The 135,863-nt window shown below is 39.4% G+C and overlaps 3 protein-coding genes across 4 annotated transcripts; 1 reads left to right on the top strand and 2 right to left on the bottom strand.

Annotated features, from left to right (window-relative positions):
• Positions 1-17,257: 17,257 nt before the first annotated feature.
• On the bottom strand, positions 17,258-75,540 carry BZW2 (basic leucine zipper and W2 domains 2). 2 transcript variants are annotated; one of them, XM_082291812.1, is made up of 12 exons: positions 75,254-75,540; positions 54,737-54,801; positions 48,088-48,264; positions 47,033-47,136; positions 43,844-43,909; positions 37,176-37,311; positions 33,162-33,271; positions 31,182-31,352; positions 30,608-30,754; positions 25,873-26,011; positions 19,363-19,485; positions 17,258-17,714 (listed from the first exon to the last, which is right to left on the bottom strand). In XM_082291812.1, the coding sequence occupies exons 2-12, from the start codon at positions 54,792-54,794 to the stop codon at positions 17,686-17,688; spliced, it is 1,260 nt and encodes a 419-aa protein (XP_082147938.1). In that variant the 5' UTR covers positions 54,795-54,801; positions 75,254-75,540; the 3' UTR covers positions 17,258-17,685. The 2 variants fall into 2 exon arrangements, with proteins under 2 accessions (XP_082147938.1, XP_082147937.1); XM_082291811.1 differs by lacking the exon at positions 75,254-75,540 and adding an exon at positions 74,797-74,891.
• Positions 75,127-100,828, top strand: ANKMY2 (ankyrin repeat and MYND domain containing 2; the record flags this gene model as incomplete). Its single annotated transcript, XM_082291799.1, is given in 11 exon segments — positions 75,127-75,262; positions 75,265-75,336; positions 79,915-79,979; positions 87,796-87,934; positions 89,736-89,834; positions 91,911-92,071; positions 93,183-93,397; positions 94,532-94,667; positions 96,400-96,528; positions 96,930-97,071; positions 99,321-100,828. Coding segments are annotated over 11 exon segments (1,518 nt in total). The 3' UTR covers positions 99,545-100,828.
• An 880-nt stretch (positions 100,829-101,708) lies between these two features.
• On the bottom strand, positions 101,709-119,998 carry LRRC72 (leucine rich repeat containing 72; the record flags this gene model as incomplete). The annotated part of the gene is made up of 9 exons (XM_082291831.1): positions 101,709-101,901; positions 103,381-103,408; positions 104,622-104,786; positions 106,704-106,793; positions 111,003-111,116; positions 112,353-112,434; positions 114,914-114,983; positions 118,319-118,392; positions 119,969-119,998. 9 exons carry the CDS (start codon positions 119,996-119,998, stop codon positions 101,736-101,738), a joined length of 819 nt encoding a protein of 272 aa, XP_082147957.1. The 3' UTR covers positions 101,709-101,735.
• Positions 119,999-135,863: the final 15,865 nt, after the last annotated feature.

Below are 135,863 nucleotides of genomic sequence, written 5' to 3'. Positions count from 1 at the left end.
CCCGCCGGGACCCGCCGTGAGACCGTTCTGTTCCCCTCACGAGCGGCGCCGCGCCGGTGACGGCGCATCCCTGTAATCCGTAGCCTCTGTAATCCCAAGGAAACGTCCAGGGATTTACTTGTACAGAGCGTGAAAGTATTCGGAGTGCTGGTAGTTTTACCGGCGCTTCATAGAATCGTCAAGGTTGGAAGAGACCATCAAGTCCTGCCGTCAACCCAGCACTGCCGCTCTTACTTCTATTTTTAACATTTTTTTTTTCTTTACTAAATCGCATTTCTACTGTGCCTCCTTACGTATCTGTATATTTCCTTAGTTTGAGGGTTAAATATTTTTAATCGCAATTATTTTACTTTACAAAACCGTTCACCTGTATCGATAATTTCCTGCTATTCAGTACCTAGTTTTTATTAAATGTTCATACTTAGCTTGCATGGTGTCCTGGTTCACTAGAACCATCCAAAATCCTGTCTTCACAGTCCCCATGGGCTGCAGTCTGCTGAATGATGCTTTATAATAAATACGACAGATCTAGTAACTGCCAGCTATTCCAGTGTGAACATGTGTTGTGGGATTAGTGTCCAAGGTAGTTTCTTATCTTTTTTGCTGGGCTTCACAAAGAGACAAGGACACACTTGTTCCTCCCTCGGGATGTCTGTAAGGGTACATGGCACAGTAGTTTTATTTTATCAGGGTTTGATGCTGGAGAAGTTGTGATGATCAGTTTCTAGTAAGCAAAGGAAGCTGCATCTACTTTCTGATGAATTCACGACAATTCTTAATAGGAACTTGTCATCAAAACAGTTCAGGGAGGATATTCCGAAAGCTTTTTGTTTTCTGTAATTTGGCTGGCCTTCATCTGCTAAGGGAAGCCCCAGCAGGCGAATTCCTTGCCAGCAGTGAGACGTTGAACAGCAGTACGCTTTGTCTTTCCTAGTCTGTCACTCAGATCTTTTCTTTTTAAACATCTTTTTTCCATGCTCTTTGGTATTTTGGTAGACTTCTCCAATTAAATATAATACACATTTTTTTTCTCATGCAATAACAAAAGCTCATTGCTTTTCTGCTGATGTATATCTCCATCTTTCAGCTGCTAGACAGGCAACAAATTAAAATTCTCCAATATTTGTGACCACAAATTAAATCTGAATGCTCAACATGTGCTGAAGCTTTATGTTTGTTTGTTTCTAAACTTGACATCCCTGCTGCTGCAGTTTTGAGAAGTGACAGGAAGAGTTAAAAATCTATTGAGATTTTTTTCCATGGTAATTAAACTGACGTAATGTTGTGGCTAATATGGCCTATTGGGAATGCAGATTTACTGACGGGAGCTACTGCCTTTTCTGAGCCATGGTTCTGATCTTTTGGGCCCAGCTCTGGCAGAGCATAAGCCCAGTATAAAGTCACTTGGTTCAGTGCAATTTTACTAGCAGTTTATAATTTTATTGTAAAGACTGGTTTCAGAAATTGTCCACTTGATATGAAAGTGTATTTTGGATGTATGCCCTTTCCTGAACACAAGCAGCCGTCAGCATATCAAATGTTTTTGTTGGATTTTGTTGCAAATGCTAACATCTAAAGTTACTGTGCCGTTGTTGCTTTGGCTATAGTGCTGAATTATTCAATATGATCATCCACTGCCCTTCTTTTTAGAAGATCTCTTTCACTATTAATTATTAAAAGCAGTACCTCCACTTTCTTAATTAATGCTGGTGTTTCTTACTAAAAGACCCAGCTCCTATAGCCTGTTGTGGGTGGGAAGTACCTTTTACATGTTCCCTGCTTCATGTTCAGGTAGGCATCTAGCCATGTCTGACGCAACTTGGTTCATACCCAGCCCTGACCATAAACTCTGGGGCAGAGTTCAGCTGATGTAAGCACTCAAAGGCTCCAATTAACTAAATAGATCTATGAGAAATGTAGCAGGGGTCCTTCCCCCATCCCCTTTCCAATTTTGTTCACAAGCTATAGTAGAAACTTGGAATAATATGGTTTGGATTTAGAATGACACTTTTGCTGATACAGCAGTCAGCTGTGCTGACGTTTGTAATTTCTGGTGGTGGTCAGGAGTGTGTCTGTGCTCCCAGTTCTCATCAGGCTTCAGCACTAAATTGGCTCAATTCTTTTAACTGGTTAATTATAACTTGCTAGTTATGAAAAGACTCTCCTGCAGTTGGAGGGAAATCTGTCCCTCTTTGTAAAGAAAACATAGATAGTGATACCTTAATTTTTTGAAAGATTTCTTAAGTAGCTGGTCTGAGTGAGGATCCTGGGTATTTATCTTCTGAGCCTTTGTCTCCATAGGGGATAAATTCTGCACTTCCATCTGTTACACAGATCCAGAGCTGCCAGACATAACCGAGAGCAGAGTACGCCTTTTGCTTTTCTTTCCTCACTTTTTTGTCTTTCTGGTGCTTATTCTCCGCTTCCTTGCACAGTCTTTGTTCTCCTGCCCTTCTATGGAGTGTTTCAATGGCATTGCTGGCGACAGGAGGAGCTACAGTGTGAATTAGTTTTGCTTTCATGGGAAACTGCAGTGGGGGGAGAGTACACTGGGCACTTGTAATGCTGCTGACGTGCACTTACGAGACAATACAAAAAAAAGCTTCTGCAAAGGGAGAGGGGAATGGAAGCACAGAGTTACTGGGGCTTAATTCTGGCACACTTCTTACTAGTCTGAAAAACTTAAAATGAAGCTGTTTGAGTAGTTTACTCTTCATTTCCCAGTAAACTCCATCAGCTGGATTGTTTTCCAGAGGATAACTGCATGAAGCCTTTTAGTGTAACAGACTAAATGAAAACTCAGCTTACAGGCAAATCTCTTCTGTTTCTGTAGGCTGTGACCCCACATGGGTACTGCTGGTTTCTGCTATCTGTGTCTGAAATCTAAAGGTCTGTGTCACTTCTGAGGCACAAATTTGAAAACTGAAGGCTCAAGTATGCACAAAGTTCTCCTAAAGTATATACTATTGTCTTAAAATTAAGACAGTTGACCTTTTTTGTTATTCTATACTATTATGGTGTCTAAAATGTTGTGAGTAAAACATTGTTTGCAGAAATTGATTTTTATCACTTTATTTTTCCCAGGTTTACAATACATTGTTGACAGCACTTAAGGTATTTCATTTCACTCTTTGTCTTGTAAAGTAATTTTTCTTCCCTTCATTTATATAAAGTCTCTCATGCACATCAAAACCAGGGAGGGGGAAAATAGGGTTAAAGAAAGCCAGGTGTTTCCAGGAGTAGTATTTATTGTGTACAGTTGACCTATTTAGGTGTTAGTCTTGAGGTGAATAGTGTATACGCACAACAGGACAGGGTTTCAGCTGGCTTTACTTGGAGTAAATAAAGTGCTTATCCTTCCATGGCAGTTGACCATTGAAGCCAAACTGGTACAAGCATGTTCCTGTCCCACTTAAGTATGTCTGAAGTTTGGTGACAACCATAGAATTTGTCAACAAAGTCTGTGAAGATGCTATTTATCATCAATCACGTTTCTCCATGGATGTAGAGTTTCCAATGTCCAGTCATTTCTTGTGTCACTGGGTAGGAAAATCTGAGTCATCTCAGTCACCTGAACTGCCTCAGTTATTGAGTCCTGTCAGTTCGTCACCTTAGTTGTCAGTAACCTATGCCTGAACACACAGAGTCAATTAAACATACACTTAAAATGTTATCTGCTGTAACAATCAAGATTTTTTTTCCTCAAATTCAGCACAAATGTCCTGTGGACATACCCCAGTTATTCCCTGACGTGTTAGTAATGAATTGGCTGTGCCGTGATGTTTGCTTGCAGTCATGAAATTCTCCCTGCTTCCTGGAACAAAACCAGTTCCTAGTAGTGCTATTGCACTTGTGCCACTCCATCCCCAACCTTAAAGATGCCCTTTCTGGCACCAGGCAGTGAGGAATAGCATGAGTAGGTGTAGCTGTTGCGTGGATCTTTGCTGTCTTACAGGTTGACACACAAGGTGTTGTTGGTGGTGTTTCTTGTCACTGATCATTACGAGCCAGACACGGTGGAGATGCAAGTCTGGCATACAAAATGAACTTGTCTGTGTTCTTTGGATCGGAGAGTCTTCTCTGCAGAGAAGAAAAAATGTACAAAACTGTTTGGCATTTTTATTTATTTCTTTAGTGAAGTGGAGCATTGTAGATAGAGAAAGGGAAATTAGGACAGGAAAATAGGCCGTTTAAGTACTGTGTCTAGAGCAACCCACAACTAGGTCAGAAATTAGCTCCTCCAAAAGCACAAAGACATAGCTCATGTTCAGTTTAATAAATCTAACAAGTGGTTACAAAGCAAATAACGGTTTGTTCATCTTTGCTTGTGGAGAGACAGATAATGAATGTATTCTTTGACAAACCTTCTGACCAAAAATCCAAATGGCATAAAGCTCTTGGATTGAGCCTGGGAAGTTAAATTTCTATTAGGAAACTACCTAGAAGGGAGACTTACTCAAGCAAAAGCAGCTACAGGCAAGTGCAAAGCTGTTGTCCTGGGTGGAGCGGCTCTATGTCCAGCCTTGCTTTTTGAGCCATTCTTTATGATTCCCACCAGATATACCATGCAGTAGTGGAAAATAACATTGGAGTGTTACAATAGCATGTCCCCTTGTTAACTCAGTTGATGTCCATGTCTTTTGAATTGTCTCATGAATAGTGCTTGCCAGAGAAGATAGGCTTGGTGAAGTTTGTCCCTCTAAAGTTTGTAGACAGGTGAGGGGAAAAAACCCAAAACAACAAAACAAAGAACTAAAATAGCCCCAGGACACAAAATTTAAAAGGAAAGTGAATTTCAGAGGACAGCCTGTTAAAAATAGTAAAAGAGGCAAATACTTCTAAGTTCAAAAGCTATGTCTTGGGATTTCTAAAGATCTTAACTGTAAGAATTGCCTTTCGTCACATTTAAAATCCATTCTGAATTAAGCCTGATAGAGGATAAGGATAAGGAGAGTTTGTTACATCTAATGTATTAAAGAAACAACTGGAAGCTGAAAATAGCAGTGTAATGATGTTTTGAATAGTAGTACATGAAAGGCTTGATCAAAAGCCTAGTCTTTCTATTCAGGACCAGGATTCAGAAATGTTCTGAAATTGGGCTGCTTTTAGTTAAGCCTGGAAGAGAAAAAGGGAGAATTCTAGATCCTGGAAATGAAGTGGTCTAAGGCTTCCTTCAGACAAATCCAAGCTTACTTGTCCCGTTATGTATAAGGCACCTGCGTGTCTCTCTGGAGAGGTGGATAACTAGCAGGAAAGCAGCCTCTTGGAGACTGTGTGTATCATACTTTTTTTCCATGGGAAGGGGATCATGGCAATGTGCTGGTACCTGACCCACTGCCACGTCTGTTCTTCAGTCTGAAATAAACCCAGCAAACTTCAACAGCAAATATAAGTTAATAACTCTGTGATTAATGGGACATGTTAACGCTTGTGGACTAACACTGGGGTGTAAGCAGTGGGAGAGTAAATAGCTTTCAGATTAATTGCAGGTTTTATTGGGTTTATGTTATGTCTGCTGTGGGTTCTCATTACCATCCCATCCCGAAGAGTTCCTATTTATCACATCCAGGTGGAAACCATCACCTCTTGAGGGGAAAATGGATACCATCTGCTGAATGCCCTCCCAGGTGATTCCCTGGGAGAGTTCCAAGAAATTCTAAGAAGCAGAAATCCTAAGTCTTTATAAACACATAGCAGAACAGTAAAGGATGGTTTGACCAAGACCTTGTATGGTGGAAGTGTAAGGGTGGGGAGAAAAGCTGGGCATCACAAAGGAAATTTGCACACAAAGGCTCTGATGTAAGTCGATTTGCTAAGTGATCATCACCAGGTCTATGTGTTGGCTGTGTCACTGTTCCTCCTGTGCTTGTGAGCTGTGTGACGAGCTGTGTTCTGCCTGTCACAGAAACATGGAGGACACAGGCTAGAGGGGACTCCTGGGGGTCATCTGATCCAACCTTCAGCTCGAAAGCCAAAGCAGTTTTCCTAGATAGACGTTCCGTCAAATTTTGAATGTCTCTAAGGATGAAGGGCCACACCAACTTGATTCCAGTGCTTGAGTACTCTCACTGGGAAAACCTTTCCATTACCAGAATTAACCTTGTAGCAACTTGTGGTCATTGTCTTGTTCTTTTGCTGTGTCAAATGAGAAGTTTGGCTCTGTCTTCATTCTAACTTCTTTCTGAGAGTGCAAGACTGCAGTCAGATCTACCCCCAGCCTTTTATGTAGACTAAATAAACACAGTTCCATTGTCATTCCTACATCATTTGTCCAGGAGCCAGAACAGTCATTTTTTTCCTTGAGATATCATGAGTTGGTACTTTCCTTTGATATCCTGCTAAAGAACAGGGGAGAGAGAGAGAGAGAAAGAGATGGAGACATTTCATCCAAATCAGCAATCTCCTGGTGAAACAAATTCACAGAACAAAGAGAAAGACAGAATGCCAAGTTTTGATGTATCTGTTATTTCTTTCTGTGGTTTCTGTAAAGCACAGTCAGTGTTCTCACCCTGCTCTATTAGCATGGCTCAGCTGTGGTAAAGTTAGCTGCTGTGGTGAAGTAAGAATCTTTCAGAAAGAGATGATTTGATTATGAGCAAAACCTTGAAAGCATGAACAGTAAGTGGCTAAAAATTCAGAAGTTAAATTTAAAGAACCTAACTTCTTTCCTAATATAAAATCTTAAACCAGTGTCATAACTTCTTTAGACACCTGACATACATATTGAAGCAGTTGGTTCGGTGATAATGCTATGTGCCTCTAGCAAGTCATCTTTCTTCAAAATATCTCCTTATTAGAATAGCCTAGCTTCTTTTCTTGCAAAGAGAAGACCTACAGCCCTGAGTTGCCAGTAATGTGAATTCAGCACTTCTGCACGTGCATGAGGAGTGCATAGAAAAAGCTATGACTCTTTAGTTGGGAAAACAACCTGCTGCTGCCAGCCAGTTCTGCTGCATCACCAGCATCATCTGTGCACAGGGTGGGGACAAGCTGGGAAGCAATTTCATCGTCTGATCTTCTCCCTTGATGGCACTAAATGCATACCAGGCCCTCGCATAAAAATTTAAAGCAACAAGGGTGCTCAGGAGTATGTTCATCTATAGGAACAGCTCTTTATTTTCCAGTAGTCTTCTTGCAAGCAGATGACACTAACAGCAGAATGGGTGTCTAATAAACTGGAAATAGAAGAAACAAACCTTGTTTGTTACTTGAAGTGTCAGATGATAACCCAGAGTTTGAGGGTGAAGCCCTGAAGTCTCATGCTTATTCTGAATTTTCTGCTTTGCTCTTGAGCTATATAAATTCAGCTCCAGTACAGTGGCAGATATATCACTGTGAAAATCAGCCCATTTTTATTGGTGTGGAGTGCATTTCTGACTTTATGTAAGCTAAGCAGTATGTAGGCTTACACATTTAAAGTTAGCTTCCTATTTTATCCTACAAAGTAGCTGCTTATGGAGTCTACTGTCAGTGCTTTTTGCTATCAGTGCCCAAACATCTGCATTAGGGACATTGCACAAGCTGACAGTCAGATACTGGTATTTGCAATAAGTAATTAATCCCTTAAGCACACAGGAATTTTCTGTCAGTCGAATTGGCTTGGTACAGTTTCTCTAAAAGAAAGATAAAGCTGATAGATCACAGCTTATCTTTCACCAAAGTTTCTTCTTGGAGTCACAAGATTTGTCTCTTTTTGTCATCTGGCTTCCCAGCCTGCAATCTGAATTCAGGGTTTGCCCTTTTGAAATTGTGGGTTTCTGTTGGTGCTGATCAAGACAGCCATCAGTTGAAAATGGTGTTATATTATTGGCCAGGTATTAGCTTTGGTTTGTTCTTTTTTTTTTATTTGCACCTGTTTTTTACTATACAGTTTACACAAAGAGAAATGTTCTGCCAGTGTGCTAATAGTTTCCTTTTAACTGTGTACTTCACATAGGTCAAGAACCCTTCTGCAAGAGGGTAAGAGAAGCAAACAGTTAGGAATGAGGATAGAGCAGGTTTTATACTGTTCTGTTTTATTTTTTTATTTTAAGAAAGAGAGTAAGTGAAGAATCCTAAAATAGACTATTTGCAGTTACTCTGCTTTACAGAATGTACACTGAATTCTAAGCAAACATAAAAGTAAATCTAAACTTAATTCTGCAGAGAATTCTAAATGATGGTAGATTTTCAAGTTTAAAATAATTTGTTTACTTCCTGATATCAGCTGGAAAGTGTTTTTGGCACCATCTTGTGTTTTATTTCCACCTTCTATGTATGAGTGAGAGATGGCAGCTCGGGAAGCTGCCAGCCTGTTGCCACAGGAGTGGCTTTTCTCCTAGAGGTGTATCGAAACTTGATGGCACAGTTTCTCTAGAGCAGCCCAGGTCATAGCAGCTGGCAGTGTGCTTGGTGCTGCTTCCTTGTTGATGCCACAGTGAGAGACACAGCAGCTGACAGAGCAATAACTGCAGTGCTGATGGAAAAGAAGGCTGTTTCAGCAGTAGGAAACCATTTTAAATATGAACCAATCTTTTAGAGGATCCAGTCTTAAATATGCATGCTGAATAAAGTGTTCTTGAAGGCTGTTTTTCCCCAGGAAATATTTCTTCACATGATTTAGAGAGAGCAGGCCATAAGTCATGTTAGGAGTGGACAGATCTGGAGCACTGGCAACTGTGGGTGCACTGTGGTGCTGCCTTGCACTGTTCAGTGGGATTGCTGGCATGAGGGATAAAAGATTGCTATCAACTATTACAAGTGATGATAGAAGCAGGCTGACAAAGTCAGACAGACTCTCCTGTCCTCTTCTTATCAGCAGCAGGCCAGGGTTTGTTTCTAGTCTCAGTTCTGGTTATTGGTGCAAAGAAGTTTTTTGTTAAGAAAGAAATGAATGGACGTCAGATCTCTTTTACCTACTTCTCATTGCTATACCTATGTCAGGGCTGAGACAGCACCACTTCACCCTACTAAGTCCCTGCTGTCATAACTCATCCAGCATATTCAGGCATCTTAATGTCTTCCTTAAGTGTCATCTCTGTTTCTGAGTCAAAGGACAGTAAGGTCACAGGTCTGCCAGAACAAAGAAGAAGATCCCTCAAAAGGTTTACTCCAAATGTTGGGTAAATCCTTAAGTACTAAGACAGTTCTTAATTTCATTGTTTTATTTGACACTCTTGTGTCAAAGGTATGTGCCCTTCACTAAGCAAATGCTGCAGTAACGAAGCCACCTCTGCATTTGGGGAGTAGAGCACACTTGATATTTTTATTCAGCAGTCAGGTGTTTTTCACAGTGCTCTGTCACTTTATCTGTTTAATATTATTTTCCTGAGCTGGATGATTTCTCGTTTTTGTTTGCCTCTGAAGAAGAATGTATTTCTGTCCATTACAGACTAGCACAGCAGCAAAAAATGGTTGGTGAGAGGTGGTTCAGTAACATAATGATACTGTCTCCAAACACCTTCTCCAAACAGGAAGGTGTCTCCAGCTGTGATGAGAGAATCTTGTTCATCTTGGGGGTTTATCTGGATTCTTCCATTTTATGGGATGGACTAAAACCCCTTGGGAATTCAAAATATCTCTGGGTTCCTGATATTTTAAGTGAGTTCTGGTGAGAAAAGTTAACATGAATTGCAGTATGGAAACAAAATTCCAGCTTAAATGTCGTCTACAGCATGGTTCAGACCTCCCACTGATGCAGGACTGGCAGGTTGTTGCTTTGTTGTCTGTAGAAGGCCATGCTTTTGTGCTTTTCATCTAGCTTACATTTAGGTTCCCATCTATACTATTAAAATTGTCCCTAGTGGATTCTTCCTTTGATATGGGAAGAAGCTGTCCTTTTGCTTCCTCTCTGAGGATTAATATGCCCCAGAAAACCACACTTTTCCTCTGTGCTTTTTTCATGTTAAAACTCCAGGGCTGCTTTGCAGCATCAGCACCACCATGTGTTTCTCTTCAGTCAGTTGCCCATGCAGCTCTCAGACCTCTCCCACACCCTGTTGGAGCCATTTGGAGTTTAGGGTCATGAGAACCAGTTGCTTTAGGACTTCTTCAGCAAATATATCCATGTCTTTGATTTATCCGTGCTGATTCTTCTTACCTACATCTGATTCTTGCATTTCATCCATCCTACTCAAGTTTAGTAATGCATAAAGGTGAAGTTGCACACAAGCAGAGCATAAACATGTGTCTGTTTGCTTTTTTAGTGCTTGAAGGGAGGACAGTTTTATTCAGTTTAAACAAATCATCCAGATGTGTGCCTGTATCATCTGAGCTGCATTTTGCCTCAAGAATCCTTCGGTTTAGAAGATCACCATGAGCTGCTGTTTCAAGAAGGTTTCTTTAAAAGAAAAAAAATAGTTGCTGTAACAACCACTAAATTATAACATAAATATGACACAGATGCTACAAAAATCATTAAATTATATCCAGTTATTATAAAAATACTAAAACTCACCCCCACAAAACTGAAAAACATGTAGAGAACTGTGGATGTGATTATGCACAAAATGCACTTAAAAGCTGAAATAGAAGAAAAAAATTGAATTAAAGCAGTCTCTGCTCATCAGTAACAGGGATCTGGTGAGACTGTAAGAGGGGCAACACATGAGAGTTACATAAGTGCTGTTTGGTGCAAGAAGGGACAACACATGACCTTGAATGATCGGGTATTCTGAATTATCTTTCTGTCCTCTTTTTCATGTCCTATATTTCTCTTGGGGTTGCTGCTTCTCTCTCTCTCCCTCTGTCTTTGGAGTGTTTGCTGGCATTTCCCCTGACAAGCTACTGGCCTATTTGGGATCTCTAGAGACTGTATCCCTACAAATCTGGCTGCTGTGGTTATTTTAGTACTCATCGCACATTTCTCTGAGGAGCAGCGGAATTGTGCCAGATGTGGTTCACGAGCTTTGCTCCCCCGGGCCTGGCAGGGAGGCTGTGTGCCAGCTGGAGGGACACCAAGAGGGGGCTGAAGCAATGGCATTGGTGCCTGCCCCAGCCCTTGGGAAAGCAGGATCCCCTTTCCTTCCTCCAAGCGAGGGGCTGCGGGACATGTGTCTGCACAGGCCCTTCAGCAGTGTGGGAGAGCAGATGGCTCTGATTGAAGGTCCAGAAGTTTAGCCGAGTGTGACAAAATGTTTTCCCAGTCTTTCTGGAAATCTGGGCCAACCTGTGAGGTTGAGGAAGGTGAGAAACCACAGTAAGTAAGAAGTGATCTGTCTGGGAGCAGAAGACATTTCCATGTTGGATTTATTGAATTATGTGTGGTTTGTGATGGGAGAGCGAATTCAGGACTTTCTCAGCTGGGTACAGGACAAGATACCCTTTGATTAGAAATCAGCATTAATGAGTTCTTCTGGAACAGCTTTACAGGTTCAGTTTTCTGGATTCACTGATGCCTTAAAGCAAAATGCAGAAGATCTTGACACCAGAAAAATTTCTGGTTGTGGAAGTAGAGTGTAATCTCCAGGCTCTTTCAGAAGATGTCTTTGCATTGCTGTCATCCCAAGGGCCTGGATCGTAGGGACTGAAAGGAATAGAGTTGATGTAGGGATGGGCAGCAAGCCTCGTGATAAATTCACCTTCTCTAGGTCATCAATAAAAGAGAGAGATTCTGTGACAATTTTTAACCTTTTCTTTCACTGACTGTCCTACTTACTCCACAAACTATAAATTATCTGCCTTCTCATTTCCCTTTAGAATCTCCTTCAGTATCACAGATACCATCTGTTTTCTCTTGGGTGGTCTTACTGATACAAATCTAACAAAATTTTAGATCAGTTGTTCTCAGTAGCTTTTTATTTTTTCAAGGCTGCTGCTTCTGTTTTGGACCTGGGGAAGGACTGATGTAGTTGAAAGCTTACTGATTTTTCCCAGCTAGACCTAGTGGGTTTAATAATGTAGGTCTGGCTAAAAACCTTATTTTGTTCATATCCTGGGATACATCAACAATACTGTTTTCTTATTTCTTCTAGCATAATTTATGGCTGTCAGTGCTATGCAAATATCCCAGCAATAAGTAGTAATGATATGGAGAGTGTTATGTTAGCCCATTTCATCAGGGAAAAATAAACAGAAAAACCTCAGGCAACTGATGCAACTTTGAGAGACTGCAACACAAATGTATCTTCTTGTTATGAAGTTGTCATGATACAGTATTTTTTTCACTGTGGATTGAATAATTTTTTTTTTATTGTTTGTTCCTAAATCAAAGAAATTCAGTGTTCAGGGTGTGTTTCTCCCTGCTGGTGACGTTCCAGAGTGGTTTGCAGTTTTCCTGCAGTCCTGTGGGGTGAAGGGTGCTGAATACCATGGAAGCCAACACTGGAATCTTGTAACACCATCAGTAGAAGAGCTGTGGTGAGTGTAGGACGCAGTGAGCAGTTGTTAACATTGAACTCTTAAATGAGACACTTGGACTGAGGCAATTGAGTTTCTGGCAGCCATGGGAGCAAGAGATCCAAGTACCAAAATGTCACCTGTCAGTCTGCAGCCGTGTCATGTTAGCAGCTCCAGCACTGGCCTCTTCCCTCATGATGACTGGGAGAAGATGATGGATCTTGGCACATACAGTCCAGCAATGCCTCTCCCATGGGTGGGGGACATGTCCTGTATGTCTGCAAAACAGAGGCATCCATGGGGTGCTGCTTGCTGACAACTGAGACCAACATCCTGCATCCGTGTGGGAGAGGCAGCAGGAAAACAAGCACGTACCCTTCACTCCCCTAATCCGGATCTCCTCCCATGAGTACTAAGGACACTGCTCTCCCAGCATGGCCTCTGGGGCCCCAGGGCAGCAGGGAGCAGTGGTGAGGTGAGACTCTGACCTGCACAGCTCCTACTGAAGTTCCTGAGGTCTTGTAAGCTCAGGACTTCTTTCTCATCAGGGAATAACACTGGTAAACTGGAGAGACCCTAATGGGGTCAAGCACCTGAATCCCTTGCTAGTGTGTGGGGTGATGTGAGCTCCCAGGCCTCCGTGGGAGGAAACTGAGGCTGTCACCATGGTGTTAATCAGATTCCTGCCCAGAAAAAATAGCAAGTGAGCTATTTTGGTCATCCAGGACACCAGTGCAGTGGCCCTGTGACATGGACCAAACAAAGGTGACATGGACAGCCCGGGAGTGCTCGCCTGCCTGAATCGTGTCTTCTGCAGGTGTTGGCGTAACTTCCCCTCCTGGAATATGTTTTCGTTTACATGAAGCTATAAAGGCCCATGTGGCTGGTAAGGAGCAAGAATTAACTTTTGCTTAAAATATCATAGCAAAAACAAACCAAAAGCCTGGTGGAAAAGAGGAAGAAGTCAACCCTTGCTTTTTTTCCCCTTCAAAATCAAAAGATGTGGCTTTTTTTGGAAAATACATACTTATGTAATTTGTCCTAATTTTGGTTCTTAATAACCAGCACAGCTCAGTGAGAGCTGAATGGTTGCTGCAATTAACCCATGTAATGTTATTTGTGGCTCTTTTTGAGAAAGGACTGGTTTGTCTCAGCCCACAAGACTTATTTTAGATAATCACCGTTTTTAAGTGCAAATGTGATTTTAAAGGTAGTTATTCTTGTCCATGAACATGACAGGAGCTTAAAGCAAAGCCTTTGAGATGCCAGAAGGGACCTGTTAGAACTACCAGGCAGTTTACCAGTGCCTCAGTAAGGGCATGCTTGGGAACAACGGGATTTATACTCAAAATGCTGTTTAGACAGACTTGGCAAGACTGATTCACCATGTGCCCTCCACCTGCAACTAGGCTGAACCCACTGGTTCTGGTGGGCCACATTCTGAGGAAGAGGTTCAAAGTAGAAACCAGAGTTCAGCAACCCTACACCCTTACGTTAGTGAACATAAGGGATCAGGCCCCCTTTGCTTGCCCTTTACTTCCCTTGAAGTGCTGGCCTGTCATTGCTGAAATGCACAAGCTGCCCTGAAACAAAGCTGTGCTGCCCAAATACAGACACAAAGAAGCGTGTTTCTTTTGCTAATGCAATACCAAAGCTGCTTGTCAGTGCCCTGACCCAGGCACCACCCCTGGGGAGCTGTGCTGGGAGTGGGAGCCCCATGAAGAGCTGCACCAGACACCCTCAGCCCAAGTGTTACCTGGACTGGGGAGGAAGGGCCTGCAACACTCCCCCATCCATCAGTCCCTCAGTGCTGCTCGCTCAGTTCATGGGTGTTTGTTCTATCAGAGCTCTGCCTCTTAAACTGTGGATTATGGCAGCACCGAAGGAAAACACGACTTCCGCACCCACCTGTTTATGAGGCATTAACACTACCTCGTCAGTAAATAGACTGGGGAGGGGGAGGGCTTTTAAAGACTTGAGAAAATGGCTCTACGTTGCTTCAACAGCCATTTTTGTGGAAAAATCCTAATTGTGCACACACACAAAACCACCTACGTATCCCTCCCTCTCTCAGGTGTGGTCATGGAGTGGACCCTGGGATCTTGCAGCAGTCTCACCTGGCAGATGCTGGTTTCTCTGGGTGTTAAATGCATTCCTTGCTCAGCCAGCCTGCAGCTGCCCTAAGGATGAGGTCCGGGAGTTTTCCATCACTCGTTTTGGCACGGGTCTGGCTGCTGGGTTTGGGATGTGCTGGCCAGGCAGAAAAGGGTGATGCTGGCACAGCAGGTCATCACCTTCCTGGAATCTCTATCGGCCAAAGCATAGTAAGGGTGAAGCAGGATTGCTGCTGAAAACAGTGCAGGGAGTGTCAGATCAATGGTGATTTGCGATCTGTGGGATTACTGACTGCAAAGGGGTGGAAGCCCCCTTTGCATAGGGCTTGACATAGTTAGACAAGCCTCCAATGCAATTAAGTAGTTGGAGCCGGAAGAAATAGGAACTGTGTCAGCCCCTTTCAGATTCACAACCAGCACTTTAACCAACCTCACTGCAAAACCCCACTGCTGCATCCCAAGGATGATGCAGTCTCTCTCCTGGAGAGCACTTGCACACCAGAGGATTGTTTTAAAGCAATATAATTGGCTTTCTTAGTTAAAACCTCAGCATGATTTCAGAAGGGAGAGGCCAGAATAGAAGAATCACCTTCAAATTTAGGAATCCCCATTTTAAGGTGCACCCTATTTCAATTTATTGTCAAGTAAAAGATGTACAGTTCTGACATTAAGATTGCAGTTTCAAAATTGAATGCAATATATTATGTGAAGCACATTTTCTATGAAGTATACTTTTATTTTTATTTTTACAAGACAACTGATTCCGTATTTAAAAATATATATTTGGTGCTGACTGTAGCTTTGATTCTCTAGCAGAGAAACACTAATTCAAGAGTTGTGTTGAAGAAATGCCTTGGGTTAGGAACATTTTTGACTGAAAAGCAGACTCTGTGAAGGCTTCCAGGGAAAGGCACTTTGCCTGAAGGGAGTCACATCAAAAGCTCTGCCCAGCTTCTAATCTACAGGTTTCTTGAAAAACCTTATCATTACATGCTTTTGTACTGATGTTCAGTCTGATGCAAACCAGGTCTATTTGTATTTGTGCCCCTATCTAGTTCAGTTACCAGCACATATGTGAAATGCTGGATGAAAAAACACATGTACGTTCCCATCTGAACTGTTATCAGAGATTAAGTGGGAAAAATTCCTGAAAACTAGATTCAGAAACTGCTAGTACCTAATAATTTTGCTGGGGAAGGGCAAGCTGAGAGGGGCTCCCAGGAGCTACACATTAGGCATGATATGAACACAAAAGATGTAGGGCTTTGGGCACTGTGTGACTGAAAAGTGAACAACTCCTGTCAGCCCAGAGTGCAACTCCTCACCCTGCTCCAAATCACAAGTCTCAACTTGGCCAGCAGCCCTGTGCTAAAAACACCCATTTCTCTCCAACACCACGTCTATAAATGGAGCTGGGACAACTATGTCAGCAATCACAGAACATCTCAACTTGGCAGGGACCTGAAACAATTATTGGGTGCAACTGGGATGCCTGGCTTGGAGGCACCTGAACTTCAGTGCAGTGGTTCCACTGAGCTGTGTTTGTACCTGCAGTATGCTGGGGCACAGTTGCAGCAGGCACCCCAGGTTTGCCGCCTGTGGCCTCACAGTGCCTCTTGCAGCCGATGATTTCTGTCTCCAGCAGATGGCCCAGCCAGCCCGCAGCCAGCCGTGCCTGGCTCTCTCTCCCTGGCAGTCTCACTACAGGGAAGTGGTATTGTGATCTCTGCAAATTACTCGAGATTAGCACCTTTGAAATCAGACTAAGTTTAAGATTATACAGAAAAGTGGGTTTATGTACACCAAACTAAATATTCATTAATACCTCAGAAAATGGCAATTTTGAATGTAAGATGTTTTTAGCAATAGTGGCTGCATATCAATGACTCAATACTACCACGTCACAGCTGCAGAGTTTTGTGCATGTGTTCTCATGCCCAGCAAATTTATTTTCTGTAGTAACAAGGACCAAAAAGGAAAGTATGCAGCTAATGCATCAGTTCCGCTTTTTAATATTACTATCTCTGGTCTTCTCAAAGTTACTGGAAACATCACCATGACGTATTTCCCCTTCCAAAGATCGATACCTGTTAGAAAAATAAATGCTGTACTAGATGGAAAGCTGGCATTCAACAGCACTTGATTTCCACTTGCTAACTGCTGTTTACAGTAAAGCTAGATACATATTGAGACACGACACTTACACTCACATGATCAATGCTTTGTATGAAGTGTTGACTTTCCCTCAGAAAAATCGGTACTATCTGTTAGCTTATTGGTTTCTAATGGCAAAATACACCACTTCATTAGTTGACTATGCCCTGTCATGCTTTTCCCTGCAAGAATACAAGTCTGTCTTATCTAAACCTGATGTAAATAAATTTCAGATTTCACATGTAATGACTTCTAGTCATGCATGTTTCGAAGCTAATACTTCTAAAATGAGATGGTTTCTCTTTCAAAATCCAGCAATCACTAATAACTGAGTGTAGTTTGAACTGAGCAGAGCACATTAATCTATATATAATTTGCATAAATTGTACCTGAACAATTGGGACTCCACAGATTTGTTCCTGTACATTTTCTTTAAATTAAGCAACAGAATGAATCAACATTTGCTATGGAATATGGGTAATCTGTCCAAAGCTGTACGTAAGGATGGGAATAAAGATTTTACGGTGATCCCTACACCACTTAACTACAAACACTGATTTTTTGGGGAAGAAGCATGAAAATGGTCTGTTGACATTCTTGTGTTATTTTTTACTTGAAAAATCATAAAAACTTTGGCAAGCCAGAAGTTTACATACACACTAATATCACAAAACTAAGATATAAAAGCCATTTATTCAAAAAAATGTGGTGGTGTCAAATCACATACACAAGCCAATATTGAGCTACAAACACAGACCAAACAGTTCTATAAACAGAAATTGGAGTGTTCATATACCATAGTACCTGAAAAAGACCGTTAATAAAAAGGAGTCCATAAGTATTTCATTTCACTTTTTCTATATGGCTCCTTGCTGAATGTCTTTGCCTAAGTTAGTGTACAATGAGCCAGAGGTAGAGTCCCAAGTAAAGCATCTAATGCCTCAGGGCTCCATTAAAAACCTTTATTCTTCTAAACAAAAGGAAAGTCTAGTCTATAGTTTTCTGTATGACACTGAAGTAAAGCCTCTTTGCTTGAACAGTACGGCATTCCCAAGCGCATTTGGCATTAACCTAGATTGAGACTGTGCTTTGTGGAACCACCTCAGTTCTCCTCCCCTTCAGACTCCGACTCTAGAAGAGAAGAAAGTAAAACACTTGATGTAGGTTGCACAAGGACACTGACATGAGTAATTCTTTAAAAATAACAGGATATCCTTCCAAAATGAAAATGAACTTTTCCCCACACCTAGTAGTTCCTAGGAAGGGTTGGCAGATAAAACAGAGCAAACAAGAAGGAAACACACAGCTTCAGGAGATGAAGGTTTGCTCTGCTGTCCTCCATGGTGGAGCTCTTCACTTACACATGTGTCACTAAAATCTTCACCACGTTGCTATGAGTGATTCTGGTCCTCATCTACAGAGCCACACAATGTGTACCTGAGCTGAGTTTAATAAAGGCTCAGCATTAGTTGCTCACTCTTCTAATCTCTAAGAGTAGCCTGTACTGCTCTCATCCAGGAAGCACCCTTAAAACTATTTGCTCTGCAAATATCAATCGACATCACCATCCAGCCTATCTAGAAAGTAGTGTTACCCTACAGGAGGTATGAAACCTGTACAAACCAAATTTTTAAAAGATTTTTATAGTGTAAGATAAAGTTCATTTAGTAACAGAAGCAGAAGAAGCAGAAGTAACTTAAAAGCAGGAATACACATGCTGGTTTTGTAACCTAAAGCTACTTTGCATCGTATTGTATTTCTGTGTTCACCTGACAGGAAAGGGCTCACTGCCAACAAATATTACACTGTAGGTCAGATTTCTGAGAGCAAACACGGTCTGCGTGTTCTTACAGAAACATTTTGTCTCTGTTTGTACTGGACATTGTAATTAAGGACACCTGGCAGAGGGGACATGCAGGAAAGGATAAAAATAAAGAGCAGAGGAGGCATACAAGCAGAAAATTAAAAGGGGAAAAAAAAAAGCTTAATTAGACCAAGCTTGCCCACCCAAAATCTCAAGTGTGAAAGCAGCTGCCATTTTTATGCTACGACTTGAACATGTGAATTGCTGCTAAGTTTTATCTGTTCCTTGTCATTACTACATGTTCCCTCCAAGTTTATAAAACTTATTTTATTAAACAGATGCAAAAGAACACTAATAATTTTATCCCTATCTATTACACATAGATTTATCTTCCCAACTGATGAGGAATTCTTTTTCCATGCAAAAAGAAGATAATTTGCTTATTCAGTGCAAGTATTTTCCTATGAAGAACAAGAGGAAAACCAAGTTAGGGACTAAAGAAACTAGTTCCCCTTCTAAATAACCATTTTAAAGCAGCAAATAGAGACCACATAATCTTAGCCTGACCATTCACCTAAACCCAGTTTCAAGAGCAAGGGCACAGGCAAGCTCATGCTATGTGCCATTAAACATGATAATAGCAGAAAAGGCACTGAGACAGAAAACTTTGGCTGCATGTGCTTGCACCAAGGTACTTTACGCTGTCATCAGTGCAGAGCTCCTCCCTGCAGAAGCTAAAAGAGCTTATCTATAGACAAGTGGTACCCAATGAAAAAAAGACTTCACAGGGACACCATAATCACTACAAAAGCAGCAAGTGTTGTTAGGCTTAGGCATGCCTGGAAACAACTGGGACAGTTATGCCTGCTGTTTTGTATTTCAAGTCCTGAATACTTCATATCCTGGTACAGCAGTGGAAAAAAAAAATTTTTGTTTTGCAAAGAGACTACCACAGCTCTTCAAATGAACCCATACCTTCTTCAGCGTTTTGCAGCCACTCCACAAATTTCTTCATCTGGTCAAGGAAAACACTTTTGCCTTTAGCAACATGTGCTTCTTTATACCACTTGAGGATAGCTTCTTCACTCAGAACATCAGCTGAAATACAGATCAGTGTTTGTAAAAAATAAAATTTACTTTTTTAGAGATTAGCAGATTTCGAACATGAGAGGAGAAAGATTTTTAAAAGGCAGCATAAAGTTAATATGATTGTAGTGGAACAAGCTTTGCATGATCTATATTAGGCTACAAATACAGAATATTTGATACATATAATGGGTTCCAGATGCAATAAAACATGTAATGTATTAGGATTAAAATAAAGTATCAAATATTGTGCTTCCATCAAGGAGAGTTCTCTATTCATCTGTTTTAAATACACCACATAAGATGGCTGGATAAAAAGAAATATAATTATCAGCTTGCACAGCTTGGAAGTTACCACAATAAGAATTGCCATGTTTTTTCTTGCTGTTGTATCACAGAATGCATGGTTCTAGAAATCTAAAGTGACAGATACCTCCTGACTGAACACTTAAGAGACAGCCAGTAGGGATTTTTTGCAATCATTTTCCCCTAAAGGTTTTATATTATTTTTAACTAGTAAGTTTTAAGGTCACTATTCAGACCACCCGTTTTAAGGGATTGGCTTGCATGGACAGCACAGCTTAACATTTTTATGTCAAGCATCAGGAACAAAATAGCTGTCAATGAGGACGTGAGGCTGAGTACAATTCAAAATAAAGAAATACTGATAAATAGCAAGGACACTTATTGTTACCAACATATGCAAATTTAGGTCTAGCAACAGACCTCTAGCCCCCGGACAAAGCTCCTGTGATCCAGCCAAGCCAAGTATCTCAGTAATTGATGGCTGTGGAGGCAAAATCTGGAACCCACAATGGCATTTTGGCAGTTACGTAATGCAAGAGGCAAGAACAAACAACAACATCAACAACAAAAAAATCAAACTGTATTTGTTCTATAAAAAGACTAAAGACAGCTTTCTACACCTCATTAAAATTTCTATTCTTTTTGTCTTTAAACAAACTACCCTCCCTGCTCTACAAAATCAACACATTTATGTACTTCACTGCTTCCCTGAGCTTCTTGGTGCTGTCCCACCCACTGGGTATTTGCTTGCCAAAGCACCGACCCCAACCATCACCTTCTGCTTCAGCCTAAAGTTAGAGCAGATGTGGCAGGGAAGGGAAGAAGACAAACTGAAATAAATGACACTAAAACCCCAAAGCATCTGATCAAATGAGACAGAGGGGGCACATTTCACATATGCTGTTGAATAATAAACAGATGGAAGCAACCAGGGATACGTTTGAACTTAAAACTATTCCAAGACATTAAACAGTAACTGAATATGAAATCTCCCTGAAAATTAGGAATTTAGTAAGTGTGTGTGACTGGAAATTACCTTGTCTCTCAGGCACTTTTCCAAAATAAAACGTCTTCTGCAGTTTTCTGCAGCTGACAGTAATGCTGAGAAAATGCAGGGAAAACAGGACTGAGCTGGCTCTAGGCTTTTTTCTGTAATTACAAATTGTCCTCAGTGAACCTACGAGTGGCACACAAAGCCACAGTCTTCCTGAAATCACAACCTGCCACAATGAACTTTTTCTCCAATGTTACAGAAACGCTGGAGACAAGAAAGAGGTTTCAAACATGTTGCACTGAATTCTTGCTGGTAGTCCCTAAGAGCAGCTCAAAGGCATTACAGTACTTAATGAATCTGGATTTTAATTTAGCAAACCTGGAAATATTTCACATGGACTCATGAGCCTGCAGTTTAATGTAGAAGTGCATGTGAAAAGATTACATTCACTTCAGAGTCTCACACTACATCTGCAAAATTACTCAGGGTATGACACATAGAGATCAGCAAAGAAAATCAGGAGAGATTTCAGAAAATAAAACAACAACCAAAAAAACCCAAGTAGAGCAACCCCATCCCCAGCTCAAGCTCTGGGGCACTGTGGGCATTCACAAGTATGAAGCTGCTGTATAGAAGAAAGTGCTGAAGCCCACTGCTGTATTACAGGTCACATTATGATACTGTACAAGAAAGCACCTCCAGGTAGGCCCATAGCTCAGTTCAAAAGAAATAGGACTTAAGTCTGCTTTTTTGATTTGCAGCCTGTAAGCTCAATGGTTTTGTTGCCAAAGAGGAAAGTGCAATTTCTCCCTCCCTTCCCAAAACCCCAATCTGATAAAAGCAGCATGTAATCTCTCTGTGTCCCTCAAAGATTAAAACATTCACAAGAGTGGAAGATGAAAAATTTGCCTGTATTTAACTCCATGGCAATAAACCTCCTAACCCAACAGAGAAGAACAAAATGCCCTGAACTACAAAAAGGACAACTGCAGCGCTCCTTTCATTTCTAAGAAATATTATGTGTAACACATTCATGCCTCCAGTGCTCATAAGGGATGACATTCTCCCATCAGCACAAAGATGCTCAATTCAACAATCATGCAGGATGGGTTGTAGTTAGTCATACCTCTAAAGTTGCTTTGAAGCAGTGGGAAGGGAAAATGGAAGGAGGATGAAGAGAATGACTCATTTTGTATATATATAGTTATTCCTCATTAAAGTTGATTACAGATATATTTTAACGGCTGAAGCTGAACACTGTGGTTTGTGGGCGTGTGCACATCATTTCCACTGCACTCCCAGGTGATGTCAGCCCCAGAGAGCTGCTTTTCCTGCAGGTGCAGCCAACTGCCACTCAAACCACCCACGGCCAGAGCCTCCAGGGACGTCCCTCATGAAAGGGAGAAGCTGCAGAACAGAGAGACTGAACAGCCCAGTCTCTCTTCTTCAGGGTTAACTGGAAAGTTACTTGAAGTTCAGGTCTCAGCTTTGCACTCAATCACCCAGTTCAAATGAATTTCTGCTTTTAACTTAAACCACATAGCCATGGGCAGTAGAGGGAAAAGCACACCCTGGCAGCTGCCAACACAGTCAATCAATCTGCAAAATTCAACTCTATTGCAGCTAACTCAGCTGGGAGAACAGAGCCTTCAGGCAAGGGTTCTTTCAATGCAAGGAATGTCACCCACAGTACAGTTAAGGCCTTTCTGGTTTGTTCTGGGCTTTTCCCAGGAAAATTTTTATCAAGTACCGAAAAAAAGTACTTGAATAATGAAGAATTGTGATCCATCAAAAAATGAAACCCCTGTATGAAGTGGAACTTGAAGATTCCATTCTTCTAAGTGCAGTATTCCTGCTGAGTTTGAGAACCTCGGTCAGTCTGCATGATTTGGTTACTGTATCTCTGTACTGCAAAAGAGTATCTCTGAAGCCTAATTATGCCTCAAACCAGAGCCCTACTTCACGTGTACTTGTGATCAGTTATTTCTTTTTGTATTTCGTAAATGCTGTCTTGAATTCTAATGAAAAAGTACACAGAGGCTTTGTGTTTGCTGTTCAAAGGGTGAAATTCTGATCCTCATGAAAGGAATGACTTTTAATTTCAACAGCGTCAAGATTTCACATTTGAAATTTCAAGGATGGACACAAAAGAAAGGGGATCAACAGGTGAATATGATATATAGCATGTAATCCAGTACCAATAGTGCTTATTTTACCAACAGTTAAGGGACAGACTGCAATACAGAAGGAACGAACAAACATACACCTTACAATGTAAGCAAGGAGACTGGCAAACTAACTGAGTGCCACTCAGAATTCAGCAATTCTTATTCTGCAACTGACTTTTAGATCTTGGTCAAAATGCAGCTGGCAGATTAACAATTGTACTGGCTTTAAGTGAAAACCAGAGAAGCAACATCATACCCAGGGGTCAGTACAGAACTAGACAGCTTCCTTTTCTCTATACTGTCTCAGAAACACAAGAGTAGAGTAATAATAATAATAATAACAATAACAACAACAACAACAATAATAATAATGATGTCAACAAGCTTTAACCAACTACAGAACTGCTTTTGAAAATTACACATGCAAGCTGGTAAGAAGCTGCTGCTACTTAAGGGAAAATAGGGCTTGGATTTACATTGGGGAAAAAGTGGATGCTCCTTCTTGTTTAGAGACAGAATAATAAATTAAAAAATCAACACCACAGGCTTTCGAGATCTTCTAGGTGCTAATGAGCCCCAGCTGTCAACATGTTTCAGTATTTCCAGGTAATTCACAGGAAAGTAATCCAAGGGCTATTTTATGATGGAAATATGGAAAGCATTTAGATGCAAGATGTTGGACATGCTGATGAGAGTAGTCATAGAACTAAATTAGTCAAAGTGTGACTGGCATTAGGTGCCTATCATCACTGCTGACTATTTTTATGCCCAGGAAGAACTCCCTCACAATGAGTAACAAGCAACAAACTGTCCACATTCATGCTGGTACAAAGCTGCATTTCTGTCTGCCCATTCACAGATACTCAAGATACCTTTATTTGTCACTAGATGAAGTTCATTAGGGACCCTGAAACCTCTCTGGATCTTGTGCATGTTACACTTAAGAACAACAGAAAGGGGAACAAGGGTGTCTGCTGTTCCCTCACCACTGGCACAGCCAGTAACAGCTTTAGGGGGCTTTTTTCCTTGGCTGTGAGGAAACAGAAGATATGCGGTCTTTGACAAGTTATTTAAATAAAGTATACATCTCTAAAAAGACTTGATGGCTCATTTTTAGTGGATAGATATGAACTGGGGGAAGGAGAGGATGAAATCTACCAGCACTGAAGCAAAGAAGAGGCAGGCAGCATGGCACTGCACAAGCCACACCATGAGACACTAAAGCTCAATAGAGTCATGTGGAAGAAACAGGAATTGAAGGCCTAGTACTCCCACAATCTCCCCTGGTTGACAAAATACCATGTCCTCACCTAATGGACACTGTTTAACTCCAAAGCTGCCAAAACCAGACGGAGCTGATGCTCTCTGTGTCCAGCACCCAGAAGGGCCCTGTGGCAGTGGCTGTAAGGTCAGGCGAGCAGTGCCAGCAGGCAGCAGGTCTGTCAAACAGGGCAGATCCAGCTTCAGCCTAAACAGGGCCAGGAAGGGCTGGCAGCTGTGCTGCCGCCTGACTGCATCAGACAGCAGAGAGGCAGGTGCTGCAGCACGCCTGTCCCACATATTCCAAGCAGGAATACAGGCACAGCACATATTGGACAGGCCATATGGTAGTTCCAAACACTCCTCTAGACATCATGTCAATCCTGAACAGAATTGTGGCACCTGTAGTGCTGAGGCTGAAGTCTTCTCAGCCCTCTGAACAAGCCTGCCCAAGTAATCTCCAGAGTCAGAACAAGAGCATATGGGGTGAGCAGAGTAGATGGGAACTGGGTTCTTCTTCATGCATGTTAATATACAATTCAGTGATTTATTTTCTTTTTAATTTTTAAATGCTTCGGAATGTCAGGGTTGCTCTTGCAGGCTAACACAGGAATGACTCTACAAAAATTCTGAAGTCAATCCTACACAAGACTATTTCTGGTTTAACCATCACTTACACTCTGAGTGCACAGCAATTACGCCTCTCATTCATCATGTCCGAAGCAAATGTTCTTTTCCAAAGAAAATTGAATCAAGTGATTGCTGCAGCTTGCAGCTTCAAGCTTTTCTACAGTCATTAATAGTATTTACAAATTGTAGAATTTGAGGGCAGAAGGACAAGGTGTATTGCTTTTCATTTATCATTGAGGCCACACTATACTGACAGAAGGATAGAAATAAATCCACAATTCACTTCCTTCTGCCTTCTGAAACCATGAAATTATTTTAACAGCTGGAACTCATTTGCCTTGAACATGTACCTGGACTCAGCTGGGTGAACAAAGATCAACATTAGGTTTCTACTCCTGCTGATTTTTCTCCTCTAACTATTTATAGCAAGAACGTCACAACAAACTGTTTCACACCCACCCATCACATGCAGCGCAAGACCATTAGTCTCTATGACAACCTGATCAGAATAAACTTGTGAAGAAGTCAATTTCACAATAATAAAAATGAAATCCATCAAAACTATAGCACCTGCAAAAAACTGGCAGGGAAAGAAGAATAAGGAAAGCTCCTTCTGGCAGGGAGTGAGTCAAAAAAACCCCAACTCCAAACCCCTCAAAAATCTTCCTGCTAAGAGGGTTTGCACTTTCAAGGCTTCTTAAAACCAAGCTCTGATATACTTTTGAAATCTGCCAGAAATTTATACAAATGTCTCCCTAGAACTGGTTTTCTACAAGGACTAAACTGCACTTGAACTGAATGGACAGTACTTGATCCTGCTCATGCTTCTTGAACATGGGATGAAAGCAACAGAGGGAGAGAAGGGATTGTTTTAGCTTTCTCTGCAGTCACATGCTCCTTTGAACTATCAAAGCACAAAGTTTTCCAGATTTCAATGGCAATACAGCCTTCTCAAATGCACTACCTGGTGAAACATCATAGGTGAGTGGCTGGCACTGAGAATCCAAGAACAGAATACAACAGTGGATTATACACATTTACCTTTATAAAAGAGTACCACTATCTTCTGAAAGGCTTTCATGAAGTGGATGTTGTCATAACAGTACTCCTGTACCTTCTGCAGAAGGATCAACTCTGACTGGCCTTGAGTGCTGAACACAGCAAGGAGGGGGGCATATTGCTGAAAGGAAGAGAGGGTAAAAAACAAAATGCATGTCAGTACACTTAAAATAAAAATAAACTTTTTAGAATAAACATCATGAATTTCATCTCTGAAAATGTTTCACTGAAACCTTAGATTTACTTTCATCCTGCATTTTCTTAAACACATACAATGCATATACACAAATATCCATGAATTTTTGTAGCATGTCCTGCATGCTGTAAACTAAAATTCAGTACCACTTAGTTACTGAATTCTGTAAAATAAATTTATAAAGCCCACAATCCAGCAGTACTGCTGTCATACATTTCACATGGCAGCATTCTGTTCATTCAGGAGTGATACTTTACAGATGTTCATAATGTAAGAGATCCCAGGATGAAATACATGAAAAAAATATCTCTAGCTTCACAGGGGTTTTAGAAGTCCCAGGAAACTGAAATAAAGTAAATTATTCCAAGTTAACTGTGATCAGCTGTCCTTATTTTTTCTCATTACCACGATCAAGAGTACCATGACACCCTTTTCTCTGGTAAACAGCAACATTTTCCAAGCACAGTATTAACTGCTAATGTTACTCTGACAGACAGTAGTGGTACATTTCATTATCTTTTCCTGGAGTTCATTAATATAATAAAAAACAAAGCAAAAACTTATTGTTATGCAATTTTCCCCTACTATTTCAGATCTTGAAACTAAAAATTACACTGAAGGACCGTATCTTTCCTTAAAAGCTAGTGTTTATGTCCATATCTCTCAAATTTCCTGTCATTTTAGCCTGTGATGAGTCCAGCTAAGACTGCCATCTTAAATTTAAGCTAATATTAAGAGCATTTTTCAGAGATGAAGTCAAATTACCTTTGATCTTCAGAAACCCTAGCCAAATATACATTGTATGTTACTATTTCATCTGCTCTTACACTAAACAGCGCAGCCTTTCTTCCTAGTTTTCAGTAACCCCCAGTTTGGCATTCTCCAGCTGCATTTGCAATGGCCTGATATCACAGAGTTCTGGTCTGAGTGACCAGGGCTGCTGCTGGTCTTGGTCAGGTGACAAATCACCCATCACCCACAGCACTGATGGGCATGTTTAAAAGTACATGCACCTCAGCACCTCTCTGCAAGGGGCTAAACCCTGACGGTTTTACCCAATATGATCCATGGAAATAACTACCAAAATACATGAAAATCAACTGAAATTTGAAAGGTTGTCCCAAAATGTGTTTTATAATAATTATCAGCTATTTCAGAAAAAGAGAGCACAAAACCACAATAGCAACGAGCAGCTCAGCAGGCTGATGCTACTTAGCACTTTCGGAAGAAACTCCCTTAAAATGGCTAGGTATAGCTAACACCAGAGGCCAAGTTTTTCCATTTCTGGCAAGTGTAGCCACATCTTTAGAAACAATGTCAGTGCTTTGGTAAGAGCACTGAAAAACCTGTGCAGGCTGTGAGTAGCTCTTTTTCCCTTTTTAGCCCTTGTAGCATGGAGCTGGTATCTAGGCAAGTTGCAGGGAGGCAGGGCAATATACAGTGCAGTCGGTTTATTTAACAGCCTCAGCAGAACTCACCCTCATATGTTTGTGAAGTGCTGCTGTGCAACTGTCTACAAACATTAAGTAACTTCTAACAAAAATCCTATGTTTTCAGTTTGGAAGTAAATTATCTTCATTTTGCCACATCTGACTCTATTCCCTTCACATTCCTCCCTCACTTCTCAACTGGTACAGGCGCACAGTTATGAGTTTCACAAATGTCTAACTGACTAAGGAACCTTCTTCTGAAAGGTGGCTGAGCAAGTGGCATTATTTTCCATTTGCATCATGTTAGGGAACAGGGGGTCAGCACCCACACTGCTGTGAAGCTCTCCAGAGCCTTGCCTCCAGTGAGAATTGTCCGGAAGATTCTCCCCACCCATGGAGAACATCTCTTCTCTGCATTGGAGGTGGCCTAGGCCCTAAGCCCCAGTGTCACAGTGAGGTTACTGGGACGATGAGGAGCTTATTCTGTGAGATTCAGGGTTGAACAGCTTGCCCTGTCTCCTCCTGAGGTCAGCTCCTGCTGGTCCTGCCATATGGATGGCACACATGACTTTTACTGCACTGCCCGAGTATTCTGGTTCATGGCTGTCTGCCTCATCCTTGTCATTAGGTAGCCACCCATCCTTTTTGAGATCTGTAAACTAGGTCAATACTCTGTATTTTGACACATCTTTCCAGGGGTGCCTTGTGTACAACTTACTGAAAGAATCTGGTAAGTTAGAGACCAGTACTCAGATGTCAAAGCTCTGGCAATGTGCTTTGTGAAAGTTACCTGCCAGCTAGAGCCATACAAGAATAAATCCCACCATGTGACACATCACACATCAATTATGTATTTATACACATCCCAATCACACCACCAGGTCAAAGCAACTCCCTGAATGTTTCCTGGCACATTGAGACATAGGAGGGCACAGAACTAAGCTCTCTATCACCCTAACACTGCTAATCCAGTTGCTGGAGTTGGCTCATACACTGAGGTAGCTGAGAGCCCAAAGAGAAGGATCCAAGATCTGTCTCCACCTGTCCAAAGAGGAAGGATGGGAAAAATGCTGTTTCATTTTTGAGCACTGAGCTGTAAAGAAGCAGCTATCAAAGTCTAAATTTCTATTTCTATTGCTTCTATTAAAATCTTACCTCTAAGTGCAAATAGTAAATACACCATACAAATTTGTCCTCTTTTAGAAAGTGTATGTAGCTAGAAAGATGCCTATCTTATATAGGCAAAATGCCTTACCTAATAAGTATCATACAGTACATAGCTGATGGCTTGGATCAGTGAGATACATACTAAACATCCAGTCAACAGTATTTGTACAAAGCCAGCTATGTTTCTCTTTTCCCAGTGTTCAAATATTCAATAAAGTGTTTGTCAATTTGCCCTGCAGTACTAGACAATAAATCTAAGTGGATACTTTGTTACAACTCAAAGAGAGATAATCAAATTTTACATCAAAAGAACAAGAAAAACGATGTCTCGCCCCCCTCTGGAAACTATCTTGTCTTTCTACTGCTATTTGAGCCACTTGAGAAAACTTGAAGGCATTCAGTCTTACCATCAAAGACTACACAATATCCCAAGCAACTGCATTTCTAGGATTACCGACTGGGAAACGGAATTCAGACAAAAGGACAGCAGCAGTAGGAGCTAAACCAACATGGGAACACCCAACCATGGAGAGACATCCAATATGAAGAAAGATCTATTTTACCATAAAAAATAAAGCCCAGATTGCTTCTGTTCCAAGGCAAACCTCTGAAGCCCTGGCTATGAGTTAGTATTCTTCTAGTCATAAGTTACCTGTTTCAAAGGACTAAGTCTGCTGAAAAGCCTCTGCCTCTGGTCTCAGATCCAGTGTCTTGCACTGCACAATTACTTCAGGAATACCAATGATGGCAGTGATTTGATGCCTCTGCACTGGTTTGGGGTTTCTTTTCCATCCCAAGGTCTTGAGAGTTTTGTACCAACATGCAATGGTGGTACTGCAGTATTGCAGCCTGTCTTTCTATGTATTCAGTTCCCTCATCCTCAAGGACAGTAGCTGGATCAGAGAGTAGCCACACTGTATGTACACACAGTCCCAAGCCAGCTCCTGGTGTATCACCTGACAAGTTGCTGAGTGTGGATGCTAGCAAGGGCTAGCAGAGGAACTTTCCTGTGAAACTTTGCTTTCTCGTAAGAAAGCAGTTAGAGAAATCCAGCTTCTCACAGCTTCTCTGTGAAAGCTTTCATTCTCCTGAGAACTGTATGGACAACAGTTTGTAAGAATGTAAACCATTTCTGCACCTGCAGGTTGTTGTGAGACAGTGGAATTGTTTTCAGTCTTGTGAGAATAATATTTGGAAATGGGTGTCTTACTGCTCAACCTATCACCTTGGCAGGTGGTGGGTCAATAGGCCAATCATGCAGTTTCTCTGTTGTGAACCATGCTATAAAGGTTATGGGTGATTAAATGAGGTCCCTTCGGCCATACCTTGCAACCTGGACTTGCGTGGTGACTCGCCGCTCTCTGGGGAATAACAGTGACAGCTGAATATCCAGCTCCCACAGCCGACATCGGCAATAACCGATCCACAGATTCTGGCCTCACATCCTGCCTGGATCTAACCAGCTCTCTGCAAAGCCAGCACACGTGCCGACCCCCACCATGCTCCCAAAATGCCTTTGCTTCTGGCAAAGACATTGCAAAGGCAGCTCCTGCAGGCTTACTAGTCAGATTCACTAGTCAGGTCTGAACAGGCTGAGTCCCAGCAGTTGCTTAGCCCTGTCCCCAGTGCAAGGAGCCTCTCAGGACCTGGCACCCTGGGAAAGCACAAGGGGGAGGTGCTCAGGCTGGGACCACTTTGGCTTGCCCTGGCTCTCTGCACTGTGGGGCTCAGGGCACTCAATGATCTGAACTATCTCAGTTTTGCATCCATTTGTCTGATGTCAGACTATACAAAACACTTAGTATGCTCAGCATCAGCCTTCAAAAATTTAAATCTCCTGGATTTAAACAGGTAAAAACTTGACAGCCAAAGAATTTATTCTGTGAATTCACAGCTTCCTATTCCTTTTCACCCATGCACACACCTTTAGATGTTTGAGGGCCTGCTCTGCAACCAGCTCTTCTTTCTTGTTCCATTCCACAGCATTCATGACACAGGTCCACAGGAGACCAATCACTGCTGGCTCTGGCAGCTCATTTCTTTTCATTTCCTCTTTCACATAAAGCACTACCTGGAGAAGGAAAAAAGGGAGATTTCCAATGAACCAGAAACTATGCTGACTTTCCAAATACTTGTAGTCATTTACAACTAACACCACAGTGTAGAAGTATTAAGAAAGAGAATTAGAACAAGAATAATAAAAAGGAAGTATTTGGCATGTTTTTATTTAGAGACATTACTATAACTTGACTACAGGTTTTGTCCCTCCCCTCCAACCTAACATTATATGCAATTAAAGGAAATACATTCTCAAGCATAAATGAAGGAAACCCCCCCACACCCCAGGCATCTGCACTTGTAAATCCAGATGATATTTAGTTGCTTTAGTCTTAAACATAGAGCAAAAAACAGAAGAAATCTGTTGCTCTCTACCAAATGTTGATTTAAGCCTTTGATTGTGATTATAAAAACAAAAAGTTGTAAAAAACCATTTTTACCTCCTTAATTGGGCATTCCTGAGACAGACGTTCTTGTAGTTCTTTTTGAAGTTCTTTACGAGTCCCCAGTGACTGCTGAACTCTGAGGAAATCTGAGAGTTCTTTTAGACCTGCTTCAGTAAAATACTTGGCAAAATGGTCCACATTCTGCCGGTTGGCTGGAAATAGTTCCTAAAAAGACAGGAATGCTCTCTGTTAAATAACCAACTTTGACTCTTGACAGAATGGAAAGAACATTTTTTAAGAATAAACAGTGGGAATAACCTGTTACTTCACTTAAAACACTGCTTGTATCCACACTGGAAAAGTCAACAGTTCATTGATATAGCAGTGTTTCACTGTAGTGGAGGGAAAAAATGATGTCCAGTTATGGAAATAAGCTAGCACCCACTCCGTGTGAAGTGCATGTACTTATGAATAGCCATGAGCTGAACACATTGCTCAAAACAGTCCTCACACATTGCTCAAAACACTTTTTCTAGATTTCAAGAGTCTTGTAGGGAAAGTAGAAAGGAATAGATGGCAAAGCCACTACAGGCAAAGCACATTTATCATGCCCTCCCAGCACATGTACACATTTATCTTTTAATAAAAATACATTAAAGAATACATAAGTGGCCCAGGCACCCTGGCCTACCATTAATGCATCATTTAACAAAAATTACAAAATCCACTATGTACAGTTAACATTAACTCCTGTGGGCATTTCTAATTTAAAGACACTGTCAATTTATGAAAGTCCAGCTACTTAGAAAAGTTAAAATTATTCTTAAAAATTACTATAGCAAATGCCCCATCTTGGAAAGCATTCAATGGCATTTGCTTACCATCCATTCTTGGTGTCTTAACAATGATCTGTGGGATGGACAGCACTTTTTTTTAACAAAGAAGCTAGAGACTCTCCATCTGTTTACTTACTGACTAATGAGATTAAGAAGAAATTTTCATGAAGGCATCTTTGCTAGGCCACATCATCTGATACTTTACAGTTGTTTAATAGAGCAGAGTAATGAGAGCCAACAGCTGAAAGTTTAAGTCAGTCAAGCTTGAAATACAAATAAGATGCAGTTTTCTCCCCCCCCCCGCCCCGCCCCCCATAAACAGCCCATTTCCCATCCTAATGGCAAATTATTTACGGCTTGGACACTTAAAATCAAGTACAAATTGAAGAGATGGAGGGGCGTGGGAGGCTGCTTCACTTTTGAAAGATACTTGCTTAATTATATATTATTGAGGTAGAAACAGAAAACACTGCTGAGTCTCCAGGCAGTGTGACACAGGATGCATATTTGACTGGATTATCACAGCAGCAATCTTTCTGATGATTAGAAAACCCCAAATGATCTTCAGAAAGACACTGGGAAAAAAAGGCACATGAAATTGCTACATATTCATATATTCTCTGAATACCTTGCTACAAATTCAGAACACAGGTTTTGAGTCCTAAGGCTGAAAGCCTTCCTGCACTGCACCTACTATGTCTGCTGTCACCACTGCAGGACCATTTATGCTACCTAGACGGCTACTGCTGCAGAAAGTTGCTTACTACTCATTCACTACACTAAACACTTCAGAAACTTACATTCTAATCATAACTACTTATAGTTTATATATTATTTACAAAAGGAAAACATTTTAAGAAATAGAACTTCTCATGCCCATTTGCTGGTATGTTTTGTTAGCAGTGGTTAGGAAAAAAACCCATTTACTTAATTCCCAAGCCCCATATATATAGTCTCTCAGAAGGCATCTGACTACAGGAAAAATAAGAGACAGAATGCAAAAACATGTGATTCTTAATATTCCTGAACCTGTATCAATGCTACAGCCATAACAATATTGCTGTGTTTCAAAACATTTTAGAAATGCTAACAGAGTCTGAGGGGGAGTTAACATGCTTACAGCAAACTACCATCTGTATTTCATTTCCTTCTTTTTCCCTGGGAGAGATAAGGATTATTGAAAATATACTGTACTTACTAGTAATCTCTTATCAAGGTTGGCTTTTCTTAAAGCAGAGGTAACGGAATTGGCATCTTTCTCTGCCATCCATGCTTTAAAAAGCTTTACAGCGAAGGAGGCTGCAATCCCTGTTAGAGAAAAGCACAAAACATGCTTCAGCAATTTTCAACATGAAATAGAGTTGACTGTAAGAAGTACAGGGTTACAAAAAAGTTACAAGACTATGGAATGAAAATACATTTATGACAACAGAACCAAACACGTAGAGCCGAAACATGTATTTTTTTCTTTAATGCAAAAGCAGTTTTCTGAATTATGCTAGGTTGTTTGAAAATCTTTTCATTTGGTATTGCCCATCTCCATTCAGTTGTTCAAAGATTTTCTTTGCAATTATTTTTCCTACATTCACAATTCACAGACTGAGAACAATGCAAAAGGAAAAATAATGCATTAAATCAATAGGAAAAAAAGGCACGAAACAATAAAGGAATCAGGAATAAGAACTAAAAAATGTATCTTCAAATGTTTTTTAGCAAATCCTGGAATAAGGTTAAATAAATTTGCAACTTCAAGGTGACTGACTGTACTATATCCTCCTAAGAGGCATTTAGTAGCCAGTAGTACCAGGCACAAATACTATTTTAAAGTGAAAAAATTCTTTCCTCGAGGCACAACTTAGTATTGTGTGTATTAAATCAAACGAACTCTACCTCCACTAGTTGTGGATTTCCCAGGGGAGTTAATAAACCATTAAACCCACACCTCCTATTTCCTAGAGCTGCACCACCACCACAACTGCTCCAGATTCTCCACTGCAAGCAGCAAGTGCAGGGAGCTGAAGGAAGCTGAAAGGTCTCAGAGCTGCAGCTCACCCTTGAGGAAAGTCACCTGTTGGTCAGTTATGTTTCTCCATACTACACTCATACCAACATCAGGGCTACTAAAGGCACTGAAAATGGTAATGCATATTGAAAAGCACGGTCCTATGCTACAGCTGGCCACTGGAGTTCTCTGTCTCACCCCCTGATAGCCCAGAAGCTCTTAGAGCTAGAGGGAACCTACTGGTGAGAAGGAGCTTCATCACTCTTAGCCACTTTATAGATAGATACTCCTTATTTTTATTTCTAGAATACTTTGACTAAATGAGTCACCAAACAAGAACACTAGAGACTATTCCCAGACCCCTGTAAAGCTCATTGACAATCTTTACAGATCTTGACTGTTATGGCAGTTTTGGCAAACTTATTTCAGGAGCTTAGTCATAAGACACAATCCTTGGAGAAGTACTGTATGGAACCAGGGACGTACAATGCTATGCCAAGAGAGGCCTGCAAATACTTCTTTGGGCTTGTTTTACATGTTGGACATGATGCTGCAATCCTAACTGCTGCAAGCTGACTAATCAAGACTCAGAAAGCCAGGTCAACCAGTAGGTGACTTGGGCATAACTTCCCCCTGCAAACACACTTCAGCATATCCATGTGCTTATGTGCTCAAAATTGAATGGAATGGTCACCAAGCATTGTCCCAATACACAGATTCTAAACACTTTTTCTAGTTTTAGCTTAAAACAAGTAAGTTTTATGCCAGTATCAGTATTAGAGGGTGTGCTGGTTTTAGCTGGGGTAGAGTCATTTTTTTTTCCACAGTGGCTGTATGGGGCTGTATTTTGGATTTATGCTGAACACAGGGTTGATAATACAGATATGTTTTTGTTATTGCTGAGCAGGGCTTACAAAGAGCCAAGACCTTTTCTGCTTTTCCAACTGCCATGCTGGCAAGCAAGGTGGGAGGAGACACAGCCAGGACAGGTGACCCCAACTGACCACAAGGATATTCCAGACCGTATGACATCACACTTAGTATATGAAGTGGGGGGAAAAAGCATGAAGGGGGGAACACTTTAAGTGATGGCTGTTGTCTTCCTAAGTACCCATTATGTGTGATGGGGCCCTGCTCTCCTGGTGATGGCTGAACACCTGTCCATGAACTAATTCCTTGTTTTGTTTTCCTTGTGTGTGCAACTTTTGCTTTCCCCATTAAACTGTCATTATCTCAACCCATGAGTTCTCCAGCTTTTACCCTTCTCATTCTCTCCTTGATCCTGCTGGTGTGGGAGTGAGTGAGTGGCTGTGTGGGGCTTGACTGCTGGCTGGGATTACACCATGACAGAGGGAGGCTGTTCTAGAGCTTCACTACCCACATATTTTCAAACTTCTCATTTAAAGTCCAAATTTATCACTGGCTTGTTCCTATACTCTATGCACATGCTGCCACTCTTTTCCTTTAAATAACTCTTCTCTTTTTGTTTGCTTTGTTTTTTTCCCTCTTATTTGCAGTAGGTAATTTCAGCCATTTATTTTACTGACTAACCCCATTAGGTGCTCTTTGCATTTGCACTACTTTGCCAGCACAGGGGACAAGAAGGGTGCACTTAACCCTGACAAGATTCCACCACCACCTAGACCTTTCCCTGCCTCTACTAAAAGTATGTCAGCAATCCACGAAAGACAGTTTTGTTTTCCATCTATATATAAAATTCAGAGTAATCTCCTGTCCACACAATCTACCCTCATCTCATTTTCAGCCATTTCCTACCCAATGTTACAAGTTCCATGCTGATTGACAACTCCCTCAGCTCACCTAATTGTTTCCCTGTGTATTTTAAACTCACCTGCCTGCAGCATTGTTTTTTTATAAATCAAAGAAAGCTTTGAGTTTATTCATGTATGATCTACTTGTTTTGCCTTGCTCCATTCCCCATTTCTCAACTATCTTTGCATCTTTAATTATTCTTGCATAAAATATCTACTCCGGGACACTGACTGAACAATCTTTCCTCAAATGCTGTCACGGATGCATTTTTAGTATATATAAACCAAGAACCAAAAGTATATGTAAGCTCTGACAAAAGTTTAGGGCTCCTAGAAACATAAGTTCATAATGCAAATAAGAATCGTATTCTTAAAAAGCTAAATGTAAGATATAACAATTTACACGATTTTTAAAAATCTGGGTTTTCTGATGCTTCTTGTCTTCCCGTAACTAGGAAGACTTTAATTTAAGCACATTGCAGACAATCACTCTAAAAACATGGATTAGTGCTTTTGTTTGAGATTTATCCTTGTTTAATTCTGATTCCAAAAGCTGTGAGTGATGACAGAGCAAAGCTGCAGCTGTGGCTTTTATTTCTGCAGCACTTAAAAAACAAATGTAATGGTTAGCAATGGCTGCAAACGAGAACATGAAGTTAGAATAGCTTTATTAAAATGAAAATTAGAATACATTTTAGCTAATATATAACTCTTTAACAAAACCAAAAAAAGTCATGAAACTGCTCAACACTACCAGTACATTTGCAATCATGCCAGGATAGTCATGCCAGAACTACCAGAGAAAGAAATAGTTAAGCAAGCAGTTGGAAAATCAGGACTCCAAGGTAAATGGCTATAAATATATAACAAAAATCCTTAAGAAAGTAATCTCAAAAAGGCTTAAGGCTGAAAGAACTAATTTATTCATCATATAATAAACACAGATTCATGAGAAATTGTATCAGTCACTGATCACTACTGGTGTGAAGGCAAAATGAGGGATTCATTTAGTTTTCTTCTGCAGTATCCCATTGGCCTGCATGGGATCTCTGTCCCACTTCTCACCCACGAGGTATTAGCAACACTTGAAGGAATGCCAGCACATATATCTCAGGAATACATATGCATCACACTTTTATAGTGCCACAATAATACATACATTCTACAATTCTGCATACACAAGTATGACTTCCAAAAACCCTAAATCTTTTGGGGTTTGTTTTTGTTTTGTGGCTTTTTTCTGTCTGACTGGCCTCTTACTAGATTTCACAAAGTATGTTGGGCACTGCTGTCCGTAAATGCTTCTGCTTTAAAATGCTGATTTCTGTTGTACAGTCACAAGTTTCCAACTTTCATTTTACTGCAACATATATAATATGTTGCAATAAAATACATCTCCTATGAAAGAGCTAAGATAAGAAAAAAGATGGAAAATTACCTTCTTTGACTATATTGTCAGTGAAGAGGCTTGTTAAAATTGTAGCAGGAAGAGTCCCATTGGCTAGCAGGATGCCAGAAAGCATTGCCAGTTTTGTCTGCTCCGTCTCAGTAAAGGCTTTAAGAAACAACAGGAGCTGTGGGCCAGACAAGGAAAAAAAATGTATTTGAGGCATACGTAGACAACAGGTAGAAATCAATATTAACAGTTTAATTTCTTATTTCTTGAGAAGTCTCACTACAACTTAGAGCAATCACATCAAAATCTATCCAGAAGCATGACAGTGTCATTTCACTGACCCCTTGTAATTTCACTTTCTCTAAGAACACAAGCCAGTACCTGAAGGGAGCCTACAAAAAAGACAGAGACTATTTACAAGAGTAGGTACTGACCGGAAAAGGGCGAATGGCTTCAAACTGAAAGAAAGTAGGTTTAGATTAGGTATTAGAAAGAAATCCTTTATTGTGAGGATGGCAAGGCTTTGGGATAGGCTGCCCAGAAAAGTTGTGGATATCCTACCCCTGGCAGTGTTCAAGGCCAGATTGGATGGAGCTCTGAGCCACCTGGCGTCCCTTCCCATGGCAGGGGGTTTGGAGCTAGATGGTCTTTAAAGTCCCTTCCAACACAAATCATTCTATGATTCTGTGGGGAATATGGCCTTAGATATAAAAGACCTGTCCTCTCCAAATACATGTATGTATATGTAAAGATAAAAGTACTTGCCACAGGCTTGAGACACACAGAAATTACAGGATCGCAGACAGGATCCTGCCTATTCAAATCTTCAGACTTCCAGCTAAGCCACACAGAGTTGCAATTTGATTTCTAGCTTTCAAAAACTACTGCTCATGCAAACAATAAAAGGATGGGAAAGTCTCCTGTTTTTCTTTTAGGGAAGGGAACACATCACAATTACAACAGATTTTTTACTGGCTAAAATAAGAAATACATTTCAAGTTCAGAAGTTCTTGATAAAGATGACAAAGGATAGACAGGCACACAGGCTGGTTTAAGACCTTGCCATTCCCAGTACTAATTACAAGAGAAAACAAATAGCTTGAGAAAAAATTACAAATCTCATCTTGGAAGATCAGAACTACATATACACCTTTTAATTCTAAAAATGGCAATTAAGTCTATTTTTAAAATCTTAATTTCATATATTAAAATTATTGACTTGAGAGCATAGTGATGAAGTAAATGATATCCTTTTTCCTTTACATCAGAAAAAAAAGTCACGCAAAATCAGATTTTGTCAATGGCATTACTGTTAACAATAATGTTTTCTTAATGTGTTGTTAGTGATCACAATATAGGTGATGGGAAAAAAGAGGTGAGACAATAAAGGACAGCTTCATTCAATGCAAAAAGCTGCTGATTCCATCAGATGTTTGCTTACAAATCTACCATCACCACAGAAGAGGGGGAAAAAAAAAAGTACTGCAGATACAAATTTCTGGAGTTAAAAAGAATTCTCATATTCTTCTTCACAACAAAGAAGAAATGGCACCCCTCCAAAAGGGTGTCATGACCTTCTGCTGTAAGGACACCCTTTTTTCTTTTCTAAATGAGCAATAGATGCAATTAAAGCAACACAACTTGTTTTGATAGAAAATTCTCACCAGGTTTTCACATTAAGGGTATTTCTTAATTATCAGATTCTACCCATACCAAGGGACAGAATGTTACACACGTCCCTGTCCTTGCTTGTTACCATGGTCAGTGAGAGATCTCCGAGATATCTAAGCAGCTTATCAACAACTGTAAAGCTTTCTGAATGCAGTGATGTTTTAAAAATCCAGGTAACTAATGAAATTATTAAATCTCATGCAGTGCTTTATGAATAGTTCTGCTCTGCATCAGTGAACAGAACTGAAAAAAACCTCATTCATATGGTAGTACTTACGCAATAACATTGGCTTTAAATTACAGCTTACACAGGCCTGAATGACTCAGCCAGACAAATCACTCGGAATATTTTTCAGTGGGCTTCAGCCAAATACTGCAAGATGCACTTTTAGCTTAAAAGAACAATTATGAAACTACAAAATCTCAAGGTGTAATTTTATTTCAGCAAATTGTGACCCAACCACAAAATGTATGAAAATTTGGGATGCAGAAGAACGGAATTATTATTTCTAAATATATGAATGAGAAACAAATAGCGTGCTTTATTTCCAAATGCAGCAACTAACTGGTGTGTATAATCGTGCAGGCAGAGGAACTCCAGGGTCACACTATATGGAAGACTCAGAACATTTTTACAGAATTTTAATATAACCCTAGGGTAAACTGGAAGCCTGTGGATTTATAGCTTTCTTTATAAAAGCTTTATCAATAATACTGTACACTAAAATGAGATCTGCACAAGAAAAAAAAATCAGAATTAGACCTCTTTACTGGAAGTACTGAGACTGATAATAAAGAGGAAACAGCTTCAGATTCCTGTGTACCCCACTTAAGTCTTTTTTCTTTTGCTTCTATGTAAGTGATAGATGAGGATTTTGATTAGCAAGTGGTCACACTGACCACTTTAACGTGACAGACCAGGTTCTGACATACTTCTGAGCTGTAACCTCCATTAGGTTTTATCAGTAATGTGTAGATCATGAACAGTTATACATATTCATGTCAAATTTGAGCCAGGAAAGCAAGATAGCTGCAAAGCCGAACTTAAAGCTGCAGTCCAAGATGGAGATGGATTCTATGAGGACACCCAAAAAATTTATCAACTCTAATTCTGAGAAATCTGTATTTGTTCAAATGTTTTAGGAGGTCTGAAATCACACATCTATGGAGTTTGAAGCCTCGTCTTCTTGCCCTTCCTCTGAAACGCTCTCCTTGCGAGTCTCTTAGCATGAATATGGTTTCTGGTGTTCTTGAACTGCACTTCCCTGCAGCATGTTTTGAACAGAACCCTCATCTTATACACACCCCTCGCTACTTAAAGCACTGTTGATGCTACTAGCCTAATTTTTGTTTTACTAATATTTTCAAAAGAAGCTCAAACTTGTCCTTTTCTGCTGTTTAAGGATACTATTCTATACTTTCCAGATATTGTGAAACAATATTTAGGGGGAGACTGGGTGATAGGAAAACCCAAAAATCTTTTATAAACCCATTTTAAAAACATGAAAAAGAACAAAAGATTCAGTTCAAAGATGCTGTTTCAGATTTTTACTGCTGATTAATTTAAGCACTCTCCTTTTATCATCACAATTAAAAACCTCAGCAAGGAAGTCACAAAATGTCCAAGACACTTCAGAGTAGTTCCTAACCACCCACGGAACGTTCTCCAAACTGATACTTCCCTGCTGTTAGCCAAGCACAGACATTACTGCTTTTGTTAGACACAAACTGATTCCAGGAATGAAAAGGGTAGCTCTGGCTCACAATTTTGTATTTCTATGATATCTATAAGAACTCCCAACTATTTAAACAGAAATTCAGAATACCTAATAAGCACAAGACCAGACCTAATGGGATGTTCCACGCTATTTTTGTCGTTAAAGTCTTTTAAGCACAAATTCTGGGCATAGAAGATATACACAAGTAAACGCATGCAACATTAAAAAGCCCACAAGAAAAACAAGGGCTTCTCATCACCTCCTGTGATCTGGAAATCTTAAATGGTGAAAATCAAAGAACTCTACCCACACAGGGAGTGTGGCGTCTTTTTATGTCCTCATTATCTGAACTGGTCTGTTGCTGACAGTCTGTCACATCTGCAGACAGCACTGAATTGTCAGCAATGGGGAAGGCATCTAATAGAGCAACAGATATCTGCCGAGTCTTGACTTTAAGCTGACTTAAAACATTTCTTCTTACTCCACATTTGATCTCAGAATGTTATTGTCCTCTTATTTCCTAGTTCCTAGCTTAATTTATAGTTCTTTGATCAGGAAAACAGGAACGCAAATAACAGACGTCACAACATCTCCCAGTACTTGAGACGTCCTCTCATGACTCAGTAATATTTACCACTGTTAAGACAAAAAATAAATTTATCTGTATCCCAATTTCAATATTAAAAAGTTGATATAGAAAATCACTTAAACATGCAAACACACTAAACAGACAGATAGTAACTGCATTCTTCATCCTCAGAAATACGTATGTAGAGAAAGATGGAACACAAGTTTGGAACTTAAAATTTTACTGAAATTATTGCAACATGTCATGCGCCTATGCCAGTACACTGGGCCATGCTCATATGAACTAAAGCTGCCTACACCAAACACAGCAAGTAAGCAGTGCATCTAAACATCTTTGTCTTCTGTTTAAACTGCTTGCACAAGATAATTTAGATGTAAAACTTTAGATATATGGTTTTGCTTACGCCATTAGAAAAATTAGTAACTGGAAATTTTGAGGAGAGAGAGTTAAGAAATAAAACAACTGAAAGCTAGAAGCAGAGAAAAAGGGGAAAGATGGTAGAAAATAATGTCCCAATGACAAAGGTGTGATCTAGATGACAAAAAGCAAATACTTGTGGAAATACTGCTATCTAAGATAATCTCTCTCAAAAGGAAAGTCCCACTGATACCATCTGCTTCTTTAGCATGAAACTGCTGGTATTGCTTTGGTTTTTTTTGGAATGCCTTTTTCTGTGAGAAGAGCTGATTTTCCCCCAAGTGCTCTATCTGCCTAATGAGTCTGCCAGAAACATCACTTTCACTGCTGGGACAGTGACCCATGAAAACATCCACGAGTCATTCTCATACATACCTAACCACTGACTATGGCAGTAACACCTTCTGGAAATACAAATGTATCTATCTTCTGGCCCTCCACGGGCAGCTACTCCTGTATCAGTTACAGCACGCAGGGATTAAAGGATTAAGTAGTTAAAAACCCTGCAGCCTCCTAAGTGAGAAACAGCCACTTTGTGGGTTCACACAAGCAGGGGGAGGGAGAAGGTAAGCAAAAGGCACCTTCAAGTAGTCCTCAGGGGTTTTAAGGGCAGTGGCAGTGGAGGTGCAATACACAGTCACAAACACCCTCACAACCACCTTCCTAGTTTCTAAGTCTCTAATAAACTCGATTAACTGAGGAAGAGGATATACTTGGCATCCCCAGAAGCCACACCAAGATTCATACCAGCACCATGGGTGACAATGGAAGGGCAGATGGAAAGATTTCCCCACGGCCTAGGACCACTGTGCAAACTTCATCTCATGATTTGTCATACAAGATGTAGTCTGACACTGAAAACTATCCAAAAGCATGTACATAAAATTGAGGTTTGCAGTCTGCAAGATGAACAAGCCTGCTCTGATCCCATGTTGGCATGGCTAAGATGTTTCCAATGGCTTTCAATGATTAGCTTGGCTCTAGTCACACCGCACCTCAAATGACAGCGTTCTCTCAAGTTGGCATGTGGTTAAACTTTGTATCAGAGGCACTTGTTCCTTAACTAAGAGTTAAATTATTATGTGTTAACCAGTCTCATCCTGTCACTAAGAGTGCAAAGTGAATTTTTGGAAACTTAAGAGGATGCAAAGCCAAGCACGTTACCGAAATGAGCGGAGGCAGCTTGAATTGACATGGCATTTGCTTAATATGCTGAGCACGCTCTGAAACTTGAATGCTGTGAGTCAGCGCTTCTCATGTCAGTGATTATAGTAATTAACAGCAGGAACATTAGATTTGTGTGGGGATAGAGGTAAATTTAGGTCTTTAGAATGATGTACTGAGTAATCAGCATCAGTTGATAGGCATGCTGGCCACAAGTGTAAAAATAATTTCCTGTATGAGCAAGAATGTATAAATCAGAGCCAAATTAATTCAGCTACAAGAAGCGGTGGTGAGGTATCAAGCTCCAAATGTGCCCTCATTTGACCCTTGCAGCAACCTTTCTAATGTTTAAATAAGAAGGAAACACACTTTCATGTTTAACAAACATGATACTTTAGTCACAGACAGGTTTTACCAGTATCAGCATGCCTGTTAAGTTACAGGACAGTACAGTGTTTATTACTTATTCAGGTCGTTAGAAAAAGATGTTTATATCTGTTACTAGGAACTCAAAATAGACAAAATAAATGTGTATTTTGTTTTTCAAACATTTTTACCCTGGCTTCTCCTGTCTCCTTAGAATTCAGTATCACAAAACAAAACAGTATCCACAAATAGCCACTACAGTCTAACAGGCAAATCCTGAGCACTCTGCCACCGGTGAAGACTTTCTCTTACACATTATCTGTGGCCTCAAATACAAAACCACTTGTGGTTAGGATTCATTCCACAGTGCAGGAGTGATTTAATACTCATACATCAAGAGACATTCTGTATAGCAGATTTGCATTTATTTTTTGAAAAAAACCACAGAGAGATGTTCTATTTGCAGGACCGTAATACCACTTCTCATTAAGAGGTATATCCCAAAGCATATCATAGTTCTGCACAAAAAAGTCTGGAATAAGAAGGTGAGTGTGATCAGAGCAACCAAAGGAATCATTAATTCAGAAATACTCTACATCAAGCGCTTCCTACAGTATTCCCACAGAGCTGAACTTGCAGGATAAAGCTGCCTCCTGTAGATTCTATCCTCTTTTCCAGAAGAGCTAAATAAAATACCTAACAGCACCACATTCATACATGTACAATTATACTAGATACAGAGTAAAAAACCTTAGCATTCCAGTAAAGACTGCCATCAACATTACCTTTTTGATTTCATCTTCAAATGCTTTCTCCAGATATTTGTATCTCCTGATAAGTTTATTGAAGACCTAAAGATAAACACAGATTAACTTAAGAAGTATAACAATTGCAGCCATCTTTCTTTACAAAAAAAAAGCAAAGGGAAATAAGCAGCTTCAAGAATGGTATTTCTGTAGTGTTGTCTGCCTCACAGAGAGCACAAAACACCCTTCTCTCAATTTTGTGATTCTTGCTTCATAGAGCAATGCTTGAATTGGAGAATTTATAGCAGTTTGAATCTTTTCATATTTCTCAAATTTTTTTCCCCTACTCTACTTTTCACCCTATCCATAGATAAAAGCAAGGGAGAGGAGAAGGAGGAGGAGGAGGAGGAGGAGGAGTGTAACTCGGCACCCTTCCCCTAATAATGCACCCCTGGAGAAGCTCTCAGCTGTAGGCTGATGCAGTGGGGCAGTCAGCATGCTTCAGTAGATGCAATATCTTGGCAAATCAACTAACAGAAATGTTTACAACAAAACACACTACTGTCAGAGAAAGAGGAAGAACATTTGCTAAAGCTTCTACAACAATTATGATTTTGGAACCACTTGTTCTCCAGTTTTGACCATTTGTTCCCCATCATGCGACCAGAGATTATGAAAGCAGAAGCAGCCCAGGTGCAGAGTTCACTCAAGGTGAAGAAGGAAGAGGTAAGAAATAAAATAAACAAATCACCGCTTGCACTGCTGTACAAAGGCACACAGCATATGACTCACTGTCACAGGTAAAAAGGTTTATGTGGGGAACAACTGACATTTTTGCCACACTGGATGGGGGAGGAAGGAAAATTAGGTTTAGAAAGCTTCAATTCACTTTCCAGAATATAAAATACATCCAAACATCCTAACTGCTAGTATTTTGGCTCAGAAAAACTGGAAAAACCGAGTTGTGGCTGTGATGAGAGGTAGAGACACACAGAATCCTAAGAAAAGAAGATGAAAATGTAAGCTTCTTGTTAATTCCAAAAAGAATTCCGTGTATTTTTTTTAAGTCTCTGTAAATGACAGAAGTATGACTTCATATGCAAATAATCTGTTAAAATATCAATACTAACTTCAGTCTTTTTATTTGAAGACTTTTCACTTTTAATTGTTTCTGTGACTAAATCCACAAAAAAACCAGCCACGCTACTGGTTCATTTGGGAGACAGAGTAAGAAATTACCTTCTAGGTATCTTCTAGATAGGAAAAGGTCTAAATACTATTTTAGACTAACTCCACGTTTTCATAATACAGTAAGAACTCTATTTTTCATTATGCATGAAAAAAAAAGGCAAGGTCAATAAAAGGACACATCTCTTCAGGCATTAATTACAAAATGTTGATTTATTTTGGTTCGAAGTGCAGAGAATACATTGAAAATTCCACTCCTTCAAATCCTGAAGCGAAGCCTTCCTTTCCATCTTTCAATATGCAATCTTTTACTTTAAATTGCTCCTTGGAGGACTGGCTCTGTCAATTTTTGTTCAAAAGATTATTAAAATATTAAAATTCAAGAAGACAGAATCAATGCCTTTACTAATAACAGAGATTTTCCTGAAGCAGAATACCCTGTTTTTAAGAGATGATAAAGCTGACACACAAGAAGTATTGACTCCCTTTCCAGAAATAAGTATATTTCACTAATTTAGATTATTAAAGATATTTTTAAAGGAGCTTTCTGCTATTAAGCAAACATTTTTTACCAATGCATATTTTGATGCCAGCACTCTTTAAATCAACTATGCACCTTTCCAGCAACTTATCACCCTAGACACCTTAGCAGGGACAGCAGCTTCTATGCTTTTAGCTGCTGTCTTCAGCACTCTAATAATAAGTAGCGATTTAAAAAGATAAATACATGCTTAATTAACAATACAGTTTTGACATATGGGAGTTGCAAGGGTATTGCATTTTTATGCAATCCTACTGGTATCCAGAATTGCATGGTGGCTTTGAACTTTCCTTAGAATTCTTACTGTACTTTCTCATATAATTATTATCTTCCATTAATGAGTTATGCAAAGTTAGCTTCTTTTCAAGAATGTGTTAGGGTTCATGGGTTTTTTGTAATAATTTCACATAGGCCTATTTATGCAAGCCATATTCCTGCAGGAAGAAATTATACATCACATACATAGAAGAAATGAAAGCTCTTGAAATATATGCCCAACTCCTAACTAGTTATGCAACTAAAGGTTGGAGGCGTGAGCTTTATATTTTTTGTCATTCATATACTTCATAGAATTGTTTAGGTTGGAAAATACCTTTAAGACCATAGAGTCCAACTGTTAACCCAGCAGTGCCCAGTGCCAGTAAACCATGTCCCTAGGCTACCATATCTACAGATCTCTTAAATATCTCCAAGAATGGTGACTCCACCATTTCCCTAGGCAGTCTACTACAATGTTTGACAACTCTTCCAGTGAATAAATTTTTCCTAATATCCACCTAAACCTCAACGGGCACAACTTGAGGCCATCTCCTCTTATCCTGTCACTTGTTACGTGGGAGAAGAGACCGACTCCTACGTGGCTGCAGCCTCCTGTCAGGCAGTTGTAGAGAGCAATAAGGTATCCCCTGAGCCTCCTTTCCTCCGGGCTAAACACCCCCAGCTCCCATAGCTGCTGCTCACAGGACTTGTGCTCCAGACCTTCTCCAGCTCCACTGCCCTCCTCTGGACACCCTCCAGCACACCTCAGTGTCTTGTAGTGAGGGCCCCAAAACTGAAAACAGGATTCAAGGTGTGGCCTCACTACTGCTGAGTACAGGGAAATGAACACTGTCCTGATCCTGCTGGCCATATCATTGCTCATAAAAGCTGGACTTCTGATACAGTTCATGTGTTTCTCAAAATGTGGTCATATTCCAGTCTGCACACAGAAAAGGTCAACAAAAATAAAAAGGGTGGTGTCTAGAAGTACACTCAACCAACGGCAGACTGTGATAAGCAAGACTGCTTTTTGTAAACAAAGCATTGCCAACTCTGATCAGATTATTTTAGCCATCCTATTTTCTTACCTAAAATGTATAGGTTAGGGCAGATTAATGATTAACTGCATTTTCAATTGGCCTGTAGCTAGCCTACTGCAGCCTAGACAGTCTGCAGATGTTCTTCTGTAATCTCTTTTGACACATAAATGGAAAACAGTCATCAGCTATGCTTTTACTGACCTGAGCATAATTTCGGATGGCATCATGATCTTCATCTGCAAAAAATACACAGTGGTTGGTCATCTTGGTCTTGTCATTGTCATCTATGCGTGTGCCTCCAGGAGCTATAAGAAAGGAGAAAAAAAAAAGGCAAGGAATGATTTCTTACTTTAAAGAATGTAATATTTAATAAGTCTAATAAGTCTTACGTTAATATCACTGAGGCAAAAGGCCAAGGAAAGAGTTAGCAGGGGAGAGGGAGAAACAAGGGAGAGGAGAGAGGGAGAGACAGACCAAGCTTTGCTAATCTGTGGTGGTATCTGACAGAAGGGACACTTGGCTGATATGCTGCACCATAGATCACACAGTCCTCACAGGACTGAGTGATTCAGTTCACCCTAAGGAATCTCAGCTGGTCTTGAGAGCACTGAGAGTGATCAAATAAGTACGGGTTGGAGCACAACCCTTACATATTATTTTAACTCTTACTTTAGCTGTTGTTTCCTGCATTACCTCAAGTCTTACAAAAACATCATTTCTTCTCACCAAAGAGCAGGAAGCAGGAATCAAAGCAACATGACCAGTAAAAGGAGCTAACTTACTCAAAAATGAAGAGGAAAGTGAAAAGTGTGTTTTTGCCAAAAGCTGCCACTGATGCCTTGTAGAAATGTCCCCATGAACATCCACAAAGCACACTTCATTATCCTTCACTTCTCTCAGCTAGCTTTTGTTGCAACATCTACAAAGCAAGATTTGCAGCAGCGCTTAACCTGGAGTCTGTATTATACCTTTTTATGCTAATAAATCCCTCTGTTTCCCCTAGTTAGCATCTCTCTCATTCCCTTTGCTATTGCCATTATATGCTGGTTTAGCTCAGACTGAAGGCTTCTCAGAGCAGTGTCCAGCAAGTACCGAGGTGTTATTGCACGACAAACAACAAACAGTGCTATGATATGAGATGCAAGCAGTGAAATTGTAATACAGGTTATAATTTCCACTGTAGAGGATGACAGCATCTTAAAAGAAGCAAGCAAGACTGATTGCCAAAATTCTCTGTCAGATACTCTGCAGGTTACCTAACATGCTGCCAGCTACCAAAATATCAAAGAGTGTGTCAGCATAGCGGCGATAATCAAGTCGTGAGCCTGCTGCATCCAGAAACTTGGCTATAGCCTCCAGGTCATTCCCAGCTTCATTGAGGCCTTGGACAATTGTATCCCTGAAGACTGTGGGTTCAAATTTCTCCTTTTCATCTGAAACAGAGAGAAAGAAGAAGGAGAGAGACAGTGTCAATTTTTAAACTCATTAAAATCCTGTATCAGTCAGCAATTGAAAGGACCGTGGCACCTAATATATTCTTCTCATTCTGGTCAACACATCAAAAGTTTGTTTGGCCTGTATCATTTCTGGAAACTCTGCAGTTCTGCAGAAATTCTGCAAACCAAACCACACACAAACGTATGGGAATAAATAAATAGAGGAAAAGCAACTATTGAAATTGTTTTCAAAATTCATACCCTTCTCTTGCTGAAGATACTATCCCATGTGTGTAGCACTGTGCACTGCTAAATCTGAGAGCAGAACAAAGGCAATGCCAAGCTATGTGTACATAATGTCATTGTATGAACATTTTGTTTTTCATCTCTTGCTATTCTCCTTCTAGCAAGTATGGTCACATAGCTAAAATGTTTCAAAAAAACAAGTCTTCAGGAAAAAAGGAGATTGAGGTATTAATAAAACTAGTTTTTGAATAAACATTTAAGACAAGGCAATGCAATGTAACAAGAATTTTTCTTTTATATTCACAGACCTAAGCAGCATTAGGAACACAGAAACACAGCACTGACACTGCATTTTCTACAGCTGTCCCTTGCTGAATTCAATTAAGGCACAGCCCGACCCCCAGACAATGTCCCTGTGTCAAGGTCATTAGACACAACAGACATAGTTGCAACCTCCAGATAACTCTTAGGTAGGTTTACCCACACCTCCTGCTGCCTTTTTGCACACGAAGTTAACAGCTTACCACGGCCACTTGAAGTTTCTTAAAAAAACAGGCCCTGGCTTTATATAAGGGCACAAACGAAATGGCTGTTACTGTTAAAATAACTGAACTTCAGAAACAAAATTGCAAGCTGTTCTGCGCACTCAAAACCCAGGTTTGTTATCACCTGCTGACACATTGATACAAGTTCTTGAAAAACGAAAAATATCATATCCAGAGGAACAACCCAGAGATTTTTATTTATTAAGATGAATGAGGACTGGTTAAATTTCTGTCTAAACATGTGCTAATCCAGTCTGAAACATGCCAGCTGCAACTCTTGCAGGCTTTTTGTGACAAGAGGTTCTGGCCTTTATGCATCCTCTGGCTGCAGGCTTCTGTTCCCTGCTACTCATAGTGCAGCTTTTCATCCCAGGCCTTTAACAAGAGGCCTTGCTTCTTAACAGCCTCTCTTCCCTAATGTCTTCCCTCCTGCCACGGTACTTTAATGGCAATTAAATAACTATTTCACAGAAAATTCCTACTTTTGATAGCTTTTCTAGTTCTCATACAGAAGAGTTTTCTCTCTCCTCTGCTGCATGTACCCAGGGTGCACTCATTCTACTATCTTCAGTACCTCACTTGCACATTCTCCTCCACTTCCAATGCACGCCCTTCCTCCATAGCAACTGCACCTGGAAGGCATAAAGCAGTCCCTTCCACTCAGTGTCCCAGGCCACTGGGAAGCTCAGGTGACTAGTCAACTTGTCCTTCCAAGGAGCCTGGCAGCTGCAGTTCAAGGGCTGTCTCTCAAGCACTAAGCACTGGAAAACGGCAGAATCCCCTTATTTTCCACAAATCCCCTGCTATGCCTAGCTTTTAGTGACTTATTGTGTCTACTACCCATCTCCACAGGATTGCTTCCCCATCCCCCAAACCTGACCCCCTCAGACCAAAACTGAGACAACTCCACGGACACCCATACATATGCTCAGGAAACCATCTGCTCCCAGCTCTGGATCATCCTGAAGTGATGCACACAACTATAATGACAAACAAGATTCTCCACTACCACGCTTCCACAACCCAATACACTACTCAATATGCCCCTTGTCTGGACTGCAAATGATTTCTTCCCAGGCTTGTACTTCGCACCAGACCTTGGAGACGTTCGGGCTCCCAGCCGTGTTACGCCGACTTCGGCTGTGATGAAAACCCAGAGTCTGTGTTCTGAGGAACCACCCCTCCTATCTGCAGGGCACGGCCATCAGGGACAAACCAGAGGGTTGAAAGGGGGATTGAAGAATGTGCCTTTGCTCTGGGCAAATGCCTATAGAGAAGCACACTACTGGAATCCTATCCAAGCTACCAGACCTGTTACCAAATACTCAGGTGCAGCTCTCCTCAAACTTGACGTACAAAAACCAACCCAAAACAAGGAACAAAACAACCAACCAATCCACAAACAAGCCAGTCTTTTACTGAAAAAAGTACTTCAGTATATGTACTTCAGGCAGTTTTATCTGTGCACGAGAAACACAGTTCCACCCATAGACAAGCATCTGAGTATAATTCTCTTTGGGATTGCCAAATAAGTATGCATTATTTGAAGGCTAAAAAAAAATGCTTGAAGACATCAACCAGCAAGAAGACAGATTTTTGTCTTAAGAGTTAAAAAAAAATCTGTTTTACTTTTTCAAAGGTATTTTGCCTAAAAATTTAAGATGTTCACATCTAAACTGAAAGGTATTATATGCTTGGTATCATGGGTACACGGTCCTCAGTGCAAACACAAATACCATGATTAATATTTCTTAGCTCTTTTAAATAGATTCTTCCCTTGCCCCAGAAGTCCGCTTCTCATCTGTAGTACCCTACTATTTTCTTGTCCATCACAATCTAAAAATTTACACAGGAACAGGAGGTGAATTCATAGCATGAAAAAGATTTTTAATTTTATTGAAACATTTTCCTACCAAGCTAATTTACTGAAGAGGAATATGCTGATGTAGTACAAGAGGGTGAGTAAGAAGCCATCACCAACAAGGGGTGACAGTCTGTTGAGCTGTCAAGTGCACAATTACTAAACAAGCACAGCTCCAATCCTGGGCTAGCAGAGGCAGGTGTAGCTTGCAGATGTGATGCACACAATATCCACTGCAGCAGTGCTATACACAGCTTTTCATTTTCATCATGTTCCCAAATCCATATTTCCTATCTTTTGCTTCTAAGAAAATCACAAAGTACATTCTAGCCCTGTCCTTAAGAATTAATTTTATCTCTTCATCAGAAGGCCCACAACTGTAATTCTGTGGAAGAAAAAAGATAACACGAAGTAAGAAGAGGGGCCAAACAAGGTAACGTAAAGGTGTTAATATTGACTTTTTATTAGATAATTTTCTTCCTGCAAGTACTATGCAGCATTTTGCTTAGCTTATTTTGCACCGTTTTTTTAACTTTTATTATGTATACCATGGGAATGAACCTAGGTATCAGGTATTGCCTGTCAACTTACTTCAATGTGCATTATTTGATCCTGTTAATGCTTTGGGAAGCTTTTTGTCCTGTAGGTATTTGTCAACTGTCTGGATACATAAATTTGCCTTACTACCTACTGGCATTTTTACTACTCCAATTTTCCCTCTTCCATTTCAGAAGACACAAAGACATTCCTTTGCATGCATGCATTCAGTCAATGCAGTCCACATCCCATGTATCTGCTCCATAAACACAAGTACTGGCCAGACACCAACTACTGCTGACCCTCACTGAAAAAGGAATATTCAAAAGGTACAGAGATCATACCAAAAACTAACCAAACTATTTTATTTGCCTAGAGTGATAGGAACTATGAGATGCTTCCTTCCCTTGGAATGTTCTTCCCTTAACAGCATCATTTTTCTTCCTTCAAATCTTTCTAAAGTGATTTGAATGTCTGCCACTATATATGCTGCAGGCAAGGCTTATTCCTTTCACTTGGTTAATCAATATAACTAGAAAGAGTGAGATTTACCAGCTCCTCCTTCATGGTCCTCTCTCTCAAAGATATTTTAGACATTAAGCACACTTTCAAACTTTAAATTAAAAAGCACTGTATTATTCTTTTTTGCTCTCTGAAACCTCAGAAGTTGTTCACAACCCATGATTAGTTGCAGCTAGCTGACCAGTAATAAGAGTTCATACAGGCAATTAATTTTATTAGACGCCTGACAGCAGTGCCACACCTCACAGAGACGGCAGAGCTCCAGGGATCTGCAGAAGGGAAAAAGGAGTATCATGGGACACAAATGGGTAAAAACAAGCGGCTCACTGTCCCCAGCAAATGCATGTTTCAGACCCCCTACATGCCTGCCTGTTACCATAGAACAGTCTCTGAAAACTGAAATGTCACGGTCAAACCACAGCTACTGCACTCTGTCCTACCTGGGTGACATTTCAGGACTCCCTCATATACTGAAACTCAGAATAAAAAACCCCTAATAGTATCTTTTAGTCTTAAGGCAAAGACATAACAAACAACCTGTGACACTGCTGTGATACAAAAGCATATGGAAACATAAGGGAATAAACATACGTGGAAGCCATTTCTCTTCCTCAGGCACTCCGCCTCTAGAAAGAAACAAGTATCTACAAATTTCTAAGCAGGATATTAAAATATTAAGGCAATCAGGATGATCACGTTTGAAGAAGAGATTTTATGCTTTGAGTACAAAAATGTTTGCATGCTAAAATTTCTATATTAAAGCCACTTAATATCCACAATCCCATTTAAGTAACCTCTCTCAAAAGAAAAATCCCAACCAATCTTTCAGACCACCCTCCATGTCATTTCCTTCTTCCATGTAGTCAATGAGTTATTTAGGGCTACTTCCAATCACTGCAAACAGAAATCCAAGGGATGGACAAGAATTACAAATCAAATATCTTTACTTATTCTAATTATTGCTTGTATTAAATAGGAGTCAAAGACCAAATCTGTATTAGGACAGACTATGCCAAACCCAGTGGAAAACATAATGTTAAAGTCTCTATGAGAGAGACAGAACATTTTCTAAGACAAGTTTATCAAATAACATATATAACCATAACTGACTGACCTAGACTGAAAAATACATGGGGTCAATCCAGCAGTGTGCATGTCTGAGTGCTTTTACTGGCTGATCTGACAGACAGATTTCTTTAGGGATTGTTAATTCCACTCCTCTGGCTGTGTCTATATGGTTGTGAGTTAATGCAGTGTATAGCTCCCACTGCACAACGCTCTCAACCGTGCTGATAGAAAGTTAATCTCACTAATTACTGGAGCACCATGACATTTAACTACAAACAATACTGGTTTCTTTTTTAATTAGTTATCCTTACAAAAGCTGTATGTGCACCATAGGAAAGACATTTTGCATTGAAGAGACTGTACCAGTGAAACAAATTGAAGGAGTGCTGGGTGCAAGGGAGGAAAGACAAGAGAAAGATGGCACTGCTTTTTAACATGACTGAAAACAAACTATTTTGCAATTCCTATCTAAGCTTCGTGATCATTCTAGATCTCTAGACACTGATCATTCAGCTCTTCAGACTTGTGATAGAATTTGAAATTTTCTGAGAAAGTTTACCAACTTTTTGTTTCTCTCATCCACACTAAGAAGATGCTCTTATTTACACTTTCTGTCACAAGACATTTAGACAAGGTGTTAACTTTTGATCAGAAACAGGAAAGTCAAGATAGGAAAAGTCTGTGTCATGACAGGAACCCCACCTGTGCCTGCTGTAATAATCTACTATTATACCAGCAAAAAATCAGATCCTTCTTTTTACAAACGAGACTTCTGTTTTTGTTTTTTTGGTGGGGGAGCAGGAAGGGAATAAAATAATTAATTACATATATTTTGTCTCTCTGCCTCAAACTGTTGGGCATTCATCCCAGCCACCTAAACCACAACAAATGGATTCTTAGTATGAGTGAGCACCTGCTGTGCTAGAATACCTGGCTGGTCAGTACAATCAGCACCACTCAGCTTTCCTTAAAAATTGATGCTGTACTGTACTTAATGAAACAAACTGCTGGTCATGTTTACAGAAAATCAGTATCACAATGAGTAAAATATGACTCACATAATTGTTTTACTTTAACAATTAAAAAAAAGACTACACCAACACAGGAGAAATAAATTTTTGTGGAAAAGGGAGTTTCTGACCTCCTTCTGACCCGGAAGCAGGGCCAGTGAGATGATCTGACCATCTCATGGAGAAGGAAGGTGAGAAAATTCCTTTTTTGATATGAAAGGTTTACTTACAGGCACGGCATTGATTTGAGTCAAAGAAATAAAAATGAAAACCAAAACAAAAAAGCCCAGACAATTTTCTTTACACAACTTTTAAATAAAAGCTCATATTTTTCTTTCTTAGTTGAAAATGACATTTTAAGAAACACCCAAACCAAAAATCTAGCAAGTTTTCTTCATCAGATGTAAATATACTATAAATTCATTTAGCATCTAATCTTTAACTGAAGCCTCCACAAGACTTCATAGCTAATTAAACCTGAATTTTAAATAACGTCCTAGGATATATAGTGAAAATAAAATAATTCATAAATCTTAGTTAACAGTAACATCTTCAATCTTAACATGGCTGAAAAGAAGGGGAGAAAAACCCTTTAGTTCAACTTTCAACTATTCCACCTGCTCTATTTCTAGTCATTTTAACAAAGAGGAAAATAAAGCAAAAAATGTAATGCAACATACCCCTCTTCCTAGTTTTGAACCGCTGGCCTGTTAGCACCGGCTTCTGATTCTTATTCATAAAATTTCTGGAGAAAGAAAAAAAGGGAAAAATATTTAAACTCTAGCATTTACGGACAACAGTTTAATCTAAAGGCAAAATAAAGATTCGGTGTAGCAAAATCCCAACATGTGAAAGGTAAAGAAAGTTCTTAACACATATTCAAAGAGTAATTCATATTATCTTTAAGATGAAGAGCAATGCAATCCAAGGATAACTTCAATGAGATGTGTTTCTCTTAAAACCTGGCTGTTGGCGTCTCTGTAAGAAACAGTGAAGGTTCAAAACCAAATGGCAATGAAGTCGCTGCCCTTACTCCTGGGGCAGAGCCCACACAGCTCATGGGGATGCTGGGGACACAAAAGCCACTAAAGCAGAGGACTGGGAACCATCCTGGTGAGGCTCAGCATGGCACAGGTCTCACCCTCTGGCATGTTCACCAGGCAGACAGATGCCCAGGGTTACATGCTGTCCAGCTCCAGACAAAGCTTTGTGGTCTAACCACAAATACACTGCTTTAACCATCAAATTCTAATCAAATGTTTCTTACAAGCATCACTGTATCATAGTAACTTTTTGTTCTGAAAAGCATGTGGGTGTCGTCAAAATAACAGAAGATAAACAAATCCCTTGCCCCATCAACTTTGTGCATAAATACAGAGTGAAGGACCTACACGGCACATCGTACAACGGCAAAAAATACTGGGCTTGTATTACTTTACAGCAAATCTCAACACATGATGGCAAAAAAATTGGGAAGTGATATTAATGCCATTTTATCAAAAAAAAACCCCAACTATTTTTAAGCTTTGGACATACTCAGTTGCACCACACAAAATGCAGCTTACCCAAAGAGTAGCTAAACCAAGAGGTGAATGCAAACAGCAGCAAGTAAGAGGAAGCTTTGAAGCATGTAGGAATCACCACAGGTTATCCCCCTGTCCTGCCCACAGCATGCGCCAGCCCTGAGACTTGGAGGCCACCTACTTCACACCCTGCAGGCCATTAGGTCATTGTTACATATTATTTGCTTGTCCAAAATAAGGCCTTCTCATGCAAGACTTTGAGCATGTTCTGCTAATAACTTTAGTTTCACAAAAATCTGTATTATTTGTATTTCCTCATTGTGGACTCTGCAGGTCTAGTTTAGAAGTACACAGATTTGCCAACATGCTTCCTACCACAAATGAAAATAAATTCAAGCCCCATGGCTGAGAAAGAAGCCATCAACCACACGTTACTATCCAAGCAGTGCCTTCTCTACTACTGGAAGTTCACTTAACTCTCCTAACAATGCTCCAGCTATACAATACATTCACATTCACCAGACTTCTAATGGCAGCATCCCTAGCTGGCCACTTTTGCAACATTTCTAATGTTTTACTTGGCAAACCACTGCTTTCTAGTCTAGGTTTACCACTTATCCACAGTCAAAAACTGCGCATGCGGGCACATGAACTGGAAATAGCCAGTAAAGTTCAGAGTCAAGACAGGGTTTGCTTCCTGTAAGTCATAAAAACACAAATATGCAACAAGCAATTCAACTGAGATTCACACTCATCATCACTGAGATTTAAAGCTGCAGTTGTAACAGACCAAGGAGCTTTTTGAAACAACTGCAACACTAAACAGCCTTCTGGAAAAACTATTTGCTCATCTGCAAAGAGAGTTAAACACGGCAAACCATGGTATCATGGGCTTTTTCAAAGTGCTGAAGGATCCAAAAGTGCCTTCACAGCAAAGCTCCTAAGGCTCTTTCCCCTGATGAGACAGCTTGGTGTTAAAGGAACAGAAGGTGCTTTACAAGTTAATTAGGCAGATAATCTAGCAGTCTACAGGGATAAGCAACAACCTAGCCTCTAGCCAGTGACTGGCTAGATTTGACATAGTCATCTGCTTTGTCTTTCTGACCTTCAGTTATTTGTAAAGAGAATGATCTATAACATTCACTCAGGTATTTTTGATTTGTTCTTGTTTTGCCTGGAGACCTTACACCTTGTTTTGAGTCTAAAAATGTTCATTTCAAGAGATTGCAAGAGAAGCCCATGAGGTTTGCAAAGAAAGGGTCAAGCGAGCCACACATCAGGTAAGAACTGTAAGAATTAATCTGCTTTCCACAGCTCTTCCAGAGCACAAACAAGCCATCAGGCTGGGGTTGACAGTGCCACTTCCTTAAGAAACACACAAAAGCCTTCAATCCAGCACACTGGTACAGTTTCCCAGTTTCTATAAAAGACAGAAACACATACGCTAATTTTCTCACACCAGACTTCTTTCCTTTGATGCAGTGTACTTTTAAGCTGCAAAAAAGCTTGCATGCACCTGAAGCTCAACTGTAGATTTTAACTGTTCCCTGTGAACATAAAAGATGTCCTTTAAGACAGCTGGGAAAAAAACTTTTAAAAAAAACAGTTAAAGCAGGACTCACAACTTGTAGCAGATTTAATGACTAGAAGTTCAGTTCAACAGAAGAGACTCTTGAATAGTTAATTACTAGGAACACAGGATATGCCTTCTTCTATATTTAGCTTTAAATGTACTGTGCTTTAATCTGCTCGAGTGAGGGTCTGGCTTTATAAGGTACTGCCTCAAGCCGTGCTCAGGATCTTTCATTAAGAAATTATCTTGAGACTGAGTAAAACCAACCCAGTGATCTATACAACAATCCAGAATGGAATCAGCTCCTGAAAATGAGATTTTAAAGTGCTGTTGCTACCACAAGAGGTGCCTGGATAACAGTTTAAAATGTACAAAAGTGAATGCAATGCAAAAACTGGGGTTTTTTATCAAGAAGAAACTAACAACAGCACAAAAGCGGTGGCTGAAGGTTGTAAATTCAGGGTGGCAGCATATAAACTTGCACAGCACATTTGACTGCCTCTCAGGTGTCAGGTAGCTGTAAAACTCTGAAATCACATACGACCTTTAACTGTTATATACATTCTCCATTTGGAAAGGTACAGCACCTGGGCAGCTGAAAGCCAATGGCAAATTCTGGAACAGCTGCTAGAGAAGTCGTAATGGTTTTGGCGGAGTAAGGATCTTAAGACAGGTATGGGTAAGAAGGAAATAGCCTCCAAAAGAAAACCCAAACCACCAATCAAACTTGTACCTTGCAGCCCAGCATCCTCCAGGATTCATGAATTTTCACAGGAAAGCAAGCGAGATGTATGGAAATGACAGCTCACTCCTTTCACAGACTCCACTCTTCACCAGAAGATGGGAGAGACTCAGCAATGGCATTATTCTCGATTTACTGCTCAATACTCAAGCAGATGTCAGAGCAGTACAGAACCTAGCACCACACTCCACAATGGGTTCATTTTCCATATAAACCACAAAATGTCTAAGCCTGCTAATTACTAACTTGCAACTACAAAATTCATCAGAAAAATTTTAAAAATGCATGACTTTGAAGTTTACCAAATTCCACTCCCAGTCTTGTTAACAGGCTTGTATAAAACAGATCCATACTTTAAAAATTCATAAACCGGTGAGTTGGCATATTCTCCTGAGACTGCTTGAAGTCCTAGAGCTAAGCTTTCTTTATAGCTGCTCCTCATTTTCTTGCTAAAGACCCTAAACAGTTAAAACTAAGGGACATCTACAGTTGTAGATATCCAGACATATATTATACAGCAGTTCCTCTAATCAACCAATCCTTCTCACACAATTAATAAAAACTGTAAGAGTTTTAATTAATAAATCCAGCATTAATTAAGAAAATCAATTTATAAAACCTGCAACAGATGAAGTAAAAGTTACTTCACCGCTTCAGCAAGTATGAACTTGCTTAATAAGTTAGAAAAACGCAGTCTTTTATCCATACCACAGGGAAATTCTTACGATGATTAACTCCTGAATTATTTAAAGCCTTGGTAAGGCTGAAACTTCTACCATTTGTTCTTGGAACCATATTACTTAAATTGAAAAAAAAATACTGAAAACCTTTATTCAAAGCAACACTATTTTTCTAAGCATCATTTTACACTTTTAACCAAAATAACAGAATCATCTGAGATTCTTCAAACATTAACATGCTCAGATGAATCTGTGAACAGTTGCTTCACAGAAGCGAAACTTCACTGCCCTAGTTACAGAGAGAAGGGAATCAATGCCAGACAACACAAGAAAAAGAAGGTTTTAATAAAAACTATCAAGATTTTATGGCTCTGTGTGTGCAGGGCACTAAATACAGCCCACAGGGCAGGCAGTGACCCTTTGGGCAGCCCACTGGAGGAGGTGGGGTCGGCAGCACTGCTCCACAGGAAGCTGCTGCTGCTGCTGCGGGGACTGGCGCCGACAGCGTTTGACTGACAGGGCGATGCAGAGAGCAGCCAGAATACCACCAACACAGCACCACCAGCTTTCACAGGAACAGATGCTTGGCAGGAATTATTTCCATCTCCTTCTCTTGCTGAGATACCATGTAAGACAGGGGCATTCATCTCAAAGGCAAATAAAATAGAAGCATAGATGGATAGAGTTGCTATGAAGGAAACATCCCAACCCACATATCAAGGGCAATCTTTTTTTTCACCCCAAAGAATATCCAGGACATTAAAAGGCTTTACTGGGTCTTTTTTATCCAGCAATGTTATTGGGTGTTTTTGTTCTCTCACAGTTACAGTTCCAGACTTAGGGTAAAGAGGGTTTTCCACTTCTTTCAGCAGCAAGCCAAGAAGTTATATTAAATGCAAATTACAGAACTTGAGCAGCATAGAGGAAGAGCTGCCCTTGCACTTTTGACAGAGAGGAAACATGTCAGCATGCAACCAGCAGCTGTCTCAGCTCTCTGGAAAGGCAGCAGACAGCTAAATTATGAACTAACAAAATCTGCAGGTGGAAAACTTACAAATCATTACCAGTAGAGAGGAACAGAGGAATGTAAGGGGAAAAGAAAACAAGGGCAGATGCAATGCAGCCACTGGTTCTCACCAAATCCTCATCAGGCTTCCCACTTTCCACCGAGACACTGTGCCCTTTCTTCCTAAAACATAGGTATTCTTTTAAGAAGTGACTAATAAGCTGGAGGTCTGTAAATTCAACTATGGCACAAATCACCAGGAAGCCCAGTACTGGCAACCAGGTTTATCTTGCAGACTTGCCCACAGAGGCACCAGCACAGTTACAATGTTTATGAAACCTTTAACCCAAAGGTGCCATTCCTTAGGAACAGTAAAGCCAGAGCCAGGCTCTTGACACATTAAAATCCCTTTCCTGATTTTACAGCCTCAAGGGCAACATGCAGGGACAAAACAGTAACGTAAGGATGTGCAGGGTAAATACAGTCAACATGAGGTTTTAATGTTTACATGAAATACGAATACTGCTGATCCACATGACCTGTCTTTCCCAAAAGAACCTTCTAGAAGCTCTCAAGGCACTTAAAATTTTTTTAATGTTTATTTTTTAATCACAGAACAGTGCTGGTCCACAGTAAAAAATGTATCTACTTCAATAAAAGTACTTGTCCTTTATTAGCATGCCTAGTGGGAGAGAGAAAATAGATGAAACAAGTGGAATTGATTTAATTCTTCAGCAAGTAGAAATGAATACCTGAAGAAAATGAAACTTACCATACATTAAATAAATAATAAAAACCTGTGCTCATGCAAGATTCTCCAGGTACGAATTGGGCATGCAGCCTGTGAAGTTATCCTGGAGAAGAAGGAGGGGGAAGGGAAGCCACCCTTTGAAGCCACCTGAAAGGAGGCCGTAACCAGGTGGGGCTGGTCTCTTCCAAGTAATCAGCAGCAAGACAAGAGGAAATGGCCTCATGTTACATCAGGAGAGGTTTAGACGGGGTAGTAGGAAAATTTTCTTCACTTACAGCATTGTGAAACATTGGAATAGACTGCCCAGGGAAGTGTTAAAGTCACTATCCCTGGAAGTATTTAAATCACTTGTAGATGGACTTGGTAGACATGCAGACGGCACTTAAGGACGTGGTTTAGTGGTGGCCGTGCTGGGTTAATGGTTGGACTCAATAATGTTACAGATCTTCTCCAACACAAACAATTCTATGATGCTAAACCCAAAAAAAAAAAGAGAGGAAAGACTCACTGAAATCTGCACCATAAATCACATCACCTAACAGCTAAACTGGGATGCACAAGAAGATGTTTCTTGAAAAACAGTCAGAAAAACCCCAGCTCCCACTGCCACCAATGAATGCACAACCACACACTGCATTAGAGGTCCACCTCACTGCACTTATTTCAGGAGAGTGGGTATTTCTTAGGTCACTAACCAAGAATTTCTACAGAAGTGGCTCAGATGAGTAACACTACTGAAGCACTTTCAATGCACTTCACAATGTCAAGAGAACTGTAAACTGAAGCACCGAGATAATGGACTTCTCTGTTGTGTCATCAGGAGCCATATAAAAAATGCATGAGTCATGGCACAGTCAGTGAAAAAAAGAAAAAAAAGAGTAAAAAATTCTTAATAATTGACAGGTAGAAATACAAGTCAAGAAAATTAAATCACAGACTCAGGTTGACACACACAAAATGTTGTCTTTCAATAACAACATTTGTTCCAGCAACTAAAGAGTAGGAATTAGATGTAATTCTTTAAGAACAAGGTATGAGCAGGAGTTTTTCTCGCTGTTGAGAGCTCTCTTAGGTGCTGTACTCTTAACTGGAGTAGGCTGAAATAATGGAGATGGTGTGTTGCTACAGATCAATTCATATCCAATTAACATTCATTTTAAGGTAATAGCTAGTCATCCAACTCCAAGCTTGCATACCTTGCCAACAGGAAAACCTCTTAGAAAAAGAAGGGGATAAAAAGGATCAGGCAGAGATCGGGGTCAGGTGAACTGAAAAAACAAGTGGAAGACAGAATTCTTCCAAAGCTAACAAAGTTTTTTCCTTACAAAAGACACCACTTTCAATGGACTGTGTAAATGCTAAAACAGGGTTCTTGAATTTGGAGACACTGGATGTCCTGATCATCCTGAAAAACACAACTGTCTTAGCAATTGCCATAGAGATGATTTTGTTACAGGAAAAATGGTGTAGCTGAAATTCTGCAAAAACACGACTGTAAAGGTACTGCAGCAATTTAGCTCAATCCTTCATTATTGTTTGGGGGAGAATTGCTGTAGCCACTCTTTACAGCACATTTGCAAGAAATCATTAATGGAGTTACTTTATAGGGTTCCCTTGAACCAGGTCTCTAATAAACCAATACATACAGGTATTTGGAAAAAAAAATGTGTTAAAAAAAATACCAGAGAGGCTTGTAAGACACAAGACAACCCAATAACAGTACAGTAATGAAGGCAGGAAGATCAGCTTTCTCATGTAGAGTACCACTCCCCTGTTGAACTCCACCCTGCTTCTGTTTTTCTTTAATGTATCAGCCCACTGAAAGTTTTTACAATGTTAACCCTACACATGCAATTTCAGTTTCAACAATAAAATCAGAAGATGTGCATCTTCCATTCTTCTTGCTACCTTAAAGCTCTGAGAAGCAGCAAAAGCACTGGACATCACTAGTGTCTCCAGGACAAAGCACTGCAGCACTTGAAAACCAATAAACTAAGGGGCTAAGGTTAAAAATAAATAAATAAAATCTGTGCATTCTCCAGAAAGCAATGCCCCCCAGTTGCTAACAGATTATTATTTCATGAATTAAATACAGTAATGGGAGAGGGATGTATTAATAGCCAGCACCTCCTACACACCTGCAATCGGTGAAGGCCTTGATTTTAACAGAACTGCTTTAAGCATTTTGAAGCAAGTTTCAATTCAGAACTCCCTAATTATTTCTTCAAAGCATGTGCAAGAAGTTCACGGAGATGAACACGGTTTTTTACCTGAGGGAAGTGAATCAGCTTCCAGACATCTGAATTCTGATCTTTCTGGTACAAAGGGCCAGCAGTGAAAACACAGGCTTTGCACCAGATCTAGCATTCCAAACATACCAGCTAGCACCGATTCTGCTGTTAGCAGTATTCACTTGAACAAAAAAAAGGAGTCTGCAACTGACTTGTGTCACTCTGCATCCCAAAAGCAGTCCCATATTCCCTGCGGCTGCTTCTTCCTCCTCTGAGCAGGTGAACATTTTGACAGAACATACTAGTTTTGGTAAATAAATTCCTGGAGTGGAGAATAGAAGCAGTCAATGCTTGGACTGCTTTAACATGCACACAGTTATTTTCTAGGCAATGATGGGTACAATTCCTCTCAGATCAAGCTAAGATAATTCTATCGCAATAGATACTGATTCACATCCAAGTTACTTGTTGAGGGAAAAAAAAACCCTAAAGGCCACACACGGGGTGCCTACACAATCAACTGTTACACTAGGTGAGTCAGAAAAATAACTATCACAGACTGAGCAGTCACTTGCTGCTTGGCAGCTCCCATACCAGCACTCTCAGCCTTACTTCAGAACAGCATTTCTTCACCTCTATGTGGAAACCTGAAAGCTCTTAGATTAATTCTTGGAAGAAGAGTCTATCAAGGGCTATTAAATACATGAATGATACAAGCTTCTACGCTTGAAAATTGCTGCGAGTTTGACAGGACATAAAAGAAAGAAATATAGCACTCCCTTCTATCTATTTTTTTATGCCACCACATTCTCCTCCCTCAACTTTATTTTTTTTCTTCTCTTTGTGTTTCTTTTCTCATATACCAACACTACAAGCCACTTCCAGAGATGAGACTATAGACCTAAGGCAAATTTCTCCCAGTAAACCAAGCTTTGATATGAGAAGGCTGTCTCTTACATCCACAAACACACAAGACAAGCATTACTCACCCATGACAGCACACTCCACTTGAGAGTATTACAACAGCACTGAGAGCTGGGTGGCACCTGAGTAAGGTCAGGTTAGGAGGAGAGGTAAACAAAAATCCCAAGAGGACTATCCTGGCTCAACTTGTTGTATTACTAATTTTGCAGGAGGACTTTAGGTTGCTTCTCGTAAGATGAGGGAAAACATTCAAACCAGTTCTCTTTAGTGATGAAAACAAAAAGTCTTTGAGACATATTGTCATTCAAGCTACCTATTTCTTCCCAAAAACTCCCACCGAGAATACTGTCAAGACTGGTAATGGGAATCACATTGGTATTGTGACTGAACTGTGTATTGCAACTGCTTTTTTATGCGTAATTTAAAATGGTATGACATTTTCAGGATAATTTGTACTACTCTGCTAGATGAGAAATCCCATGTAACATCAACTATCTTCAGGTGAGGAAATTAGATACTAAACATCATACTCTCCACATATGGAGTATCTACAAGATGCTGGTCAGAGAGTATTGGACTCCAACACTATTCACACATCAGAACTGCGAGATCAGCTTTGGTTTGGTAACCAAAAGTTCAAATGCCAAGCAATCACGTCTGGCAAAGTTTCCTGTACTTTGGAATATCATACACAGACACAGTCCTGAAAATTCTCAAAGCACTGCATCTTCTCTCAATTTTGACAGCTCAAGTTTGCGTTTCTTAATCTTCTTCCATGCTATATCTAAAGATAAATGACACTAAATGCAAGACTTACCTGAAAATATAAATGTATAAAACCAAGAATATGTCTCTGTTGGTAATCTCTGTTTGAAATACATCAAACTGAATCCAAATAATCCAGTCTATCTATAATGATAGTGCACTGCAATGGCTTTATGAATGCTTTTAAAGTTTTGCTTCTCAAAAAGTGGTAATTATATGCAATTTTGATCATAATTGCAATCAGATGAAAACTTGGTTGTCAAAAATACATTTATATATACAGGTGGACAAAATCTCAGAAGGAAGAAACATTGCCACAAAAGGAAGTCAAATAAAGCAACAATATAAATCACCCAAGGTAGAAAAGAAATAGAGCAACTAGCCTGTTGTGTCACTAATTTGTATCTATTTTCCAGTATTAGCATAATCTCCTAACAGCTTAATCACATTACAAGAAGCTAGTAGAAGTTACTGGGACATTTGTTTCACCCAGATGTAGACCAGAGCAGGTACATAATATTTTACCCCACTCCACCACAGAGGCAGCAGGCAGTGCTGAATACACTGCAGTGCTTTGTGCTCACGCACTGGTAATGGAAGCACAGAGAGCTGTCAGTCAGCTCAGTTCAATGCAAACCCCAGCAATTTAATTGATACTATTGGTTGTGAGGACCACTCCCTGTTTCGCTGTCGATCATTTTAGAAGGCAATCAGCTAAGCCAAAACCCCTATCGACTCTTCTTGACTAAACAGCCAACTGTCAGAACCCAAAAATTGGGTGTGTTTCACCTGCCTTTAAAAATGAATGATGACACCTAAGTCTGACCCTGCAATTCTTGCCTATTTTCACCATAAGAAGAAACATAAACATTCCCAGAAAATAGCTTATCTAAAATATCCTGCTTGCCCATCTCAGAGTGAGGTGGGTGAACAGCTCCACAGCTTCAGATTTAAGGCACTTTTTAGGTATCTGAATCAGATCAAACTTCACACCTGCAGATTGGCCATCTGTGTGAAAGTCTATAGCTGAGTGATATAAACATCTCAGGCAGAGTTAAGAATTTAGTTACCCACCCAAAATTAACAATAAGGCAATTACTATTTGTATATTATTCAGTTCTATAGATAATTCTGTAGACCTGCTTGTTTATCTTTCTGAAATAATTCACAGAACTTTCATTACTGCCTGAGAAGTTTCAAAATCCAGCGTACCACAAATATGCTGAGAGCATAGTTTCAGCATCAGACCACAGCCATCCACCCACTCCCAACCCAGTTTCTGAAGCCAAGCCTTACTGCAGGAGTTATGGATTTCTAACCAGAATATGTTTAGTATCTTTTTTAAAGGGCATAAAGCATCACTATGCCAGATAGCTTTGTTTCCTTCAGAGAAAGCATGCATCCACTCTGTGGTTGTTTGGCCTATATCAGCTTGGCACAATGATATTTGACACTATTAACAGGGAAAACTATTTTCTTGTTTACAGCATCATTATTGATGCACTGGAAAGACCAGCATCAGCAACCTGCTTCTGCAGATACCTAATAAGGATTCCACGGGATGTGTATCTATAGGTGTATGCATGCATACATATGTACAAGAGAGCGACAACACCAGTAAAAGCTATGTTAGATTTCTACAACTCACTTCCTATGAAGATGCAAACTATGAAGAATTTAAAAGGTTTACTAATGAGACAGCTAAAGGATTTTTTTTTCTTTCTGGAAGCCACAATGAAAGGCTTGGCTGGTCCCTCTGAGGCTTCAGAAGGACATGCCAGTTAACCTAGCTAAATCCTAGAATGTAGAGCTGTTCAGTCATGGATACAGCCAAACTCTCCAAGTCAGTGAACTGACTGCTGAAGGCCATGCAAACCAACACATTTGTACCCCACCTCAAATGCTGCTCTGCCTAGAGAATTTGATACACCCTGTAGAGCTGAATAACTAGAAAAGCTAGCATATGGTCTTTGCTAAGGGAGGATAAAAATGCAAAGGTAGGAGAAGTGACAACCTAAATTAATTTTTTTTCAAATCTAAACCAGAAGAGAGCAGATATTCAACATAGCTCTCAACTATAACTGGTATTTTTTTGTTATTCTTGACAATGCTTCAAAAATAAAGTTGGTATTTCAGATAAGAATATGTTAATATGAGCCTTTATTAACCAATTGTAAGGAGCATGAATAAAAGTACTTTATTCAGTAATTTCATAGCCTAGTTTTCAATATAAATTAATTTATTGTGGGATTACAAAAAAAAGTGTAACAAGTATGTTGAAAATAATAAATGGGGAACGTGGCCTTCAGTCCTTGTCCCCAGTCACCAACACCTTGCTCTCCCTGAGCTTTAAAAGACTTTATGTTGTCTCCTCATACCGTAACACTGCTTTTGCAGGGCTGATACCTACTAAAAAGGTCAACAAGTGTTTAAACTGACAGGACAAAGGAAAATGGGGACACAATGAGGCCTTCCTATACTTCAACAAAATACAGCTTAGGGAGGGCACTAAGATACCAAACTAATCCTAGCATCAAACAGGCTATCCATGAAATGCTTTGGTTTGACACATTTGGCTTCAGTGAGCTAGGAATTGCTCACAGATAGAAGTTCAAGAATCCTCACAGGAGAGGCCTGAGAGTCTGAAGAGTCTGAAGCCTTGATGATTTAGCAGTGTAAATCACCAACCAGTCCACTGTCATCACAATCTTGGAATCTTGGAGGCACAACAGCAACGCAAATTGACATATTGAAGGCAGGACACATTGGGAAAAAGGCACTTTTCAGCATACACCAGTAACATTTTAACAGGAATAAAACAATTGACAAAATAAAGTCCTTCTCTTGGCTCTTCTAGAGAATTACAAGCTTCCTTTACTTTTTCTAATTCAAGAAGCCTTTTAACAAGGCCCCACAAAACAAGACAAACAAAGTTAAAACCTGGCAAAAGATCTCATGCATGTGCTTGAGTGAAGAAGTAGGTGTTTCCTTGTGCTGGGAAGGGAACTGAGACTGATGGGCAGGATGATAAATTTTAAGGGCAGAGCCAAAGCTTCACATGACCCTGGGGGAACACTGACTGGGGCCTCTTTTCACACAAAATGTAGGGAAAGAAACCCACGAGCATCTTGGCAGAATATGGTGTTCAACAGCACAACACGGGGCTTCCATAGCACTGGCTGATGGTTTTGAGATCCTCAGGTCTAGTCACAAGAAACCACACATTAAGAAAATAGTCAAAGCAGACCTAAGACAAAAGAGACTTAACAACACAGGCTTCAGAAAGGTGCAGAGACATGGATAAAAAAAGCAACCAGACTCAAACCAAATTCACATCAATATTGGCGCATACAAAGGTTGTAGATTGAAAAGAAACTCACCATCCCCTCTTCTAAAGGGCTGGCTTCTCCTCAAGCATTTAAAAGAAGTAACATACTTTGTTTTTCTAATTTTCTATTGCTCAAGGCATGAAATGGTAGTGAAAATAAATTACAAGCCCTGTACCTGCTAATGCTCAGTAGTATCTTCCCAAGATTTCACCCGTGTCTCATCAGAAGAAAAAATGACTAATGTATAACTTGAATGCTGAATGTATCTTCTCTCTTAAAAACATTTCTAGACAACTAGAGGATTTTATTTATGGAAACAAAACCTAAAATGAAAGGATCACTTGAGCTTGCAAATTACAAACCACTGAACTGCTTAGACTTCTTTTCTGCATGAAAACACATCTAATGAAAACACATGAGACAGTAGTTATTACAAGGAAGTACAACCCCAAAGCCATATTTAATTGTTCTGCCTGCAGTAGTTGAAAAAACTGTAGAAGGGTGTAACTCGTTGAGATTCAAGACATCACAGAAGATGCTTCCTTCCAATGTCCCTGGCTAACCTCTGTCCCAGACTGTGTCTAGCATTTCCTTTGCTTGACCTGTCTGTCCTCAGTCCTAATTCTCACTAGAGGTAATCCATCGTCTTACAGGCTGAATAAAAGCCGTAATCTTTGTCTGCCACCATGAGTCTGCAAAAACTGTAAGTGATCGCTACACAAAACTTCTCCATCCAACCTAAGAATAGCTCAGATTTTGCAGAGCAAATCCTTATACAGAATGCCAAAATATGCCTATGTATGAAGGACTCCGTGAATTTTAAAATTCACTCTGAAGTTTCTGTAGTAGAAAAAAACCACATTTCTAATTTCAAAAGCTCTTAGACACATAGCAACTAAAAGCTCTCATAGACAAAGTAGGAATTACTACTGATTTACTTCCTGGAAGTATTTTCCTGACTTGCTGGAATTTAAAAACCAAAATATGTAACTCCATATTGGTTATTTGTTTTATATGGCATGTGTGAGGAAGGCTTTTTACTTTATTAAAACCAGCTTAGCAACAAAAACATATCTAAAGATGGAGTGAGAACAGTCCTGCAATCTGATCTACATGAGCTGCCACTTGCACTTAACCATCCCCATCACAAACAGCGATCCAAGTTGGAAGGTTTACCAGCAAATTGTTACAAACATATGAGTCCCCTGTATTGTGCTTGCACTATACAACCACATTTTACAGAAGACCAAAGATGTTAAACCCTGAAGTTCAAGTGTTTCATTCTGCTCTCAGCTGTACAGTATGCAAGAATGGTGAAGAGTACTACAGTGCAGTAAATATGGCCACCACACCACTGCACGTGGGTACTGGACTCTATTTTGCTTTTTGTTTTTACTTTTGCAGTCTCTTACAAGATCTACAGCTACATTTAAGAATTATGGTATGGCAAGTTCAAAAGGGTTTTCAGGCACAGCAGGGTATTATTGCACTCCATAGACTTCTCTCTAGGGAGAAAAAATAGGTTTTTTCCGTTTGTCAATTTTCCTCTCACACACCAGCATTACCTCGGAGTGACCCTTGAGTATTTTATTTATCTTTGAACAGATAATTACTATTTTAAATTACCATGTAAGTACTGTTGCAATTGAGGGGAAGACTCATGTTTAATCAGTAGTGGATTACATGGAAAAAGAAACCACTTCAGAAATCAAATCTAGTCTAATGGGCAACCATGGCAGTTCACAGGTGATTTATTGCTCACGAAATATCAAAATGGAATTACTTCACCAGTACGTGCAGGCAGAGAGACAGATGTGGGTGACAGCCTACTGCCTTACGAGCAACACAGACATAGGAATTCTTGAATTTGCACAGGAGGAATGAGGACAGAAAATAAGCTCAGGAATAAAAGATGATGTCTCCTAAAGCAATCAGAATCTAAGAGCACACATCCATTCAATGCATGATCTAATTCCTCTGTCTTAAGCAATAACCTTAAGCCTACAAACAGGTATATATATCTGCACATGACTGTAAGCAGAGTTTAAATAATCCTGTCTGGAGGTTAAAAAAATTACTCACTAATTAGATCTAATTAAATGTTTAGTCCAAGTGCCTCCACCATTCTTCACCAAAAAAAGGTTTGACTGTCACTCACTAAATGCTGCTAACACTATTTTTCCCAGTATTGCACTCATGAATCTCCAAAAGCAGTACAAATTCTGTATGTGCTGTAGTTTTTCAATCTCCTTCTACACACAGATATATTTCCCCTGCAGCTTTATGTAATTTTATTTGCTTTATACCTCTGAAATTTTGATTTTATTTTAGAAACAGCCATCTGAAAAGCCATTGCAAATCAACTCTTAAGAAAAGCTGTGCTAATGCATTACTGGGGTATTGCTACCACTAGCAAAGCTTAACTGGGAAAGAGCTTAATCCTGCAAAGGTGCTGAGGCACACCCTGACACACATTGCTCTGCTGTCACTAAACACTCCTCAGTCTTTAACAGCAAAAAGCTACTTGCATGCCATCTCTTCCAAATATGGAAGTACCTACCTACATGGAATTCATAGGCATGAAACAATTTGTTTAAAGCTTAGATTTCTTTTAATTCAATAAAACCACAGTGACCTAGAGCTTCACACAAAAAAACCCCAAAATATGTATTGTCTGAGCAAGTTGCTCATACTAGAACCATCTAGAACAAACAATTAAGAGAATATGAACTCGACCTCCAAAAGAACAATTTCTTTTTTTCCTGCGCTGGGTATATAAAGGGAGAAAGGGGTGCAGATATCTGATTTTGTTGTGAAAGCAATGCTGACCTTTTCAAAGGAAGCTTTTAATCAGGTAGTACAAATGCACATTCATCTAAGGCACTTACATTGCCCATGATCATCATCACAGTACCTGAGCACCTCAAAATTTCTTCTTTTCACTGTTATTCCTTGCCCCCCTATGGGAAGATTCTGGTTGCCCTGGCATGAACAGCAGTTAAAGACACAAAAATAAAAGCATATGCTCAAAAATGAGCTTTGCAACCTATAAAAATAAACTTGTGATCACTTTCCTTTAAAGAAAATTCTACAGGTGGCTGTTATTCTGTATATATTTTAGGTGCAAAACCACCAAGGCTGGCTCTGCTCAATCAGATCAAGTCTTGGAGGAAACCACCAACACTCAAGTTAAATCAGACTACTAAGCCCAGACAGGAGTACCTTATGGATGTTCAGCTCCCAAACTGGTACTTTCACACTGCTCTGACCTGCATTTCTTGCTGGAGAACACTTTTGGATGAGCTCACCTCAACCGTGCTCATCCAATAGTCTGGATCAGACAATCCTTTGGAGAATACTTTGGTGTCCTGCTGTCCCATATACATAAAATTCCTTCAAGTCAGGATTCAAGAGAAGATGAAGCAGGCGTTAAGCCTCACCTTGCCTGACTTTGGATACAGCTAGTCAAGTCCTGGGATTTGCTCCAAAAGTTCAAAGTATAGAGAAAACCTAGCTTTGTGCAAGGTCTCACATTGGTAGTAGGTGGAGATCTCTATCCAGGTCTCAGAGCAGCATCTCAGCTGTAGAGTACCTTGTGTGTAGCTATTGTGGATACACCACTTGTGTTCAAACACGTATCAGTGCTCGCCAGTTTCAGTTATTCTTTTGTGGTCTTATAGTCTACCCTCTGGTACAAAACAGGCTTAGCAATGTTGACAGATCATAACAAAGATCAAGTGGCTGCCCTGAGATCCAGAAACAGATGAAAGTTGAAAAAATGTCTCACTTAAAATAAAATAAAACCACTAAAGAAATCAGAGTTATACAACGCCAATCAACTGGGCCGGTGGGGGGGGGGGTGGTGGAAGTAACTTATCCACAGATTACTATTTGTGAGGTCCAAGAGGAAAAAACAGAGGATGTTTCTAGCAATAAAAACCCCTTGAACTTGCATGAACTTGAATTGATCTAAATGAATAATCCTATTAGATCCTCTTAACTTTGGCCAGGATATAATTATAAGGATTGGAGACAGCAGGACCAAAACCCAGCGGGGGTCCGTCCGCCAGGCTCAGCTCCACTTGAAGGAGATTTCCTATTGCCCAGGGTATGCAGGAAGACAGAGCTAGTTTACAAGAACACTCTTGGCAACCATATGAAATGGATTTTACATTGGAATGACTCAATACACCTAAGACTTCAGCTTGGCAAAAAGACAATGGCAGGGGACACCACAGGTCTGTTAAGGCATGACTGCATGTCAAGGTTGAACAGGAACCAATTCCTCATTGGCTCCCAAAACTGGGAGCTGGGGATTGAACAAAACCATGAAGTAGCAGGTTTAAAAATAGGAAAGAAGAGGTCCTCTTTCAAGCAGTCAGGAAAGTTATAATCATGGGACACTGCATACACACAATTTACTTAAATTCAAAAAGCCTACCAGCAACCTTAGGCTACCAAATATAAAGACAAAGACACCACTTTTTGCTGAAGAAATCCCTAGCTGTGAACCAGTGAGATGGGAGCTAGGAAATATGTCATAGAAGTATGCGTACTTGTTTGACCTATTATTTTATTTTCCCCTGGATAAAATGTACTGGGTCAAACAGGTTTCTGACCGTGCCAGGCCCAGGCACTGAAAGAGACTACAGAAACTTTGACCTCTGCAGAGTACATGGCCAGAATTCAGGCAACCCTCCAAGACAGAAGTGAAGGCAGGTCATTCGAGAGAAAACAGTGAAACCAGTTCAGCATTTCCTTTCCCTCTCCTCCACGTCCAAAGACTGAGAGTTTCATGGTGCACTCTCCAAGGCATAGAGCAGTCTCTTCTCCCCAAACCTGACCCAAGAAAAAGCTTATTACTCTGTACATTCTCCCAAATGAATGTTACTTAATTAAAGAAATCCTTGTTATTTTCTTGCATGAATCTTACTCTTGACAATTGCACACAGGCACTTAGGATCACCTATACATTGGTAACAGTAGCTATCACAAATCCCCACAAGCATACCTCCAGGCACTAAAACCAGCAAACTGCTGGGGAAAAATGTCACCACTGGTTCCTGCTTCACAAATTACAAGTATCAGATGTATCACCTGATGAGGAAATAAGGAATTCTTAATATGTATACATATAATTTAAAATCTAAAAAATGTTCTGAATCACAGTCAGGTTAACATTTCCTTCTCCCACTGTAATACCCAAAATGTAAATTATTAATTACCAAGCAGTAATACCCACATCTTAAATATGTGAAACAAACAGATGCAGCAGATAAAATAAAATGCATTAAGGGGCAAGACACAAAGGCACAGAACCTACATTTTCATATTCCAGTTCCCTGCCCTGATACTGACTCCCTACGCTGCCTTGAAAAAAAACCACCTGTTGCCTCCATGCTTCAAATTATGTTTGTAAAATGGAGGCAATTACACTTCATCATGATCTCACAAGGATAAACTGAAGATTGTGAAATGTCTGCATATGACAGGATTGAAGGTCATACAGAAGCCAGGTAAGAGCAAGAAACATGTTTTAACTAGCACTGAAAGTATTTTATTACCCTTGCAGATGGAGCACTCCTGTAGCCTTAGTCACCAAGTAAGATCCAGTGAGGCTGCCAAGGAAAAATTGAGTTTGACTGTTCACTCTGTGATCTAGGGTGCGATGGCAATACTGACATTCTCATATTAAATAAAAGGAATGTAATATGCATACTTTTATATGCTGAATGCACGACAGGTTTTGGGTGGTTTTTTTCGAATGCAAAAGGAAGCATGAAGGCTCTCGTTATTTAACAGTGCCACAGAGATTATCGGGGCACTGTAGTATCACAAAATTTGTTCACAGCAGGTAAAATTCACACCCTGCAGTGAACCAACAAAAGACCACTTAAACCCTAATTTCAGCGTTCATGGTTGATCCAGTGACATACTTCTGTTAGCACTACACGGGGATATTTTTCTGGATCAGAATATTAAAAGCACTTGTGCTTCAACAGTGTTTCCTTCAAGGCATTTTTGGTTTCCCACAAAAGAAGTCAAGGGAATCTGTTATAATCTGAACTCCAAACCAATCTCTTTTATTTACACTTGTTGATGCAAGTAAAACTAAATGGTGGTACGCCCCCGTATTTCCATAATTTTTAAAACCATGGAAACATACACAGTTTGGCTGTTTTGTTAAAACAAAATTGTATCATATTTTGGATTTTTTACCCAAATAGTTATGAAGATACACTATATTCAGAGAGCATGCTCTTCTATGAGTGAGACTTCACCATTTCTGAAAGTCAGTCAACAAGTCATCAACAGATATCAAAACAGAGAACAAGATTAGTATTAGAAAGAGAAATTTCAATATGTAAAGATTGAGAGGAGCCACAAGTACTAAGGAAAGAAAAAGTTCGGCTTGCTTATAAAGCTATGCCTTCAAAAATTAGTTACAGGGGAAAAAAATTAGTTCCTTAAAAGAAAAAATAAAAATATACATTGAATAGTAGGGCAAAGGAGGGTAAAAGCACCAAGTACCAGAGTCCTGCTCTTTTCTCTGGTACAGGCAAAAATCAAGGATGTTAAACCTCTGTCCCTTGGAGGGAATCTGCAGGATCGTCCCTGTGCCTACCCGAGCTTCCGCTGGAATAGTGGAAAGTTGGATCCGTAACAAAGACTATTCTTCCACCAACAGTTTAATTTTAGAAAGGCGCCAACAAAAGGCACCGCTCTGAACACCCCGAGCGCGTTACTTCCCCCCCTCCCCGATCCATCAACGCCCGCTTCCTCCTGGAGACACGATGCCGTGGCACAACCACGGCTCCATTCGGCCGCTTTAGCCAAATAAACCGCTCTTCCTGCCTGGAAAAAAAAAAAAAACAACAACAAAAAGCCCAACCACCCAACCAACCGATGCCATAAAAAGGCAAGAAAGCAAGTGCACAGAAGGAAGGGCCGGCGTGCACAAGAGTCCGCATCGCCGCCCTCCCGCAGCGGACCCAGCGCCGCCGGTGCTCCGCAAACCCGAGAACGGCGGCATTTCCAAAGCCGGGGTCCAGCACCGACACCGGGGCTGTGACGCCGCCGCCCGCCCTGCCCCGCCATGGCCGCCGCGCCCACCCGCCCGCCCGGAGCTGCCCCACAGCAGCCGCGGTCGCCTGGGCAGCGCCGCCGCGGGGCTCCGGCACAGCTTCCGCCCGGCGCTCTCCCGTCCTGGCCGCACCTGTCGGGTGGTTGCGCGGTCCGGGGCGGGGAGGGCGAGCGAGCGCGACAGCAACGGCGACGGCGGGAGACAATGGAGGAGTGAAGGACGGACACATTGACACACGGGCTCCTCCGCCCGCCCGCACCACTCCCGGCACCTCCCCGGGGGGGGGAGGAACGAAGGAGCCGCAGAGAAGCCAAAAAGGGGAAACAAAAGAAAAGAGGAATGTATTTCTCAACTTGAAAATATGGGCAAGAACGGACAGGCTCCTTCTGTCCGGCAGCACCGTACAGGAAGCTGGCAAAGGGGGAAAGACCGACACGTAGTGACCCCCATCCCTGGGCAGGAATGGTTCGCCCCTCAGCCGGCCCCGGCAGGGCGGGGCTGCGGGCGGAAGGCGCCGTGAGGAGCGGGGCGGGGGCGGTGCCTCGGGCGGGGGTGCTGCGGGCGCCGTCCCGGGCTGATCCCGGCTTACCGTGTGCGGGGTAGCGATGACTCCCCCCAGAAAAGGCGACCTGAGCGCGGAGGAGAAGGACTTGCTGGCAGTGATCGCCACAGGTGAGCCCTCCCGGCCCTCGCCGCTCGCGGCCCCGGGCCTCAGCTCCCACGGGCCCCGCTGGCCGTGCGCAGGGAGGGATTTTGTGTCCCCGCACGTTGGGGTCGCCGGTGAGGCGCCGTTACCGGTCGGTAGCCGCGGGCTCCCCTCGTCCCCGGCCGCGCTTCTCGGGTCACGGCGCTGAGGTTCGCCTGCCTTCCCGCCCCCCTTCGGACCCGTCACTCTTCTCTCTGCCGGGCAGAGTGGCTGTTCCCTGGGTTTAGGTCCCTCTCAGGCAGGCCCGCGTCACTCAGAGAGTGCAGCGGGGGGCGCGGTGCGCTGCAGTTGGGCTGGGGAAGCTCAACTGGGCGGGTCTAACTCTGCTAAGGAAAGTTTACGTCTTACTAGTAATGTCTGTTGACATTTGCCTAATTATTGGTGTTAATGTTCTCTGCCAAAAAAAAAAAAAAAAAAAGAGCAGTTTTCTTGGGGGTAATCCAATCTTCTAACGTGCTGTATGGTTTTCCCCATGTGCTGTTGCCAGCCCAGGACGTCTTTGCAGACACGTTATTCTCTGTTTTGGGGTGTTGTGCACCTCTTATCCCTTACACTGTCATATTTTACTATCCTTCATACTATCTTATACTGTCTTCTTAGAGAGAAGAGAGGGGATCAATGTCTATCTGAAGGAAGGGTGTCAAGATGATGCAGCCAGGCTCTTCCTGGTGGTGCCAAGCAATAGGACACAAGGCAGTGGACAGAAACTGATGCACAGGAAATTCCACCTGTATAAGAGGAAGAACTTCTTTACTGTGCAGGTGACTGAGCACTAGAACAGATTGTCCAGAGAAGTTGTGAAGTCTCCCTCACTGGAGATATTCAGGAACTGTCTGGATGCAATTCTGTTCTATGTGCTCTAGGATGACACTGCTTGAGCAGGGAGGTTGGACCAGATAACCAGACTACTGTGGTCCCTTCTAACCTGACCCATTCTGTGTTTCTCTGACTTTGCGTTTCATGTAAATATCACCGTTTTATCACACTATGTGGCACACATGCTTGTTGCTGGGGGAACTTTCTGTCGTTAGGGTTTCCTGGTCCAACAACGTGAATTTCATAGCCCCAACTAAATAGTTTTCCTCCAACTGGTATTTTGAAAATCATAAGCAACGTTAATTAGTTGAAGGCAAACTAAAAACACTTCACGTGTTCTATGCATTTCTGTATGTAGTTTTCAGGCAATTTGAACTCATGAAAATTTTACTTGGTGCTTCACTCTCAGTTGTATTAAAATGTTCCTGTGTGTCAGAGACACAAGTGTAGGACAGTCAACAGTGAATTTATTGTAGACCAGAATCAGTTTGATTGACTCAGTTTAATAAGAGTTTCAGACCTCCATCTTGCACCTCTGTCTAACTTAACCTGAGGCTTCTGATTAGGTTCATGGGATAATTCTGGTTAGAACGGGCCTCAGGAGGTCTCTAGGCCAACCTCCTGCTCAAAACACATCAGCTTGTGATTGCTTAGGGCTTTATCCCATCAGGTCTTGAAAACTTCCAAGGGGGAAGGCAGCACAGTGTCTCTGAGCAACCTCTTTGCCTTACTGGGTTCATAGTGAAAATGTTTTTCCTCGTATCAAGTCTAAAGCTTGCTTTTGTTTCAACTTCTGCCTGTTATCTCTTGGCTTCCTACTGTGCACCACTATGAAGAGCCTGGCTCCAACTTTTAGCTCTGGCCAATTCTAGAAGTCTGACTTCCATCAGTTTAGTGTCTTGTTTGAAAATCCTTCAATGCTTTGTCATGCAGAACTCTAAGTTTGTAAATGCAACTTTGCTTGTATTAAAATTTAATTGAAGATCACCCCTTGAAGACTTGCTCTTACTGGTGTTTGTTCTTTGGCTGGGATGTTCTTCTGAAAATCAATCCAGTTCTTAAGAAGATTCTAAAGTTTAGAATACATGTGTGTCTGGGGGAGTAAGTTAATTGATGGTTCCCTGACTGTCAGTCAGGGGTCTTTATCAAGTGTGTGAGATGACTCAGGTGATTGTTGTTTTTTCCCTAAATTAATCAATTAAAAGAAAAATGGTAAAAGCTCCTGTAGTGTAGTGTCACGGGTTAGCAAGCATAGTCCTGGAAGTGATGTTCTATGACCTGACAGAACATATCAGCTGGCCAGTTTGAATATGGACAATTTTTTAAGCCACTTAAAATTTTGACCGCCTCTGTGGTGAACATTTAAGAATGGACAAAGCCTGGGGGAGCTCTGTCTCGATTCCGGCGCTGGGACAGGTGGCTGCAGGGCCCGTACGGGGCCCTCAGGGCCTGGGCCAGGTCCTGCTCGGGCCAGGCCGGGCCACGGCCATCCTGGAGCCGTGCAGCCCTGTTCCACCTGCGGCCCCCCACAGCCCTGCTACGTGCAGACAGCACGGCCCCCCTCCAGTGCGGCCGAAGATTCAGCTGAAGCTGCCCCGATGCCCAGCAAAGATCCTGAGACCAGCAGCGACAAGCGAAATTCCAGCTGCAAGGCCCTTTTAGTGCTGTGAAGAGCTGAAAACCTGAGGGAGGAGAGAGAGGAGATGCTTAAAGCTGAAATTCTGTTGCAAAGCTATGGTGGTGATAGACTATGATATATCAGAGTACCCATTGTAATTTCATGAAAGCATGGGGGGTGGAGCGTTCAAACTGTACTTGTGAGCAAAAGCACCTGTGCTGGAATAAGCAAATGTGGAAGCAGCTGTAATTTGATGAGAAGTTTGAACAGGGTGAGATGGAAGTGATGAGGACTCTTGCTCCGAATCAGAAGGAGAAGACCTCAGTTCCTAGAGATGCTCCCAGAGATAGTCCTAGAGATGAAGATGAGGAGGACTCTTTGCTCCCAGGGACAGGGGGAGGGCCTCTGTTCTTAGAGATGAAAATGCTCCCAGAGATGGGTGAAGAGAACTTTTGTTTCTGAACAGCTCAACCTTAAAATGGTACCCCAGTAGCTCAAGATTGGACCCTCAAAAGCAGTTGTGGGAAAAGCTGCAAGTCGGGGGAAGGGACTCCCACATGCGAGCAGAGAACCAACCCGGGCGGCTGGCTCGTTGTGATGCTTGAAGCCATGAGAGAACTTCTTGTGGAGATGCCTCCATAGCGTAAGCAAGAGAGACTCCTCTTCCTAAATGGACTGAGCAAGGTTATTATGGAAGTGGTAAACAGACTGAACATCTCAAGGGTTGTCTTTTACATTGTCAGTGGGACAAGGGAGGAAGGTGGGGAGAGGAGAAGTGTTCTGAAGGTGTGGTATGATTTTATTTTTTTTTCCCCTTCTTTTAGGTCTGTTAATAAACTTCTTTATATTCTTTCAAGTTTTGTGCCTGCTTTGCTTTTCTCCTAATTCTTATCTCACAGAAGGTAAACAGTAATGAGTATTTTGGACCAAACCACTACACTAAATTGGTGTTTCCACCTGATTACAAACTGAACCCACTACATGTAGTTAAGCCAGATCAAAAAGCCTTTTGAAAAGAAATTATTTCTAGTATTTGTAACGGGATTTTTAGCCAAACCTGAAGTTGCAAGAGCTGTTTTGCTGAAAAATTGCTGGATGACCACCTCCTTCTGAAAGTATGAAGATAAATATGAAAATCATGAATATAAGGAATGCAGCACTTATTTTTGTTAAGCACATCACTGCTGAAAGAACTTTGCTTATGATCGAATCAGTGATTAGAAGTTTCTGTTAATTTGCAATAAATGTTCTCCAAACTCAGACTCTTTGAATGTTCTTGTATTTCTATTTATTTGTGCCTGTAGAAGCTGCACTGGCAATATTTGGGTAGTCCTCCAATGGGCTTTGAATCAGGTTCTTAGAGCTATGGCTTAGCCAAAAGGATTTTGGTAGGGAATTGAAAAATACAAAGGTGTTGCCTGTTTTTCCTGGCATATTTTTTTTTCAGACTTCAGTCTACTTACGCATTTGGTAATTTCTAGAAATGTCAATGATCAAGCTACCTGGGTCCTTCCTTTCTACCTCTATTGTCTATTACCAAATGCAAACTCATTTAATTTCTGTGAATGTGATATGTTGCAAATTTCAAATTGAAACAGGAAAAATGATGTGAGTAAATGATAAAGCATGTTTCATTCAGACCAAAAAGTCTTTGAAATGAGGTAATTTGCTTTTGTGAGAACGTAGACAGCTCTTCTAGACAAAAGATGCTCCAAAAGAGATAAAGTACAAAATGTGTTATCAGTATCATTACACACATTCAGAACTGTTCATGTGCTGTTTATGATCAGACATATGAGTGTCCCATTCTTGTGTGTGTAGATCAGTTACTTCACAAAAAATGGATATTTACTTGTAGTTCATGCTTTCCAACTACTCTTTGATGTTGTGAGTTCTAGGCTTTTAGCTTCTAGAACATAACACTGTTCATTCCTAAGCCTCTTCTCCAAGTGCAATTGATTTCTTGGTGGTTAAACTACATCTCAAGCAGTTAGCATTCAAAGATTTTGATTCTAATGAGAAAGGGAAGTGACCGTTTTCCTCCAGATTCTCAGTTTATTCTGTTTCTCACCCCCCTTTTCTCTCTGTGTCTTTTTATATTTAATCAAAGGAAACACCGAGGAGGCTGGAAGGCTACTGGGGAACAAGAATGTCCGTGTCAATTGCCTGGATGAGGTACTGCGAAACTGTACAAGCATTATGCTGAGTTTAATAAGGAAAATATTAGGTCTGAAGGCCTTCATGTTGTTAAATAACATTTCTCTAACAGCAATTGCTATAGCCCTGAAAATCAGAGTTATTCTCAAGCTATTTCCAGCCTGCAGATGAATAGTGAACCTTTGAAGAGTTCTTACTGTTTTTTTAAGGAATTTTAATGTTACTCGAAGTACTACACTGTATTTTCTCTTCAGTTCCAGCATGAGCTTTGTCTCTAAGATAAACACTGCAGCAAAACACTTGGGGATGCTCCCTGACTGCTTGTCACCTTCACAAGCAATAGTCCCTCTCCTTAGTCCCTCTGTGGCAGACACAACACCTGTCCCCATCCCGTGCTTGGGTCTCATTGCCCAAAGCCCTGTCTTTGCCAAACCATAAACATGCTTGGAGGGTGAGTAGCTAGATCAGAAATGGAACCACAGCCTTTTATAGAGGTGGGTATGGTACACATGTAGAAGATTAAATCCTGAAGTGGTAGCTGAAGATAGGAATAAGTTCACGGAGAAAGGAGCCTTGTTTGCTCCATGTTTCCTATTCTTTTTCTTTTTACAATGTTTTCTAAAGCATGCATGTTAAATCCATGTGTAATTTATCAATTTAAATGTTCATTTGTGGGTTTTTTTCACAGCTTTATAATTTCATAGGAATCACTGGGAAATTCTGGGAATGTGTCTAGTTCATCCTCTGGCTCAAAGCAGCTTCAGCTCCAGGGTCAGATGAGATTGCTCTGAGTTTTGACCTGTCTGGCCTTGTAAATCTCTAAGGATGGAGACTGCACAATATTTCTGGGCAACTTGTTCTACTCTCTTACTGTGATTTTGGTGGAAAAGTATTTCACTTATGTCTGAACCTCAGCTTAGGCTCAATGTCTCTTGCCCTCCTGCCACCATAAGTGAAGAGTTTGTCTTCTCAGTGATCTCCCTGTCAGCTCGGGCAGGTTGCTGTTGGGTCCCGCCAAAGCCATCTCTCCTCCAGGCTGAGTAAGCCCAGCTCCCGCAGCCTCTCTTCACTGTGCAAGTGCTCAGGTTCCTACCATGTAGTGGTGGTACTCCATTGATTTTGTTGCAATTTATCCATGTCTTTGTTGCACTGGAAGGCTCAAAATTGGACAGGGTATATTGTAGCTGTGGTCTCAGGAATGCTGAATGGAGGAAATTCACCACTTCATGGAATATCATTAGTCTTTTATTTTTCTGCTAACAGATCCATTTTCTGATTGTTCTTAAATAAGTTAAATGCTAAACCTGAATTTCTAGTGTATTGATTTCAACAAGTTTCTGTAAAACTAGTCAAACTAAGCTTTACAGTGAACTTTAAGAACCCAAGGTATAATATGTTTGCAAATGTGCTTTATTGTATGGACATCAAAAGGTTTTCCTTAAGTGTAATTGCTGAAGTTGTGCTGAATGACTGCACCTTTGCTGCAGTATTAGTGCAACATGCAGGATTTAGTGTTGAGAGGATATGGCTTATTCAAAGAAACCATATCTGAGTTATGCCTCAGGCTATTGTTGTAGAAGAAATAGTATTAACAGTATTTGTCTAAGGCTCACATCTGACTAAATATACACAAGGCCCATAAAGCTTAAAAAGTTTATGCAATGAACTTCTTGCTGACTCCTTTTTATCCCCAAGAATGGTGTGTAATCATGCATATTAAACAGCAGAGAGTTCAGATTTGTTTAGGATTCTTAAAGCCATCAGCCATGTCAGCTTTAGAATTTTTCTATTATAACCCATTTTTGCTCCAATGTGTTATTCTAATATCTATACATAAGTAAGAGTGTGTGAAATCCCAGTTAAACATCAGCTTCATCTGTTATTCATTGTTGCCACAGCTGGTGACTGCTCTCAATGCATCAGGTCTTATTTTTTTTCTCTGTAGCCTTAGTTGCTTATCCTATTCACATTTATATTGTTACTGTTACTTATTTTATTAATGTTAAGAAGTAAAGAAGCCCTGAAGATGGAATGCTTAGGTATTGAAATGGAAGCTCAATTCAGTTAGGAACTAATTTCCATCCTTAAAGACTTTTTTACATGAGACAATCCACAGAATGAGCACAGGCTTATTGCAATTCTCTCTTCTAGCTGTGGTATAGCAAGCATGCAATCACAATTTGACAATTTCCACAGGCTGAAGAACCTACAGCATTCAGAAGCAGGCTGTTACATAGTACACCTCCTAATTTAAAAAAAATAAACACATAATCTCTTCCTTTCATTTTTGGTTTGACCATATATTCTAACTGCTTGGATCTGCTTTCTTGTAGATTAAAAACTACTGACAATCAGCTGTCCTTTCTCCATGTACCTTTAGACAAGGACTAAGTCACATTTTAATGTCTTCCAGATGCAGTGACCTTTTAAGTATCTTGCCTAAAGTTACGTTTCTGCAGCAAATGAACTGTAATAGTGGCTCTTTTCCAAATGCTTTCCAGTTGTTTCGGCTTCTTTCTTCAAAAATGTAAACGCGAGCTGGATGCAGTATTTCAGCATTGCTTCTGCTGTTGGTACATGTATTTAAAACTAAAAAAGTACTCCTCTAAGTCTGCTTGCTTTTCCTGCTCTTATTCCAAGAGTCTCTCACACCCTTCGCCTCCTTCTGTCTGCAGAGCTCTGCTGGGAGTGTCACCATAGTGTAAGATCCCTTCACTCAAATGAGTCTCCCAGATGCCCATCTCCCAGAAGGTTGGAGATATCCAGCAGATACAGTCCTGTTTCTTCTCAGCATCCTTTCTGACCAAATAAATTGTTTTGTTGTTGTGTCTTTGTGGATTTAGGTAGATGAAGAAAGGAAGGATATTTAGGCTTAATCACTGTCTTTATGAAAACAAAGAAATGCAATGGCCTTTCTACAAAACTGGTCTTTTAACAGTTTGGCCACTTAAAAACTTCAGGGACATTTAGATTCAGGTGTCCTAAAGCATTAGGACAAATAGATGGGATGTAGAAATGGATGTAAAAGAAATACAAATATATTTCATTTAAATGCACACTGTTTAGTAATTTTTTGTTCCATTATAAATGGAGTGGTTGCTAATTTGGAAACCTAGTATGGGAGAAAGTGTTCAGGACTTTCCTTTCCCCAGAGAGTGCAGAGCTTGTAAATATTGTGACTTCTTGTTGGCAATTTGCCAACTTGAACTCCATCTACAGCGTGGGGCTAAAACATTTCAGTTTTTTATAGAAAGGCAGGATCAAGGATGCACATGGGCTTTCCAACTGTGGAAGTTTCCTCTGATCATGTTGGTAGTTAAGGTTGTGAAGGAGTACTGTAGAACTACAACCCCTATTTTCTGCAGACCAGGCCAACAGACTTGACCTGAAAAGTACATAATTTTTCTGTATTTAAAATAACTGTAAGGTTGTTCATAATCTTCTTACATGAAGAACTATCATCTGGCATTAGCAGCATTACTTTTTTCCTCTAGTTTGGTAATTCAGCTGTTCAGTTCTATAATACATCCTTTAAAACCAGTCCCCTTCTCTGTGCTGCAGAACCAAAACTTCCTGGGAATTACAGCAGCAGCCTGCTTATTCATAGCTGAGGTGTGTGTAGCTTCACTCATACTGAGTATGTTCAGTGGAGGATTCTTCAGGTAATCTATCTTTCTATTCTGGTATGAACATTCTATGCTAGCAGAAAATGGCCAGATCCTTGGCCTTTATTGAGGAGGAAGAGTTTTGTCTTTTGATATTTTTTACACAGTACTTCAAAATACACAAACCAAAGAAAGTTTCACTGCTGTTAAGAATTATCTGGTTTCGATTCAGGTTACTGATTGATGTAGGCTTTAACTTTTCATCACTGCAGATGAACTATCATCAGAGGAATCTAATGTGTTACATATGTGAAACCAACAGCTGAGTAGGATGACTATAAAGGAGAAGAACTATAGCTGTGATCAACACTTACTGAACAGTATTTCATATTCTAATTAGTCCATACTTAGCTACAGTGAAAACTATTTGTGCATGTAACTGTTGACCTCCTTCCAAATCCTTCTTTAGGAAGTTTAAGATGTGTAAGAGCAATCTTACTCAAAAGCTTGAAGGGTGAAATTTCTAAAGGCTTTCATCCAGTGAAGAGTGAAGTTGTATTTTTAGACTAGCAGCATTCAGTACCAGATAGTTGATTTTGAAGATAAACATCAACAAGTGTTTCTGCCTTGTAGCACCTGCTCTTTTTACGTCATTTTTAGTAATGTCCCAAATAAAAGCCAAACCTACAGTTGCGTGTTTTGTTTATAATTTTCTGAATTGAATAGAACTGGTATAGTTGCCTGAAGCTAAAGGGTAAAATAAGACACTCTTTCTGTGTTAATGTGGGGCTGGGTTCCTCATTGGAAAATGAGCTGGGAAAGGGAGAGATGAATGCTTTGATATTGCTGGCATACAAGTGTCTACAGCAGCTTTTCAGCTAGGGTTTTGACAGCCCTTTCCCTTTCCTTTTTTTCTACTTTTGCCACTCTATTTAAATAGCTGGTACTCACATGTGCAGTGTCTTAGTGTACCCCAGCACCTGCTGAGGGACTGCTACAGTGTGATCCAGCCTGTATGCCACATCTTAACAAGGTTCTGTGGTTGAGAAGAAGGGTGAAGTGAGCGTGGGAATGTTGGGAGCACTTGGATTGCACTTTTCACTTGAGTAACACAGGTTTATGTGACTACTTCAGTAGTGAATTGTTATTGTGTTATCCACAAAACAATGTTTTTTTAAAAATACATGTGATGTCTATGTTCTTACACAGCATGAGTGTTTAAATGCTCACAAAATGGAGAGATTTTGTGCCGAATATGCACATGTGACTGGAGTGGGAGATAGTTTGTGTATTTTTGTTTGTTTGTTTGTCCCATTTCTTGTTCCCTGGCTATTCTGTGTTTCCCTATTCCTCTGGTTGAAGGTTGAGCAAGAGTTTTGTTGGAAACTTCCTTTGTAGTTCCTAGGAGGCAGAAGGTTCTTTTCTAGTTTATTATCTTTATAAATTTGTTTTTATTCATCCTGTTCAAGCACACCTCAGCTGCGTGCTGAAGGGAGATAGACTGACCTGCTTTCTTCTTCCTCTGTGTCTGGTGGTGGAGTCCAGACCCTCCCTGGTTTTAGTACTCATCTGCCTGCCCCTCCCACCTCTCTACACATCCTTTTCTTCCCTTGTTAGCTGCTTCAGCCCACTGACCCCACAGTCGTTGTTTGGGGTTTTTTCATGAATTGGCTTCCCCACCATGGCCGTATTAGGTCAACATAGCCCTTGGAAGCCCATTCCTCAGTCTGCTTTCGGGTTATTTTCAACATAAGGAACTGGGAAGGATGGTCTGTAATGGCCGGGTTGGCTGTGCCAAGAGCCCTGTTATGCCAGGGAGGCTTTGTTGGTTGGTGAGCTGGAGAGCCCAGTCAAGGGAAGAGCCAGGTAACTTCTAGAGGCACTGCAAACTCTATTCAGCTTGTATGGTGAGACATACAGGGAATACTTACAGCCCTGCACGAGAGAAGAGATGTTACCTTGTAACATCCCTGCAAAACAAACTAGAAACTGGGAAGGATTCATTTTTGTCCTAGAGAATAAGGTTAAAAGGCTCAATTTTTTTGGTCAGAAGAATGTTGCATGGTAACATCTAGACAATGGATCCTTCATCTGATTTTTCATATATGAACAAAAATTTGTTTCATCTGTATGCTTAATAAACCATCTGCAAGTTTCGTCTTTTAAGTATGTTGTATTGACAATTCAAATGTCATCTGTGAGAAAACAGACTGTTGCTGGACCTGTCTTTGACATTCAAGCTGAGAAAAGTATTTGCAGTCAAGCCAGTTTCAGTGTAGGGACATAATACAGGATACCAAGCATTTCCAGATAAACTTGTGTGAAACCCTCTTTTGTTTGCTGTGAATGTGAGAAACTGATATTAATGTGACTTTAAATCCAATTTTATAGCAACTGTCCACGTATTTTCTGCCTGATATGTTTTTTTGATCCACACCACAGCCTGACACTTCCAAAATTTAATCAAAGGATTTTAAAAACAGTTTTCTGGGAGGAGAGGATAAAACAAATCCAATTCCTTCCTTTGTCATATAACCTTCAGATCTTATTTGAAACAACTGGCTTTCAAGATATAACCAAACTTAAACGTCATTGTTTTCTAAAAATTCTTTCTCCCATGGAAAACCGTGCTGTTTGTGTTCTCTTACTGCAGTACCTTTCTGTGCTGCTAAAGAAGACAAATCCCTACTGTGACTCCAGACTGGAATTGGCCTGTAAAATTGCTTTTGACATAACATAATGAAATGTAATACAATAAAGCACATTTTATATAGTAGGAAAGAAAGTCTTTATTTCACATTAGTGGCACCCCAAATGAAACCTAGCAAAACCAGTCTGTTTCATATTCATGAAGTGATCTCTTTGGGTATTTTGTTTCTTTAATGGCAGTTTGTAATGCAGTTTACCAAAATATGTGGGTTACTAAAATATAATGCATCAAGTAAGCACTTTTTACTATTTTCAGTTAGGATGGAAAATTATGACAATATAATGCCTTAAAATTATTCTAATTTTAACTTTTCCCATTTCCCTCACCTTTAGAATTTTTTTTTAAATTATGGTGGTAAATTAAACTTACTTGGGTTTCACTCTGTCATAAATTGAAACAAGAAATATATTAGGGCTCAAACTGACAATTACATTATTTCTGGGTATCCCATTACCAGGCATCTACAGAGCTGCAGTAATGGTGTACATGAGTGTACTCAGGCACACAGCCTTGACTGGCAAAGAAAGGAACAGAATGCCATTTTCATTTCCTTCAGGGACAAACTAAAGCACACTCCCTGGTATGCAGTGTTGGAGGGTGTTCTTGGGCAGTTAAAGTGTCTTGACCGATAACATGAATCCTGACCTGATGTTAAGTGAAAATAAACAGCATATTGGAAGAAGCATACTAAATTCTAAAAATGGAGTGTCATGCAGTTTTCTCAAACAGCAACATGCTTCTCCCTGCCCTTGAAGAGGGAGAGAGCCTGCACTGACAGTTCACCCTAGTTCTGAAAATTTCCTCTGAGCTTTGCCCAGCTTTACATTTATAGTTACACCTCAGTCCTCCCATGCTGAAGCGAATCCTTTTTGTGCTGGGGCAGTTGATCAAACCAGCAGGGCTTGAGGCTGTGACTGTTAAAGTCTAACGAGAGCTGTGTGTCTTTACAAGGGCTTTCAGAGCTCTGGCTGATCATGGACCCAATGCCAAAAGAGTGGAGAAGTGGGAGAGAGGTGGATGGCAAAGTTACCAGTAATCATGACTAAAAATGAGCAAGATGGGTTTCAGAGACTGCAAATCTTTGTAATGTTTAAAACAACAGCCTATTTCTAATTTTGTTGCTTCTTATCATATAAGCTACAGCAGGGGGGAAAAGAATAACGTAGGAAGCTAAGAAGTTTTCAAAATGAAGCTTTTCCAACTAGCAGAAACATTAGTTGTCTTTAACACTAATGTCTTATAGAAAAGGACAATGATAAATTGGCTGTGAATGTTTTTCATACATTGCTCTGCTTTCAAATTGATAGCACAGCATAATCAGAAAAGTGACTTGGAAACAGGAATCTGCTGCATGTTAGTAACCATGTTTTTTCACAAGGATTCTGTGAGGTGTTTTGTAAATAAGATATTACATGAGGCTTTGGTAGTTATATTGAATGTGTATGGCCAAGTAAAAATGATCAGTGGTATGAACATCAAGAGATGTAACATTCTACTTGCTTCTCCTTTCTTTTGGTAGCATGGCATGACCCCTCTGATGCACGCAGCTTACAAGGGGAAGGTGGACATGTGCAGGTTGCTCTTGAGACATGGAGCTGATGTAAACTGCAATGAACATGAGCATGGATACACTGCCTTGATGTTTGCTGGACTTTCAGGTAACTTCCTACTAAATTCAGATCATTGATTTTTTATGACATCAATGGGTACAATTTGCCATAAATTAATAATTTAAAAGGAAGTATTGACATGCTTTTATTATTCAGGTTTGCTGGTATTTATATGAACCATGCAACTACATCATGACCAGTAGAATCCTGTGGGCAGTGGAAGAGGAGAGCTACTGTTCAGGCTCATATAAAAATTGATTTTGTTCAGCATTTTCAGGCATACAGTCTACTTGTCCTGTACCTACTTCATCCTGTTTGTTAGAGATCTTGACATTCACTTTCCTGGGAATGTTTTCTTGTGCAGTGGGGTACATTCTATGTACTCAGACTGTGTTGCACTGAAAATTATGCTGCACCAGACTGCCTTTTTAGTACTGCAAATCAGTAGCTTTTAGTAATATTTGAGACTTCTCAATCCAGTACTTTTCAAATTTTGTCTTTCTCCTACACTATTTTCCCAACTATCTTGTGGACTTTAAAAAAATGTATTTAGTAAGTGTTAAAAACATGTTTTCCTACTTTAATTTTCACTCGTAATCAGAGCGCTTATAGCTGTATATATCTTCTCCTGTCTCAAGTGGTGGTTTGCAGCTTTCCTCTTGCCATTCTTTTTCCCTGATGGCAGGAACAGTAATTTCCTTGAGTGAAAAAAAGACACTACATTAAAATATTGTTCCTTCTGGGGAAAAGATTATATTTGGGAATATTAGGTTATTTTAAGTATCTTCTTTACTAGGCCTTATGTCTTCCCAAAAATGAGATTCTAGGGAAGTCAGGTTTCTTAGAAGGTAGAGTTTAAACTGTCTTCTTTCATCATAAGTATATAAAAAAAGGCTTATGTATGTATATGAACCTCAACTAGAGCATCAGATTGTTTTTCAGGTAAAACTTAGGTAAAAAAATTAGGGAAATTTCAGTATTCTGTGGTATTGAGCAATATCACAGCTGCAGCAGATAGATGATAACAAACTCTTAGAGGCTTTTAAATGACTGCTGCTTTATGGAAAATGCTGGATTTTTACCATTTTCTCACAGTTGAGCTTTTAACCTGTCATCCTGGGTGTGAATGCTTCTGAATGTTGACTTTAGTGTCTTATCTGTGAGCACAAAAGGTAAATGAGCACTACTGATGCAGTGACTTTGTTTTTAAACATTTTCATCCACCATCCCCTTTTTGTATTCACTTTTCTGTACTTAGCATCTGCACAAAAACTGATAAAGTAATAATACCTTTGAAAGCAGAACCAGCAGGAGTGGTGACAAGTGTCCTTTTTTAGTCTCTGAAGGGCACCAATTAAGTCATCTAATCTTCCCGTCAAATTTTAGCTTCATTTTACTTGGTATGTAGCCCAGTCTGAACACCCAGTTCCCACTGTGGAGAAAGGAACAATCTGTTCTGTTCACTGTGTTCCTGCTACATCATAGTCCTGAACGTGTTTTTCTTAGAATAGCAAATATAGTTGAACTGTCAAACTAGATGAGTAGAATTTCCTTCTATACTGCTGTCCAGAGGGACCAGGCTCTAGTGTAGCTACATGAGTATGACTCCCATAATCTCCATGGGAAGCTGAATGTGCATTACAGAGAGCAGAGTTACATCCTCTGGAACTCAAAATAAACATGTGCCTTTCTCTTAATCCATTCTTAAAATAACAACATTAAGAACATTGATTTTCCTCAGTGTTGTTCCTGGTCTTTGAGAAATTCAGTACATCTTTTTCTGAAACATAGAGAATTACAAGTTCTGATTTGTCCTTGCTCATTCCCCATATCTTTCCTGCAAATTCAGGAAATAAAGAAATCACCTGGATGATGTTAGAGGCTGGAGCAGAAACTGATGTTGTCAACTCTGTGGGAAGGACAGCAGCTCAGATGGCTGCTTTTGTGGGTAAGATGAAAATTATTTCATTTCCTGAACTCCTAAAGAAGTAAAGTTTTAGATTCTGATGCTTTTTGTTGGAGAAACATTATTTAATGACTTGTTCTGAACTGACACACTGCTGAGCTTTGTTTTCCACATCTCCTCATGTAAGTGTCAATTTGTGTTCTATTCCCATGTTTGATTTCCTAAAGACACAGATGATCTTACCTGTGAGAACAGGTGCTGCTGTTGAAGTGTGTAAGTTTTTGCAATGTCACCACTTTGAAAATAGAGGAAGTTGGTTACATTGGAGGTGTCCGAAGTGCAGCACCAAGTGCTGATTGGAGCTTCCTTTGTGGGAAAGAACAACTGTAGTGCCAGGAGGCAGGAACTCAGCTGAGCTTTGCAGCTGTGTGCTGGCAGTGAGCCACCACCCATCCTTCCCCCCTGCTTTTGGGAGAGGGAGAAGTCTTGGAACCTGTTCTGAGGTAGTCACTACTTACTGACCTGAACTTCGCTAGAGTAAGATAGAGATTTGTCATTCCAGCATGTGGAGTTATCCCTGGCAAAACATGCAACAGGCTTTTTTGCTGTTGTTGTGTTTCTTTTTCTTGTCTTTTTTTGTTTGTTTTAATAAGCCCTTTTTAAATTTTTTGCCCACCTTGGCAGTACTAGGTTCCTGGATTAATATTCCACTTTTTCTCTATTTATAGCAAGGAGAATTGATAAAACATTACGAGGTTAAGTGGAGTCATTTTCAATGGCACAGCTATTGCTTCCCAAAAACCAAAAATGTGGACCTGTAGTTCCTTTCAAACACAACCCTCTCATGGTGTTTAAATGCCTGAGAACTCCCTTTGAAGTCCTTTAGGTGTTCTGGATTCAAGCCTACCTTGCCATTTAGATTTACTTCCTTGAATAGTGATTTAGTGCTAAGTTTCAATTTCCATTTTATCTCATTCTGCTGTTTTATAGAAGAAAAGGTTGACATTGCTCACTTGAGGTTTGAGCAGCAAAACCTTAACTATTGACTTAATGTATCAGAGAAGTCTATTCCTATTAATTATCCTTTGGATTTGGAGATTCTTTTCCAATGTGATGCTGTATGGAGTTAAGTGAATGGGGAATATTATCTCCAACATAATTTTTGAGAATTCTTGTTTAAAATCTCATCACATCACCAAGGTAGCATAAATATTTTCAGGCATACTGAGATACACTACTCTGTAAAAGTTTGAACATTAGAATCTATTCCTGTTCTTTTTTTATTCTTCATCCAATCAACATTAATTCATCTGCCTGTGTGTGGGAAGTGAGGATACTTCTTCCCCTGTCATTTGTCTTACACTGTGCTCTATTAGCTCAGAACTGTCTCTTCTAAAACAGTGGAGGATTTTAAATGCTGGAATTTGGTTGGCTGTGTCTTCTTCTGATTATAGGATTAGTGCCAAGACAAATCAATCAATTTAAAGAATGTGGTCCTGAACTAGAGAAGATAAGTTTTACTTTCCCTTTAGTCAAGTAATCCATTATATTGTCAGATGTGGAAAACAAGAAGAGGGTGTAACTTTTCTCATCTTGTTACTTTCATCATAGCCCTTTTATTTTTGGTAAACTTTAAGCATGTTCTGTTCTTATAACTTCTCCCACCCTAGGTCAATATACTAATATCTGCTTCAAGTCTGAAAATTCAGAGTCTCAATGCAAATGTCATTAATTTTAGAAGTACAAAGTGGAAAAATCTGATCTTGAAAAATTGTAACACCAGTATGAGTCTACTAGTATAGTATAACTTGGGGGAGAAATAGTTATTCTCTTAGTTGTGGCTTACCAGGGAAAGAGGATGCAGGAAGGGGACAGAATATTCAAAATGAGTTTTCATGAGGGCATTCCCTGCTGGGAGTCAGTAAGTTAATAACACTTACTAAAGATTAAAGCTACACACAAGAGAATAACAAGAGTTGCCTGTTTGCAGTGCAAAGTATATCATGCAAAGCTCCTTTGCATGTGGGTAATTCTCGCTTGTATTGCCTATATTAGATTTGGGTTTAGGTTTTTTTTGGTTATTATTTCACTGGTGATTTTTTTCTTCTGTGCCTTTAGGTCAACATGACTGTGTGACTGTCATCAACAACTTCTTTCCACGTGAAAGGCTGGACTACTATACTAAACCACAAGGCTTAGACAAAGAACCAAAACTGCCAGTCAAATTAGCTGGGCCTCTGCATAAAATTATTACTACTACCAACATGCATCCTGTTAAGGTGGAGTAGTATGTAAATTGTATGTGTTTGTTGGCATGGGAGCTGTTTCTTTGTGTCAAGAAGCATTCAGCTCTTCTGCAAGTTCAACCAAAAATCAAAAGCATTATTTACTAATTCAGCTACTTCTAAAAGTGAGGAAGAATCAGGCTCAACATTTAGATGTGATTAAAAAATTAAGTTATTTCAGTGTTTGTATACACCAGAATCTTGAGCTAACACCTTTAAGTGGAGAGATTCTTACTTCTTATATCAGTAACCATAAATAGCTGTCTTTTTGGCTTTATTTCCCAGCCCCTCTTGAAGTGGGAACACAGAACAATTTCCTATCTTAACAAAATCTCATTGTTCTCTCAATGCTTTTCTCAGCATGTATCTTCCTACCTTTGTCACTGGTTTGCCACAGTAACATCTAGCACTGCTGCTGTTTCTGAAAGTATGTGCAAGAGAATGTTTATTTTTACTTCCCAAGATATTGCTGACAATAATGTCTTATATGGTTTGCTCCTCCAGTGTAGTTCAGAGAAATGAATACACCTAAATTCAAATACAAATTCCTTGGGCTTGCCAGTCAAAGTCCAGAATTTGTCAACAGTTTCCAGCCAGGTATCTGTACACAGACAGTAGTGCACCAGTGGCTAATTGAGTGAGTAGAGCATAGAGTTTCCTCTTAGAACACTTCATTTCACAAAGTACTCCAGGATTATGTGAGGTTGCTGTGTTCTGTGGAACTGCGTAAATCATACAAGTCCAGTTTATTTTAGGTGTTCAAAAGGAAAGAGATTTTAGGATAGTGTATGGTAGTTTCTATAATTTTCTTTAGAAGTGGTTTTGATTCTTCAGGTTCTTATTCTAAAAAAAACCCGACCAAACAAACTTAGTATTTTTAATTCCAGTCTTAATTTAAAATATTTTCTTGTATGGGAACTGTGAATTCCAGTATACTGAATAATAATGCTAAATAATGACTAGAAAAAGAAAGGGAAGACTACATAAGAAGGAAGTAGAAGAATATTAGAAACTCCACTGAAATTTAGCTACAATGAGCTATATAAGCTTTAATGCTTATGCAGAAGTCTTAACTGGATTACATTTTCTTCAATCTTTCTCCTAGATCGTGTTGCTGGTGAAAGAGAACCCTCTGTTGGCCGAAGTAGAAGCACTGCAGAAATGTTACAGGGTTCTGGATCTCATTTGTGAGAAATGCATGAAGCAGAAGGACATGAATGAAGTTCTTGCTATGAAAATGCACTATATCAGTTGCATCTTCCAGAAATGCATTACATTTTTAAAAGAGCGAGAGGATAAACTAGATGGGTTTATCAAAAGGTGTGTATTTCTACGGAGAGGTCTGAAAGCACATGTATGCCCTAGTGTTACAGATACCAGGGAAAAGACAACTGCAGGAATAAATTGGATTGCCTTGGATAAAGGCTATGACAAATAAATTGCTAAATAATCCCAGCTGCATTTACTTCAGGGTGGCACTGACTCCCTTTTCTCTGTGTCTGAAGTGACACTGTCCTTTCCTGGGCACAAAGGAAACACTCCTAGAATTTCAGCTCTCTGCTGGAACTGGTTAGAACCTGGCATTCACATATACCCTATGAAGCAGCAGACAGCAGTGTGTGATGGAAAAAAAGGGGAGTGATAGGCTTGAAAAAAGAATTTCTCCATGTCAAAATGGTTCATATGGGAGCACTTCTTGTGCCATTTTGCTCTCCAGCAGTCATACAGATTGAGATTTTTTTTCAAAAACACTTAAGCAAGTGAGAACTGCAAATCCCACAGACTCTGGGTGAGACTTAGACTCTTAAATCTCTTAGACAGGTATTCAGAATCTACTGAGTAACAAACCCAGCTGCCTGATCTTAAGTATCAAAGTAAGTACCTGGCTTTTAGAAGGATCACATTCCCTGTAGGCCTGTGGATTTTTACTGAAATCTTCTGTGAGACTGAAAATAAATTATGAAGTCAGCTTTCACATAGTGAAATCAAATAGTTCGTCAGTGATCCATATAAAAAAATAGCAGCCAAAGAGTATAAGGACTATAACATGTTGTTAAACAGAATAAAGTGGAATTTGTATATTAAGGTATTATTCATTTATCAGTGTTTATTGTTACAGTGATAATTTTTAAACAGCACAAAGCATTTTGATATTTTAGTCAGATGTAGACAGTGGATAGTCCACCTATAGATGATTATTTTTCTCTGTGGTAGAATTAGTAAGTCATGGTTTCAGAGCATACATTTATTTATTGTGTATTTCATAATGATTGTGCATTAGAATAAAAATGCTTTCATTTGCATCTTAAACATACCTTGACATACAAAGTTGCCAAATTATTATGAATTCTTCTCTACAGTCTGAAAGAAGACAGAGTACAGCATGCTGTATGTGTTTGTTCTTTAATATTTACTATGTGATTTCTTATTTTACATGTGTTTTAAAAAATTTAGTCTCTTGAAAGGGAGAGATAAAGATGGTTTCCCTGTGTATCAAGAGAAGCTAATTAGAGAAAGTATCCGGAAGTTTCCGTACTGTGAAGCTACATTGCTCCAGCAGCTTGTGAGAAGTATTGCTCCCGTTGAAATAGTAAGTTTTTCCTGTCAAGAAAATCCTTTCTAAGTAACTTGCATAATAAATTCAGATTGAGCCATCTTTCTGTCCTCAGCTTCTGCAGCATATTACATTAAGCAAAGGTTTTTGATGTCCCTGAACTCTGGCTAACTGGAGCTAGATTTTACATACTGCAGGAAAATGCTCTAAAATACTTCAACTAGTATTTTTTTCATGTGCTCATAACAAATGCTTAAACACCTCAGCTTTTAAAGAAAACTGAAGCAGTTTTTTTCTTGTCTCTGAGCTTTCCTTTCCTCCTCTGGGATGTCTGTTCAGTTTTTCTATGCCAGTTCACTTTTTGAAATGGTAGATTCAGACAAAAATGAAGCTTAATTTGCACTGTTTTCACAATGTCTAAATTCAGTTTAAGACTGAATAATTTCCTAGATTTAATGCATTCATTTGTTCTATTGTACACAAAAAGTTGGTGATACATGATGGTAGAAAAAGGAAAAACATTCTATGAGGTTCCTTTTATCACAGAGAGAGAGAGGCAAGATGATGCATTGTGCAGCAAAATGTATACCTAAATTGGGAAACCAAAATTACAGGTTACAAATCTAACCTCAGTTATCCTCTTATGTCTTTGCTAACACACTCTTCATTTTAGGACTGTTTATTGCTTCATAATAAAATTTTCACGAGAGTTGCTGTTCTTTTTTAAGCATGTTCTCTCTGGTCTCTTAGAGTGAGATGTTGTACGCGCAAACGCTGGGGAAGTGGAACAATCTTGTGACGTGTTTGGATTATTCTGAGTCAATTAAAAATAGCCTCTGTCTTAAGTGGCTCCAGGTCTGCTAAAATGCCTTGAGGCTTAGTGCAGCCTCTACTGTTTGTCTAAGCCAGGAAGATAAACACAGTGTGAAAACAAGCCATTGTGATGCATTACAATTTGCTTTAGAGTAAACATTTTCCTTCCTGTTGCTTTTTTCTTAGGAGAGCTTGCAGTCTTTCCTGCCTTTAAAGAAGTGACAGTTATTCCATTGGATTCTGTCCATTGTGCAGAACTAGAAAGGAGGAGATGCTATGATTTTTATTGATCTGGAAGCCTTTGACCTTTGTCATTGCACAATTATTTGGATTCAGTCTGGGCATCTCAGTGTTGTCGTCGTAGTTATGATTGTATATATTCCATGGTACTCTTAACAGTTTAAGGAATTACTTACATCCAGAACAGCTTGGCATTTTTTTCTTTTACTTCATTGCCCAAAAGAATAGTTTTAATGTCTGGTTACCTAAACCTTACTGCTTGCATTGCATGGGAATAATGCTGCAAATAACATCTAAATAGTAATACGCAAATAATTGAAAATTTCAAGTTGTGATGATCTGGTTTGTAGCATCTGCATGCCCTGAGCACAACAGTGACAAATGAAACATTTTTGTGTATGCCAGCACAGAGACTGAGCTGCAAAAATCTGCTGCATAGGATCCACAGATGTAAAGAACATGGAGTTTAGTAATAACTTACAGAAGAAATTCTACAGAAGCTTAGGACTTAACTTCTTAAACAAAAGTTTATCTAAAGATTTAAATGTTAAGTTGTGCACGTTAGTTGAAGTTCTGTGATTTGGTTTTATGTTCTTGCTGCTACAACAGCTTCAGTGAGGCCGACGCTTGTGTTAATTACTTCTGGTCTTCCCTTGTGTGTCCCTCTCTGCCACAGTGCTGGGTTTTAATCTCATTACCACCTCTTGTCTTTCAGGGCTCTGACCCCACTGCTTTTTCTGTACTTACACAAGCGATTACTGGCCAAGTGGGTTTTGTGGATGCTGAATTCTGTACAACTTGTGGGGGAAAGGGAGCAGACAAAAGATGTTCAGTATGTAAGATGGTAAGAATCAGAAAAATATTGCTACTGAGGTTCTGAGGATTTTGAATGCTTCCCTGTTTACTGTGTAGACTTAGGAGGAATGTCATGCATGCCTGCCCTGAAAACATTTAAGCTGTCTACTTCTGGGAAAGATGCCTGAAATTCACAAGTAGGAGTACTGGGAAATCCAAGTGTGTATGCTTAAGAATAGAGAAGGAGTAAAATTTCTGTATGTTTAGAATTAATAAAAAACTGCTCTTTACAGATTCTTATATAGAATCACTCCATATGACCTTGCAAATTGCTTAAAAATACCATTAAATGCTATACATAGACATTTAACTTGGTGCATTAAGAAATGCGAGGAAATGTTCTATTTTTTTAGTACATGAAAATGAATTGATAACTCTGCTAACTTTCAGGTGATGTACTGTGACCAGAACTGCCAGAAAATACACTGGTTTACCCACAAGAAAGTCTGCAAGACCCTGAAGGAAATTCATGAGAAACAAGAACTAGAAGCTGCCAAAGAGAAAAGGAAACAAGAAAAGAAGCAAAAGAAAGGTTAGGATCTGTTTTTCCCTTAGCTGAAACTAAGCTGTTTTTCCCTTTCCATTAGCTGAAACTAATGCTGTGTTAACTTCATCACAAGGAGCAATTTAAAAGGTCTTAAAACTGTAACAGCTGAGGTTGGGAGAAAAATCTTTGATGAAACGTAACAGCAAAGCTGAGTTTGTTGGGATTCTGGCCTTTCAATTTAAAAATGCCACACATTTTCCAAACATGGTTTTTAATGCTACAGTTACGCACGTTTCTACAATGAAAGCATTCTAATTTACACTGCACTGTTTCAAAATTCAGACCTTTAATCAAGTTCATGCAGAAGTTTCATGCTGCTCTACGTTTTGTTGGAGGTGTTAGGACAAGTTGGATAATAAGCAAGCAGCCTGCTCCTTGTAGTTGTAAAGGTTAATGTAGATGTTAAGTGTCCCATAATACTTCCTCTTCATAATCACAGTATCAAGTTAATTGTGTTGTGTGCTTCGAATGTGAAGAAAACAAGCAGTAGTCTTTAAATTGCTCATGGTGGTTTTCTCCCTTCAAGAAACAAGTAATTAAAATGTAGTAACAGAAAAAACACTGTATCACCCCTTCCCTTAACTTACTCTAATGCACTGTTTCTCCAAGTGAAATAATGGGAAAGTTGGGGATGAAATCACTTTTTCTCTTTCACAACTTACTGGATTTCCCTTCCTTTGTTTTAAGGATTGTAGAAGTGCACTGCACAAATCATGGTTGCCTTACAAGGGTAATGTTGTTCACTAGAGCTGTACTCAAAACAACAGGATATAAATCAGTAATAAATTAGTAATAATTGAATTTTTAAACAGTTTCCTATGTTGATCCTGTTACAAGAGCTGCTGTTGCATGGGATTAGGATGAGTGTGGAAGTTGAAGGCAAAGATATTAGAAATCTCTGGTATTGCATACCAGTACAACAAAACTAAATGAGCTGTGAGCAGTGATGCCTCACACTGGTGCCAAACACACACCCTTGCAGGCTGATATTTACTGAAGGAGTCAGTGGCCAGGTGCTGTGCTTTTCAGAGGGAGAGGCAGAATCCTGGTAGATGACTCTTTTTCCCTCCTTATCTAAAAAGGGAAGCTAACATTTTTTGTTAAATTTCTACTCCACTATCTACATGTTCATCTTCATTGACTTTTTCAGGTACGTGGCCAGCACCCTCTAGACCTTATAAGATTATGCACTGTTAGCAAGACACTGAAGTCATCTGAGCTTCAGATCACCTTGTGAATGGTGTTGTATCCGAGCATTTCATACCAACAGCAGTTTTGTTTCAGAAAGTTAGTAATACCCCCTGCAAATCCTGTGCCTCAGGAAATTAATGATTAAAAAAACCCAAATGCAACAGCTGCAACTACATGCAAACCCAAGAGTTTAAGCATTTCCACTGTGCAAGGGTGAGTGTCAAGGAAGTCCACAATTCAGCCTTTGCTGAAGGCTGTTAGCTCACAGCCAAGTAGGACCTTCGCAGGGCTTTGGCAGTTGTGGCTAGCTGTGACGATTTTTGGCTGACTGTCAATCACAACAGAGAACAAGAAACCAAGATTTAACTACTTTTGCTCCCAATTAGGCTTTCCTCTCCTTCTTTTCAGAATTGCTAGCATGCAAGCCCTACTTAGTAGAATCAGGGTAAAAAAGTTGTTAAATAACTTTTTTTTTCTCAGAAAACATTGCTTGAAGAGTAAAGGTGCAATAGCTGATTCTATTCCAGGCAGTCAAGTTATAAATTTTAGGATGACTCACTTCAACCAAAGTTCACTGTTTTTAAGCATATAATTTCTTCAGTCTGTTTTATGCAGAAATGCTTCCTGTGTAGTTGTGTACATGGCTTTTTGATTGAAAACAAACCCCACCTGTACTCTGTGTTTAACTGACCTGCAGCCATTCTCTGAAAAGCTGATGATAAGAACGGTGTCAATAAAGCGTATTTGAATTGAACATTAAAATAACTGTTGTGTCCTACTTTGCTCCTCTCTTTATTATAAAGAAGTCTGGCAAAATGGAAGATATATTAATGAGAGCTTTGTATAGGGTTAGCTCCACAGTAACTTTATACCAACTTAAACAAAGCTTTAGTGTCTTGGGTTTTTTCAATGAAGATTCTCTACATTAATCACTTCTGTAATTGATGCAAAGTATCCTAGTGTTTATTGTTCTTCAGTAATAAAAATGTTTGCTTCCAAATGAGTTCAGTGTTTATTAATTGTGTGATTTTTCTTTTGTTTAGATGAAATGCAACTAGTAGAGGGTAGTTCTACAAGTGAACAACAGTCAGATCCTGGTCCAGATCCTACAAAAGAAGTGGATCCAAATCATCCTACCGATGGAACAGAAGAACCTGAATTTACCAAAGAGATGGAGGCACTAGCCCTGCAACCTGAAAGTCCACTGGAAAGTGAGACTGCCTTAGATGACGTTGATCTTCAAAAAATTCAAGATTCTGAGGAGTAAGAAGAGGGTAGGAAGGGACTGAGAGTTCTCAAGGGTACTAAAGAATTTTTTATGCTGACCATGTCTGAGTTCTAAAGCATGGCTTATGCAAGACTTCCTTTAGAAGACAGAATGTCTCTGTTCATCAAGAGATAGAATATTGGCTACTTTGTCTATAAATACTCCAGGTTTGTTGTAAATTGTCAAGATAGGTATTTATTATCTGCTAAAAACTAGAGTGGCATAGATCCATCTGTATGTGTACCAACAATAAGCCTAGTGAAACTCTGAGTATCTGTGGTTAATGAACCACTTAGTGAAAAATGAAGAGCATTGGTTTGGATTATTCATGTTTTCCTAACTTAAAACTTGTTTTAATTGTAATTTAAATACTTTTTTCTGCAAATATATAGACCTGTAGTTCAAAGCACTGGAAGGCCAACTGTTAAATTGCTTTTTTTTTCCAGCACTTTATGAAGCTTTATCTGAAGGAATTCAGTAGCAATTAAGTTTCTGAAGATACTCATCTGAACTCTCAACTTTTCATGACATTACTGTAAATATTTTTGACTAGTGAGAGCACAACAATAGTGTCTAATTTTAGTAAATGAAACTGCTGTTTCAGGTGTCTCAAGCTGATGGTGAAATGTGTATTTCACTATTGGTTTGGTCAGAAATATTCCAAAGTCTAATGAAGGGAAGACCAGAATGACTCAAAATATTTTAACTGACAAGAATAATGCATTCTAAATCATTTTTCAGGTAAAGATGCCTTAGAGCACACTGGGATGTTGCTTATGAATTATTTCATAAACATAAAAATGCTTAATATTTTTCATGCTGAACTGGTCACAGTGAATTAGATGAGAAAATTCATGTGTGCATTGATACAACTGGGATTTCACTTCAGCTTTCAACTAAATACCAGATCTAGAAAACAGCTTCCCTCAACTTTGCTTTTCACTCAGATTTATTTCTGTGTCTCCTGAAATCAGTGGGAATGCCACAACTGACACTATCACTTGCTGCATAAGGATGGCAAAATTGGAGACTGTCTTATTGTCGGCTGAATCACTGGTGTTTTAAACATGGCAGTGTTCTTCTGATTAGAGGAGCAAGGACCATCCTCAAAACAGAGAGAAAATGCTATTAATTTTTTTACTGTTTAATATGTTGAAGGTTTTTGTTTAATATTCTGAAAACTGTAAGAGTGAGGATACATAAATGCACCTGTGCAGGGAATGTACCTGTGTTTTAATTTCAAGGATTAGTAGATTGTGAAGAATAAAGGGAAATTTTTTAAAAGAAAGGAGCTATGTGGCAATTCTGTTTCCTGTGTCTGAAACATGGTGACATTCTCATGTGACATGCAGGGGCATCCTGTAGGTTGAGTATACAATTTTAACTTCATGACAGCTGGCAAGCGAGTTGCCTGCTTGGAACTCAGATCTGTAGTCACCCTCCACTCTGAGCTCTGGGAATGCAGAAGTGCTGCTGCTTCCCTGTTCCACACATAGCATTTGGGGCTCACAGGGATGCGTTGCTCTTCAAGGGTTCTCTGAAAATGCCAGCCCTTCAGGGCAAAAGAGTCAGGGTTTTGGAAGAGTGCCATAATCCCCAGCACAAATCCTTCTTTGATCCTCCCAGTGGTGGTGCCTTGCTCATTGGAAATCTGGTTCCCTGACAGGCCACCAGACAACCTCATCTCCAACCTGCTTTCAACAGGAAGGTTGGACTGGACAAGCTCCAGAGATCCCTGCCAATGTAGACTGTCCTGTGGCTCTGTGCTAACTTAGGAGAGAAGGAAGGAACTCAGAAGACAAGCTACAACCTGAAAGAAAGGCTTTGATATGTTTAGAAAGCATCATTGACTTTAGGCCTTTGATGGAATGGAAGGAGAAATACGTGAGGAAATGTATTATAGGAAATAAAAGTATTTATCCTTAGTTTCTTAAAAATCAGTGTGCAGTTTAGTACTTTCTGATAACAAAATTACAGTAAATTGCATTTCAAGCAACTTTTTTTATAACATTGCCACTGTTTATCATTTGTTATCTTAATTTCTTCACTCTCTATACTACATATGTAGTATAAAAAATAACAATTTTTTTCTGGAAATTCACTTAATTAGAGGCATGTTGTTGTGTACTTGTTTTATTGAGATGTTAACCTACTTACGGGGTTAACACTAGAGAGAGAAATTGGTTTTTTCTCATCTAAACTGGACTGTCAGCTTCTCAAGGGGCTCTTCTGCTTTGTTTTTAAGCCGTCTTTCTTGACAGGTGGCTACTTTGTTCCAATCCACAGCTGAAAATTCCATTAGAGATCTTGCCATTGCCCGTGCTAAAACCGCCTCTTTGGGGTCCTCAAATGGTACTCTGCAAAAAGAACAAAGCAAGTCCATTACCTGAACATTTCCAAACCACTTCAGGACTAATTTACAACACACACTGTGTAGAAAGTGAAAGTAGCAGTCATGATGACGCTAAGAGGGAGGACTTAAAAATCTTAAATTTACAGGAAGTTTTCTTCTACCAAATTTAAGACAGCAAAACAAAATGAGAATAGGTCAGAGTCATAGGATTCTATTTGAAAAAATCATGCTATAAATTATTTTAAATACATTTATAGTAGACTTAAAAATGTTTTTGTTTTCAGTGTTTTCCCCCACAAAAGTTATAATTGTTTACTTTTAATGCTCTGATTCAATGGACATGATTCAAGTGATTTTATACCCATTAATTTAAATGCACATTTATTCCACTGTGGATCTCTTAACTAGCCCTCAGGCAAATATCCATTCTCCAAGCTCTGAATCCAGATCCCTGTGAGCTTGTGTTCATGGATCCTGCCACAGCTGCAGTCTGGGAGAGAAAAGCAACAGACTCACAGTGTCAAAGCAGGATTGACAAGGAACCAAAACCTTCCAACTCAGATACAATATTAAAACTATCTTGTAAGAACTTCTTTCTTAAAGACGTCCCTGTAGTGACACACCTCATATAAGCCACAGGACTATCTCCACTGAGTATAATGCTCTTTGTCACGAAAAGGCACCTTGCAAAGCCTCAGCATTTCCGTAAGTAAGACTCGAGGCAGCTGCACATCCATTCTATCAATGAGGACAGCTAACTCCACTGAAGGCAGGTAAGAATTAATTTTTCAACAGAAATTAGCTTGATTTTAAAGACCTGTGTTCCGAGTACTGTTAAAGGATATCACATGTAGGGTTTTATTATTTCCTTTAATGCATTTTTCAAATCTTTTCATGTGTAAAGCTAGAAAATAAAGCCAAGCCTGATACCTAAAGTTTGTAGATTTATTCTTAAAAAGTGTGCATCTAAAATGTCACATTAAAATGCAACCTTTCTCCTGTCTCAATCCAGACACAGAAATAAAAGTTTTACATTTATTTCTATGATTTTGAAACTGAACAGAATAAAAATAACATCATGTACAGACTAAAAATGTTTCATTCTACAAGTCATAATATTTTCCAGAGAGTGTATTTTTGAACAGCCAGTCAGGAGAATGTTTTCTGGGACATAATACAGATCAGCTATTCTGATGCTCTTAATACTTTGAGCATGCTTTTTCTAGTGATCAGTATTTGATCTTACAAATAAATGGCATTTTTATGTACCAATTTCCAAATGTGGAATACCTTTCAGTACTAAATTTTAGACATCAAACCTAGTGTAGAGTTGCAGCTATATTAAATACAAAGACCTGAAACTGTTTCAAAAGCTCATTTTTACTGGACATTTTCTCTAGTTAGGGTATTTTTTAAGCATGGCAAGAGGAGATTAAATGCTTCAGAGATGTAAAAGGAAGAAGAAAGCCAAAACAGTACTTACTTATTTGTGTTATTTCCAAATTCACAACCTATAACAGAAAGTTCAAATTATGACGTTAATGGCTGTACACCAATTTGAATAGCTGAGGATTGATTACTATCCTGATCCTAAATTGCTTGTTCAAATTAATTGAAAACTAGCACATGATTTGAAATATTTAAGATAATATTTTATTAAATTCCTGTGGAAGCAAGTATTTGTTGGGTTTTAAGTGTATGTAGTCTTAAGTTTTTTGTATTTTATTTTCATTAAGTGTTTTTAAGTTTCTTGTGTTTTATTTCCTGTAGACATACACAGCCATGTTTTCTTTCACAGATAATGATGCCACTGTATATGTGCATGATTGCAGGGCAGAGCTAAAGACAGCTGTCAGCCCACTTTGGCCATCATCAGCAAAAAAATTAGTAAATATGCTTAAACTATCCTCCTTTTCCCAACCTCTTCAAAATAATTGTTAAATACAGTGCTTTCAGTTTTACTATTGTGATATATACATTTTAAAAAACTGGCAGGTATTTGATTACTTTCCAAACTTCCATCTACGCTATTTAAAATACTACTATTTCAGTCATCTATGCACAATGGTGGTTTTCTTATCTTTAAAACATAAAAAAAGATGACAAGATTGGTGGAATTTCAAAGTTTGTTCTAGATTGTGATACAAGTCTCGTGGTTACAGGTGGTATTCACCTGCTTTCTCGCTTCCAGATCTGAATGTTTTAAGAACTCTAAAAACTGCTTTATATGCTATTATAAGACATCATTAAAATATTCTCAGCTTGGAAAGTATAAAGAGGAATCTGCTTACAAAACCAGGCAAGATACGTAACATTTAAAACACTAGAAGAAAATATTTTCAAGAGATTATCTTGTAAAAGCACTAGAGGGCATCAAAACTCTACGATGCTGAGAGTCAGAAGTGTATTGAGACGTTTTAAATAAAGGTAAAACTAAACACAAGACTCATACTGACAAAAAATTTTGTTTAGCTGTCTTTAAAGACAATAATGTAACTACAGTGTTTGATTAGAAATTATCTGCCACAATACTCTCAAGTGGAAGGATTCATTTGTTGCCTGCTGCTGCTACAACTACTTACTTCATGAAGCAAACTAGCTGAGTTCTTGATGCATTTATATTTTATTACCAAAACCAATAACATTTTATCAGATGAATGAAAAAAATGTTTCTAATTCAAATCACCTAAAAATGTATTCTTTTCCTTCCAGTATTGTAAATACCTGAGGGCATTATTGGTCTTCTGGCTGGTTGAGTGCATCTGCTAGATCCCACCGTAGTCACCAGGGATGTATCTACTCTCTTCCCAAAAGCTATTGACTGCATGACCCAAGCCCTTTTGGGGTTATAGAGATGAAGTGCTGACTCCCTTTCTCTTTGTGTAACTGCTGTTAAAAGGGATATAAAAAATTTAATTTTCTTTTATCAATTGAAAAGGCTGCATACAAAAGGTTATTCATGTATTTTCTGCGCAGTTTTTTAACAATAGTGATGTTAATGACACAATTTCAGAACAATTCAAAATGGGAACATGGAGTGGTATTTTCTAAGGCTTTAGGGTGAAGCCCTGTACAATAAAATATTTTCTTCTGAGTGCAGTTTTTTGCTAGAAAGCAAGACTTTTCGTGCTGCTTAAATGAGGCCTACTGCAGAAGTCAGTAAAGATTTTGATTATGAATAGCAAATACAAGTCCTGGTTTAAGGCCAGTTCAATTCCCATTGGTCAATTACAGAGAAAACCCTAGGAGTGCAATCAAAAGAAAAGCTTAAATTCTTCCTGTTCCGCACTTTAAAAGAAATAATTTTAATTTTTAAACAAATAGCTTGAGGCTGTTAAATCAAATTGGGGATGGTAGGTTCAAATATATGAACTCTATACTAATCTAGTACTTCAGCTATGGAACAGAAGTGAGCTAAACTTTTAGAGCAAGTAACTGGCAGAAGCATTTTCAGTTCAGGGAAGTTTTGGAGTCATGGTGTCTAGGGGACCAATTAGGAAGGAACTGCAGTAGTCATGCCTGAAGGTAAGAGAACATGAGCACATGTCTTGTGTAAAGGAGACAGCCAGGACTATGTTCTGGTAATGTTCTACAGATGGTGAAGAAGCTTTGTAATGTTTTTAGAGAAATAGTTCACTAAATAGAAAGTCCAGGATACAGCTTGACACAAATTACTGCTTCAAGTCTTAATCCAGGACTGACTACAGTAGAACTGTATTTAGGAGATGAAGTCCAGGAAGTTTTATGGAAGTGTTTCTAGACATGTAAATGCAACACGTATTTTTCAGCACATTAAGCTTCAGTCATCATTTCCCAGTCAAAAAGTGATATTCAGTAACACAGCCTGACAGCTGTGTTAAGCACAACTCTTAACACAAGAGCAAATACTCAGGAGAGTGGAGGTACCAGTGCAAAATGACTGTGTGAGCAAATGGGCACCTGGTGAGATCCAGCAACTCCTCATCAACCCCTGGCACCTGCTGGGGCCCATCCATCAGCTTTCCTTCACAACAGCTGCACAGAGTCCCAGCACCTGCAGATATCCTGCATCTGCCTTGCTCAGTCCCTTTTCAAGAAGGCACTGATTTTTCCTTGCTACTCTCTTACAAGCTAGAGCTGAGTAGGAATCAGCTATTTTCTCAGTGCTCTCCAGTAATTTTCAGTCGTGCCAGTCACACAGTTCTCCAAACACCAGAGACAAAAATCACCAAAGCTGATTTTCTGAGTACATTGTGGCAAGTTTATGGCTTCACTGATTTAAAATCTGGCTATTCTTAAGAAAATTTTCTCTTCTGTAGAATTTACAATCTGCAGACAAGCTGTGAAAGATCTCTTGATGACTTGTGAATATTTATTATACTTGAAAGCTTAGTCTGCATTTACCTTACCAAGAAACGTTCATATACATATTTAAATGTACAGAAACACATAGATAGCTCAGGATATTATCCATACCTAAATAAGCACGCTCACCCCTGTTAATATATACTAGTCTGAATGCACAGAGGTAGGTACATGTTTCTAAGCACAGGCTTTTATCTTTACCCAAATAGACCAAGGTACAAGAAAAACCTAAACAATTTAAAAAGAAAAAGAAATCAAAAGCATTTAACAAAGTGTTTATGCCATGCAAACTCTTTTTGCTTGACAAATCTTGCAAAATACGAGTATCTTGTTCATTAGTCATTTTTCTCTATCAACAAATGCATGTAAAAGAACAGCTAAGATAATTCCACCTATTTTTTCAAACTGGTTAAAATCAAAAGCAACGGCCAATGCTTTGTGAGAGAGGAAAGCAACCCTTACATTTCCTGTCAAGGAGCTGAACTGAAGGAAGGAAGTATATCACATAAAGCCGGTAGTCTGGATCATATGCCAGAGGGTTTTGGAATAGGTCTGCAAAATGTATGCAGAAAAAAACAATGTCACAAAAAACCAAACCCAGTGAAAGAAGCACTTTGCAAAGCAGGAAAATTAAAGGTCACTAGGAGCAAGAGATTTTGTATGAAACATAAAATTCAAATTGTTCTTACTCTGGGTAAACAAAGCAGTCTCATTACTCACCTAAACATGGACTGCAGGAACTGACTTTCTGCAGAGTATGGAAAATACCACAGGCAAGAACTGAGTAAAGGTGCCATCATGCACTCCAAACCTTTGAAGTATTTTTTGATTTTTTAAGATCTACAGAAAAAACACTGAAGGGTTTCCCTTTGATTTTCTCACATATTGTTAGGTAGTACCTATTTTAAATAACAATGATCTTTTAGGTGTGACAGCTTAAACGTAAGACACAACATTTGTAGGAGGATGGAGTTATTAATATCAGATGAGCTTTAGGACACCTAAGACTTTATCAGAGCTGATAAAAGGCTGTATCCCACAGACACAATATAAAATGTAAATACAAAGCCTTCTGATGTTTTGACAGATGATGAGTTTGAGAACTCACGAAACTTAAGAGAAAAATGTTTCATAGGGCCTAAATTCCGGACACCCTGTGTCCCACTAGCTTTCCTTGAGGCTTGAGATATCGAGCTTCAAAAGCCCATTAGCAACTTGGCTAAAATGTTCATGTTCAGGTTCACATTACCTGTATAACCAAACCTTTGCAACACAGAGACAGGTATCAGTCCTGTGCTGCTGCTTTGCCAGGTGTGGAACATTAGCCTAGCTCACATGCCAAATCAGTTGGTTTAGTGACAGTGATATCTGAGGCTGATTAAAATAGAAACTGGTTCATTCACGGATCAGCTAATAAACAAACAAGTGTTGTGGGGTGGGGCTTCTTTTCTAAATAAAAAACATAATAATGCTATTTATGTCCTTATACAAATACTGTTCTTCTAAGACAGTAAAAAAAATCAGGAGGCTGTCACCTTGAGATCAGAGTGGGGGAAAAAAAATCTTAATAATTTTTACAACTTCTGCTACAGTCTACAGTAATCTGTTTTTCTGGGGAGAGCCTGTGGCTAGGACTTGCTCTAGGGTAAAAAAATTCTGTTATAATATCATTTTAGCAGTTAGGCAGAGGAAGATGGTATTACTGAATAAGAGACAGTAGAAGAAAAAAGCCTGAAAACACTCCATACAGATTTGTAAACTACAGGATGCAATTTCACGTTGTTCAGGACAAGTATGGCTGCTGAGAGAGCTCAGTGCTCGATGGGATTTAGCAGATATTTTGGAGAAGTAAGAGGGCTGGAATAAACCTGTCTATGTATTTTCCTACATAGAAAACACCTGTTCCATGTATGCAGAGGAAAACTTTTAATTTTAATTCTTTAATATTTTTTTTAAAATCAATGTACTTAAAATTAGTAAGAAACCCACATGGTGGCAGCAAAAGTTCTATTTTTACTGAACAAAGTAATATATATCTATTTTTTCCTAGAAAGTGTTAATCAGAAAGAATATTACGTATGTATCTGATAAGTCTGTTTTTGAGTCAAGAAAATATACTACAGCATTCCAGAGAGAAAAATGTTTCAGAAAGATCTCTAAGAGCAGCTATGTTTGGTAGTGGAATAGAATAATGATTCAAGAGAGATTTTTCCAAGGCACAAACCAGGTCTGATATTAAACACTTGTGAATCTAGATGCTGCTTGGACTACGTCCCTGCTCAACAACACAGATTTGTAGGTTTGTTTTAGAGAATGTGAATTTTTCTACTACTTATTTTTACAATAAATTCAACCATTGTACAGATCAAGATGGTTTTGTTTTACAAAACATCTGGGATCAATTCCTGGCTGAGCTATCTACTTTCTTGTCAAGGTCATGCAATTTTAGTTCTACAAATTAGGATAATGCTTTCTTCCTCCACAGTTTTGTCTGTTTTCTCTATCTGTAGGAAAACAGTGTGCCTCTGCCACATGGGGCAGAAACAGAGTGAACAAGGGAGTTTTCTGAGGTATAGCAGCAGGATGTTATCAGCTGTGGACAATAAATCAGTTGAGGCAATTTACAGAGTACGTAACAAAAATCTTGGATTCCAAAAGGGAGAAGTGAGCACAAGGTGAGCCCATAAAGAAACACTCTGAATCTCCCAAAAGGCTGCAGTTGTGAGCAGCATGTGCAGTAAATCTTTTGAAGCTGAGTGTCTTCCCTAGACACCTGATGAAGGATGGTTGTTAGGCTACACATCCAGTGCAGGGCAGTGGCTAAAATCATGAGAGAGCCTTCAGGAAGAGAAATTTTGGCAACATTTTGGCAGCTGGATGCTACTCCTGAAGTGAACAATAATAGTGTGTTTTAATAGTTCTATTGTCCCCAAGAGCTACAAAACAATAAAATGCTGTTAAGCATCCAGGAGCTCTGTTGAAGGCTAGCAAGCAGGGTTTTTTTAAAATCAGATTGTTTGGCAATAAAAAAGATCTACCTCATAACAGTGAGAAGTCTCACTGGCTTTGTTTTATAAAAGTGAGTTATGTGCACAGCCCTTTTCAAAGCTACACAGTGCAAATTCTGCACCCATTTATTATTTATTAATATTGCAAGAAGGCAGATAAATTATATAGTAATATGATGTATAGGATATGACTTTTAAAATTTATTTTGTTCATTTACTGATTTAATTTAGTTCAAATATGACAGGGCATTTTATTAAACCAATAGAGACCTGTTAATTTGAGAACTCATTATTATGAAATCCCCTTGGAGCAAACACACTGACAATTTTTTTCATGACTGCAAAGGTCAAGAAAGAATGACTTTAAAGTTATGGTTATTAAGGTTGTTAAGCTTCTTCTACTGGTTACTGTAGTATTGTACAAATCTTTGAACTAAACAACTTTTTTTTTTTTTTTTTAATTAGGGTAGATCAGTATATTATATATATTGTTTGATTGTTCTTTCAAACATTTCCTTTTCTATGGTGGTGGCCAGTCCAATTTGCATCCAATTTTCACCGTGCCTTTGTAACTGCCATTCATAATAACTCAGCAGCACTTTAACTATCTGCTAGGTATTTCCCACAGATGGTTGCAACAAGTACAACAAACTTCCTGTGCTTGTTGAAGCTCCTTATTAATTTGTAGAGCTAATATTAAAATCAAGTGACTGCACCATTCATACATAGGATGTCTTTCCAGACTCTGCCTAATCACTTCAAACAACTGAATTCTTAAATGGACTAATTTTTCTATCTTGCATATAATGAAAAAAATATCAGTAGTTTGGCTGGCATGTTGTCTTCCTAAATGCTTGATTTGTTTTTTTAGTTTTGGCCCAAAGTCAAGCTCAATTAAAAGTTTGCTTTTCCATTCATATTTTCCTTTCCCACAATCAGACATTCAGTTTTCTGAATGCTTAAGGAGGTGTTACGGCCTGGTGACATTCTGACATTCACCTCCTTAACCATGTCACTAAGGCACAAAACTTGTTTCCTGTCTTCTTTGCAAGCATCTGGCATGGCATATGTTGACATTCCTTTAGGAATCATGGAAAAAGACTGCTTATGCTTTCACTTTCAATATCTTAATAGCATATATCCTACCTTCCCTGGAGGCTACTTCTTACATTGCAACTTAGTGGTGCCAACAGTATAACTTCATTTGAAATTTCCATTTCCAGCTAGTGTATGCTCCTTAACAGACATTGTTATGAATAATACCTAAAGTGTATTTATTCTTAGGCTCTAGAAATCCAGTCTGCCAAAAAGATGCAGATAGGAAGTTCTATAAGCAAGAGAATTAATGAGGCAAGAATTTGGGTTCTATAACCTATCACTCACACTCCCCACAGCAATAACACCCATTTTTCAACTCCTTTCACCTCTATGATAATCTCACTGTACTCCTGTATTCCATTACAAAGAGGCAGCTGTAAACTGCTTAGACACCCTCCAAGCTACTCATCCAAGATACTGGCTAGCCAGCAGCCAAAAAGTTCACTTCTGAACTCACTTAGCAGTTTTCCTCAGTTGAGGTACTCTTTGTGGAATTTTCATGTCTTAGACATCTCTTTATTCTGTCAAATTTGGTTTAAATTGATAATTAGCCTCAAAAGCTATTAGCAAATGAGCGGAAACAGACAAGAAATATCCTGATAAGAAACTAGAAAGCTACTACTTGCTGTTCTGCAAAATAAAAGTAGGATATTACTTAGAGTCTGCAAGCTTATCATTCCTTTCAATTCCTTCACTGTTTTGCCAAGTTTTTTTAACTCGTTGTTGTGAAGAAACAGAATCTGCAATGAACGTAAGTGTTTCAGAGCACCTGAAATAAAATGAAAAATAATTAATGATTCTCACCACATCTGCCTTTACTAGAACATTATTTTGCTATGCTGTACACCAAATTTGATATTTTAGTTATCTATCTGTGCCTGTCTTTTGGTAACACATTGCAGGAGATATTAATTAAAACAATAAATTAGAGATTTCAATGTCCTTTTCACCTTTCTAGTCACATCCTTTAAACACATGCCTAACTTTTTTTTTCATTTCAATTCTTTCCATTTGTCCACATCACCTTTGCATCAACAAATCAGCCGCAACTGCAACCTCTCTTCTGCCTCCCTTCCTTCCTCCTATATCCCTATAACATTTGATAAATTCACTTCCTTTTACCTTTGACCTAATATTACCTCTGCCTCACAAACAATAGTATATCCCTAATACCGCCTTTGCCTCACAAATAATAAATAGTGAATTCCTTAGAAAATAGTTCAGTTCCAAGTAATTACTGATGCATTAAAAAGCCATTACAAAATATTGTTGTGACCCAGACTATGTGTTCACATCCTCACACATCAGGATTAGACATCCCATTTTCCAAATTATATACAGTATTTCATCCACATTTCTCTACTAATGATACCCTTCTCTTTACCCATATTTTGTAATCATCTGTATTGTCTCTAGTATCCATGCTTATGTCTTTCAAAGATAAAGTTAGCTCAAAATTTCACAGAAACTAATCAAGATCATTTCTCATCCCAGCATTTTACAGATACAGAGAAAAATAAAATGTTAACATTTAAAATGTCTAAAATATTTAGAAATCTATTATGCTTTGGTCTGTTCATTCACAAATTCACAAGTCTGGTAAAGCCATTTCAATCTACAAGGGTAAGCAAAACTGAAACAGAAGTATAAGACAGATGCATTTTTACAATGAACCAAGTTTGGCAGTAACTTTGCAAAATACTTCTGGTTATGAATTCTCAATATTAAATATGGTCATGTAAGTCAAAAATTTTTTCACAATTGCCTGACATAAAGTAAATGACATTTCATCCCTTATACCGGAATAAACATATCACCTTATTGCCACTCAAGTATGCTGGAAAAATTAAATATCGAATAATTAACACACTCTAATTATGCATACATAGGAGCTTTCAACCAATAAGTTACTTGCCTGTCATCCAGTTTTATGAATTTGAATGCCAATACAGAGAAAAGAAAGTATAGGCCTCTGCTCAACAATCTAAAAATGGAAGATTGGTACCTGCTATATCTGTCAGCTCATTATTGTTGAGATAGAGTTCAGTCAAGCAATAGTTTTTGACCAAGAAGGTTAAATCTTGGATCTGAAATCAGAGTTAGGCAAAGTGTTATCTGTCAGTCTAAATACAGTGTCAGAGAATTATAAATGTGGCCTCTTGAAAACTGTTTAACCACAAGTAGTTTCTTATATTTCTGTTTAAGACTCTTGGTTTAAGGATTCTCTTGACAGTTCAACCTTCATTAGAAATACTAATTACACATCAAATACAAGCAGTACAGCCTTATCTAATTTTTTGAAATACAGATTTAACATTTGTATTTGGAAGGACATTTCTCTGAAATTCCCTGGTCTCCACATTCTCTTTTCCTTCTATCCACATTTGAAATAATTTTTATTGTGAGAAGACCCTTGTAGAGCACAATAATTCTATGTTGGTTTAAAAATATTCCTAAAATATATAATTGGAATAAACCAAGCCTCTTGCTTTTAAATTATTTTTTCACTAGCAGGCTTAAAGAGCACAAATTTGTCCTAATTTTTCAGAAATGTCATCTAATCATATTTAGAGAATCAATTAGAGTTACAGAAAAAAAAGTAAGTATGTGTAGAGGTGTATCCCCAATAAAGAGCTATCTTCAGTCCCTATGGAATCACACCTTCTTGCTTGGAGAAGCTCAATTCCAGTACTGCTTGACTCCAGTGCAAGGTAAAGTGCCTGCAGTGGGATAACAAGCTGACCTTTATAATTACTGAGAACTGGGACCACTAATGGTGCGGAAGTTTTTATCCCACGGTTTAAATGCAAGAGCAACAAACAGAATGATATTCCTGACTCTTTGAATTCTGTCATGGGAAGTAATTTGTTAGGGAAGGAATTACTTCAATCCTTGAATTTTGCCACTGACTCCAAAATAAATGTGCTTTGCTCTATGCATTAACAGTATCTGAAAGCTGGAAGGAAGAGCATTAAGACAGAAATTTTCCCACTCCGTGGTACAGTGGTTTTCCCTATCTTTGGCAAGTTTTGTTTTCAGGATCATCTGGAGTTTGCTCTTTTTTTTTTTTTTTTTTTTTGATAAAACTACTGAGTACAGAAAAATATGCTCCTCCTATTGAGGCATTTAAGTAAGGCTTTTCCTATGAAAAGCCACTGAGTGACTTCTCCACACAAGTTACACAGAACAACAAAAGAATGTTCTTTGTTACTGCTTAGGTAGGAAAGTGATCAAAAATCCAATTTATTTAACTTTTTTGATCAGCAAGATCAGTTCTGCTTAGTCATCAGGCCATTTCTTCTTTTTCTTTAATGTCCTTTAGCTATACAAGGAAAAGCCTTATTATACCCGTGATTTTGGTTCAATATTTTAACATATCTATACTTTTGCTTTTTTTGAAAATAGTTGGATAAATAGAGATCTTTTGATGAATTGGACATAAGATGCCATATAACTGATGCTAGCCTGGGGCAGCAGATATACATGTGCTCTGAAGTGACATGGAATGTAAATTTATTTTTTCTGCTGCTCACAGATCTACTTACTTACCTGAGCAAGCAATTCTGGTGATTTAAGAATTTGGGTTCACTGTGAAAGTCATGTAAACTACTGTACAGTAAAAAATATTTATGGGGTTTTATTAGTTTTCTTGCTTTTTATTACCATTGACTAATGGTGAGGGTTTGGATTCAATTCAACCATTTAGTAATGGTTGGCTATGAATATATAGATTTCTAAATCAGACAATTCTACTGTCTAGTACATGATTTTGTGTCAGACAAGATGTGCTTACAATTGACTGGAAACTGTATTGTCTGGACATTTTGACAGAGCACTGTCTTAAAACCCATAGAGGATATGATAAACACTAGGATCCAGATTTGCACAGATGGAGAAAGTGAGGCACGTGGTTTGTGTAACTGATTTAGGACCTTACACTGCATGAGAAACAAGAGAAATTAATGTGGCCCAATGTCACACTCCAACCATTTGTCTGGAAATCTCTTAAATACACCGAGTTTAGGTGACACAATGTGTAAGGGCAGCAGATACCCCATCATCCCTAGAACTGCAGTGCTGCTTCCTGTGCACAGGGAGAAGCTCATTTCACAGAGTTTTATGTCACTCTTGTGTGCATGACATCAAAAAGCAACCTCACCTCGACCATCAGCCTGCCAGGAAATAAACTGTGCATGTCTGCAAGGGCAAAGAAGAGCCATGCATTTCCTGCAACCCACTCCTGTCCTACAGCCACATCACCCCTCGGTCTGTTCCAAGAACTGCCCACTCTAGCTACACTGGGAACTGAGGAATTAGCACAGAACCTCTGCTTCTTAAATACACTGAACTGATAAATCTGATGTGAATCTAAAGGAAAATACATTAGCTTATACTCTGTAATTTAAAAAAAACAAGGTTTCTTCAAATCTGTTATATTTGACAGTTAAATTAGCCTGGAAATTAAAAGTAATTGATGAGTTTGACAATTACATAATACTGTGTTAGAAAAAAAAAATCAGAGAGTATAGATGCATTGTTCTGCTCTTTAAAGAAATATTTTATTACCTTATTGTTGTTAATCCACAAATACCTTAATCTGGGAAACTGTGATAGACTTGGGATACTCCTTAGTCCTCTGGTGGAAAAAAAAAAAGAGTAACAAATTTAACATCAGTAGTGCTTAGTAATTTTATAAATATTTTAATTTTTCATAAATAATATTATACAAGAACTAGAAAGGCACACTTCCCTAGAATTTATAGCAGATAAAGACAAAAAGAACAAGATGGCAGAGACAGTGTAAGCACTCTGCACACCTGCAAGCATAACGAGGCAGCAGGTGGTAAAGAAACAGGAACAAAATAAGTGATACATTAATTGCTTTTCCATAATAGCATGAGTTATGAGTCTGAGTCACATGTACTTTGCAGTTTGTAGAAATCCTGCTCAGAACACAGGAGGAGAAGTTTGGCACCCTGGGGACATGAAGCTAAAAGGAAAACTGCTTTGAAGGTGCAGTGGGGATTGTCCAGCCAGAGTGCCAGAGAAGCCAACAGAAGACAGACATCAAACATGTCAATGTGCATTTTTTATTATTTTTTATATTAGTGAATATTGTGAAATATTTTGCCCTTTTTCCACTCCTGTCCTGTTCTCATAGAAACTTAGCACATCCACTGCATCCACTGAGGCTGAAATGATCTCCCATGTGCTAGTATGGTCTTATTTTTTTAATTGTGTATCTAGCACTTTGAGTTTGCTAGTGTACTATAAATAAAAAATTACCTACTGACCACAAAATATTAGTGAGGTGCCAAGGAATTTTAACTAATTGCTCTTCTTTATTTTTCATTGCTTTAAATAAATGTTCTTAATTTCCACTAGAAAAGTTATAGATTACCTTTACTTGACAATTTTTAATTATATTTTTAATAATAAAAATTTCCTTGTGGATTTTAATGTGTTGCAAGACTAAGGCCAGTGTTTCAGAAAGTAACAGGACTGAAAAAAACTAACCTCATATCATCAGGCTAAAGTCATGTTTGTTTTCCAACTTTGAAACCTGGTCTCTATCTTTCCATGTTGTCATTTTATTTGTTGGGGGTTTTTTTCCCAACACACCCTCCAGGTACAGACAAAGGGAGGGTGGGTGGATGCCTTTTCTCATCTTGCATTTGGAAATGAAAGTCAGTCAAGAGCAAACCCTACAAAGTTGAGGTGCTATACTTTTAGTCCCTTGTATTACTGAAAATCAGATTATCTCTCATGTTGTTACTTTGTTAAATTGTTTATTTGGCTTTCTCAGATAAGCCATAAAAACTAACTTAATGTGTCTATTATCACAACTAACAGAAAAAGACACCACTGCAAGTAGCAGGGACAAGCAGATGGCTGTTGACAGGACACACAGAGCTCCTATCTGATTCTCCTGTGCACCCCTGAACTACATTTCAGGTAGCAAAGACAAAATTTCTTACATTCTTGGTCACTGCCACTCTACAACTAGTTTACAGATTTACATTTAATTGGCTTTACTCCCTGTCTAGTAACAGCCTCATCTTCACTATCTCCAAGCCTCAATCTGGTTTGTTGTTTGTGGCGCTTTTTTTATATTAAGGCATCTAATTTGCCCCAGGTAGAGCTTAATTCCTCCAACATTTTGAAAGAGCCTGTCCTTTTCTAGATGCCTTCCAGACTTTGTATGTCTTTTATAAACTGATCCTTTTTGGCCTGCAGCACTCTTTTTCTACCTACTGCTAAGTTAATCAGTTTCCCTGGGAGGACAGCTTTCAGTGTCCAAAATACATTGTTTCATGTCCCTTTAATAGTAACTCATTCTCTCTCATTTGATTGACTATAATTATTTGTTTCCATTTTCTTATTTCAGCTAGCAGAAAAATATGTCAAACCAACAGTAAAGGAGGCATGATCTGATACTGAGCTTGGATGAGGTTCAAGTTTATATAAACTGATACAGAATAAAAGGAGTTCACTTCTATCCAATCATCACAGAATCCATCTTGCATCATTTATCAAAATGGTTTCATGGGCAGACAGATCACTTCTGTATCTACCATGTGAACATTTCTTTTTATTCTATAGCAAAAAAAAAATTTCAAAGCCAGTGAGGGCACACATTCAAGCATTTAAGAACAGAAAATATGCCAATTAAGACTGTATACACAGACTTAATTCTTTACATATGCAGTATAATAATTGTATTGTTTAGAAAGTATGTATATATGCACCTTTTAATTGTCTCATTATTTCAACTTCTCCCTTAAATTTTACACATTTTCTTCTTTCTAAAATGCATATCTTAAAAAAATTGACAGTAACTATATGTTTTACATCACAAATTATCAAATACTTTCTTGGTGTAAATCAGGAGATGGGATAAGAAATTTAAACATACTAGTGAGCACATTTAGATTTTCAAGACCATATGGTTTCCATCAAAAACAGACTAGACAACACTGAAATCCCTTAACACCTTTTTTTTTTTTTTCACTCATTTGGACCAAGAGACCTTGAAAACCTTGTCCCTGAATTATTAAACTACATTAGTTCTTTCTGTATGCTATCAACCATGTGAGCAGTGGATGCAGTTGTGAGGCTGCAGACAGGTATGCAACACTTGGAATTGTGCCCTGGCCAGAAATTCAAAGCACGCTTTCCCAAAACTTTGAAGTATGTCCTGTCATGTATCCATCCCTTTATGGCAGCCTCTCAGCATGTTCATACTACAGCATACACCTCTATCAACCTAGATCACCCACAGGTTCATGAAAGCTTTGCCTTCCTTCACTTAGCACATCTTCTTCTCCTCATCTGCCCCACATCTCAAGCTGTTTCATAAAGCTCTCAGAGGAGATCAGCTCTCTCATCAGCCCAAAATAACTGTTCTTGTGCTTATATTCACTTCATGTTGCCCTGCCCTCCCTTCAGTTCTTAGCAGTAGAGATGCAGGTCATTTCAAAGGTGGTACCACTGAGTTTTGCCATTGCAGTAACAGATTTCTTCAGGGAGGTCAGAAATTTGGCAGTTCTTAGACTGGGCAGCTCCTGTGTTTTTTTGTTTGCCTTCTTGATACTCCTTCCACCCAGCCTTACAAGCCTGTTAGAACAGGCAGAGATTGGCCCATCAAGGCTCACTCCTCTGCTCCCCATGGCAGAAATTCATGTGCAACTCTGTGAACTCACAGACCCTCAAGCAACTTTGGGTTGCTGGAGACAGACTGTGTATCTAAGGATGAGGCTGTTAGCTGTGAGCACAGTTCTGCTATGTGTCTGCGTACCCTCACCATTTCTTCATTCACAACGTGTATGGACTACGTAAGACTATGATTTACTGGCATTTCACATATACATAATGTTCAGAGAGGTCCTGATACAGAAAGCACTATGAAAGGTTACTATTTACTGTGTGCTCAACTTTAGTAAAAGTCAAAACAAGAAACATTTTACTTACTGTCTAGCCAGATGCAGTGCTACGACATCCATGTTGCTCTTATAGCCACAGATCTTCAGCTGGTTTTCTATTGCCTGACAGTATACAGTACGTTTGTCAGTACAATGTACTACACCACTATGGATTCATTACATTGTAACATAGGTGAACTTAGAGTTTAATGTGTACACCAAAATTAATATATGTATCACAGCACCTTGCAAACTGTTAGCATAGTCTAAGAGAGATAAAGAGGTAAAAAATGCCAGTCTCTATTTAATATTGACAAAAATACTCCAGTGATTAGGCTACACTTACACTAATTTTTTTTTCCTGTGGAGAATCATGGTTGGTAGACATGAAGTGAGAAATTAATGTACATTAACTGGACAATGGGCTTCTCACTCAGGTCAGCTAACCCAGTACTCGTGATGAACAAGGCAACTGCTTACTTTGCATTACAGTTGCAACTTTATTTTATGCAGTTTTACTTCAAAACTGTGCACATGACATTTTAAGGCTACGCATCTAGAAAACTCTGCTTGTACATTTAACATTGAAAAATGCAGACAATTTTTATTTTCAGAGTATATTAGTGATGTGTCATAACTTGCAAGAGCAACAAAATCCACCAACATAAGAATTATGGATCTCTCTTACTAGTGGCTGATAAAAACTAAAATGTGTGTCAGAAAAAATGGGTTTAACAGATGAGCTATCATTATGATCACTATTGTTTAAAACACAAAATTGATACAACTTTACACGTACAAAATGGCTTGGAAGTACGGACAGGCATGTCAAGAGTGGCCTGTATTGGCTGCACAACCACTCCAGCGTGTTCTGGGTGTACTAAACATACACAAAATAACTTGCAAATGTGTGGGACCTGTGGCACTCTGACCAGAGGCAGCCAGGCACTCACAGGGCTGCTTGTTCCACCCCGCGGCTGTGGGACGCTGCCATTTGCCCAGAACTCGGTATGGCCAGCTGTCAAGTGCAGCTGTAGGGGAAAGATTTAGGACAAACTGCCATAGTTGTCTTTCTACGCGTGCAAAATCTGCCCATGGAACACCAAGTGGTCTCTGGAGAAAAGCAGCTGTGAGACACCCCAAGCGTGCCGATGTAAGGCTCCGACACTGCGGGACACACCAATGGGGAGTGCAGATGTGACAACGGGGAACACACACCTACTGCAGAGAGCACCAATCCCGGGTGTCGCGTTCCACACTCAGGAAGGCTGTGCTCAAATACTTGTATTTCGCACCCTCCGTTATGCGGGATCTCATGCTCTCCCCACCCTGGAGCCCCCCTTCCCTGTCAGCCCCGGCTCTCCGCCGCCGCACCGCGCGGCCCCAGCGGGGCCCACGTGTGCTCAGCCGCTGCCTAGGAAAGGCTGCCCCGGCTCTCTCGGAGGATCCAAGCCGCTCGCTGCCGCCCCGGGGCCGTGTGGGGGAGCCGAGCGCCTTCCGCCGCCGCGGGAGGACGGAGCGCGCCGCGCCTCGGGGTGCGGTGGCGCTGCCGAGCCCTCCCTAGCACAGCACAGCGAGAGGGCGAGGCCGAGGGCGCTGGGGCCGCACGGGTACGAGGAGCCCCGGCGGGGGGTGCCGCCGCTCCGAGCGGGGAGCGGCGCGGCCGGGGCGGGCCGGGGGGCGAGGCCCGCCCGCTCACCTGCCCGCCGGCGGTGGCGGCCGCCGCCATCTTAGAGACCCGCTGTGGGCGGCCGCAGGGGACGGTCGCGAGCCGCGGGCCGGGCTGCGCTGGGCCGGGCTGTTGGGGCCAGGACCTCCAGCGTGCCTCTACAATCGGGGAATCAGTTTGGGAAAATACCTCTGAGATCGTCAAGTCCAACCTATGACTGATCACCACCACCTCAACTAGACCATGCCACTGAGTGCCACATCTAGTCTTCCCTTAAACATTTCCAGGGGCAGTGACTCCACCAGTTCCCTGGGCAGGCCATTCCAACGTCTAAACACCCTTTTTGTGAAGAAACTATTTCTTCCTGTGGCACAGCTTGACACTATGTCCTCTGGTGCTGTTGCTGGTTGCGTGGGAGAAGAGACTCACCTGGTACGCCCTCCTGTCAGGCAGTGTAGGGAGCAGTAAGGTCACCCCTGAGCCTCCTTTACTCCAGGCTAAACACCCGCCGCTCCCTCAGCCACTCATTACAGGACTCGGGCTCCAGACCCTTCACCATCACACTTGCCCTTCTGCGGACATGCTCCAGCACCTCAATGTCCTTCCTGAACTGAAGGTCCCAGACCTGGGTGCAGTAGAAATGGAGTAACACTGAAATGGGAGCCCCAGCCTGGGTGTGAATCGAGACAGGGCTTCATGCTGGGGACGGAGTTCGATGGCGAGCGAGGGGTGCCCACACTGGGAGCCAGGACTGGGGGAGGGGTGCTGGGTGGGCCAGCAGGAGACCCCAGTGGGCAATGGCTAAGGGGAGCTGGGAAAGACCTCTGATGTCTCTGGGATGTCTCCTGGATCATATTTGTTCTCAACACAGAAAAAGTGTGCTTGCTTGCTTTTTTTAAAAAAAACTAAATTCCTATGGTATCTTTATTTTTAAGCACAGATCCTATGTCCACGTATGTGTATCACAGAATCACCGAATTAATTAGGTTGGAAGAGATTTCTGAGATCACTGAGTCCAATGTATGACCAAAACTCACCATGCCCACTAGACCATGGCACTAAGTGCCGCATCCTGTCTTTCCTTAAAAACCTTCAGAGACTGAGACTCCACCACTTCCCTAGGCAGTCCATTCCAATGTCTAATCACCCTTTCTGAGAAGAAATTCCTCTGAAATATATGTCATTTATAAAGAAAACACTTGTGCGTTTAATTTACAGCTAATTCACACCGTATGTATTACTCCCTTGCAACTTGCAAATCACCTTGGTGCCTGAGAGCCCCTCTCCCGTGCCGGCTCCTGGAGTGGGCCCACTGCTGCGACAGTGCCTTGGATTGAGTTGGGCTGTAAAGGAACACAAAATGTTTATGACATCCACATGTGCAAGCAACTGTTGCCATGTTGCTATTTTTATAACCATTTTACTGCATAGCACAAGCTAAAGAATAGAAAAAGCCATTTCCAGTGTGTGTGTGTGCACGCACTCATGTGCAAGTAGAACAATAGAAAATGTTTGATCAAGCTACAACAAAAATATGTCTGAAAACTTGGAGCTTTATTTAGAATTTAATTTATGCAGAGTACTCAAGTTAGCAGAAATAGTCATTGTAAATTATGTGTAACTGATATACAAAGAACAAGAGTTGTGTGTGCAAATATATGAATAAGCTGTCCCTCATGGAATTAATTATGTGCATGCCTTTGCTTGTTCAGACCACTGAAGCTAGATGTAGTGTGTATGATGGAGGAATGGAGCTACAGTACAAAGTATTATATTGCAAATATCTAATTTTCTTGGAAAAAATTATGTGGGTGGCTTCCATTTCAGCTAGGTAGCTTTTAAACAAATAGAAACCTCAAATAAGAAAACTAGACATCTTAAAGGTATGAAACTGACAAGAGACATTCCTTTAATCCCTTATTTAACTTCTAAAAATATCTCTAGGGTATTTAAAATCATGAAAAGATGAACTGTAATGGAGAAGAAACTGGTACAGAGATCTGTACATTTTTCATTCTATATTCAAGTTCAGTGTTTTCAATCAAGAAGATAGAGCTACCAGTTTAGAATTATGAAAGGCAAGGTGGTTATTAAAGTCACCTTTAATAATAAAAGTGACTTATCAACTAGTCTAATTAACATGATCGGATAGGATAGGAAAATCCAGTAATAAAGTATGGGAAAAGAGTGAGAGAGAGAGAGAGAGCCTCTGGAGGGTATTTTGTTGTATTTCCTCGCAGAGGTGTGATGTATGTGGGATGAGGGGTTTTTTTGATATGTTTTGGGGTTTTGAGGTGCTTGTATCTATCAACAACTGGTAGCTACAGACTTAATCTGGATGACTAAATAGAGATTGTCTAAAATTCAGTTAATATCTATTTCTTTCTGCATTTGCAAGTTGACTCTTAACATCCCACTAAGTTTAAAGAAACTTGGGCAGAAAATGAGTACTTTTTTATTCAGACTGAACTGTCACCATATTTTACACTGGGTTCATATTGGGTTTTTCCCAAAATGCATAGCCTATCACCTATTTGTTACTATTCCTGGATTGCTGTCCATAAGTGAATGAATGATCATTTGTCCTTTGGTTTACTCAGAATAATGACTGACTTGCTACACATATTTTTTCAAAAACTTCTCATATTTATGTAGTAAAAATGCTTAATGTGGTTATGCATGGATAAGCCGTTGCAACAAGACATGACCTTATAGTATGTGATAACAGAACATAGAAATAGGGGAAAGCACAGACAGACCTGCTTTTACTGACAAAGGTGATAGGGCAGAACAGGAGGTTACTAATTTTGTAAATCATCAGGCTACAGATGCCTTGGGAAGTGACATCTTTTCTTCCCTACTTCAGAGGCCTTCTGGTATGTCCATGCTTCAGCCACATACCAAGGGTATAGGAGATTATCATTGTATTACTTTAGAGACCACATATAGAAACATGGATTTGCTAGGGACAATAAAATTCCGATTAAACCTGATTTAAAATGTAATCTGTCTCTGTTGGATGCTCTCTTGTTCAGTTGCCCACATTCTTCACCCTCTCTGAGAAAAACTCTTCTGTGGAAAAGTTTTATCACAGTCTAGCAACTGACACTTGGACTTGATGTGCTAAATCATTCTGCTACTTTTTACTTCCCAGTGATTTTGACAGGGCTTTATTGAAAAACCAATAGAACAATAGCTCTTTGTAACTTAACCTGTTGTTCAATGGCTGAATGGAAAGCCATTGGAAATATGAAATATACTAAAACCAATGCCTAGTATGTTATATTTTTAATCACCAAAGTTTAGAATCTTCAGAATTCAGTTATTCTTTGCCTATGATAGTAGAACTGTTCTTTATTTTTCAGGGTTTTTAGTCAATTTCTGGTTTTCAAGTCCCCTATAATTTCTAAAATTATCATTTTGAAGGTCTGCATTTTCTAATATATTATATAAGTAATCTTTTTTTAATGCAATATCCCAAATATTTTAAGTATGATCTATTTTCATACCGACAGCTTAAACTTACTTGCATATTATTCTCACCTTTGTAGTCTTATTGACCTCAATTTAATGTTGAGTGTTTCAATGCCTCTCCCTGAGAAGACCTGCATTTTTAGAGCACATTTATTCAGTGTAAAAAGAAAAAATATGTAACAGTGAAAAACAAAGCAGTAAGATGGCACTCATCCCCCTTTTTTTTGAGAAATTGATATTATATACACCATATCAGTATGGTGACCACACAGTTCTTTACTATCTTCTATGATTAAATACTTCTCATCAAAGGCTTTTCCACAAGGGTATTTTTAAAAACATGTTATAGACTCAACTAATTTATGTTGGAAGGGATTTCTGGAGGTCATCTAGTCCAACCCCCCAAGAAAGTAGATCTAACTACAGAATAATTTTCCATCTCACATCTTTGTGCAGTTCTGCTGCTTACAGAACATCCATCAAAGAACAAAAGTATTATCTGGGACAAATTTTAAATTGCCTGTTTTATACTAATGATACATAAAAATTAGTACAATTAACTTGTTTTCGAGGTTATTAAGTACATTTCACCTGGAAAGTGAAATGCAAAGTATTGTAGATAAATGCATATTTCGTTTTTTTCTTCTTGTAACCGGAAATATGTTATCAGTGTTTATCTGGTGAAAGCCAGAAGCCTGAGGAAAGATCAGTAGGATATCCCACCTGCATTCCAGCTATTGCTCCAGAGAAGTACAGTTCTCTCATAGGTCCAGTAGCTGCAAGCCCTGTGCAGATGTTTCAAATACTCAGCACTGTCTAAAGCATTCAGGAATTTGAATCACTTCTCTCACTCATGCTATTAATCTTGCTGATGGCACCAATGACATCCCAGTGACCCTTTAGCAGGTTCAGGAGCAGAATTTTGGGAGGGTTTTTTTTTTCCAATAAATAATAAAAACTTGAGCCTATATCTAAACAGTTCAGACTGTTTTCACTTTGAAGGTAGTGATTAACTGGAATGGTTAGGCTGCTGCCTGAAAAACATTATTTAATTTTTCTAGTATTATGTGTAATATAAATTAATACATTATACACAATAAAGAAAGAAGATAAAACAGTCCAGATGCAACCTATGGCGAAATTGTCCCAGCAGACTGCATCATGTGGATGAACCACCTCGTTTGAATCCAGCTTCACTCTGACTTGATAACTGAATACTACCCTGGAGAATAAAGACCACCACCACTAATGTGACAGGTCTGCTGGAGAGGAGGTCCAACATATTTATTAATACTCTGTCTTATTTTTCTATCAGCACAATTTGGATGTATCTTTCATTTCAACATACCCTCTTAACTTTGTTCCCTGGCCATTTTGCATGCTGGAATGTTCCTGCAGTTTGGCTTCCAAGTCTGATCAACAGTCAGAAAAGAAATTATTGTCTGTTGCAGCTCTTTCATGGGTATGTAAACAACATTCTGTAAACAACATCCTTATGGCAAATGATCCTGTTACTCTAGTCTCAGAAATTTCATCCTAATCTTTCAAAATGTTGTATGTGCACTTCCAAAATGGTTTATAGCTATTCTAAAATATATATATATACTAACATTGGTGTTTTTCGTAAGAACATATTATGCACATTTAAAACTTTAAATATTGCTTCCTAACAAAGTTGACTACTTTCACCTTTAAGAAATAACTGTTTTCTAGAAGAATCTCTGCAAAGCTCTCTACAAGGAGAAGTCAATACTATTCTTACTGATGACTGATAGCAGTGCCCCTGTTAGTTCAGAGAATTCTTTGTCAGTGAGCTGTTTTGTAACCTGCAGGTATGGAAAAAAAGCCCTTAACTTTTAATTTTCAAATAATATTTAATAGTGACCTCTGCCAATGTAATTTTCAATGTAAACTTCCAGTATTCTGTCTTCTTAAAATGTTGGCAATGAGACCGTGTTTATATGGTGCAAGACTGTGCCACACAGAGATGCACAAAAGCAGTTCTAAATGAATTTCCTTGGGTATTGAAGGGTCTGTGTCCATTGCTGACCCCTAAGCACTCTCTGTGGAGCCAGGAGGGTTCAGAGAATGTGTTCAGAGAGCATAGGCATTCCCAATAACAAGAAGTGTAATAACTTAATTGGTCAGTTAATGCCCTGAAGATTTAACATGGAAAATACATGCCCCGTGCTGAATTCATACTGTAATATTAAATAGATGGAAATGATTATATGCAATACAAAATAAAACTAAAGTCTGAAGAAGAGTTTGAATTTGTCCATGTAAGAACTTGCATTCAGGGGAAAAGGAGTGCAATCTTAATACCAGAACTCCTGTAATTATTATCCGAATTATTAAAAAAGTCTTTATTTATATAATACTGATCATGCATCTTAATCTAAATATGAGTTACATTATGTCTCTTGGCTACCTGGCACTGAAATAGTTTCTTCACGCCTTCTGCCTTGGGAAAAACTCTGACTCATCTGTCTCACTGATTTGATATTTTGAGACCCTGTAACTGTTGTTTAGTCTCTCAAAGCTCTACTGACCTAAACTGTGTGAATGAATTACTTGCACACTATGTTACTACTACTGTTCTCATTCTACAATTCTTGCATATACTCAGTACTGTACCTAGGCTAAAGGTACTAAAAAATAGCTAAACCTAGTAAAAGAGTTAGGGTCAAATGACATCTGGAAACCATAGCAGTGCATCAAAGGCAATTAATGGATTAATTCTCAGTTGTCTCTTAAATTTTTGTACATGGCAAAAGTCACCATTGCAGTACTGTCCTGCACAGAAAATAGGATCTAGACTTGGAACAGATCTTCTAGATCAAGTCCACTGCTTTCCTCTTATGTTCATGTAATCACATTCATAAATTTGTTATATTTTTGTCAATTAGCAGCAGAATGAAAATACCATAATTATGTTTCACAGCTGTTTCTGATTTTGTTTCCTCTTTCTTGACTTCGTGTTGGAGAAGAAGGGAGCAGGTAACATTGAATGGTGAAACACTGGAGGAGATGCTTGAAGAGCAGCTTCATGAACTTCAAGATTTTCACAAACTACATAATTGTTACTCATTCAGAAGTTTTTCTACAGCTAGTAGGCACGATAATTTCCCTGTCACAGAGGAACAGTTTAGATTAAAATTTTCTTTTGCCCATATTCTCATTTTTCACAGTGATTTTGTTCAATGATATGTAGGGGTATGGTATGTATACTGATATGTATTGGCATTATTTAGGCCCATGACTAACAAAGATACATGTTCGAGTTCACAAAACTGTACTGGGGAGAAAAATACTTGAGAGTATTTCTGTAAAAGTGGTAAGGAACTTGAGCAAGTAACAGTCTTTGTAGCAGAACACAATTTGAATCCAATATGCACTCTTTGGAAATTTGTTAAACATAGAGGAATTGCTGAAAAAGCATGAATTATAAAGAACATTTAGACAATTGGAATTCTAAGTACACTGGTACTTTTGAGAATTTTACTTTTTGTCTGTCAGCATGAATGTGATTTCTTTTTAAAAAGACCAGCACAAGTTATAAAATCACATATGGCTAGAGCCCATTTCCACTTCTACAGAAAGATCTACGTTTTTTTAAAAAATGTGCGAGATGTGTCCTGTAAAGTATGCCAGCAGACCTTAAAAGGAATTGTCATCTTAGACAACTGTTCTACTTTCAAATATTTTGGTGTATGAACATGGCTTTAATCCATACTACACCTCCTCTTCTAAGTGTATCTGGTAATTGCTCCAACCCCACGGCAGCCTAACTTTTAGTGAGTTCTAGTGGTTTGTTTTATTAGAAAATGTAGTACTTCATGATTATGCAATCTCTAAGCACCAGCTGAATTATTTTTAATCCATTTACTGTATTTATATTTCCCCAGGCTCCCTCTAGTTTGATTTCTTCTTAGGTGACTGTTTACAGTAGCTGCAAGTGTCAGAGCTACCTGATTGCCTTGAGGGGACAGAAGATTTGCTGTTAGTTAAAGGTTATTGATACAAGGGAGCTCCTTGTTTTATGTGGATTGAGGATTAGGAATAATTTTCCATTAAAAAGTATATGTCTCATGCAATAAAAAAAAATTCTAGTCACACACACACACACAAAGACACAGACACAGCACTGGCTTTTGTTACTTTAGCTCATTCAAGGCGATAAGATTTTTACCTTAAAAAAGCTAACCAAATATACTGTTTTGTTAAAACTGAACATTTTTAGAAAGCCCTAGAGATCCAGGAAACATGTAACTTCAGAATGGAAAGGAGAATTGTAATAGAAGAACTTCCAGATTTCAAAAATGCTCCTTTGAAAAAAAAGCATTTCACATTTTTAAAATACTTTCTTTAACAAGGGCAGGAATAAAATATTGCGAAGTCTGCACTGTGACAGTTTTCTACAAGATTACCTGTGTCTGTCAGTGCATTGTTGGGAATTTGAGTTGGATATATATCTGCAAGCTTTCTTTACAGTATCATCTTAACTCTCAGAACAGACTAAACCATATACTATTAGAACATTAATAACTGCCAGTAACACTTAGGCTTTTTAGTGCTAATGTTAGGTCACTAGTAAGCAGTGCTGAGTATTTAACTCCAGACTACTTGGGATTATAGTTAAAGACTGGGTTTTTTCCAAAATAATTACCAGCAAAAAATTCCACCACAAATAAGAACAAGCTGAACTGCCATTCATTGCAACTGACTTTCTGGTTTGGGGTTTTTTGTTGGTTTGGGGTTTTTTTCCCCCCTTCTCTATTGCTGTGCTAACCTAACCACGTACATAAACAACTCTAGCATACAATGTGCGTGCTAAAATTAGACAGTACATCCTGAACAATTTTCTCTGATCTTCTCCCATACTGCCTAAAAGAACCGAAGGAGTCCCAATTAATGTTTTGGAAACAGTGTCAACAAAGGTAGAAAGCAGTTCTGCAGAATTCTCACAGAACTTCAAAAGTGATATAAATTAATATTTGGAACTGGCACCTGAGACTTTCCACAGTAAAATTCCAAAATGGTGTTCCATAACCTCAAAGCATCCTTGTCCACCTCATCAAGGCAGTCAGACCTCACGGCCCTCGCAGAACAGCCAGCGTGGACAAGTGCTTTTGCAGCCTTCCTGACAGCACCATGGTGTGACACCTCTATCTTCAGTGCTCTGGTGGCCTTCAGAACTTCACTGTTGGGCTTTAAAGCTCCTAATTGTGCAGCTTCTCATTATACCCTGACTCTCAGCAATGCATTTTCATCAGCAATCTATTATCACTTATGTTGTATAGCCCATGCCGTTTTGTATCACAAGGGTATTGGAGAAATGGTAGACAAGAAGAAAGAAAAAAATTAAGTAATAGAGATAAAAGATAAGATCAAACATACCAGAAATAAGTGTCCCTGTCTTAATAATCCCATTATGAAATGTAATCTTTTGAAAATTTTACGCAATACTCACAAGCAGAAGACTTATATAGAAGGGAAACATATGAGTTATAAAACTTAGTATTGCTGTGCCTGACTCCTGAAAACCCTCTAACTTACAGAAATTCATAATTTTGAGTGAACTTGCCATGCTGGAAAAATTAGCTGTCTAGAAGGGAATTAATTGAAATCAGTTTGCTGTGTAGATTGTATGCTAAGCTACCCAATAGAAAATGCAACTTGCAGCTCTGACATCTGCTAGGTGCCCAAAGCACCCCAGTTCCCTCTTCCTCTGCCTGTAAAGAATGAGGAGAACATTCAGAGGTAAGTTTTGGGCAGAGGCACCAGTATCCAAAGAGACTCCCCTTGTCCCAGAGGCTCTCCAGCATCAGCACAACATGCCAGGTCCATCAGTCCTTCTGTGTGTACTTTCTTCCAAGAAGGTCATTTATGCCCCAAGTCCAATGCGTATAGAGCACCTCAGATTGCTCCTCTGTCAGATTTGTGGCAGGAATTTCAGTTCAAGACTTCCATGAGCAAAATGTAGCTGCTTGTTCACTGGATATACTGCAATGGTGAACTTATTCCAAACCTATTCCACTTAGGGTTTTGGTGTGGTTTTAGGTCTCAAGTTTCTTCCAGGCTATCTAGATAACTTAGAGCTTTTTTTGGGAGCCAGTAACCAAAATTAATCTCATTGGTTTCTGTGAATCAATATTTTCATCAATAAATCCCAAAGCTTTATACTAAAGAATTTATTTTTATCAGTGCAAAATTCAAAGCACAAAATAGTAGTGATGAAAACAAAATTAAGATCTACTGACTCTCAACTTGATGCCCAAATAGCAGAGCTCTCTGCAATTAGAAGGGGGGGAGTGGGGGGGAAGAGGGGGAAGGAAGTGGATTGAAGGATATTTTAATAAAATTATTTTAAAAACTTTAGAAATACTTGAATGCATGCAGTGAAGTTTGAACCTAAGAATAATTATTTGAAGTGCCTGAAAGTTGGTATGTTAAAAGCAATTCAGCATTCTTGCTTGACTGGGACACTCACAGGTTATAGTGATTGTTCCCATGTTCCCTCAGAAATGTTTAAATACCTGGAATAAAATAGCTTTGTATTCCAAATTTTGACTGAGAAGCAGGATGTTTTTCAGAGAGAGAACATACCCTTTCCCCAGCTTTGTGCTATGGCAAAGTGAATGTGGTCACTGTTCTTGAAATATGTCTCCACACTTGACACTAACTTTTGAGACAGAATTTTAAAATGGGAACATTGTTTTGTTCTCTCAGTCTCACAAACTGAGAACTCCCTTTATACCTCATTTTGAGAGGGCAGACAGCTTACTATAAGAACATTTAAGAAAAACTGAAAGTTGAATAGTATCCAAGTTCATACTGTGAGAATGTATATTTATATGACAAAGGCACAACTTATACAAATAAGCAATTTTAATTGAAAAATGCTGTCAAAATCCTAACTATTTGGACTGGTTTTGATTTCAGACATAAAAGAGTCTTAATTTTATAGAAAAGACGTGATGGGACCATGTATTATTCAAAGTTCTCAATTGTCAAATATTGTGATCTTGTCCAACAGTGAGGGGATTGTATTCATTTTGGCAATATTCAAAATGCAATCAACCATAGATTATGAATGCCTTTAGACACTGTGCAATGGTGCATAAAACCAATCAATTATCTTTTTTGACTATGCTTATCTGGCACTGAGACTGGAAACCTGTCTTACTGTGAATTGTATGCACCTCAAAAATACATAGAAACTATTTTCTTGTTTCTGTTTGCTTAATTAGTATACATGACATTCCTAGTTGATCTGGGCATGGGAATCTTTACCATCCAATTTTCACATGTGTCCTACTTCTATGAAACTTATCCAGGAATTAAATAAACCCAGTTTATCACTCCTTAGAACCTTGTTGTGTGTCTCTTCTTGTCTCAGTCTCATGAAATACCTCACCACATTATTAATCTACGTGTGCAGCATGGAACTCACGATTGTGTAGCATACCATGAGATTTTTGCAGCATTTTGAACCCCACAGGAAAGTAAAGAACTAAATGTGTTTGCACTACAGCTTCCTGAATAATTACTTGAATTATTCCACCAGTATAGGTCAGTTTGGATCTTTGCCACCACTGCTATTTGTAATTCAGATCAGAAATAGGCAATTGTGCCAAACTGTGCATCCTGTCAATGTGCTCATATGAAGCTCAGCAGCACCATCAGGGCATTTCCTTGAATGCTATAAAGTGGCCTCCCACAGAGGAACAAAGGAGCCAGAGAAAGATACTCTTTTCTCCAAGCTTCCCGCACATCCCTTTGCTTTATCCAAAATGCAACCCCCCTCTCTTCTTGGCTAATAACCCATTTGTTTAAGACTTGATTACAATCAGTATTCCAGTTCACCATTATATTAAAAATGGGACTTGCCATTTTATCACAACTGTAAGGCATGGAAGTTTTCTCCACATTCCTTACTATATGTTGCATTTAGAGGATGCTCTCTTCAATCACACTATTACTGCCTTGACAGTTTAGTCATTGTTATTCATGAGGACTTCTTGATGCTTATCTGCAAGTTGTTCAAAGAAGATCACACAGCGATGACCTTGAAATGAGAATGAATGAGGCCTTTGTGTTCTATAAATCACTAACAGCAAGCACAATGTTTGTATTTTTCTCCTGGGAGGAAAAAAAGATAACTACCTGTGGCCATAAGCTTCTGTGCTTGTACATAATACCTGTTACTAATGCAAAATTAAATCTCTAGCAGATGAGGTGGAAAAAACACCCCTCAAATAAACGTGAAAAGTATTCAGTTGAAGTTACTAGAGCAGAAGAAATACTGAGTGTCAGAGAAGGCAACGAATATACATGATTCAGTCTTTGAGCAACACTTTAAAGACATTCCAGGAGAGCCTAACATAATTACAAGAGCAGTAGATATAGATAAATGCACTAAAGAACTAAGCAAATAGCACACTGGAGGAAAGTGTAAGTATTTAGCTGAAGCACAGCTAAATAGCCTGCAAAAGCAAAAATTAGGTACTCTTTAAATATTAGCTTTTAAGTTAATGAAAAGCATTACATGCAAAATAGTTGTTGGAAATTAATAAGGAGGAAAGTCGAAGTGTATTCTCCAGAAGTAATTTTTGGACCTCTATGCATAAACAATAGGAAAAAGTTACCTGTCTTACTAGAAAAGTGACTATCAGATTGATAATATGAAAAGCTTCAGTTTTCTTTTAACCAGTATAGCAGTTGAATCTCAAAGTTGATGAGAAGCTCTAAAAAAATTAAAAAATGTCTTGGCATTCTGTATAAAACATGTGTTCTAAGGGGAACTTAAATGAATATGGAATTCAGCAGCTACCTTATGTGGAGAGACTAAAAAGATTGGGAGTCTTCAGCAGTGAAAGGAAAAGGTGGGGAAGAGAAGTGATGACATAATGAGAATTCTGGATAAGGTAGAAGTAAAATTTCTGTTCGTTCTATCCTATAATTTGACAACTTGAAAATTGTAGAATATCAGCCTGAACCAAATTTAAAAAATGCATTTATTTAGACACAAAGTAGTGTACTTCTGGCACTTGCCATCACGGGGGATTTCAGGGCATCGAGAGGTTCCAAAAGGAATTAGACAAATGGATGGAAAATACCACAATAGGGTGAGGATGTACCTCTGGCTACCCTGACGCAACAGTGGTGTATCATGGCAAAAGAAAGAGGAATGGGCCTCTGAGAACAGCTGGGTTTGTTAATCACTGAATAGCTTTTCCTATTGCTACTTCTGAAGACAGAAAAGTTGGCTGGATAGACCATTGGTCTGAACCAATAAAACCTTTCTTACATTCTTAAAATTAAATTGAGAGCTTTAGGTAAATGCAAGGAACAATCTGATAGGCATTACTAATCCTAAAAGTGAATGTAAAGCTTGAATAGTGCAGTTTGTTGTTAAAATAACTTAGGACATCCATGTTACTTATCTTGACCTCATAAAAGTAAAAATTGGGCCTGCCTAGTAAAAAAATAAATTCAGTAAATTATGTCCTCCCTTTACAGGAATACTGCTGCTTTCTGAATTGTAAGAATTTGTGGTTACTTTGTTTTAAATATATAGCTTGTGTATTTTAAGATTCTTTATTGTATCATATAATGGGAAAGTACTACATGGTTGCACATGCTTACAAATTTACAGCCAAACTTAACCTAAAAACCAGCATACAGAAATGTATTACATCTCTTTAGAAACATAGTGGTGTTGGTAATGTTTCCCAGCACTGCTGCAATGTGGAGAAGTCCAAGCTATTTAACTCATTTGTTGGCACAAAAAGGGGGGATTGTGTGAGGTTTTGCTGAGGATGAGCTCACAATAGATCTGCAAATTTTCAGCACATCAGCTATAATTATACACAGATGAGATTCTGTCTCCATTTTTTTCTTATATCAAAAAAGACACCCTATCTCTCTCTTTGCATGCTTCATGAGAAATACAAACATAGCAGACAAAATGCATTTTTCAGGCAAATGTATAACATACATTGTCAATAATGCTGTCTTCAAAATTCTTCTTCAAAGTTTTTTTTTTGCTGCTGGGAAATTCAGTAGAATACCCTGCTTCTAAGGAAATCTCTCAAAACATTCATCCTATTACACCATGGGGGCAAAAAAAAAGCATATTCTAGAAATTAATTGTTCTGGACTCTGACTAAGGAGAAAAGTTTTGATCCAGGGCTTTTTACTTACAGGTACATGCAATGAATCCTCGAGCATAGAAGAGCCTGCCCCAGTTGTGTTTCCATTTTGCAGTTCACTTTGCTGGATGGGCTGAAATTTCTAGTCAGATTCACAAAGCCCATCTAGGTAATCTCTGCTCTGCAGATAGGTTGAGGTGAGCCACGTGAATGATGTCTACTTTAGTAAGTAGTGCAGGCTAATGGGAAAGCATTTATGGCATGAGTCAGTGCTGAGAACTTAACAGCCACATCACACAGGATTTGGGAAGGTGTTTCTGGGATAGATAGATAGATAGATAGATAGATAGATAGATAGATAGATAGCCTGGACGTGTGGCTGGAGAACATTAGGTGTGCTTTTTGGAGCATATCTTCTAGATCAATTTTATCTAGAAGCTACCTGGTTTCTATGCTTTGAGATTGTTTTATGATGTGGAAAAAACATGATAAATACTGCAGAAGCCCAGGCCAAAATGTCAGTGGTTAAATGCTGTCGTGGGTATCATAAACATTTGCAATTAGTTACATTTCAATACTTTAAGCGCAAAAGTCTTTGATAGTCTGAGGTACTTAGAGGACATACTTGTGAAGGATTTGCATCAGAATACTGCTTCTTACCTTTAGCATGAGACTAAATATGGCTATGAAACTGTAAGATATCTGAGCAAAACCAAATTTTATAGTACAAGATTCTGTATTTGCTTGCAAATAAAAACATTTGTTTTAAGTACGTGTGGGCCTTATGGATGGCCCACAACATAGCCTTTAGGACCCACCTGAAGGAATAAGGAACAGTTGTGTGCCTACTTCACAAATACCAACAGCAGATTCTTGAAAATCGCAAACTTTTTTTGATACTTGAATGCTCAAGGACAAATTTTACAGTTTATCACACTGCCACATCTGGAAAAAAACCCATGGTAAACAGTGCTCTTTATTGCTGCATTACATTTTGCCCATTTTCATCTTTAAACAAGCAGTGGAGTCAGGAAGATCTCAAGTGTCCATATTTTATTAGAACTGAAGAAATTCTGCATGGTTTAGAGAATATTGACACTAAGTTCATCAATTCAAGCTGGTTTAGGAAAAGATCAGGCTTATATAAATATAAAATATTTAACAGTCTACTCAATGACAAAATTTTGAAAAAGGAAGGCCACTAAAAAGGGGAAAAATAGATCATTTTGATTAATGACTCAATAGTGGAAGAATGTTGCCCATACCCATCTGTGTCCCAGACAGAGTGAAGGAGATGGTTTATCTCCTGCCAGGACAAAAGCCAGCACAAAAGAAAGATCTTACAATAGAGCATTCTGGTGAATCTTCACTTATGGTACCCCATGGAGTCTGTAGTAACAATAGGGAAAGGAAATGTGACAGACTGAAAAGATTTCACAGAAAACCACAAGATGAGAATTTAAGGTTTTGTGCTGAATGGGGATGTAGGTGTATATTTGAGTGCAATCTGGTTGTGTTTATGAAAGAATACCATATCACTTTAAATTCCCTACTAGCAAAACAGTAAGTCAGGAAAAACCAAATAGAAAATAAAAATAGAATCTATGGTTCTTGAAGTGTGTGGTTCATTATGTATATGACACTAAACTAAACTTTTGCCAAAGGCAATTTCTCTGTTGGACAAGTAGATACATAGTCATGATTAAAAAAAAAGGTTGACTCCATACCATGTAAATCCCACACTCACAGTTGTGATTGATTTAGTTAACTTTGAAGAGCATCAGTGTTTCTTTTCCTGATGTACTCTCCAGCTTCTGCTTTGGATGAGGAGGGAGGTAGGTTGTGGAGTTATCATGGCTCAGGAGGTGGATTCACTGTTTCATGGCCTCCCTCTGCTCCTGCCCTGTGCAGTTTTCCCAACAGACATTCCCCCAGCACAGCTCTATGCCTTGGCCTCATCCATCTTTTAGCCAATTCTCAAGCTGCATGATTTGTGGGGTGTGACCTCCTATGTAGAGAACTGGCCCAGAATGACAAATAAATAATAGTTACACGAAAAGAAAGAAAGAAAAAAAAAAAGAAGAAAGGCCCAAGAACTCACACTTCTTTTGGATTTAAGTCATAAGATTTCTATGAAATGGTTGAGGTAGAGCTCCTAATTTGGTATAAAGTGATTAGTGTTGATGTGCAGCTACTTGGCACCCTATTTAATAGTATGCTCCATCCTTTTATTCACTATATTCTGTCTCTGATTTTCCAATTAGTTTCCTATCTTTGTGTTAGATCCTTGTTTA

The sequence above is a fragment of the Coloeus monedula genome (assembly GCF_965178545.1).
Source record: "Coloeus monedula genome assembly, chromosome: 1".
NCBI classification, from domain to species: Eukaryota; Metazoa; Chordata; class Aves; order Passeriformes; family Corvidae; genus Coloeus; species Coloeus monedula.
The sequence above is the reverse complement of the archived record's forward strand: the minus strand, read 5'-3'. Positions and strand labels throughout refer to the sequence as shown.

What these genes read in the sequence shown, in the direction of transcription:
- BZW2 (XM_082291812.1), bottom strand. Translation starts at nt 54,794, where the DNA reads ATGAATAAGAATCAGAAGCCGGTGCTAACAGGCCAGCGGTTCAAAACT. An exon ending in AGGAATGCCCAATTAAGGAG is followed by an intron (nt 30,755 to 31,181) that starts GTAAAAATGGTT and finishes TTCCTTCTCCAG; the next exon opens with GTAGTGCTTTATGTGAAAGA. An exon ending in GCTGCAAAACGCTGAAGAAG is followed by an intron (nt 17,715 to 19,362) that starts GTATGGGTTCAT and finishes CTTCTCTTCTAG; the next exon opens with AGTCGGAGTCTGAAGGGGAG.